Genomic DNA, 108,095 nt, shown 5'->3' with positions numbered 1-108,095 from the left:
TCCCCCAAGGGCCATTGCACAAGACCACTTTGACGGAGCCCCCGGAGGGATGGGGGTCCTTGAACTCATTCCAGGACTTCTTTCAGGGGGTGTCGGCTGTGTCCAAGCTGAAGGAAGCCTTGTCCCGTTTACATTTCGGCAGGGCTCAGCTATACTGCTCCTGCCCCTGGAGGTTCTGTATGGCCACTCTTCCCTGGGACCTTTTGACACATTGCTGTTCCTTACTCCCATCTTGTGGCAGCAGGTTCCAGAGGCCAAGCACGATGCCTGCACTCTTATGGCAGAATTAATCCATGTGCTGCATTCACACAACACACTGAAGCTTCCCCTCTTCAAAACCAGCTAACTTGCAGGTTTGCCATTACCAGAAAGCACCTGGCTGGACAGGTAGGGTGAAGGCGGGACTTCCTCCCTTCTCTCTGCAGTGGGAGAAAAGCAGAAAAACAGAACAACAGAGTTGGAAGGGACCTTGGAGGTCATCTAGTCCAGCCCCCTGCTCTGGCAGGAGACCCTAAACCACTTCAGACCAACTGTTTAATCTCTTCCTAAAAACTTCCAGTGTTGGAGCACCTACAATTTCTGGTGGCAAGTCGTTCCACTGGTTGATTGTTCTCACTGTCAGGAAGTTTCTCCAGGTTGCTTCTCTCCTTGACGAGTTTCCACCCGTTGCTTCTTGTCCTGCCTTCGGGCGCTTTGGAGAAGAGCTTGACTCCCTCTTCTTTGGGGCAGCCCCTGAGATATTGGAACACTGCTATCATGTCATCCCTCGCCCTTCTCTTCGTTAACTGGACATCCCCAATTCCAGCAGCCATTCCTTGTATGTTTTAGCCTCCCGTCCCCTGATCCTCTTTGTTGCTCTTCTCTGCACTCTTTCCAGAGTCTCAACAACTTTTTCACATTGTGGTGACCAGAACTGGACGCAGGATTCCACGTGGGGTCATACCGAGTGAAGAGACGCTGGGTGCGGAAGAGAGAAGAGGCTGTACAGCCCACAGCTGGATAACAGGTCAGGCAAGAGGCTCATAAGAAACCATCCCTTGTCTCAGGCTGTAAAAGTGGGAAAGTTGTACTTTCAGACTGCAATATTCTGTATATAACTTTTCAATAAAAGTAGAATTAGCTGATCTGGTTGTACTTCCTGCCTGGTCTACCTGGTAAGGCTGGTGCTCTCTAACCTGTCAATTTTGGATGTGCTAATTGGCTTTTCATTTAGGGGGGAGGGGAGAGAGAGAGAGAGAGAGAGAGAGAGAGAGAGAGAGAGAGAGAGAGAGAGAATAGGTAGTCCTCACACCTTATGGCCACAATTGAGCCCAAAATTTCCTTTGCTAAGTGAGACAATTGTTAAGTGAGTTCTGCCCCATTTTATGACCTTTCTCGCCAATGTTGTTAAGTGAATCGCAGCAGCTGTTAAACGAGTCACACGTAGTTGTTAAGCGAGTCTGGCTTCCCCCTTGACTTTGCTTGTCAGAATGGTTGCAACATAGGATCACGTGACCACCACCCCCGGGACACGGCAACCGTCCTAAGTACACGCCATTTGCCCAGGGCCTGACTTTTGATCACGTGGCCACCAGGAGGCTGCAACGGTCCTAAGTGTGAAAAACGGCCGCGTGGCTTTTTTTCAGTGCCGTTGTGACTTGGTCACTAAACGAAACAGTTGCAAATTCAAGCCCTATCTATCTGCACAAATTAGCCTATGGTTAGCCGATCGTGGTTTAACTGGTTTAAACCAGTTGCTTGAGGTTGCGTAACTCTAAGACAGCCGCACTAGCCCTCCGCAGGGTGACCATTTGCAGGAACAGCTTCCTTCTTCCTAGCACTCGAAAGGCCCCAAGACCCCCGCCCCGTCCCCCGTCCCCCCAGAATCTCAACCAGCACCCTTTGCAAACTCCAGGCAGGGCTGTCCCGGTGTTACTGCAGACCCCCTGGCCAGGGGAAGCATTGGGGTGTCCCCACATCTGAGCTGCCGGGATATGGAAGCCCCCCTCCCCAGCCTCCTTGAGGGAAGCCCCCCCACCCCCGCACCCCCAAATGGCAGAGCCCAAGAGGAGGACGGGGGGGGGGCTTCCAGGGGCTGCTGCACAACCAGCCTCTTTTTCCCGAGGACCCCTCCCCAATCCCCCCCCTCCCAAGTGTACATAAATGGCTTTTACCGGAAACAGAGTGGACAGGACAGGACAGAACAGGACAGGACAGGACAGGACAGGACAGCAAGTGCTGGACATCCTGATTGGGCAAAAAAAAAAAAGGGCTGCACGACTTCTCTTGCCAATTTCTACCGCACTCCTCCACCTGGAGGGAACTCCAGGCCATGTCAGAAAGAAATTGTAAACTAAGTTAAGCGAAAGTAGAATTAAGGTTAGGTAAAAGCTGGCCTGGCAGGGTCCCCCCCCCATCTAAATTGAGCCGCTGAAAGGGATAAAGCTTAAGACAAGGGCAGGACGCAGAAGAAGGCGACACGTTCAGACGTTGCTAGCAAGAGACGGGTTTGGAAAACCAGTCTGGCGCCATCTCCCCTGCCTCTCTTCTGCCAGGGGGGGGGGGGCATCAGACGGCCCCAGAACTGTCACAGAGGGTCAAGGGAGACCTTCGGCTGCGTTCACACAACAGGCAAACCCTGGCCGGCTTTGGTGAGCTGGGATTGCAGCTGCTCCTCGGGCGTCTTCTCACATCAACTGTTCGGCCTCCCGGAGAGACTCCACCGCAGGCTGGCTGCATTCACACAAGGCCCTCCGCCTGGGGGAGTGAAACCCCACGGCCCCCACCTGGGCATCCTCCTCGGGGTCCACGGGGGGGGGGCTTTCCCACAAGAGGGCTTTGCCGCCCCGGAGGAAGGGCAAAGGGGCAAGGCCGTTTGAGGGATCAGAGGTGTGTGTGGGGGGGGAGGGCAGAGGATTCCCCAGCCCCCGAGGGCCCCCGAGGGCAGCCGGACAGCCCAGGCCCCCAGGCTAGAGGGCTCCTGCTCTCCTCTTCCTCCTCCAAGTGTCCATGGGGAGGAAACGGGCCATCCTCGGCCGCTTTCTGGCACCGGTCAGTGGCCAGCCGCCAAGCTGCTGACCTTCTCCCCTTCCACGCCTTAACCTGTGGCTGGCGGGGGGCCAGGGGGAGACGTGCCGCGTCTTGCATAGGCCTCGGCGGAGCCCTGGCGCAACCTGCGAAGAAAGCCCCCTTCGACTTCCTCCTGGCCGGTCAGCCGAGGGAAACTGCCCATCTCTCCCAGGGCCGGTCCAGTGACATTCTTCTCTTCAGAGAAGCAAGGGTGCCTGGTGCAAGGGGGGGGGAAGGCCATCTGGGACGCAGAGCAAAGAGAGCAGCGGATGAAACATTAACCGGGCTCCCTCGTGCGCCTGGTGTCGCAGCTGGGGAAGTGCTGGCTGGGGTCTGCAGGAGGCGAGCCAGGGGTCTCCTGCAAACTCGGGCGGGCAGGTTTGCACCAGGTGAGAGCCCAAGCGGGGCGCGCGGTCTCCCCCATCACTTCCCAGTCCTAGGGGAGGAGGAGGAGGAAGCTGAGACTGCCAGGGGGCTGCTGGGACCCCGGAGGAAGGCCGGTGCAGGGAGCAAAGTTCTGGAGAAGCTCATCCGGTCAAGCAGAGGCCCGGCCGGGAGAGGAAGCCTCTGGAACTCACCTGGCCCTGCGGAGTGTGGCCCCTGCTGGACCTCGGCTGCTGGGGAAGCCAGCGGATTGCGGAGTGACCCGGAGAAGGAGGAAGAGGAAGGGGACCTATCCGTGCCGCCATCGCCAGAGAGGAACCAACCCTGCCAGCCTCCCCCGACAGCCGTGGATGGAGAGCTGTGGAGCGGGAGGGGTCCGGTAGTTGCTGGGACCATGAAGTTTTGGCTATGGGGATCCCTGGTAAGTGGTGTTGTTCCAGAGGTTGCCAAGAGGGAGGGCAGGCCCGCCGTGCCAACCGTGGCGATCGATGGCGCTGGGCACTTGCCAAAAAGGTTGGCTGTCGGGGAAAATCTTCCCATCCGTCAAAGTCCACGGTCTTTGGGAGGGGGATGCCCATCGTCCCCTGCCTGGAGGAGGCCTGGGACGGGAACACAGTGCTTCAGTGGAGGGGCAGTCATATTTCACCTGTTGAGTAAAGATGGCCAAGCATCGCCCAGGAGCAGCAGAAGACCGGGCATTTAAATCAGGGGTGTGTCTGTCTGTGTGAAGCTGCTGGAGTGTGTGTGTGGGGGTCCCTCGACCATCAGGGGGCCGGAGACGTCAACCCCTCTTGGTGGGCATCAGATTGGGGAAGTGAAAACTGACCCTGTCGAGCAGGCTGGGGTGTAATCCCCCCGTTGCAAAGAGAAGGAAGGGGCAAGACACCCCCCATCCAAGTGGGTCTGAGTTCGGGGGGATTCGTGCGTTTCAGAGAGGGGTGGGTGGGTTCGCAGCAGTGGCTCTCCCGGCAGGTAGAGAAATGAGGCTTGTCTATATGCCCTCTGGGAGCCCAGCAGCTCGAACGCTGCCTGGGTGGCCCCAGGCTGAGGATGTGGGAAAAATCTTGCGCATATTCCCAAGTTTGACCGCAATGGACTTTGGCCACCCTGGAGAGAAACCAAATTAGTTAAGCGTGAAGGAATGGCCGGGCCCGATAAGGAACCTGTCAACACTGCAGGCCGAGAGGGGTGAGGGCTGAAGTGGGCATGTGGGGCAGGGGAGGTGAGAAACGCGCCAGCAAGGTGGGAAAAAGGGGGCAGGAAAGCCCCTGCCTGCTGGCTTCCGCTGGGAAGAAGGTCTGGGAGCCGGCTGGCCGGTTTTGAGCCAGTGCCCCCCCCCCAGTTGACTCTTAAGTCCAGCACGGTGGGGGAGAGCCGGCCAAGGGAGAAGGCCAGGCAGGGTCCTTAGCAGGGGGGGGGGCAGAGACAGAGGCGCCAAAAGACGGAGGAGGAGAGCCGGCAGCCGGGAGCAGCCAAGTCACCCGTCCTGCCCCCAGCAAATTGGGTGCCCCCCCCGGCATCGTCTGCTGGCCAGAAGACCTCCCAGGTCCTGTTCAACTCTCTTGTTCTGTTAGTCTGATCTGTTAGTCTGTTGCTCCGTTATTCCATTATTCCTGTTGTTCTGTTGGTCTGTTCTGTTGTTCTGTTTCCCTTTGTTATTCTGCTGTTCTGTTATTTTGTTTTGTTATTCTGTTGTTCTGTTATTCTGTTATTCCGTTATTCTATTCTGTTGTTCTGTTTCCCTTTTCTTATTCTCTTATTCTGTCCTGTTATTCTGTTGTTCCGTTGTTCTGTTGTTCTGCTTCCCTTTTCTTATTCTGTTACTCCATTATTCTGTGGTTCTGTTCTGTTACTTTCTTAGTCTTTCGTTATTCTGTTGATCGGGTGTCGCGTTGTGCTGTTGTGCCGCTGTTCTGCTGCTATCCTGTTATTCTTGGCCTCTTCTTGACCGCAGCCCTCCGTCCTTTCTCCCCCCCCCTGTGCAGGGCTGATTCCATTTCTGTTGTTGTGGGCATCCTTGGACCCGGCCCTGCCCGCCCCTGCCCAGCCCGTCTGCGACCAGAGTGTCATGAACAAGTTCATCCAAGACGCCAGCAAGATAGAGAAGGACATTGTGAGTCCAGGCGCTGCTGCTCCGGGCGGCCTTGCCCGGCCAGACTCCAAGTAGCCTACCCCTCCCGTTTCTCAGAGGAGCAAAGTTGACCTAACCCTTAAAAGCCGGGAAGGGCTGATCCTGGGCAGGGCAGTTTTTGTGCCAGCCCCAGCTGGCATCTGCCGGGCCCTGCAGAAGATGCCCACGAGCGGGCTCTTCCTGATCCTGAACTAGAGGGAGATCTCTTGAAACCTTTCAGAGATTGCAAGCAGGATGGGACCTCGGAGGTCTTCTAGTCCAACCCCCGGCCCTCTTTCCCCCACAGGTGGACCTTTGTGAAGATGCCTGCAACTTACCGGAACACGTGACGGTGTCCGACACCAGGGTGAATTTTCCTGACTGGCGAGCGATGGAGGTAAGTTGTCTCTGGGCGAGGCCACACGGGAGACCCACGGCTAGGAAAGGGCCACTCTGCTGACCGCCTCCTCCTCCTCCTCCTCCTCCTGCCCCCCCTCTTTCTTCCAGAGGTCCAGGCAGGCCTGGGAGGTCTGGCGGGGCCAGGCGCTTCTGTCCCTCGCCGTGGGCCAGGTCAAAAGGCTGCAGCCTCGGATGCAGCCTTTCCTGCGTCAGCTGGAGGTGATGGAAAGCGGGTTGAGAAGCATCCGTGAGATTCTGCGCAGGCACAACGCCCAGGTGAGGACCTGCCGGGACAGGAGGGCCCTTTGCACGGGCTCAGAGGTAACGGTGGCCTCGGCTACTTTGCCCACCTGCATGGGAACGGAGGGGCTGGTGCCAGGTGCAGGGAAGACTTTGCTTCCGTTCTTCTCCCACCGTGGCCACTAAGAGAGGTGGACTTCAACTCCCAGAATGCCCCAGCAAAGTCAAGAGACCTCCCCCACTGACATTGCTGGGGCATTCTGGGAGCGGAAGGAACCACTGTGAATCCAGCTCCACTTAACGACCGTGCTACTAACTTAACAGCTGCAGGGATTCGCTGTGGCAAGAAAAACGGCGCAAAGCTCACTTAATCATCGTCTGGCTGGCACCCCTGTGGCCGTAAGTCAAGGACTACAGTCCCCAACGCCGGAGCCCTTTCTTGTTTGACCTTGCTCCCTTTCTCTCCAGCAGGCAGAGGCCCAGGAGGAGCCCCTCCCTCGGACACTGAGTGTGCAAACTGTGCAAAAACTCTTCAGTGTGTACTCCAGTTTCCTGCGTGGCAAGGTCAACCTGTTCCTGGCCACTGCCTGCCAGGGGAGTGGCAGGTGACCGGGGGCGAGGGGCTGCTTGCCACTTGGCGTCCCTCCCCTACGACGGGGAGGGGGAGGCCCCTCGGAGGCCAGACGACCACCGCCCGCTTGCTTGATTGGCCGCTTGAGAGAGACTGGCACGCACACACACCCCTGCCAGGTGGCCACTCGGGCCGTGCAGATGGCAGCGCACACCCTCCGGCTGGGAGGGGCATCCCAGCAGTCAAGCCGAAAGCCGCTTCTGCCCGACTCCGGGTCACGAGGCACGAGAGCCGGGGGGGACGAGACGGGACGAGGGGAGGTCCGGCCCAAGGAAGCAGGAATGGGGGGGGCTCTCCCCAAAAGCCCGCGTTTCGCACCAGCATCCGTGCGAAGAGGAAGAAACCAAGGCTTGAAAAACTGGGGTTCCCCACTGGGGCATCAGTGGACGGTCCCCGGAGGTGCTCGTGTTGACCTCCAAAATCTGCACCAGCACCCCCTCTTTCCGTGGCTGGAGCAGTGAGGGTGCCAAGGGGGGGGTGTCAGACGGATCTACCCAAGTTGGGGAGACCCGGTTGTGGAAATGGGGGGGGTGCTAGGGAGGTGTTTCATCTGGGGAAGGGGCCTCACTTGCTCAAGCCGAACCCAGGGGCAGCCTTGACCTGAACATGACACCCCCACCCACCCCCGGTGCCATGTGCCTGTGGAGATAAGAGCTGAACGGATCAGCTGGGGAGCCGTCACGGAACAGCCCTGCTGTCAATCAAATCATGGCTGACTTGGGAAATTCAGCATTGAAGCATTTTCAGCTAAAAAAAAATCCTCTTTTTTTAAGGCTGAAGCTTTACGGGCGGTCCTTGACTTACAGCTGTCCGTTTAGTGACCGTTTCAAGGCACAATGGCGCTGAAAAAAAGCGACTTATGACCGTTTTTCACACTTAATGACCGTTACGGCATCCCCCTGGTCACGTGACGTAAGTTCGGACGCTTGGCGAAATGTCTCAGACTTACGACGGTGTCCCAGGAGGGGGTCACGTGATCCCCTTTCGCGACCTCCTGACAAGCAAAGGGGGAAGCCAGATTCACTTAACAACCGGGTCACAGTTGCAGTGATTCAGTTAACAACGGTGGCGAGCAAGGTCGTAAAATGTGTCAAAACTCACTTAACAACGGTCTCGCTTAGCGACAGAAACTTTGGACTCCGTTGTGGTCGTAAGGTGAGGCCTCCGTATATTGTCAGAATGTGAGGAAGGCCTTTTCCAGAAGGGGCCACCCCGTCTTCTTCCTACCCACAAAAGGTGGAAAAGGGGGGGGCTCTTTCGGGTGTCAGAAGGGGTGATTGACAGCTCCCAGGCGGCCCCTCCAATGGCTGACTCTGGTCTGGTTGCAAGTAGCCCGCAGCTGACTGCCATTTTGCTCAGTGACCACTCAAAGTTACGACCGCCCTGGAAAAAGGGACATATGTCTGGCTCACCCACTTAACGACCATCCCTGCAGTCTTGTGATCAGAATTCGGACGCCTGACCGCGGGCACGCACATATGACGGCTCTACACTGTCCAGGGGTGTCACGTGATCCCCCTTTGCGACCTTCCAGGGGAAGTCAGACTCGCTTAACAACCGTGCAGTTCATGGAACAATTGCAGTGGTTCGCTTAATGACCGGGACGAAAAGGTTGTAAAATTGGAGGTGAACTCATTTACCAACCGCCTCGCTTAGCAATGGATATTCTGGCGTGAGTTGTGGTCGTAAACCGAGGACTGCCTGTGACTGGCTTTTGCCCAGCCAAGTTTAATTTAAAGGACCTCCGGGGTCTGTATACATATGTATAGTTCTACTCTGAGCGACTTCTTGAGAGTTTATATTTGATATTAAGTTAAAGGTGTACAGTTTTCTGAGTATTTATGGGTTTCCTTCGAGAGCAGCTGCTTTGTGAGTTGATTCCTGGAAAAAGCGAGGCGGGTTCCCGACGGATGGACGGGACGGGGCTGCGACGGCTCTTGCTTATCCTGATTAAAAAGTTGCTCTGCTTTCACCAACAAGCCAGCATTTATTTGCCAGCTTTGATTTTCTCACTAAACAAGCTGTACGGGGGGGTGGGTGGAGGGAAATGCAAGTCAGCTGGGGGGATGGGAGAAGCACTCTGCACGTCCTCAGAGACGTAGCTGCCGTTTTGCCTAACTCAGGGCTTCTCAGGGCTTGGTGACTTTGAGATGGGTGGACACCTGCCTCGGTCAGGCGGTTGGACTAGAAGACCTTCAGGGTCCCTTGCAGCCCTCGGATTCTACGATTCTGTGAAATGCGTTCAAGGGCCAGAATTCCCCAGGCAGCATGCCAGCTGGGGAATTCTGGGAGCTGAAGCCCACCGATGCCGGCTGGGGAATTCTGGGAGCTGAAGCCCACCGACGCCGGCTGGGGAATTCTGGGAGCTGAAGCCCACCGATGCCGGCTGGGGAATTCTGAGAGCTGAAGCCCACCGACGCCGGCTGGGGAATTCTGGGAGCTGAAGCCCACCGACGCCGGCTGGGGAATTCTGGGAGCTGAAGTCCACCCATCTTAAAGTTGTTGCCAAGGCGTCGGAAACCAGCCGGAGCCTGTAAAGCAGCCCTTCACACTTAGGCAGTGTTTTTCTCACAGCTCACCCCCTATTCCTGCCCCCCCCAGCGGCCTGGAAGGTCCCTCCCTGTCTCTGGCCAGCAAGCAGCCGGAAAAGGCCGCTGCCTCCGCCACGCCCATCACGTGCCCCTTCTGCTGCCAAGCCAAACAGAGGCAGCCCCCGCAAGCAAGCCGGGACCGGCGGGCAGGATGCGCAGCTGGGCCCCCCAACGTCTCCCCAGCAGAGGGAGGGACCGGTGGGGTCTGGAGCTGCACCGGGCAGGGCACTGAATCGCCCAGGGCTGCCTGCCCCACGGAGCCCCCTCGGTCACCTTCCTCTGCAGAAGCGGCTCTTCAGCCTGCGCCCCAACCCGGTCCGGGCGGCCTGTCGAATGCTCTACCTGTGGGACTTCTGCTTCTCTGCAGCCGCCACGATGTCCCCGGGCAGGCTCAGCTGCTCTCCGCAGGATCAGTTACCGGGTCAAGAGACTGGGCGCCTCCTGCCCTTTTAGGCTGGGGGGGGGGCAGGGGAGGGGGCCAAATGCCTGAGCTGAACCCGCCAGAAGCTGGCCTGGGTGAAGAGTGGGAGGCCCAAATCCACCGGGACCTTGGCCAGGGACCTCGGCCAGATGTGGGGACTTCAACTCCCAGAATTCCTCTCTGCTCAGCTGGCAGCAGACAAGGCCCAGCAAAGCAGCAAAGCCTCGAAGGCAGCCAGGGTGTGTGTGTGTCTCCCATCTACAGACCCCCCCCACCATGGTTGAAGGGCCCAGGCACCCCGATCTCCCCCAAAGCAGCAAACGCACCAGGACGCCGATGCTCAGAATTGCCAGGGACCCCAGCACATCTGGGGGGTGCCAGCAAGAGAAGCTGGCAAAGGGGGGTCTGCATATTGGGACAGGGTCTGGGGGGTGCTCTGGCCTCCCCTTAGGGTTGAAGGTGTGTGTGCCAGACAACCCCCCCTTCACATTTCACAGAGCTGTGGCCCTGGCAATGGGGACTTGATTAAGGTCCCCACCGCCAGCAGAAGGCAGAGTTTGACCCCCCCCGTCCCACGCACATCTGGAGAGTCAGCAACTCTCTGGGAGGGGGCAAGCGCGGACGGCCGCCCCAGAGGGAGGAGCAGCGGCCGGAGGAGGCTGTCTGCCCAACTCCGCTGGGTCAATCCAGGGCCGGCTGGACGGGGGCCTCCCGAGAGCCAGGGGTGAGTTAGGGTCTCTTTGGAGGGCGAGGGGGCATCAGGTGGCCCTGGGCCCCCGGCTCCCCCAAGATTGGGGGTCTGGGGAGCAAAAATCGGTGCTGCGATTGGCACCACCAAAAAGCCAATGGGGGGGTGACTATCTCCCCTCCAAATCTTTGTCCCTCATTGGGCTGAATTTTGCACAACATGAAGACACTCACAGCTCGGTATGTCTGTGTGTGTGTGTGTGTGTGTGTGTGTGTGCGTGTGTGTAAGAAGAATCTCCTTCCCACCCCCACCCCTTCCTTCTCTTCCTTGGGGAATCCCCGGCGGTTGGGGGGGCCACCATTTCCCTCCCCCCAAGGCCCCCTTATCGGGACCCAGGCCCTGTTCCCACGACCGTTTTTAACCAGGGGAGCCCAGAGGCTGGGTTGGGGTCAATCTGGGGAGGGGGGGGGGTTCTGTGCCTGGCGGGAGAGCCAACCCCGACGGCAGAATCATTCAAGGGTTTGGGGGTTGTGCGAACACAGCCGAGAGGCGGAAACACACAACTCACTTATTAGCTTTGCTTTTGCTTTAGAGCAGAATTCGAACTGAGGGAATCAAGCAGCTGCCCCCCCCCCCGCAATTTCTCTCACCCTACTTCCAGCGGCCCCCTCCAGGGCAAAGGGATTCCTGGGCCTGCGCAAGAGAAAGGGATCCAATTTCCCCCAGGAAGAGGATTGGGGGGGGCTGGGTTCTCGGGAAGAGCAGAAAAATGGGGCCGTCTGAGTGACCCCTGGGTTCCCCCCACTCCCCATCAAGGTAAACCAGCTTGAGCAATGCGGTGTTGCAAAACAAAGTAAACAATTTTTGTGCACGTGGCACCGAGCTTGAAGCTGGATCGGGGTGGGAAAAGCACACTTTGCCCCCCCCCACAACTCCACTGGCCAATGGGCCTTTAACAAACTGTCAGTCAGGCAGATGTTCACCTGGTGGAGCCCTCTCCTTCCCACCCAACAGACAGATTTCAATACAAAAACACGTAAGCCTCCCAAAAGGCTGTACTCCTTCTGCCACACAACCCCGGTTGAGGGTGTGTAACTTTTCTTCCTGGGGAGGAAAAAGACCCCCCCCAGCCCCATAGCCGGTACTTGAGATTGTAGGGCAGGTGGCTGAAAGCCAGCCAGTCTACCCCAGTTAACCATTGGATGAGGAAAAAGCCCAGGTTGGCGGTCTGCCCACTTGGATGCTGAGGGAGCTAATTCTGGCCCTGCTGGCCGGGGCACCACCAGGAGATCACAAAGCTCTGGGCTGGATCGGGAGGTGAGGGAGGGGGCAAAAAGGAAGCTCTGTGGAGGTTTGAAGGAGGCTTTGGACCAGGGGTCTTCAACCTTTGCAATGTTAAGACTGGTGGACTTCAACTCCCAGAATTCCCCAGCCAGCATACTCATTGTGGCCCTCTCCAATCTCTCCGCTTTAAGGGATAGGTGGAAAAAAACAGGCATGGCTGGCTGGGGAATTCTGGGAGTTGAAGTCCACCAGTCTTAAAGGGGCCAAGGCTGGACACCCCTCCTTCAGAAACCAGCTAAGAGAGATTTTTGGGAAATAGCCCCCCCACACACACACACACGCCCGCCTACTACACAGGGCCCAACCTCATGACCGGGAGGACACCCACCTGCACGAGCCGATTAACATCCCCCCCATGCCCGGTGCTGATAAGGGGGCTGCACCAGGCACGTCTCCTGCAGGGCCGAGGGGAGGCAGGGTGTGCCCAGATAACCGCCTGGCGCTGGTGGAGCCCTCAAGAATTTCTGCCTGCCTCTCTCAACAGGCAGGGCTGCTGGGGACCCACTGGGGACGATGGCTTTTTGGACAGCCCGCCTGCAGCGAGTGGTAAGGCTGGGAAGCCCCCGACAGCCGGCCCGCCTAAAGACTCCCCACCCCCGCTGCCTTTTATTCCTGGAACGACATCCCTGCAAGGTAAGACAGGACTGCTCTTCCCCACTCGATTCCAGATCAGGCAGAAACCCGGGCAGAGGTCCTACACCATCTACCGCAACACGGCCGAGGATGATGGGGACCGTGACCCGGGGGGGCTTCAGATCAAGATGGAGGAAGCCGACGGGCCGTCCAGCAGCCCAAAGGATGGGTCCCCCCCTCCCGGGCCAAACCGGTGGAAGACGGGGGTGTACCTGGCTCTGGTGGGCCTTCTCCTGCTCATCGTAGGTGAGGAAGGGGGTCCAGTCTGCCCCCCCCGCCAGCCTGCTTTTCTCCCCCCCCCCGGCCTGGAGAGATTTGCCCCCTTGCTCAGGGTCGTGCCCCCATCACTTCCAGCAGGATTAGACCAATGAGATGGTCTTGAGTCCTCAATACTGGGTGGGGGTCCTAAACGGCCCCTCTATTTTTCCCGGGGACTGCCATCTTGGGGGGGGTCTTCTCCAAGCCCCAGTGGAGAGGATGGCCAGCACGGTTGGCATCAGAAACCCCCCCACCCCCGCCAGACTTAAATCCCGGCAACTCAGCCGGCCGGCCCTTTGCCCCCCCCCGCAGGGTTCCTCCTGGGGTACGTCTCTTCCCGGAGGGGGGGCTCCTGCACGGCCTGTGGAGACTTCCTGCCCATGATCAATGAGGACGGCCCCTACCGCCCGGCCCAGGACCCCCGGGGGCCGCCCCCCCTCTACTGGAGCGACCTGAGGGAGATGTTCCAGAAGTATCTCCACGAGGAGAAGATCGAGGGGACCATCCGGTGAGCCCCCCCCTCCGCGGGAGGGGCCCCCAGGGACGAGGACGGGCTGGGGGTTCAACAGGCATCTGAGGGGGGCACCCTGGGGGGGGCAAGCAAGTGAGAGGGGGGCCCCTCTTAGAATTCGTCACTTTTAAGCCCCCACCCCCCATATTTGTCCCATCTCTGCAACAGGAGCTCCCAGCTGGAAAAGTGGGGTGTCTGTGTGTGTGTGTGTGTGTGTGTGCTTGGGGTGGGGTGTCACATGCAAAGCTCTCACCAGCAAAGGGGAGGACCCCCTCCCAAGTGAGGAAGGGTCGTTGCTGTTGCTTTTACTCACCATATGGATGTATCTTTTTATAGCTGATTTCTTTTCTTTTTTCTTGTTTCTGTTATTATTCTATTTATTTTACTTTTGCTTTGTTTAAACTTCCTTTTTATGGTTGTGAGTCATCTAGAGTGGCCCCATGGTGAGATAGGCGACATATAATTTTTTTTTTTATTGAAAAGTTTTACAATACATTTTTTAAAAAAGGGGGTTGGGAGGGGTTTTTGTCTTTTTTTAAAAAAATGCGACATATAAATTTAATTATATATATTTATACGTTCATATATATATGTGTGTGTGTGTATGTGTGTGTGTGTGTAATGTATAATAATAATAATAATAATAATAATAATAATAATAATAATAATAATAATAATAATAATAATAATAATAATAATTAATATAATGCACCAGATTGTGAATCGAATGGAAGATTAAACCATCCTCATCTCTCCCCTCCCGGGCAGAAAAATGAGTGAGGGTCCCCACCCTCCCGGCTCCCCTCGCCTGGAGGCCCTTTCCAGCCATGTCCTGGAGGCCTTCACCTCCTTTGGCCTGGACCACAGCTGGACCGATAGCCACTACGTGAGGTTGCAGCTCCCCGACCGGTCAGTACGGCTGTTCCTGGAGGCTATGGGGGGGGGGCTGGGGTGGGGGGGAGCAGGGTCTGCTGGGCCTTTTAACCCACCCACCCCCGTCGCCCCCTTTTCTCAGGAGGCGGCCCAACTTTCTCCGGTGGGTGGACGCCAGCGGGGCTGTGACGGAGGAGCTGCAGCTGGAAGACCCAGAGGTTTACTGCCCCTACAGCGCCTCTGGCACCGTCGCGGTAATTAATGCCCGGTGCTCTGCTCTGCTTGAGTGAATTTTGCCCCGTTTTACGACCTTTTCTTGCCAGGGTTGATTAAGTGAATCTGGCTTCCCCATTGTTTGTCAGAAGGCCGCAAAAGGGGATCGCGTGACACCCCCCCCCTGCCACCCTGGACACTGCGACCGTCATAAATACGAGTCGGTTGCCAAGCGTCTGGATTTTGATCACGTGGGCACGTGGATGCTGCAGCGGTCGTTAAGTGTGGGAAAACAGTCCCAAGTCTGTTTTTTCCCAGTGCCCTTGTAACTTTGAACGGTCACTAAATGAATTGTTGTAAGTCGAGGACCTACCTGTAGCCGCCCATCCCTGAGTGAAAAATACAAAAGAGAGATGAAGGTAGACTTCACCAGGGCTGGAAGCTCTTCGGGAGAGGTAGCAAGAAAACCCGTAGTCCAGAAGGGCCCAGGAGGGGACTGGGGGTTTTGCCCCATCTCTTCCCTGGGGCGGAGAATTCCCCTGCCCCCCAATCTGAAGGGTCCCCCCTCCCCCTCTGAGCCCCTTTCTCCCCTCCCCATCCTCAGGGCGGCCTCGTCTTTGCCAACTACGGGCGCAGGGAGGACTTTGCGTTGCTGGAGCAGCGGGGGCTGAGTCCGCGGGGGCACCTGGTCATCACCCGCGTGGGGAAAATCAGCTACGCCGAGAAGGTGAGCCGGGGGCACCCCAACACCATAGACCCCCCCTACTCCTCCCGGGCAGAAAGATTCTGCCAATGGCTCGTGGGCATCCCTGCCAGGTGATGGGGGGCAGGTGGGGCTTCTGGACCCCGCAGGTGCAGACGGGGAAGGACAGGGGACCCCTTTGCAATGGGGGGGGGGAATGTCCAAAGCTCCATCCCTGGGGAAAGGGGAGAGAAAGGGGGTCCGGTTGGGAAGGGGCTGAGGGGGCTTTGAGGATTGGTGTGAGGGGGGGTCATGAAAGGCAAAAGGCCACCCCGAGCGCTTCCTCCCCCCAGGTGGCAAACGCAGAGGCTAGCCAGGCGAAGGGGATCCTCATTTACCCGGACCCCCAGGACATCCCTCAAGACCCCCGCAAACTGGGCCTTTTCCCTAACATCAGCATTTATGGACATGTGAGTAGTTTTTTCGTGGCGGGGGAGGGTGTGTGTCAGAAGCAGCTGTTGAACCCTAACCCCCCCTTCTCCAGTTTGCATTCTCCTACCTGCCGGGGCCGTCCTGATGCACTGGGGGCCGCCGAGCAGGCGGTGGCAGCAGAGAGCTCCCAGGTAGACTGCCTTGGCCCCTGGAGGCTCCGGATGGCTTTCCCAGCTCAGGGTGCCCCTTTTTTCTTTCCCCCTTGCAGGTTCATATGGGGGCTGGAGACCCTTACAGCCCCGGCTTCCCGTCCTTCAATCACACCCAGTTTCCCCCCATAAAGTCCTCGGGGCTGCCCTCAATCCCGGCTCACCCCATCAGTGCCGCCGTGGCTGCCCGCCTGCTCCGGTGTGTAGCTGGGGGGGGGGAGGGAGGGAGGGCTGAGTGGGGGGATGGGAGGAACCAGGTGGGGCTGTGCCCGCCTTCAGACGCGGCATCCACACGTTCGTGTCTGATTCCCCTGCAGGCAGCTGACCGGCCCCCCAGCCCCCCAGGCCTGGAGGGGCCGCCTTCCGGAGGTTCCCTACCTGCTCGGCCCCGGGCACCCCAACTCCCGCCTGCAGCTCGGGGTGCACAACGTCCGGCAGTCGGTCATGATTAACAATGTTTTCGGCTGCATCGAGGGCAAATTTGAACCCGGTACCGCTGGCAGGGAGTTCGGGCGAGGCAAGGAAGAGAGACGAGGGTCTCTGCAAAGGGAGACTGGTCCAGGAATCTCTCGCGATCCTGTGCTTTGTATCCTTTGAATCTACTAGATCACTACCTGATTGTGGGGGCCCAGCGGGATTCCCTGGGGCCCGGAGCTGCCCGGTCCGGAGTGGGCACAGCCATTTTGCTGGAACTGGCCCGGACTTTTGTTGCCATGGTGCAGAACGGTAAGCCGATGATGGAGGCGTGTGTATGTGTGTGTGTGTTTCTGTGTGTCTCTTCATAGGACCCCTAGTGCAAACATTCCCTGAAATACAGGGAGTCCTTGTCTTACGACCGAGCCCGGGCTTTCTGTTGCTAAGTGAGAAACTTAAGTGAGTTTTGCTCCATTTTACGACCTTTCTTCCCATGGTCATTAAGTGAATCATGGCAGTTGTTAAGCGGGTCACATGGTTGTTAAGTGAATCTGGCTCCCTCCTTGACTTTGCTGGTCACAAGGTCACAAAAGGGGATCACATAACACCAGGACACTGTGCGACTGTCATAAATACAAGTCGGTCGCCAAGTGTTTGAGTTTTGATCACGGGATCCCCAGCACGCCGCCGTAGTCGCAAGTGTGAAAAACGGTCCCGAGGCCCTTTTTTTTCAGCACTGCTCTGACTTCAGAGGGTCCCTCCGTGAATTGTCGTAAGTTGAGGACTTGCCTGTAAAATGCGAGGGGGCTGCTTTGAAAGGCCCCCTTTTGCGCCACAGCAGCCATTGGGGGCCCCTTGGGAGCGGCGGGGTGGGGGCTGTTGTGAGTTCGAGAGAAGCCTGACTGGGAGCGATGCAGATCACTCAGTGTCCTACACTGCAGGGTTCCAACTGCGGAGGAGCTTGCTCTTTGTGAGCTGGGATGCCGGCGACTTTGGCAGCGTGGGGTCCACCGAGTGGCTGGAGGCAAGTGGGGCTGGGCAGGCGGTGGGCAGCCCGGCAGGGAGGCGTGCTGGTGGGGGGCGGGAAATGGTGGCAACTCCCCCTTCCTCTGGGTTTGCCAAAGAGGGGGGCGTGGGGAACCCACCAATCCAACGTGCCCCCCCAAACCCTCCCCTGTCCACGTCTGTCAGCCGCCCACGAAACGGACCCCTTGATCAGGGGGCCTCAGGAACGGGAGCAAGGGGGTCTCTGAGCAGCAAAGGCCCCCCCATTTCTACCCCCCTTCCCTTTTTAAAAACCGCATCCGGTCTCCGCAGGGCTACCTCACCATGCTGCACCTCAAGGCCGCTGCGTACATCAGTCTGGACAATGCGGTGCTGGGTGAGTGGGGAGTGGGAGGCAGGCAGCCCCCCCCCAGACTGAGTGCCACCCAAGGGGGGGTCTGCGGAAAGGAAGGCCCATCCCGCCGGCCTCCAAGCCTGCTAAGAGGGTGAAGACCCCAACCGCCACTATGAAAAACCAGAAAGACGTGGGTGGGAGAGATGAAAAAAAGAAGCAGGAAGACGGCTGGGGAGGCCGAAAGATTTGGCGATGAGGACTAGAACCTTGGGCCTGGGTCTCTTCGCAGGAGATGACAGATTGCTGGCCAAGGCCAGCCCTGCCCTGATCAGCCTCATCGAGAGCGTCATTAAGCAGGTGAGGGGACAGGTGGGGGAGGAAAGAAGGTGAGGGGTCTTCGTGAGGGCGGCTCTCCACACCCCCGGCCTCTTCCCTGCAGGTGGACAGCCCCAATCGCAGCGGCCAAAGCATCTTTGCGCAGATGACCGAGCAGGGCCGGCGCTGGGAAAATGAGGGGTAAGAAGGATTGACACCCCGACTTTAAACCCCCCCCAGTTCCACCCCCTTGGTCCCCCTCCCATCAGGGCTGAGCTCTGGAGTTAGCCATAAGGCTAAAAATTGGGCAATAATCAAAGGAAAAAAATCAGTAGCTTAATCAGCCCTGAGAACTTATTAAAGTGGGCGTGGACTTCAATTTCCCAGAATTCCCCAGCCAAGTCCACCCATCTTTACTTGTTCGCGGTTGAGGAAAACTGGGCTAAAGAAATCCTGCCGGTTTCTATGGGCAAAAAATCTCCTGAAATGCCATTACTGGAATCCCCCCCCCAATTTCTTCTCCCTCCCCCTGAGCCTGGTGGGTTTCTCTCCCTTCTCAGCCTCCGGCCCCTCCCCATGGACAGCAGCGCCTTCGCCTTCACCTCCTTCGGGGGGGTCCCGGCCGTGGAGTTTTCCTTTGCAGAGGTGAGGTGCCCGGCCCCTTCCCCGAAATGGGGGTGGGGGGTGGGGGAGGACCCTGAGGACCCCTCTCTGCCCATGCAAGACTGAAACACAGGGCGTCCTCAACTTACGACCACAGCTGAGCCCAAAATTTCTGCTGCGAACCAAGACGGTTGTTAAGTGAGTTTTGCCAAATTTGACCACCGTTTTTGCCACGGTTGTTAAGCAAATCACTGCAGCTATTAAGTTGGTTAAGCGAATCTGGATTTTGCTGGTCAGAAGGTAGCAAAAGGGGATCGCCTGACCCCACCTGGGACACTGTGACCGTCATAAATATGAGTCAGCTGACAAGCGTCTGCAACGGTTGTAAGGGTGAAGAACGGTCATAAGTCCCTTTTTTTTCAGTCCCGTTGTAACTTCCAACGGTCACTACTTCCAACTCCGGAAGTTTTTAAGAAGAGACTGGACAGCCATTTGTCTGAAATGGTAGTTTCCTGCCTGAACAGGGGGTTGAACTAGATGAACTCCAAAGTCCCTTCAACTTTATTATTATTATAATAGAATAGAATAGAATAGAATAGAATAGAATAGAATAGAATAGAATAGAATAGAATAGAATAGAATAGAATAGAATAGAATAGAATAGAATAGAATAGAATAGAATAGAATAGAATAGAATAGAATGGAGTGGAGTGGAGTGGAGAGAATAGAATAGAATAGAATAGAATAGAATAGAATAGAATAGAATAGAATAGAATAGAATAGAATAGAATAGAATAGAATAGAATAGAATAGAATAGAATAGAATAGAATAGAATAGAATAGAATAGAATAGAATAGAATAGAGTAGAGTAGAGTAGAGTGGAGTGGAGTGGAGTGGAGTGGAGTGGAGAGAATAGAATAGAATAGAATAGAATAGAATAGAATAGAATAGAATAGAATAGAATAGAATAGAATAGAATAGAATAGAATAGAATAGAATAGAGTGGAGTGGAGTGGAGTGGAGAGAATAGAATAGAATAGAATAGAATAGAATAGAATAGAATAGAATAGAATAGAATAGAATAGAATAGAATAGAATAGAATAGAATAGAATAGTGCTGGAAGGGACCTTGGAGGTCTTCTAGTCCAGCCCCCTGCTCAAGCAGGAGGACCCATACATCTCTGTTATTATTGTTGTTGTTATTGAAGTAGTTACTACTACTACTGATACTATTATTATTATTATTACTATTACCACTATTACTATTATTATTACTGATGCTATTACTACTGCTACTACTACTATCACTACTACTATTGTTACTACTGCTATTATTGTAGTTGTTATTATTATTATTAAATGAACTGCTGTAAGTTGAGGATGAGCTGTAAATGGAGAGTGTTGGGGCTCCTGCCCAGAGCAGCGGTCAGCCTCCTCCCTGCTATTCTGGAGGGGGCACACTGCGTGGCCCTGGACCCCTGGCCCTGTCTCGCTTTGGGGCTGCGGCCCCCCAGACTCACAGGTTTTGCCCTGTCCCCCTGCAGGACTCGCGCCCGTACCCCTTCCTCAACACCATGCTGGACACCTACGACCACCTCAACCGGGCCCTCCAGGGGCGCCTGCCCGCCGTGGCCAAGTCCGTGGCCGAGGTGGTGGGCCACCTGCTGATCAAGCTGAGCCACGACCACCTGCTGCCCCTGGACTACTGGTGCTACGGAGACGTCCTCCTGCAGGAGATCGCCCACTTCAACCAGTACAACACGCTTCTGAAGGTGGGGGGGCTGGCCCTCCCCCCTCCCCCCTCTCTCCCCCTCCCCAAAAGAGGCACGCGGCCCTCACGTTTATTCCTTCGGATCCAGCTTTTATTATTTTCATAAATAGTGCAAGGTGCTAAACTTGCCCGATACAGACAATCCTCGACTTACAATCAAATGGAGCCTGCCCATCACTGAAGCAGAACTAGAACTCACTGTCTCCTGGTGACTGGCCAAGCACACCTAGCCGGCTTTTCATGCCTAAGGCGGGACTAGAACTCACCGTCTCCTGGTGATTGTCCCAAAGTCACCCAGCCAGCTTTCATGCCTAACTAGAACTCACCGTCTCCAGGTTTCTAGCCTGGTAGCTTCATCTCTAGATACTTTGGCATTTGGGGAGCATTTTCTGCAAAACCTTACCTAACGGTGCTCCCCAAAGCGCAGTGTCCTTGTGCATTGAGCACTATCAGTCTGCGCATCTGAAAATTTTGGAGGGGGGGTGAAATGTCTCCAATTTCTTACCCCTCCCATATTGCACAGTAGCCCCAAATCAGAGAGAGTCTAGTACCCCCTTTTCAAATAATTTGATTTTTAGCATCTGTCCTCCAAGGGAAAACAGCTACTCTGCCTGAGTGCATTTCTTATAGCTTCCAGCAGGGGGCGCACAGGTGAGAAACATGCCAGCTAACCTGTTAGCGCCACCTGCCAGGTAATGCTGCTGGGCCTCTCTCCTGGGGGGGCCTTCCCCCCTACTGTTCTGCAACCTACTCCGGCTTCAGCCCTCTCCCTTGGTTTTTTTTTCCTCGCCCAGAGTCGGGGTCTCACCCTGCAGTGGATGTATTCGGCACGGGGCGATTATGTGCGGGCTGCCGAGAAGCTGCGCAAGGACATCTACACCTCGGAGGAGCACAACGAGAGGCTTCTGCGCATGTTCAATGTCCGCATAATGCGGGTGAGTCCACCCATCTTAAAGCTGCAAACTCAGGAAAGACTGAGTTTCAGAGGTGGCTGCCTTCCTAAGCGGGACTGAGTTTCTGAGGTGGCTGCCTTCCTAAGCGGGTCTGAGTTTCTGAGGTGGCTGAATTCCTAAGCGGGAATGAGTTTCAGAGGTGGCTGCCTTATTAAGCGGGACTGAGTTTCAGAGGTGGCTGCCTTCCTAAGCGGGACTGAGTTTCAGAGGTGGCTGAATTCCTAAGCGGGACTGAGTTTCAGAGGTGGCTGCCTTATTAAGCGGGACTGAGTTTCAGAGGTGGCTGCCTTCCTAAGCGGGACTGAGTTTCAGAGGTGGCTGCCTTCCTAAGCGGGACTGAGTTTCAGAGGTGGCTGCCTTCCTAAGCGGGACTGAGTTTCAGAGGTGGCTGCCTTCCTAAGCGGGACTGAGTTTCAGAGGTGGCTGCCTTCCTAAGCGGGACTGAGTTTCAGAGGTGGCTGCCTTCCTAAGCGGGACTGAGTTTTAGAGGTGGCTGCCTTCCTAAGCGGGACTGAGTTTCAGAGGTGGCTGCCTTCCTAAGCGGGACTGAGTTTCAGAGGTGGCTGCCTTCCTAAGCGGGACTGAGTTTTAGAGGTGGCTGCCTTCCTAAGCGGGACTGAGTTTCAGAGGTGGCTGCCTTCCTAAGCGGGACTGAGCTTCAGAGGTGGCTGCCTTCCTAAGCGGGACTGAGTTTCAGAGGCGGCTGAATTCCTAAGTGGCAGCAGCTGCTTTCACTGGCCCAGAATAACACTTGTTAGGCAGAAAAGGAGCCCGCAGCCCTCTATCCTGATTCTGGAAGATCATGGAGCATCAGCCCCGGGGGTGTACGGATGAAAGGACCCCGGCTCCCTCAGCCTGGCAGTGGCCCTTTGGGGTCCCCAACTCCCCCCACCAGGCCAAAGTATGCCTCCCTTTGCTTCCCCTCCTGCAGGTGGAATTCTACTTCCTCTCCCAATACGTGGCGGTGACCGAGACCCCCTTCCGGCACATCCTCCACGGCCGGGGACCCCACACCCTCAGGGCCCTCCTGGAGCACGTCAGCCTCCTGCGGGACGCCCCGGAAAAGTTTGACGAAGTTCTCTTCCGCCGGCAACTCGCCCTTGTCACCTGGACGCTGCAGGGGGCCGCCAACGCACTCAGCGGGGACGTGTGGAACATCGACAACAATTTCTGAGCCGGGACACAAATCGGGGCCTCGGCCAAGGGCCCGGGGCCCCTAACGTTAGCGCCGGTGTTTCGAGTCCCTCAGATGCTGCCCTAGACTCAGTCCGCCTTTGGTTACCCCCCAAAAAAGTGATTGCAAAGGGTGTTGCACTTTTTTGCAAGCACAGGTGTGTGAACACACACACACACACAGGGGGTTTGTTTCATGCCCCCCCCCGAAGCTTTTCTCTTTCCTTCGTTCCTTCCCTCTTTTTCCTCTTGATTCTTAATTTATCAGTGACAGGGTTCACTATGAATTATGGGAATATTGCTATGCAATAGACTAGCAAGGCCACCCCCGGGTTAATTGCACACTCTCCCCCCATGGAATGGCAGCCCCCCCTCCTTTGCACACAACCCCCACACGGGATTTATCAGCAGCAAGGTCTGCTATAAATGGAATTGATTTATTGCTATGTAATAAGACGGGAATGCTGCCTCCTTCCCTTCCTTCTTTCCTCCTTGGTTACTCGGTCAGCGGCTGCAAATTGGAATTGCAATTGCAAGATTGGAATAAAAAAGGCTGACTGCCTGTTTTTGGAGACTCATGAAGGCCTGGTGGGTGGATAGCAGCAGCCATGTTCATGGCAAATAATTCCCTCTCCCAGGACAGGTGTCAATCAAATTGCAGCTGACTTGGGCAAATGCGGTGGCTCAGTGGGTTAGGATGCTGAGCTTTTGTTGATCAGAAGGTCGGCAGTTTAGCGGGTTGAATCCCAAGTGCCGTGTAGCAGAGTGAGGGCCTGTTACGCGTCCCAGCTTCTGCCAACCTAGCAGTTCGAAAGCACGTAAAAATGCAAGTAGAAAAATAGGGACCACTACGGTGGGAAGGTAACAGTGTTCCGTGCGCCTTTGGCGTCTAGTCATGCCGGCCACATGACCACGGAGATGTCCTCGGACAAGCGCCGGCTCTTCAGCTTTGAAATGGAGATGAGCACCGGCCCCTAGAGTCGGAAACGACTTGCACGCGTGTGCGGGGGAACCTTTACCTTTACCTGGGCAAATTACCATCAAAGCGTCTGAAGCGAAAAATCTTCCGTTTTAAAGGTTGAAGTTTTACAACCACTCGTTTACTGACCGTTCAAAGTTACAACGGCACTGGAAAAAAAGGGACTTATGACCCTTTTTCACACTTAACGACCATTGCAGCATCCTGATGGTCACGTGATCAAAATTCAGATGCTTGGCAACTGGCTCGTGTTTACGACGGTCGCAGCATCCCCGGGGGTTTGTGTGTCACGCTATCCCCTTTTGCGACCCTTCTGACCAACAACGGGGAAGCCAGATTCACTTAACAATGGTGCTAGAGTCACTTAGCAGGGGCAAGGTTGTAAAATGGAGCAAAACTCACTTAACGACTGTCTCGGCTCAATTGCGGTCGTTAAGTCGAGGATTGCTTGTGAATTCATGCACAGAGGTCAGAGGCACCCCCCCCCCCAAATTGGGGCAGTGGATTCTTGGAGGGGGGGAGGTATCCCTGTTTTCTTGGCTTTTTCCAAATTGGTTTGCCATTGCCTCCTTCCTGGGACCAAGAGAAAGTGGCTGGCACAAAGTCACCCAGCCAGTTTTCCTGCCTAAAGCACATCTAGAATTCCCAAGCCTGACGACACCAACTTGGCTGAGGCTGGTCTGTACTTCCAAGCACACCGGGATCCTCCCAGACTAGATGACCTCCAAGGTCCCTTCCAACTTTATTATCATTATCCACGTAGCCTTTGATTAAAGCCAATTGGCCTCAATATAAATCGCCTTTTGTTGATTTGATCCTAGAGAACCACGATAGTCCGCAGGATCAAACATCTGGGTGGGTCTGGCGGCCCTATTGTCCTACAAATTTTATTTAAAAAAACAGAAATAATTTTATTAAATTTTATTACATTTAATAAAAGGAAACTTTATCAGGCATAATAAAGTCTAGTGTTACTAGATTTAACAGAATCAAATTTCATCCAACGTAATAAAATTAATAAAATTATTAAATTTAATAAAACCACCTTTTATTCTTAAAACAAACTTTTCATCGTAAAATGCGTTAGGCTCCGTCTGAGCCTTTGCATTTTGCAGCTCAGCAAGCAAAAAGGGATTTTTTTTAAAAAAAAAAAAGCAATAACCCTCTAGAGGCCGGCACACCTCCAAATGTGTGGGTTTTTTTTAAAATTTTTATTTGAAAAAGAGAGAGAGAAAAAATAATTATGTTTTTTTTCCTTTCTGACTCCAGACGTTTTCAAGTATTATCCTTCTCTTGATTGTTCTCTGGCAGGAAAACGACCCCGTCCTTCCTCCCTCTTGCTCCCCCCCCCAGTTTTTCCCAGGAAGCTTCAGGGGGAGAGGAAGGGTCTCTGAGCACAGGTCTCTGGGGTTGAAGGAGGCTGCGACCCCACTCCGGAGGATCTTTCCCAGCACTGTCCTGGGGGTCTCGGAGGGGGAGAGGAGGGCAGAAAGATCAGGTCCTCTCTGCTTCCTGAATCTTCTCCAGGTCTACCAGATCTTCTCGGCTGGTCCCAAGAGAGGACACGGACCACGGGGGCTCGGACAAATCAAGGGGCCGCCCTGCCTGAGCGAGGGTCCACACCACCCTCCCTGAACGGTGGGTCAGTCGTGGCTGGCCTCGCTCAGCGGCATGTGCCGGATGGTGTGGAAGATCCAGTCCATCTTGGTGGTCCATCCACCGTGGTGGGCCTCATTCATCTGCTTCGTGAAGTACTCCAGGGCCTCTTGCTCCGTCTTGTCCAGCGCCAGGGTCTTGCGCAGGTAGGCCACGTCGTCGAAGGACTGCAGCTCCGGAAGCCCGCTGCCCAGCATCATGGAGAAGAGGTTGATGAGCAGGTTGGCGTGCTGGCGGATGGTCAGATAGGCCTTGTAGCACATCTCCTGGAACCTGCCAGGAGGAGGAGGAAGACCGGCTGGCCGAGGCAGGAACGAAAAAAAATGGGGGTGGGGGGATCGCACCCCGAGACACACTGGGGCAGGGGTGGGGAACCTCGGCTCTTTTGTGACTTGTGGACTTCAACTGCCAGAATTCCCTGGGATTAATGCATTCCTTTTGATAGGTGTGCCCATTGTGGCCTGTTTACTCTCTTGTAATCCCTTCCTCTGCAATCTGTCCGCTCTAGGACGTAGGAGGAAAACAAACAGGCGTGGCTGGCTCAGGAATTCTGGGAGTTGAAGTCCACGAGTCATAAAGGAGGGCCATAGTTCCCCCATGCTGGCTGAGGAATTATGGGAGTTGAAGTCCACAAGTCATGAAAGACCCAAGGTTCCCTATCCTGCATGACTGGGGGAAGAGAAGAGGCCACGGGGGGGTCCCTGACCCACCTCTGGCCCTCCCGTGGGAGGGGACTCCCAACCAGAAGCAAAGGGCAGCCCATCCCACCTCTGGAAAGTCCTCCAGATGTTCAAGAACACAGAGGTCCATTCTAGTCCTCAATTTACAACCACAGTCGAGCCCTACAGTTCCATTGCTAAGCGAGACAACTACAGGGGTGTTTCGATGGTCATCAGTGTGAAAAAAACGGCCGTAAGTCCCTTCTTCCCAGTGCCCTTGCAGCTTGCAACGGTTGCTAAATGAACACTTGTAAGTCAAGGACAACCTGCCTACAAACCTGGATAGGTGGCTAGCCAGAGACCCCGCCCTGTGGTGGGCCTCCTGTCCTAACCAGGATGTCTGACCAAGGTTTCCCCGAAAGGGGACACCTTACATGGACTTAGGAAAGCCCACTGCCCCATTTTCCCCGGAAGGGGAGGGGCTTGAATGGGAAGGAGGGGGGGGTCTGCCTCCTCTCTGCTCCCTCCCCCAAGGCAGAAAGGTAGCCCTGAGGCTCAAAAACACCCATAAGATAAATAATCTGGGTCCGTTTACTGACCATTCCAAGTTACAGTGGAATTTTAAAAAAACTGATTTATGGCCATTTTCCACACTTACGACCGTTGCCGCCTCCCCACGGTCACAGGATCAGAATTCAGATGCTTGGCAACTGGCATGTACACGTGACAGCTGCAGGGTCCCGTGGGGCTCATGTGATTCGCTTTTGCGACCTTCTGACACGCCAAGCCAATGGGGAAGCCAGATTCACCTAACGACCGGGTTACTAACTTAACAACGGCAGTGACTCACTTAAGAACGGTGGCAAGAAAGGCAGCCCAACGGGGCGGAACCCACCGAGCAACTGTCTCGCTTAGCAACGGAGCTTCTGACGAGCAAAGTCAACGGAAGGAAGGAAGCCAGATTCCCAACCGGGTTACCCATTTAGCGCCTGCAGCGACTCGCCGGTCAAGCCTAGCGAGGAAGGTCGTAAAATGGGGCAAAACTCACTTAACAAACGTCTAGCTCAGCACCAGATATTTTGGGGGCTCAGTTGAGGTCGTAAACCGAGGACTTAACCTGTAGCTTCAAACCAGGATCAATCCAGGGCTCGTCCAAACCACAGCTTACTCCCGGGAGGGGGGGGAATGGAAGGCCTGGGAGGGGGCTGCACTGCTCAGAGAGGATCTGGGGGGGGGAATGAAGGCCCCGGGGGGGAGGTGTCGGGGGGGATGAACGACTTGCTTGGCGAGGACCCCCCCTCCGTGCCCACCTCTCAAACTCTTTGGTCTTGGTGCACTCCTGCACCCCTTTGCTGATGACGATGAGGAAGTCCTGGGTCAGGACGAAGGGCACTCGCTCCCGTTTGTACCCAAATTTCTTTTTCTTGTGGTCCAGGAAGTGTCCGAAGTCAATATGAAAGAGCTGGAGAGAGAGGGGGGGGGGAAATGGGTGGGTGGGGGTCTCGGCGTCAGCTCCCACGCCCAGCAGGGCAGCCGAGGGCAAGCACCCACCTGCCCATCGTCCTTGACCATGATGTTGCTGTTGTGACGGTCCCCAATGCCCAGGATGAAGGTGGCCACGCAGTAGCCCGCACAGGAGCGGGTGAAGAGGTCAATGGCCGCGTCGTATCTGGAGGGGCAAGGAGAAGAAGCAGCCTTGCAAAAAGGCCCACGGGGAGTCTGCACCCTCCAGGTCGTGGAGGTGGCCCCGAGGATGATGATGATGAAGAAGAAGGAGGAGGAGGAGGAGGAGGAGGAGAAGTAGTAGTAGTAGCAGTAGTAGTAGTAGTAGTAGTTGGAAGGGACCTTGGAGATCGTCTAGCTCAACCCCCTGCTCAGGCAGGAAACCCTATACTATTTCAGACAAATGGCTGTCCAGTCTCTTCCTAAAAACTTACACGGTGTTGGAGCATTCACAGACTTCTGGAGGCGAGGAGTTCCACTGGTTAATTGTTCTATAACGGTCAGAAAATTTCTCCTTTTGGATGCTTTTCCCAAATAAGAAAAACGGGACTTCCTTGGCTTGTTTTGCTTAAAAACCTTTTGCTTCTCATCCTAGAAGCGTCTCCCCTTCTGAAGAACTGAGGTGACTGGAGGCTTTTTAACCAGAGACTGGACGGCCGTTTGACTGAAACAGACTAGGGTTCCCCTGCTCGAGCAGAGGGTTGGACTAGACGACCTCCCAGGCCCCTCCCAGCTCTCTTCCGATCGATCGCACTGGGCGATTCTCTGAGCCAGCCTTGCAAGCTGCTTTCTGCCCACCCTCCTCCTGCTGAAGAGCCTTGTGGGGCCCCTTGGCACAGGGCCTGTGCGCCCCCTCCCCACCCAGCTCCCTCCCCCCCACCCACTGACCCTTCGCCCTTGTTCTTGTCCTTCAGCCAGTGATGGAGGGCGTTGCTGTTGAACTGGAGCGCCCCCTTCAGGCCGCCCTTGCACTGGATCTGCATGATGGTGTAGGAGCTCTTGACCACCTCGATCAACCCCACACAGTCCCCGATGGACAGGCAGCCGTAGGGCAGCATCCTGCAAGGAGGGGGGGCAGTCAGGCCCACAGCCCAGCCAGCCCGGAGCCCCAACCTCTGCGGCTGTAGGCCAGGGGGCAGAGAGAAGGAGGGGGGGGGGCAGGGGGACTTTGCAGGGTAGGACCGGCTTGAGCAGGGAGCTAGACTAGATGACCTCCAAGGTTCCTTCCAGCTTCTATTCTATTCTATTCTATTCTATTCTATTCTACTCTACTCTACTCTACTCTACTCTACTCTACTCTACTCTACTCTACTCTACTCTACTCTACTCTACTCTACTCTATTGGAAAAGCCCGTTTTGAGTCCAGATGGAGGCAGGAGTGTCCAGCCAGCTCCCTGCCCAGCACTGTCCAGTCTTAGGCTGGACTGTCCTGGACAGGACCCAGCCCTCTGCAGGCAGCGCCCCAGTCTCCTCTGGTTTCTCCCAGGACCCTGCCAGGCCTGGGGCTCTCTAGATGGGGGCTGTCCACCCAACAAAGTGGGTAACGGCTGGCTGACCCCCTCCCCCCTCCCCAAGGCTCTCCCTCCCTTCCCACCCCCCGAGTGATCCTTCCTACCGGAGATCCAGTCCTTGGTTCTGCCACATGCTCTCCATGATTCGTATGATCTGCAAGGTCAGCATGTCCTGCCGGAGATCTGGAAGGGGTCAAGCGAAGGGTGAGGGTCCCAGCACGCAGTCAGGGATGAGGTCAGGCTGATGGGGAGGGGGGGAAGCCACGGAGGCCAGGCTCCGAAAGAGGCTAGAGGGGCCTCCAGACCCACAGTGGGTAGGAGTCATATCCAGGGGGGACCCCAACATTTCCAAGTATCTTTTGCAGGATGCAAGAGAAGAAAGCCAGGTCGTTCTCCGTGGGGCTGCTGAACGGTGCCTCGCCCCGAGACCCCAATCCAGGCCCTTGATGCCATCAGAATAACAAGAGTTGGAAGGGACCTTGGAGGTCATCTAGTCCAACCCCCTGCTCAAGCAGGAGGGCCTAGACCATTTCAGAGAAAAAACCTTCCTAAAAACCTCCAGTGATGGAGCAACCACAATTTCCAGTGGCCAGTCGTTCCACTGCTCAATTTTTCTTGCCGTCAGGAAATTTCTACTTAATTCCCGGTTGCTTCTCTCCTGGTCTTAAGTTTCCATCCGTTGCATCTTTTCCTGCCTTCTGGTGCTTTGGAGAATAGGTGGAACCCCACCCCACCCCATCCTCTTTGGGGCAGTCCCTCAAAAACATCAGAAGACTTCTATCATGTCCCCCCTGGTCCTTCTCTTCATTAAACTAAAAGGTGAAGGTAAAGGTTCCCCCGCACAGGCATGCTAGTCGTTTCCGACTCTGGGGGCCGGTGCTCATCTCTGTTTCAAAGCCGAAGAGCCAGCGCTTGTCCGAGGACGTCTCCGTGGTCATGTGGCCGGCATGACTAGGCGCCAAAGGCGCATGGAACGCTGTTCCCTTCCCACCGGAGCGGTCCCTCCCTATTTTTCTACTTGCATTTTTACGTGCTCTCCAACTGCTAGGTTAGCAGAAGCTGGGATGAGTAACAGGCGCTCACTCTGCTATGCGGCACTCGGGATTCAACCTGCCAAACTGCCAACCATCTGATCGACAAGTTCAGCTTCCTAAGCCACTGAGCCACCGCGTCATTAAACTAGACACACCCAATTCCAGTCTCAACATCTTTTTGGCATCATGACGACCAAAACTGGGTGCAGGATTCCAAGTGGGGCCTTACCAAGGCATCGTAAAGCAGTAGTAACACTTCATTCTCTCCCTTGGGAACTGCCCTGCCCCCTCCCTCCCCCCACCCCCACCCCCGGCCCGGTTCTGACGCTCACCATCTCCGTTCTTAAAAATGATCTCGTGGTTGGTGAAGAGCAGTTCAGACATGATGTCCGGATTCTCCCAGTTCAGCCACAAGGGACGCTTGGCCGAGGACATGATCCGGCACTCGTCCAGCCTGCAGGAGAGGCGAGGCTGAGGTTGGGGGCCAGCTAGAAGACCCCTCCCCGATCTGGGCCACCTCCCACTGCCACTCCGCCCCCCAAAGGAGCCCTGCCTGGGCTCTCACCGGAGGTTGCCCAGCTGGTGGACAGGGTTGAGCGGGCAGATGAAGCCTTGCAGGGCCTCCATGTAGTCCGGCCGCCTCATCTGCTCCACCAGGAACTTCATCTGCATCTGAACAGAACAAAAATGGCTGTCCAGTCTCTTCTTAAAAATGTCCAGGGTTGGAATGGAATGGAATGGAATGGAATGGAATATAATATAAAATAGAATAGAATAGAATAGAATAGAATAGAATAGAATAGAATAGAATAGAATAGAATAGAATAGAATAGAATAGAATAGAATAGAATAGAATAGAATAGAATAGAATAGAATAGTGGAATGAAGAATAGAATAGAATAGAATAGAATAGAATAGAATAGAATAGAATAGAATAGAATAGAATAGAATAGAATAGAATAGAATAGAATAGAATAGAATATGGAAGGGAAGGGAAGGGAAGGGAAGAGAAGAGAAGAGAAGAGAAGAGAAGAGAAGAGAAGAGAAGAGAAGAGAAGAGAAGAGAAGAGAAGAGAAGAGAAGAGAAGCTGGAAGGAACCTTGGAGGTCATCTAGTCCAGCCCCCTGCTCAAGCAGGAGGACCTATATACCATCACTTCACGTGATCTTGAATCTATCTCTCTATTAATGCAGCCTAGGATTGCATTGGCCTTTTTGGCTGCTGCTGCACACGGCTGGCTAACTAATCCTCTACCAGGACTCCGAGGTCCATCTCACCGTTCCTGTGTTTGAGCCAGGTGCCACCTGCACTCTCCCTGTGCATTTGGTTTTTCTTGCCCCCTAGGAGGGCGGTGGAGGACAGGAGCCCCCCTCTGGGGCCATGGGGTCCCTCTGCACACCATCCCAACTCCTTCTCGTCCTTCAAGACAGTCTCCCCCCCCCACTGGGTTCCCCCTCCCCAACCCCGGGAGGCACCTTCTGGGTCTCGTCCTTCTTCTCTTGCTTAAGGATGTCGGTCAGATTGATGAGCTTCTCCATGGCCTCCACCTGCCGGTTGAGGTGCTTCAGGTACATCCCGCAGCCCCGGCAGAAGGCCTCCAGCATCAGCCCGAAGCGCTGGGAGATTGGCTTGCTGTGCATTTCCGACCTGGGGAGGAGGAGACAACCGTGCTTTAAGGGATAGGTGAGGACAGGAAATAGGGCAGGGGTCTGCAACCTTGGCAACATTAAGACTGGTGGACTTCAACTCCCAGAATTCCCCAGCCAGCATACTCATTGTGGCCCTGCTTACTCTCTTATAATCCCTTCCTCTCCAATCTCTCCACTTTAAGGGATAGGTGAAAAAAAACAGGCATGGCTGGCTGGGGAATTCTGGGAGCTGAAGTCCACCAGTCTTAAAAGTTGCCAAGTTTGAAGACCCCTGATTTAAATTAATAAGAGGTCAGTTCTTGCTTCACCCCTTATTCTGAGCTGCTCAATGACAGGGCTGCAATTACAGCTGAGTCCTCGGCTTATGACCACAATGGAACCCAACGTTTCTGTTGCTAAGTGAGACCGTTGTTGAGTTTTGCCCCATTTTAGGACATTTCTCACCACGTTCATTAAGTGAATCACTGCAGTTGTGGTCACACGGTTGTTAAGTGGATCTGGCTTCCCTGCTGGTCAGAAGGTCGCAAAAGAGGATCACTTGACCGCCCCTGGGACTCTGCGGCCGTCGTTACCATGAATCAGTTGCCAAGGGTCTGAATTTTGATCATGTGACCACCGGGATGGCACAACGGTGGGAAATAATCATAAGTCGTTTTTTTGTCAGTGCCACTGTAACTTCGAACAGTCACTAAATGAATTGTGATAAGTCGAGAACAAGCCTGCATTCCGAACTGCCAATTATCGGAATGGATGAATTGAACTGGGCCAGAATTTATTTGGGATGCTGTTTTGCTCCTTTTAACAGTTTTTTTTTAAAAATAAAATCTTACCGCAGGAAAATCCATCTTAAAGACGGTAAAGGAACCAGGACCGGTTCCGGTTCACCCTGTCAATCTCCCGCAAGCCCCTCCCTCCAGCCGAGCTGCGTCCCCGGGACTCACTTCAGATGCCAGAAGTAAAAATGGCCGATCCTCTGGTTGGTGAGCGCCTTCATGGTTAGGAAGCGGGCCAGAGGGTTGTCCAGGTACTGCTCGTATTTGAGAACCTGGGAGAAAAGACCGGACAAGTCAAGAGACCGGGCCTTTCAGAGGGAGGGGGCGGAGCTGGCACGGGGGGGGGGAGGGAACCAAGGAAAGGAAGAGATCCTATTGACCGTAAAGGGACTCCTGCCCGAGCAGGGGGTTGGACTAGATGACCTCCAAGGCCCCTTCCAACTCTGCCATTCTGTTGTTGAGAAGAGATTGGAAGCGACTTTAGTCTGAAATAACATAGGGTCTCCTGCCTGGGCAGGGGGTGGGTCTAGATGACCTCCAAGTTCTCTTCCAACTCTCCAATTCCGTTCATCTGAAAGAACCTGCCTCTTTCCCCACTTCCTGGCGCCAGCAGAAGGCAGCTGGCAACGCTTCCTCCCCCACCCTCGCATTTCTGATCTCCCCAAAAACCATTCACGCCCCCCAGCACGACTGCAAGCCTTTCCCGCAACCGATCTCCCCCTCTTTTTTTTCTCTCTTAAGGCCCCAAGGCCCCGTTAGAGGTTCCCCCCGGGCCCTGGACCCCGAAATCAGCCCTCTTGCATCGCTCAGGAGAGGCGGGCCTGCCCCCCCCACCCCCGGCTACCTGCACCAGCTGGATGAGGTACTGGGAGAGCTTGTCGTCGGTCAGTCCCTTGACCAGGCACTTCAGGGCGAACTCGCGGATGACCGGATCCGGGAAGTTGCAATCCAGAAGCTCCATGGATAGCTCGGGCTTGATCAGCGGCCATTCCCGCAGGAGGCAGTACATCTGGGGGGGGGGGGGCGGAGACAGGCGGGAGGGGGGGAAACAGAGAATGGTACAGTTCAGGGGTAGGCAACCTTGGCTCTTTTATGATTCCTGGACTTCAACTCCCAGAATTCCTGAGCCAGCATGGTGAAACTATGGCCTCCCCTTTAGGACTTATGGACTTCAACTCCCAGAATTCCTGAGCCAGCATGGGGGAACTATGGCCTCCTTGATGACTCATGGACTTCAACTCCCAGAATTCCTCAGCCAGCATGGGGAAACTATGGCCTCCCCTTTAGGACTTATGGACTTCAACTCCCAGAATTCCTGAGCCAGCATGGGGGAAACTTTGGCCCCCTTTAGGACTCGTGGACTGCCTGGCTGAGGAATTCTGGGAGTTGAAGTCCACGAGTCATAAAAGAGCCCAGGTTCCCCACCCCTGCTACAGCTCATGGCGGGGGTCTCCCAAGCCTGCCGGAAGGTTCCCAGTGCTGCCAACTCTACAGCGTTCTCGACTTATGGCCACAATGGAGGTCAACATTTCCGCTGCTAAGCGAAACAATTGGCTAAGTGAGTTTTGCTCCATTCTGCGACTTTTCTTGCTGCAGTTCTTAAAGTGAATCGCAAATGCTGGAGGTTTTTAAGAAAAGGGATTAGGAGAGCCGTTTGTCTGAAATGGAATAAGGTTTCCTGCCCGGAGATGGACTAGAAGACCTCCAAGGTCCCGTCCAGCTGTTATTTTGCAAAGGTTGCTGCCTGAGCAGGGGGCTGGGCTAGAGGACCTCCGGGGTCCCTTCCGACTCTGCTGCAACGGCTGGGTGACAAATGGTGGTAAGTCCCTTTTTCAGTGCCGTTGTAACTGTGAACGAATTGTTGTCTGTCAAGGACGGCCTGCAAAACCTGAGACGGCTGCTTTAAAGGGCATGGACCTCACAGCTGCCAATCAAGGATGCCCAGAGGAGCAGTTTGGGGCGGGGGGCATCTGCCTGCCAGGAGCCAAACCATCACTGGCTGCTCCCCCCGGCAAATCTCCCAGGGGCCCCAGCTGGAGCACGAAGGATGCTGGTCTGCGCTCACCTGGGCCACCTCGTCTCGCGAATTCCACTTGACGGACAGCAGCAACTTGGGCAGCGTCTCGGGGAGGTTGACGCAGTAGTGCCTGGAAGGAGAGGGGGGGCCGTGGAAGGCAAGGCCGGGCCGGGGGGGGGCCCCAGTCACGGCAGCTGTCCAGCCCCACTCGGCTGTCCGGCCCAGCCACCCACCCACCCCACTGACCGGTGGCGCCAAAGGAAGTCCTTCTCCTGCTCTGTGATCTCCGACAGGGGGTCCCGGTTGCAGACGTTGCGCAGCTGCTCCAGTTCGCTCTCGTCCAATGAGCTGTCGCGGGCCAGGCGGTTGCTCTGGAAGGGGGGGGAGAGATGTCAGCCCCCTCCCCTTTATGGATCACAGCAAGACAGAACCTGCCAGAACACCGTTTCCCAATTTTCAGGTGGGTGGACTTCAGCTCCCAGAATTCCCCAGCCAGCCATGCCTGTTTTTTTCCACCTATCCCTTAAAGCAGAGAGATTGGAGACGAAGGGATTATAAGAGAGTAAGCAGGGCCTCAATGAGTATGCTGGCTGGGGAATTCTGGGAGTTGAAGTCCACTCACCTGAAAATTGCCACGCTAGGATTCTCTGACCTAGTATCCCCCTCCCCACCGGGCTACAAGTAGTTGTCAGCTTACCACCACAATCGAGCCTAGAATTTCCATCGCTAAGCGAGATGGTTGGTAAGTAAGCTTTGCCCCATTTTGCGACCTTTCCTGCCACCGTTGTTAAGTGAATCTCTGCCCTTGTCAAGTCAGGAGCCCGGTTGTTAAGTCAGTCAGGCTTCCCCGCTGACTTTGCTTGTCAGAAGAGCATCCAGTGACCCCAGGGCACTGCGACCGTCATAAATACGAGTCGGTTGCTAAAGCACCCACATTCTGATCACGGGACCAGGGGGCATGCTGCAGTAGTCGTAAGTCTGAAAAATGCTGCCTTTTTCTTCACTACCGTTGGAACTTTGGTCGCTAAATGAACTGCCGTTAAGTCTGGGACTGCTTGTATAAGGCTGCCCACCCTACGAGGCAATGGACGTAGCTGGCTTTCCCCCTAGAATCTAGGCCCGAGAGGACCTCGGGGGTCTCTTTGTGAGACCCCCCCCTGCCCAGGGGATCCTCAGCCAAAAGGCTGCCCAGCTGGAGCTGCCCTACTGCAGCCGGGCAGGGCATGTGGCCCCCTTACCAAGCCCACCATACAGTAGTTCAGGCCCAGCTCCCGCGACATGGCCCAGTTGGCGTGTTCCTCGATTTCGGCAGCGTCGGCAAATTTCACCGGGTGGCTGTACCAGGTGAATTCCAGTTCCAGGCACGGGGTCTCCTGGAGCAGCAAACAAGAGGTCAATCAACTCCCCCACCTCCTGAAAGCCGGGTACCCCTTTCCCCTCCCACCCCCACCCCCCGACGTGGAGGGTCCCACTAATCAGCCAACTCCCGAGGAAGTCAACCCCCCCGTGGGTGGTCTCACCTTGTTTGGATTGGAGCCCCCGACTCCGATGGGATTCAGCAGGTCCTCCAGGCCGTGAGGGACCGACCACAGGTTGAGGGCCATCTTGCCGGCCACCAGGGTGTCCTTGTAGTCAAAGAGGTTGATGTTGCCCCAGGCCAGGGGGCAGTGCTCCTGCGGGGGGGGGGGAAGGGGGAGAACAGGGTCAGGGAACGTCAGCCACCGTTCCTCAAGCTGACGCCGAGCATCGCTGAACCTTCAGCCAAGAGGCCTTTCCTGAAGGAGGGGACTGGGGCAGGGGAGGACGTGGAATAGGGCAGGGGTCTCCGACCATGGCAACTTTAAGACTGGTGGCCTTCAACTCCCAGAATTCCCCAGCCAGCATACTCATTGTGGCCCTGCTTAATCTCTTATAATCCCTTCCTCTCCAATCTCTCCACTTTAAGGGATAGGAGAGGAAAAAACCAGGCATGGCTGGCTGAGTTGAATTCTGGGAGTCTTAAAGTGGCCAAGGATGGAGACCCCTGGAACAGGGAACCCACAGTGAGGTGGAGAGCACAGTCACCCACCCTCAGCCAGGGGTTTTCAGCACAATATGTCAAAGATGGCAGTATTAGGATAAACTGTCTTGTTTTTTATCTGATTTTTTTCAACTATCAAAAGCAAGCAAGTACATTCAGGCAGTCCTCGATTTTACAACCACTCATTCAGTGACCGCTTTTAAGTTACAACGTCACTGAAAAGTGACTTAGGACCGTTTGTCACACTTAACAACCGTTGCAGCATCCCTGTGGTCACGTGATCCAAATTCGGACGCTTGGCAACGGACTCATCTTTATGACAGTCGCAGGGCCCCTTTTGCGACCTTCCGACAAGCGGAGTCCACGGGGAGCCAGATTCACCTAACAGCCGTGTGACGAACTTAACGACTGCAATGATTCACTTAGCAATGGCAGAAAGAAGAGGTCGTAAAATGGGGCAAAATGCAACCGTCTTGCTTAGCCACTGAAATTTGGGGCTCCGTCGTGGCCGTACGTGGGGCTTAACTGAAGTTCCGGTCCAACGGTGGGGCTGCCCGTCAACACTCACCTCCTTGGCCCCCTTCCGGCCCTTGACGGAGCAGATGGAGACGCAAAGGCGAGCCGCACGCGGCAGGTCGGTCAGGTAGATGTCGTACGAAAGCCACTCGTTCCACCTAGGGGCAAAACGGTGGCACTGGAATCAGCCGGGCGGCCAGACGTCCCCCCCCGCTTGGGGTCCCGGTTGTTTTCCTTTCCCTCCTTAAGGAGACACTGCCTCCCCCCCTCCCCCCAGGCTGGCCATGCCAAGGAGCTTCCTGCCCTCGCCGGGGCCCTGGGCACTGCTGGCCAGGGTGGGCACAGCGCCCTCTCCCTTCTCCCGCCCTTACCGAGGGTTCGAGCATGGCACGCGCTGAGTGTTGACGTTATCACAAAGCGGTTCCCCACCGTGGAAAATTCCCGTCCGGACATAGATCTAGGACAAAGGGAGAGCGGAATTAAAGGCTTTGCCGGCTTGAAATCCACTATGGGCAGCCCTCGACTTACAGCAGTTCATTTAATGACCGTCCAAAGTTACAACAGCCCTGGAAAAAGTAACCCCTGGCCCTTTTTCACCTTTACGGCTGTTGCAGCATCCCCAGGGTCACGTGATCAGAATTCAGACACTTGGCAACTGACTCCTATTTACGAGGGTTGCAAACTGCTGGGTGATCGACTTTTGTGACTTGCTGACGAGCAATAGTCCATGGGAAAGCCGGACTCACTTAACAACCACGTTACTTACTTAGCAACCGCAATGATTCCCTTAACAACTGTGGCAAGAAAGCTTGTCAAAGAGGGCAAAACCCACTTAACAAATGTCTTGCTTAGCAACAGAAATTTTGGGCTCAGTGGTGGTCATAATTTGAGGACTATCTGTAGTTACTTCCTCTCCCAGTGGTTGAGGATTATGGGCGGTGACACCTAGCATTGGTAGCAAACTATTGAAGACTGAGGAGGGTATGCAAGCCGGCACATCCTTCTATACTTGTGAGCAGCCGATGGCTACGAGAGGGAGCTTCGCTCTGCTCCGGTGGGTCCCCCATTCCGGCATTCCCAATCAGCTAAGTGCCTCAATCTCTTTCCCTGCTGTTTTTCAGGGACCCACATCTAACTGACCGGGATCATGTGGGGTGAAATGCAGAGGCGGTCACTTCAGCCAATAAGAAGCTGCTGCTGTCAGGTCAACACAACTGACCTTATACGAAAAGATGGAAACTGACCGGGCTGCTGAGCCAGATCGAGGAACCCCCGAATAACTTCAGGAGGCGGCGTGGCCCTAAACTCGCCCACCTTGTCTATGTCCCTGATGTTCACGTTCACGTAGGTGGCGCACAGGATCTTGATGCGCAGGAGGCTGTTGATGGACCAGAGGGACTTGGTGGGCGTGTCTCCGTTCACGTGCGAGGAGGTGGCTGACCGGCGCGCGTACGAGGGCAGCACGAAGACGTTGGCCGGCAGCTGGCTGTAGAGGCTCTCCTTGCTCATCAGCATCAAGTGGGGGAGGCGGCCGATGGCGATGCAGTTCCTCATGTACTGGAGGAAGAGGGGAACACTGGAGGTCAGGAGAAAGAGAGAGCAGGCAGCGCGCCAAGACCCCACAACAGCTTCAGCAAAGATTTGGGCCCGATTCGTTTATTCGTCCATCTGGCCACCTCTTCCTGGCCACTCCTGCTCTGCATGTCGGAAGAGAGCCACCCAGAAGAGGACAAGGAAGAAGAGACAGCCCTTCAGCTAGCCTCACCGTCCCCCAGCCCCGTTGCCTTCGGCAGCCAACCCCACCCCACAGAAGGTGGTGCAGCTCTTGAGGGGGACAGTCACGGAGTCTTTTTACCCTGGCTGTGGATTCTGCAGCACCCAAAGCTTCCGGGCTCCTTTTGAAAGGGACCCCGGAATGTCTGGGGCCACTGGATGCAAAGGACGGACCTTTGATTGGAGCAAGGGGGTCCACCAGGCTGACAAGGCGAGGCATGTTAAGGGTCCCGTTGACCAGGAATCATCGTCTGGTCTGGTGGGACCATGAAAAAGGGCCTTCTTGGTGACAGCCCCTTCTCTATGGAACATCGTGGTATGGTTGGCCTCCACCCTTTTTTCCCAAAGGCCCTCTGAAAATTTGGTTTGGTCAACGGGCCTGGAGTCACCTATATGTGGGTTGGGTCACCCTATAAATTTCATAGATAGATAGATAGATAGATAGACAGACAGACAGACAGATAGATAGATAGATAGATAGATAGATAGATAGATAGATAGATAGATAGATAGATAGATAGATAGACAGACAGACATGATAGATAGATTAGATATAGATAGATGATAAATAGATGATATAGATAGATAAGATAGACATAGATGATAAATAGATGATATAGATAAATAGGGACGCGGTGGCACAGTGGGTTAGGACGCTGAGCTTGTCAATCAGAAGATCAGCAGTTTGGCGGGTCGAATCCCAAGTGCCGCGTAGCAAAGTGAGCGCCTGTTACTCGTCCCAGCTCTGCCAACCTAGCAGTTCGAAAGCACGTAAAAATGCAAGTAGAAAAATAGGGACCACTACGGTGGGAAGGTAACAGTGTTCCGTGCGCCTTTGGCGTCCAGTCATGCCGGCCACATGACCACGGAGACGTCCTCGGACAAGCGCTGCCTCTTTGGCTTTGAAACGGAGATGAGCACTGGCCCCTAGAGTCGGAAACGACTTTACCTTTACCTTTATAGATAGATAAGATATATATAAATAGATGATAGATTAGATAGATGATAGATTAGATATAGATAGATGATAAATAGATGATAGATCAGATAGATAAGATAGGATATATAGATGATAGGTAGATATAGATTAGATATATATAAATAGATGATAATTAGATATATGATAGATTAGATATAGATAGATAGATAGATAGATAGATAGATAGATAGATAGATAGATAGATAGATAGATAGACAGACAGACAGACAGACAGACAGACAGACAGACAGACAGACAGACAGACAGACAGATAGATAGATACCGGTAGATAAGAATTTTTTGCTCTGAGCGGGGAATGGCCTCAAGGCTTCCCTTGGACCCTTCTCTCTTCAATCTAGGAAGCTGGCCTTCCTCTTCTTCCTCCTGTTCCTCCTCCCCCTCCAATGCATATTAGAATTACTACTTAGAGCAGGACTCTCCAAACACTTTAAAACTCCCCTGGGACTAATGCCTTCCTTCTGATAGGTATACCAATGGTGGCCTATTTACTCTCTTGTAATCCCTTCCTCTGCAATATCTCCACTCTCTGTTCTGCTCTAGGAAGTAGGAGGAAAAAAATGGCTGGCTGAGGAATTCTGGGAGTTGAGGTCCACAAGCCTTAAAGTGGCACACTCCCTTGACACAACCACAGGGGCTCCACCAACACTCTTGCCCCTAGCTTGGGGGGGGGGGAACAGCAGTTTTCAAAGTCCTCCAGTCCTGGGGTCCCCAACCTGTGGACCGGTACCGGGCCACAGCATGTCAGCAACTGGTCCGCACAAACAAGCAAAGCCCCATTCACGGGCTGCAGGCAGCACACAAAACCACGCACTCTCCAGTCCGTTGGAAAACTTCTCTCCACGGAACCGGTCCCAGGTGCCCCAAAGGTTGGGGAGCTCTGCTCCAGACCACCAGCAGGATGGGAGCTGAAGGACTTCAGGGGTGCGTTTGTGTGTGTGTTTTTGTGTCTGCCGTTCCAGAGCGAGAAGACCCGCTTCCTGGTTCCTGGGAGGTGGGCCTGTTGCATCGACTGGACCCCGACGGCAACAGGAGCCCCCCCCGCAAGTGCTGAGAAAGGCCGTCTGCAGCATCAGAATGGGGGGGGAGCTCACCTTGTACTGGCTGAGGGGGTACTTCTCCAGCAAATACTCATCGCAGCCGCAGACCTTGAGCAAGTACTTGCCCTGGTACTCCTGCACGCAGAGGCGCAGCTGTTCGGGCGAGAGGTGCATGCTGCGTGTCTTCTTCCGGATAGCCTCGGCGATCACCTGCTCAGGCAGCGCGTCGTGCGGCGTCTTCAGGGTGTATTTCTGTTTGTCGTTGTTTGGGGACACAATAACCCAAATGGTCACTATGATCCGACCTTCAGGAAGGGGGGGGAAAAGCAGGACAAGCAACGGTCACTCGGGTGCGTCCGCGGGAGGCCAAGCGCGGGAGAAAATAAAATCAAGGGGAGGGGAATTGGGACTTATTTGTGGTTGCGCGACAGCCACAGCTCCGGGATTGTTGAAAATGTAAGCTGCACCAGAGTTATGCCGGTGGTAAGATGGGCAAGTCAATACATTTTACAAATTGGTTGATTAATTAATTAATTAATTAACCTGGGAAGGTCACAACTGACACGAGTTTCGTCTTTTTTGCAGGAATCGTCCTGTTCCCAGAAGCATTTTAGAAAACAAATGGGAAAATCTTCTCGGACCTGATCCTTTTGTTTTATTTATTGACTTACAACACTTTTATGCTCCTGTGATCTAAGTCCTCTCTAAGCCCTGATCGGTCAGCACAACAGATCAGGGGATCTCCAAACTTGGCCCCTTTAAGACTTGTGGACTTCAACTCCCAGAATTTCTAAGCCAGCCATGCCTGTTTTTTTCTCTCTCTCCTACTTCCTAGAGCGGAGAGATTGCAGAGGAAGGGATTACAAGAGAGTAAACAGGCCACAATGGGTATACCTATCAAAAGGAATGCATTAGTCCCAGGGAATTCTGGGAGTTGAAGTCCACAAGTCTTAAACTGGACAACTCTGGAGACCCCTGCAATAAATCACAATTCTAATTCTGACCCCTCACGATAAATACAGGGCAGCTTCAGCCCATAAGGTAGCATTTGTGGAGAGTTGTCTTATTCAGACAGCCAAATCATTCCATCTACAGGCATTCCCCAAGTTATGACCGCAATGGAGCCTGCCCATCGTGGTCAAAATTCATAAAAGAAATCCAACAAGCACGCCAGACTTTTCCGACCTTTTTAGCTACACACCTCAAGCAAGTCTAAAGTTGATAAGTGAATGGCATGGATCTTAAGAGAGCCAATGGCAAAACTGTCGTAAAACACAGTCACGTGACTGTGGGACACTGCAAACAACCAACTAGGGTCCAGTTGTGACTCCCCAAAATTTGGTCACATGACTGCAGGAAGGCAACTGTCAGAAGTTTGAGTCCAGATTGTAAATACGTCTGCCGGGACTTTGAAGGTTTGCTAAGCAATTGGCCTCAAGTTGACCCCGGCTTGTGAAGCTCTGGAGTCATCTTTATACAGTGAGTCCTCTACTTACGACCACAATGGAGCCCAAAATTTCTGTCGCTGAGACATTTGTTCAGTGAGTTTTACCCCATTTTAGGACCCTTCTTGCCACAGTTGTTAAGTGAATCCCTGACTAACAGGGTTGTTAAGTGATACCTGGCTTCCCCCCATTGACGTTGCTTGTCAGATGGTCGCAAAAGGGGATCACATGACCCCGGGACGCTGCAACCATCATAAAGACGAGTCAAGCGTCTGAATTTGGATCACGTGACCTGGGGGGGATGCTGCAACGGTCGTAAGTCTGAAAAATGATCCAAGTCACTTTTTTTCAATGTAACTTCCAAAGGTCACTCAAGGAACGGTCGTAAGTTGAGGACTGCCTGTAGATCTTTGCAAGCTTTGGGAAGCCGAGGGCCACTTTGGGGCACTCCTCCTGTCAGATGTCTGGGGACCCTCTGCAAGGGATTTACACCTGGGAGAGGCAGCACTGAGCACTGCCAAGAACCACATATCGGGAATAAACGGCGCCTTGTGTTGCAGCTGGAAACAAACTGGAAACTGAGGCAGCTTTGCTTCCCCCCACCGGCCGCCTCCCCCGCCCGGCTCACCTTTGTCTAGCTTGCTGTACAGGTGTTTGGGCAGGTCGGGGCTGGATTCCACGTTGGGGGGATAGACGTACAAGGCCTGGCTTTGGGGTCCTGTGGAGCCTCTCGTCTCCACCGCTTCGCGGCAAACGGACAAGATGTTGCGCCGGAATTCCTGCACCTCGGGGTCTTTCACCAGCTCAAATTCGCAGATGGGCATCCCAATGGCAAACCCTTTGAAGCGAAGATTTTGGTTAATTTGTTGATCAAAAGTATTTATTTGTTCTCTTTTTTTTTAACGCTCCTCAGAAGACTGCAAGGCCGGATGCCAAAGGGGGAAAAAAAATGAAACCCAGAGAAAAGGGAAAACCGGACAAGGATATTAAAAAATAAAATAAATGTGCATTACAAATGTGAATTCACTTTTTTTAAAATATTCTAGTCTAGTTCTGTTTTGCCTCTGTTTAATGGTTTTTTTTCCTTTTGTATTTTGTATTTCAATATTTTGAATGAAATAAGAAAAAATGGAGGGACAAAAATATATATATATTGGACGCTTGTCTTACCACAGAGTAACTCTGGGCAGCTTAGAATATTAAAAGGATAAAACTGTACAAAACCTATACAGATATGAATAAAATGCTGTAAAAATATAAATACTTAACATTAACATCCGCTGTATTCTAACAGAATTGTTTTTAGAATAGAATAGAATAGAATAGAATAGAATAGAATAGAATAGAATAGAATAGAATAGAATAGAATAGGAAGAGAAGAGAATAATAAAATACATAATAGAATAGAATAAAATATAGAATAGAATAGAATATATATAGGATAGGATAGGATAGGATAGGGTAGGAATGGAAGAAGAGAAGAGAAGAGAAGAGAAGAGAAGAGAAGAGAAGAGAAGAGAAGAGAAGAGAAGAGAATAATAAAATACAGAATAGAATAGAATAATAAAATATAGAATAGAATAATAGAATATATATAGAATAGAATAGAATAGAATAGAATAGAATAGAATAGAATAGAATAGAATAGAATAGAACAGAACAGAATACAATAGAATAGAAGCTGGAGGGGACCTTGGAGGTCTTCTAGTCCAGCCCCTACTCAAGCAGAATAACCTATAACGTCTCAGACAAGTGACTGTCCAGTCTCTTCTTAAAAACCTCCAGTGATGGAGCGCCCACGATTTCTGGTGGCCAGCGGTTCCACTGGCTAATCGTCCTCACTGTCAGGAAGTTTCTCCTTAATTCCAGATTGCTTCTCTCCTTGGTCAGCTTCCAACCGTTGTTTCTCGTCCTTCCCTCTGGTGCTTTGGAGAATAATTGACACCCCCCCCCTCTTCCTTGTGGCAGCCCCTCAGATACTGGGCTGATCTGATTCATCAGAGACCGGGATCAATGGGGAATGCCGGACCACGAATCGCGTGACGCAGGTGACCTTCCTTCTCCCCCCCCCGCCGCCCAGGTGTGGCGGGCCTGGCCTGGACTCACCGATCTCCCGGTTGAGGATCTTCTCCTCCCGGTTCCCCACGGGCTCAACCACCTTCAGGATAGGCTGGAAGAGGCGCAGATCACAGAGACGCCGAGACTCGTCAAAAAATTCTTCTCGTTCGGCTTCTTGGGTGACCCCCACAAAGATGTAGGACGATTCCTCCTGGGTGGGGGGAGGCAAAACCGAGGCAAGAAGGGATTGGGGAGGGCTAAAGCAGCCCCCAGAAACAGACTCCCCTCTTTCCATATGGGCAAGTGCTCGACTTACGACCGTTCGCTTCGTTCAAAGTCACAACGGAATGAAAAAAAAGAGACTTAGGACCATTTTTCACACTTACGACTGTTGCACGTGAACAAAATGAGGATGCTCGGCAACCGACTCACATTTATGACGGTCGCAGGGTCTCCCGGGGCCACAGGATCCCCTTTTGCAACCTTCTGACAAACAAACACAATGGGGGGGGGGAAGCCGGATTCACTTAACGAGCATGTGACTCGCTTAACAACCCCAGCGATTCACTCAACAGCTGTGGCAAGGAAGGTCGTAAAACGAGGCAAAACTCGCTTAACAACAGTCTCAACGTGACCACTGAAATTTGGGCCTTAACCGTGAGCCGGTTGCCAAGCGTCTGAATTTTGACCGTCGGGATGGCTGCGACGGTCATTAGGCGTCAAAAAAATAGTCCTAGGTCACTTTTTTCAGTGAACGAATGGCTGTAAATGTTGTAAAGGTGCACATTTTGAAGCCTGCGCATTCCTCCCCAAACAAGGGTGTGTGTGTGTTTCTGATTCTCGCGCCCTTCTCTTGAGCTCCTCAACTACCCTCCAATAAATCGGTGCCCCCCCTTTTGGTTTTTCACCTGGCCAGGTGTGTCACCTGCCCTGGGCTCACCTGCAGCAGGTGGAAAAGCGGGTACTTCCTGGCCTCCTTGAAGAGGTCCTGCTTGATGCCGCGGAGCGTGGCCTCCCGCAGGCACTCCAGGGTGACCACCATCCCGTTGGGCAGGCAGCAGTCGACCATGATCCGTGGGGGCATGAGGTGGAGCCCCCACAGCTCCCCGGAAGACGGCCGGGGCGGCATGGCCACGGGCGGGAGGGAGGCTCTCGGCACGTTGACGGACTTGCGGCTGGGGGTCAAAGCATCCCGGCTCACCTGGGGGGGAAGGAGGAGGAAGAGGGTCTGCTGAAGCTAATCAGGGTTTCATGACCCAATTCGTTAATATCCTCTGTGTGTGGGGGGGGTGTTGCAGGGGGGAGGAGGAACAAGACTGTGGGGGTCCTTGATGCTCTCAAAGCTGGGATGTTCTCCTGCAGACGTTTCATGACCCAATTAGGTAATATCCTCAGTGGGGGGGGGGGTTGCAGGAGGGGGAGGGGGAGGAGGAAGAGGAGGAAGAACAAGACTATAGGGTCCTTGGTAATATCCTGGGGGGGGTTGCAGGAGGGAGGAGGAGGGGGAGGAGAGGTGAACCCAACAGAGTGCCCAGGGCCCATCCAGCCGCAGTCCCCCCCCCGCTCCGGTTACCTACCCGGGAGGAAGGCAGGAGTGGACGATGGGCTGTGCAGATGTGCCAGAGAGCAGGCCTTCTCTGCAGGGACCGGCCAGCCTGGTCTCAGGAGCCCACAACACTTGTCATCTTTGTGACTCCTACAAAGCCAGCATCAGTTGCTAGGGAGACAGGGAAGATGCAAAGATGAAAGGAAAATAAATGCATAAAAATTTAAAAATCAAGATAAAAAGACCTTAGAAATATGTGGGTTTTGTTAAGCTAGACAACCCAATAAGCTCCTGGCTGATCGTCCTCCACTTACGACGACAATTGAGTCCAAACAGTTGTTAAGTGAGCTTTGTCTCATTTTGCCACTTTCCTTGCCACCGTGCTAAAGTGAATCACCCGCAGTTGTTAAAATTAGTGACACGGCCGTTAAGTGAATCCGGCTTCCCCCACTGACTTTGTTCATCAGAAGGTCGCAAAAGGGGATCACGTGCCCCCCCCCCGGACGCTGCAACCATCATAAATACGAGTCAGTTTCCAAGCTAATGAATTTTGATCCGGGGACCCTGTGGATGCCACGGTCCTAAGTTGCTTTTTTCAGTGCCACCATTTTAACTTTGGTCACTAAACGAGTGGTTGTAAGTAGAGGACTACCTGCCTTGCCTTACCAGATCCTTCCAACGTTCTTAAAAATCCAGAGGGACGTTTGGAGATGCTTGGCTGCCTCCAAAGGGCAGCCCAGGGCAGCCCCAGGAAGCGGTTATGATGTCATAAAATGCTTTAAGGTCATTTCCACGTCACCAAATCTGCCCAATTTCAGTTCCACGGGAGTCCCGAATTCAGGATGCAGGTATCCCCTTGGAGACACCTCGGCTGAGAAAGGGGTCCGGCTGGCTGCCGTGGGCTGAATTTGAGGAAGGGGCGCAAAAGGTTTCCATTCTGCTGGGCCGCAGGGGGTTGGACTAGATGACCCGCAAGGTCCCTTCCAACTCTTGTTACTCCGTTATGGGTGCTCTAACCCCGGAGGTTTTCAAGAAGAGACTGGACGGTCATTTGTCTGGAAGGGTCTGGGGTCCGTCTCCTGCTTGAGCAGGGGGGTGGACTAGAGAACCCCCGAGGTCCCTTCCAAGTCGGTCGTTCTGTTAAAATGTTGACTCAATTTTAGTTCTAGTTTTTCTTCGGGCTCTTTTTAATCGAAGGGGACGGATTGTTCCTGCGTTACCTTCCTCCTGCCGCAGACACCCCCCCACCCCCGGGTCGGGAGGTGAGCCTGAACAAGAGGGATGCTCAGACGTTCCGTGGCCCTCCGGAAGCAGCGAGTTCAGACGTCGCGGGCAGGGATGGGCAGGCAACCCGCAGGAAAGGGGAGTGGGGGAGTCAGGAAAGAGGGCATAAAACGGGCGTTGGTGCGAAAGGCGGGCGGGGGGTTTCAGCCTCGCCATCAAGCGGGGCGCCATCTTGACTTTTTTGACCCCGGTGGACCCCGGTCTGGAGGCCGCGGCGGTCGAGGCCCGATCCGGACCCCATCCAGACCGGGGGCCGGCAGAGCTCGGCCGCGACCGCCTCTCCCGATCGGCCCAGCCAAGCAAGTCTCCGCCAACGTTCAAACGCGGAGCCGGATTTAACTTGGAGCCCAGATCCGGGCCTGGCCGGGAGGCTTCGCACGACCGGTTCACACGGCCGGAGCTGGGGGCGCTTTTCCTGGGGGTCCGTCCCCACAGCGAAGAGGGGGCGCCGGGAGGGTCCCGCAGACAGGCGGGCGCGTCTGCCCCGCGAGTCCCGGCCAGGCGCCGCCGCTTCCCGCGGCGGAGCCTCCGTGGGAAAGCGCAGACACGCGAGGGGGGAGAGATGCCGGGAAGCCTCCGGCGCGGGACACGGGCGGGGGGGGCGTCCCCGGGTGACCCCCGCCCACGCCCCCCGCAGCCCCCCTCCGGCGAGCCACCGGCAGCCCCGCTACTTACTCCGGGGCGGCGGCGGCGGCGGCTGCGTCACAGAGCTCGGCTCCCCCGCCGGACCCCGCGCCCGCCGCCCGGCATCGCTGCTCGCCGGCCCGGGGAGGGGAGCGCGGCCAGGCCGCGGGGCCGGAGAGCGGGGGACGACCGGGGGGACCGGAGCCCGGCGCGGGCAGGGAGGCCGGTGCGGGAGGGGCGATGCCCGGTGACAGCCCGACCCTCCGCTCGGCTCTCGGCGGCGGCTCTGCCGCTGCTGCTGCGGCGACGGCTGCGGACAAAGAAGGCGGCGGCGCTCCGAGGCTCCCGGCTCTCCTCTCCTCCGCCTCGGCCGGGTCACCTCCTCCCGCCGGGGCGGCGCTGCTGCGGCACCGGCTCTCCCCCGCCCCTTTCCCGGCAGAGCCGCTTCTGCAGGCGCCCGAGCCGGCTCCGGGGGCGCCGCTCGCACGGCTGGCAGGCAGGCAGGCAGGGGGCGGAGCCCCGCCCGGGAGGGGGGTCTCCCCGCAGGGAAGGGCCCCCTCCCTCCCTCCCTCTCCCGCCCCGCCCCCGCAGAGCGCAGCCGGGCGGGGGTCCCGGTTGGTGGGGCCCCAGAAGCCCCCCTCCCCCAGCTCAGGCTCCGGGGCGGTGGGCTTCCAGCCAGGAGCCCCCCTGGGACCGTCTCCACCCGGTCGCTTCCCCCGCTAGCTAAGCCCGGCCCCTCCGCTGCGATGGCAGAAGCAGCGGCTCCGGCCCCACGGCTGGAGGGCTGGGGGAGCCCAGCGGAGCGGGGGGGCTCGTTGGGGTCCAGAGCTGGTCTTGGGTGGGGGGGGGAGCAAGCTGATCAGGCACCGCCTGGGGAGTAGGATGGCTGCCCTCACGTTGCCCCCCCCCGAGGAAGTGCCTTCTGTGGGACCCCCTCGGGGCGGTGTGGGGCATGGGAGGGAGGGGCCCGGCAGACGCTTCTCCAGCCCCACCCAGGCTGGAGATGAAGCCGGACGCTTCTTCCAACAGACCAGGGAAGAACCAGGGTTCGCGGCCCACCTGCCGGGTGCATTTGCCTCCCCCCCCCCCGCCCCAGGCAACGTATAGGGAGCCCTGCCTGTAGGCCCGGGTCCTGGGGGGGCAGCCTCCTGCAGCCAGGAAGGGCCCGAGGCGAGGAGGGACAAGGCCCTTCCCCACAGCTGATAAGTTTAGGAGGCCGCTGGTGGCCGGAGGGGGTCAGTTCTCCCACGCGTCTACACACCACATCCCATAATTTAATTTCACTTTCACTTTCAAGTCCAATGTCTCCTTATCTGCTTGTAACCCAAAAGGGACTAAAAAATCTGGAGTTTTCCCTTGCAGGGGCTGCTCTAGCCCACCGCTCCCTTCCCCCCCCCCCCCCCCCGATGCTTTTTCAAATCTTCTCTAATCCTGCAGCACGATGGACTACAGGTCCCATCATTTCTCTTCCCTGTAATTCTGCTTTAGAACCATGGAAGCCACTGGTCATTGCCACCCTTTAACAATAATAAAAAGAACAGGTTTGCTGGGTGTTTGAGCTCTGTCGGTGCTTTCCATTCAAAATGTTGTTTTATTAGCTGCTGCCAAGGTTTTCTTTGGGGTCTAAAGCAGGCTTGACCAAGCTTGGCTATTTTTAAGACTTGTGGACTTCAACTCCCAGAATTCCTCAGCCTATTTTTTTTCCCCTCTCCTCCCTCCTAGAGCGGAGAGATTGCAAAGGAAGGGATCGCCCCAATGGGTGTACCTTTAGTCCCAGGGGATTCTGGGAGTTGAAGTCCACAAGTCTTCAAGTGGCCCAAAACGGACAGCCCTGGTCTAGTGGTGAGGAAATCACGTGTTTGCCTGGATATTTTAAGGTATTTATAAAAAAAAAAATCCTTTCCCAAGCTTGTTGCCATGTGAAAAAAAAAGAAAGATGGATTGACCCCATTTGAGCCAGCTGGCCACAAAAATGAGCATTTCCCAATCTGGAGACAAAGACATCTCTTTGGGATTTGCAGGCCGTTGAAAGCAAACTCTGAGTCAGCCCTCAAAAATGCCACGGGAACCTCAGGCGAACCAAGTTACGGTGGAGTTTTCAAGAAAAGACGGGCCGTAGAGCAGTCCCAGCGTGGCCGCTTTGAAAGACTGGTGGACTTCAACTCCCAGAAGGCACAGCTGGGACAGCCCTGCTTTAAGACCACAAACAAAACTCTCGAAGCAGTGAATAAACAGAATCAAAACAATATTTTGAATGGAAAGCACTGGAAAAAGTAGGCACACGGGGGGAAAAAAGTACACCGGGATTAAAAAAAAAAGGGGGGGGGGACAGCTGGCTGGGGAATTCTGGGAGTTGGAAGTCCACAAGTCTTAAAAGTTGTCAAAAGTTGGATAGCTTTAGTACTCCTGCCTTGAAAAGGGGATCAGGCTAAAAGACCTCCAAGGCCCCCTCTTATTCTGTTTTTGCTGCAGTGAAGGCAGGGTTGGGGGGGGGAGGCCCAACCGGGAAAAGTCTGCGCCCCCCCAGCCAAAAATGCCTCCGGGCCCATTCTACGCCAGACCCCTGGGGACCTGGGAGTCAGGAAATGGATTTGGCCATTCTGTGCTTTGCGACCTTGAGCAAAATGCGGCTTCCTCCAAGGCTGGGCAGTTGTGTCCCCCCCCCACCCCAAGCAGCTGAAACAAAAGAGGCTGACATTCCGGTCAGATCCTGAATCCAACTCCAGGCGGGACCCCCCCTCCCTGGAAGCTGCCTCAGCGGATATGATGATGGTGGTGAGAGGGAGAGCGCCTGGTTTGGAACTGGGTGCCCCAGTTTTGGGGGAAATACCCTAGCGATGCAAAGTTGGGAAAGGGTCTAATAAAAAATATTTACGCGCTCTCTCTGTGGGATTGCAACCGGCTTTAAAAGGTTTAGCGCAAACCTACGGGCCAATAAATCCCATGCATTGGAATAAATTATGCAAAGCTGCTAAATTTGCACACAGATGCCTTTTAAGTTGTTTGCAAGGCGGGCGCCCAGAAGAAAGCGCCGAGAGAGGCGGATTTGTTGGGCCTTTTAAAAGAGAAAAGGGGTCACGATCAAAATTCAGACGCTTCAGTGACTCGCATTTACGACGGTCACAGGGCCCCGGGGGACACCTACTCCCCTTTTGCCACCTTCTGACAAGCAGAGTCAATGGGGGAAGCCGGATTACTTAACCGCGTTAAAAACTTGGCCCTTGACAACTGCGGCGAGGAAGGTCGTGAAACGGGGCAAAACAACACTTAGCAACGGAAACTTTGGCCTCACTCGTGATTGTAAGCCGAGGGCTCCCTGTACTACTAGCGTTTTCACTGGCCGATGTCAGTGTTCCTGACAAATTTGGGCAAGGGGCCCCGGCCTCTTCCTGCTTTCCCCTCGGCCTTCTACGATCACGGGGATAAAATTACGGCAGCTTTTAGTGACTGGCATCGGAGCACCGAGGAGGCATTAAATGGAAAACTGGCTTTTAATGGAGCTTGGCTGCGGACTGGAAGGAAGCGACGGGCGGGAGGAGCAGAGCCCCCTCAGGCAGCGCCGGATCTCGGCCAACAAGGAGGTGCCGGTCGAGCCCCTCAGACGGGGCCTTTCTCTCTCCGGGCTCGGACTTCTGCCTGGTTGGCGGCTCGGCTTCCAGCGGTTCGTTTCTCGTTTCGCAACCCGTTGAAATGCCAGCCGTCCCCGGCTTCCCAAGCCAGCCGGACTCCGAAAGGAAAAGCACAGACGGCCTCCTCCTCCGCCAGGCTGCCGTGATGCGGTGCTCTGACGGTTGCAGCGCCGTTCTTCAAAGAAGGCCAGAGGGGAGTCCTTGGGAGAGCCGCCCTCCTCCTCCTCCTCCTCCTCCTCCTCCTCCTCCTCCTCCTCCTCCTCCTCCTCCTCCTCTCTCCCAGGGCTTCCTTCGTTCCCTCTGGCCGAGCTTCTGGGGAGCCCTCAGACCTGTTCAGGCCGTCTTTCCGGCTGGGCTAGCGAGAGGCGGCGGAGTCGGCCGGGCTGCTGCTGCTGCTGCCGCCGCAGGAACAGGGGCGCCTGGCCCGAGGCGCCTGGCCCTGCGGCACAAAGGAGGAGCCCAGAGGCCAGTGAGAGTCTGCCAGAGCAAAGAGGGCCAGGCCCGCCCTCCTCCCCACGCCAGACGGACCCCGCCACCCTCCAGGCCCTGCTGCCGGACTGGGAGACGCTTCCCACTCGCGGAAACACCGGCTACCAAGCGCCCTTCTTGGCCGGGCACACAGCAGACGCTGTCCGTTTTCATTCGTTCCTTGGTTCATTCATTCATCCTCTCTCTCACCTTCCTGACTACTCCTCTGCTTTCCCGTTGCTTGATCAGATCCTCGGGGTGTAGCTGCCACTTTGGGGGCAGTTCTCTCTCGCCGGCTCTTCTTCGACACAGGGGGGGCACTTTCAGGCCCTAACTTGTTTTTTTTATCCCCTGTATGAAATACACACACACACACACACACACACACACACACACACACACACACTGTCGTTAGGACAGGGGGGATCTGAAGACAATTCTTTTCTCCCGAGAATGAAATGAAGTAAAAACCAAGTCTGAGACGGCACATAGGGTCTCCTGCTTGAACGAGGGGGGGGTTGCGCTGGAGGACCTCTGGGGTCCCCCCCCTTCCATCTCCATCATTCTGCTCTTCTGTCTGCGACCGTGTGCGTATCCCTCCCATCGAGCCCAAAGAGGATCCGGACCGCTGCCGGATCTGCTGTCACGGGCAGAGGGGGTTGGACTAGAGGACCTCCAGGGTCTCTTCCAGCCCTACCGTTCCATCTTCTACGCTGCTTCTACATCTGACTGTGCCTGGACCAGGTTTCTGCCAAGGAGGTCCCCAGCCGGCCAGAGGCCGCAGGGAAGAGCCTCACCGGGGCCAATGACCAGGCCAGGGAGAGCCTTGACCTCGTCCTTTGGGGAGGGGCTGGCCGTGCTGCAACAGGGCGGAGGGCTGGGGAGGGGCAGGGATGGCCAAGGGGAGGGGGGGGGCTTCTCAGCTTGCCGTGACTGGCTTGGTTCGAGGACTTCTCCCAAGGCTAGAAACCTGGTGGGACGAGGGGAATCTCCCGAAGGATTTATGCCATGACCTTCTCGCCAAGAGAGGCAAGAAATACACGGAAAGACCTATTGGGAATGTTTCTGTCTATGTTCCTGGCTGCTCTTTTTATTTTATTTATTTATATTTTGCCTTTCTAGACAAAAGAGGGACTTTTTTTTATAGTGTTTTTAATTTGGGTTGCGCTGTTTTTACTTTGTTAGCCAAAGCTAATGAATGAGACGAGCGGCCATATAAATGCGTGAAATAAATAAAACACCCAATGGCATGGGGAGGTGGGCCCAGGCTAAGATCTGCTGCCCCCAAACTCCCCCCAGCCGAGCTCCCCACCCTTCTCTTCAGGTTATACCTCTGCTTCTGCCAAGATCCTCTGTCTTCCGGCACGCAGCTTAGACTGACTAGACCAACCCAAGTAGTCCAACGTGGGGAGAAGGCTGGCAGGATTTGGGAATGGCCAGTCTAGAGAAAAGAAGGGCTAGGGGGGAGCTGATAGCAGGATTCCAGTATTGGAGGGGCTGCCACAAAGAAGAGCGGGGGGGGGGGTGCAACCTATTTTCCAAAACGAGAAGCCACAGTTGGAAACTAATCAAAGAAGCAACCTGGAACTAAGGAGAAACTTTCTGACAGTTAAAAAAATGAATCAGGGGAACAGCCTGCCTCCGGAAGTGGTGGGCGCTCCATCACTGGAGGTTTTTAAGAAGAGGCTGGACAGCCGCTAGTCTGCAATGGAATAGGGCCCTGGCGGCGAGCCTATGGCACGCAGAGCCCTCTCTGTGGGCACGCGCACCGTCGCCCCAGTCCTAGGCCTTCAGCTGGGTTTTATAAAACCTTTCCGCCACCGTGTGCAAAAAGAAAAAAAAAGGTTCAATCAATCAACTTCAACTTCTCGCGGGGAAAAAAAAGATCTCGCAAAGTTTGAATTGATTGATTGAACTTTTTAGCCCCACCCAGTCTGCCGTTACCACCGCGGCCACGCCCACCCAATGGGCCAGGCCCACCCGGCACCCGACGATACGTAAGTGGGTTTTGGGTTGCAGTTTGGGCGCTAAAGGTTCGCCATCACTGGAACAGGGTCTCCTGCTTGACCAGGGGGCTGGACTAGAAGACCTCCGAGGCCCCTTCCAACTCTGTGATTCTATTAGTCTAACAAAGAGAAGGACTAGGCGTGACATGATGGCAGTCTTCTAAATATTTGAGGGGCTGCCCCAAAGAGGAGGGGCTCCACCTATTCTCCAAAGCGCCTGAAGAAGGCAGAAGAAGCAACGCGTGGATGGAAAACGTATCCAGGGGAGAACCAAGCTAGAACTAAGGAGGAATTTCCTGGCAGCGAGAACAATTAAGCAGTGGAACATCTTGTCTCCAGAAATTGTGGGTGCCCCAAGACTGGAGGTTTTTAAGGAGACGTTCTGTGGACCTTCCGCTGTTCGACACCCAGGCAGAACGGAGAGCTTCAGAGGCTCCCTGGCTTCGGTGATAGAAAAAGGGAAGGGGGCGATATGGAAGCTATTGGACAAAATAGGGGAGAGTGAAACATAAGAGTGCCAACGCTGCTAAGGTGGAATGTTTTGCTTTGAGAACAGTTGGAGGTGCAACCATTTTCTCCTTATGTTTTACTCTTAGAGTTAGAAGATGCCGGGGCGGGGGGGGGGAGGAATGTGCACGAGAGTTTAGCTAGACATAACAATACCGAACCTAGTGTGAGAACCAAGGTTATTGAAATAAGAGATGATAAAGAATTGGCGGGCTGGAGGGAAAGCCTGCATTTCAAACTAACTGGGGAATGTGATTTAGGACTGTTCATTGGGGGAGGGAATTGTGCTTTGATACTATGTGCTCAGGGAAGGGGAACTCGGTTTTGGCTTCCACCGTGTTAGTGCCGATGCTATGCTTCTCGAATAAAGATCCTTTAAGGAAAACAACAAAGGAAGTCTGCTCTTTCATCTGTCGGAACCGTGACATTTAGCTTTTGCCACTATTGCACACACATACCTTTCATATCCATGGTGTTCTTGACATTTGCATTGGGTTTCACTGCCGATATTTCGTGAAGAAGCTGGAAAAGAAATATTGTTTGCTCACTGAAGAGCAGAAAGCAGTACGGCCTCCTAAAGACACCCAGTGGGAAAAAATGGAATGATTCTAAATGTTTCTACTGCTGCAAAAAGAACCCAGTGAGCAGGCAGCAGGGAGGGAAAACGGGCGCGACGCCAGGAGCGTTTGCACCCTGAGGCCTCCCGCACTTTTAGCGATCGGTGCTGAGCTGCCATCCCACGGTCCCCGTTAAATCTCACCTTTCCTGGATTCTTGCTGGAGGCTGCCGTGTTCTTATTCCCACCTTTTGTTTCTGGGGCCCCTTTGAGCGGAGGCCTGGAGGCCGAGTTATTCTGCTCTACAATACAAGAAGGAACCGAGAACACGCGTGTTCCCTCAAGGTAGGGGGAGAGCCTGCTTTTCCTGTTTCCGGCATCTGACCCCATGTGGCACTCCCCGTTACCTTTCAGGATTTTGTCGTCTTTGGGAGATGCTTTGTTTTTGAATCGGCTGTGGAAGCCGAATCTCCTTATTCTCTCCTAGAGGAAGAGAGCAAAGGGACCTGCACTGAGAAGCTAGTTAACTACAGGGCTTTTCAACCTTTTCACAGATTGGACCACTTTTAGGACACGACAGTATTTGAGTACCACCAGTGCTTAGCAAGGTGTCAAAAACTTGATGACTAAAAAAAAAATTAGATTAGATTCATTTGTTGCTATATAAATGGCTAGTTTATAACATTATGGAAAAGTAAAAAGTTGAGGTTCAATGTTAAGGCTTCCTTCTACTGCAACAAAGGAAGTCTGCTCTTTTTCCCTCCCCCCACCTCACTTTCCCCCCCTTTTTCCTCCCCACTGTGTCCTACTATTTGCTTTTGTATTTTTGTATTCTATTCTATAATCTCATAAACTATTACAAACTGTATAAAAAAAGGAAAAAAAGTACCAGTTTTAATTTCTTCGGTGGCTGTTCCTTTGCTGAATCACTTTCCCTTTCCACTGACAAATCTATGATGAATTTATCCATGTTTATTAATATGCACCACTACCAGCTAGCTCAGGGGTCTGCAAACTTGGTACTTTTAAGACTTGTGGACTTCAACTCCCAGAATTCCTGAGCCCTCATGGCTGGCTGAGGAATTCTGGGAGTTGAAGTCCACAGGTTACCCTCAAGAACCTTATCTGCTTTTGAATCCACCCATCATTCCCCCATAGCTGAACCCGCCTGAGCTGAAGTAAGAGGAACAAATAAGTTTTATTTTAAAATACTAAACATTTGCACTCTTTTTTTTATTGAAAAGTTTTAAAATACATTTTATCTTTAACAGTCCCCCCTCCCCCTCCCCAACCTATCCCTCCCTCCCCCTCCCCCCCCTTTCCCCCCTCCCCCCCCCCCCGACTTCCCAGAGCTAAGTACAGGGTATAAAAACAAAGAACAATCATAAACATCCATATGCTACCAACAATAAATTCTTAAATCTATCACTCTCTAGCTCATATAAAATAACTACAAGCAATATTAATATTACATATAAAAAGAAAGAAAAAAGAAAAAAAGAAAGGAAGACTTATTCAAATGCTAAGTGAAACTTTTTAGTCCCATATTTCTTCTGAATATATTCAATCCATTTTTCCCACTCCATAATATAACGTTCTTGCGAATGATCTTTCAAATAAGCCGAAATCTTTGCCATTTCTGCCAAGTCAGAAACCTTTAAAGTCCATTCTTCTATAGTCGGCAGCTCCTCCTTCTTCCAATACTGACCTATTAAAAGTCTTGCTGCTGTAACTAAATTTAACATTAACTTAGTGTCCACAACAGTAGCACCTGTAATTATACCCAACAAAAAAAATTGCGGACAAAACTTTATCTTTTGCTTGAAGATCTTCTGCATATTCCACCAAATTTTTATCCAAAAAGCCTTGACCTTTTTACAAGTCCACCATATGTGAAAATATGTTGCATCTTCACCACCACACCTCCAGCATTTTGGCTGATAATTCGGATACATACTTGCAAGCTTTTTAGGATCTAAATGCCATCTATAAAACATTTTATAAAAGTTCTCTCTTAAGTTTTGAGCTTGTGTAAATTTTACGTTCCTCACCCAGATCTTTTCCCACGTATCCATTGTAATAACTTCTTGGATGTTCTGGGCCCATTTTATCATACAGTCTTTAACCAGTTCTGTTTCTGAATCAATTTCTATCAATGCAAGATATATCCGTTTGATATATGCTGGACCCTGATTTCTAATTTGCTTTATCAAATTTTCATCAGTCATTGCAAAACCAGTTTTCTGATCTTCTTTCCACCTGGCCCGTAATTGAGTATATTGAAACCAGGTTTGAACAATCTTCTCATCTCGCAAGAAATTATACGATTTTAAACACCATACACTTCTTTCCAAGCTTAAAATCTCCTTATACGTAGTCACGTCATGTTTAAAACCAACATTTATGTTTTCTATTGCGTGTTTTGGAATAGCCCACAATGGTATCTTGCAGTCTAACTTGTATCTATACTTTTTCCAAACTCTCAACAATGCCTGTCTTAAAATATGCACTTTAAACACATTATCTACCTTCTTATCATACAACAAATACGCATGCCAGCCAAATAACAAGTCGTGGCCCTCAAGATTTAATAATCTCTCTTGTGTCAAATTAATCCAATCACTTATCCCTGCTAACGCAGCAGCTTCATAATATAATTTAAGATTGGGCATTTTAAGACCACCTCTTTCACGAGTATCCTGCATAATCTTAAGTTTAACTCGTGGCCTTTTCCCTGCCCAAACAAATTTATTGATACCCCGTTGCCATTCTTCCAAATTAGAATCTTTCTTAAGAACCGGTATCATTTGAAATAAGAATAAAAATTTAGGCAGGACATTCATTTTCACTGCTGCGATTCTTCCCAACAAAGACAATTGCAATTTTTCCCAACTCTCCATTTCTTTTTGAATTTTGCCCCATAGTTTTTCATAGTTATTTTTATATAACTTTGTATTAGAGGGTGACAAAAACACCCCCAAATATTTGACCCTTTTAGCAATCTCAAATCCAGTTAATCCTTCTAAAAGAGCCTTTTGCGATACTGTCATATTTTTGGCCAGAATTTTAGTTTTTTGTGCATTAACTTTAAATCCAGAAACCCTCCCATATTGCATTATTATCTCCATCAGGTCCACAACAGAATTTTCTGGCTGGGTCAATGTAATAACCAGATCGTCTGCGAACGCCCTCAATCTATAATCCTGATCTCTAATTTGAATACCCTTAATTTTTCCGGAGTTCCGAATTTTTATCAATAATATCTCCAATGTTAAAACAAATAATAAAGGTGATAACGGACACCCTTGTCTTGTGCCCTACTCAATATTACATGCTTCAGTCAAACTATTGTTAACTATTATTCGGGCCGTTTGTTTTTGATATAATGCCCTAATTGGTTGCAAAAATTTATCCCCAAAATTCATTTTATCTAAAACTTTCATCAAAAATTGCCAATTCAATTGATCAAAAGCTTTTTCAGCATCTAAGAAAATTAGCGCCGCAGGGATCTGGTTGTTCCTTTCCAAAAACTCTAACACATCAACTATATGCCTCACATTATTTTTCATTTGCCTACCACTGATAAACCCAGTTTGATCCCCATGAATCACCTGTTGCAGAACCCTCATCAATCTGTTAGCCAACACCTTAGCAAATATTTTATAATCTGTATTTAGAAGTGATATCGGTCTATAATTTTTAACTTGAGTAGCATCTTGATCTTCCTTCGGAATCAAAGAGATAAAAGCAGTTCTCCAAGACGGAGGCACCTTTCCCCCTCTCTGAATTGACTGAAACAGTTCCTTTAACGGCTTTATCAACTCCATTTGTAAATTTTTATAGTAAACCGCAGTCAAACCATCCGTACCTGGCGCTTTATCCAGCTTCAATTCCTTAATTGCTATAAGAATTTCTTCTTCTGTTATCAACTGGTTAATCTCCTCTTTTTGTACTTGCGTAAGAACCGGGATGCTAGCATTCTCCAAATATACATCAATGTCTTTTTCATTAATCTTTTCCTTAGCATATAATTTAGAATAAAAATCCACAAAGGCTTCCTTAATAAGATCCTGTTGAAACACAACCTTTACCTTATGTTCAATTTTATCTATATTAGAAGCCCTTTGCTTTTTCCTTAGTCTATAAGCTAGCCATCTACCTGGCTTATTAGCATTGCAAAAAGTATTATGCCTAGCAAACCGCAAGTTGGTTGCCACTTGATCAGCCATCAATTTATCGAATTGTCCTCTTAATAGCTTAATAACTTCCTTAGTCTTTACATCCGATGGATTCAAAATTAAGACCTTTTCTTTTTCCCTAATTTCATTCTCCAGTTCTTTCCTTCTGGCTTCCAAAGTACGTCTGTATTTATTATTCATATATATCAACACCCCTCTCATGTAGGCCTTGCTAGCATCCCAAACCATGTCCATAGAAGTATCCTTATTCATATTAATTTCAAAAAAATCCTTCATCCGCTGTTTACATTCTTCCACATTTCTCTGATTTCTAAACAAATTCTCATTTACACGCCACGAGCGCCTATCCCTATTGTCCTTATTGATCTCTAACCAAACGACTGTGATCCGAAATAGTCCTTGCACAAATCTTTACCTTCTTAATCCTAGAAAAAAGATCATTAGTCAACAAAATAAAATCAATCCTAGAAAAAGATTGATGTCTGTCAGAAAAAAAAGTATAATCCTTTTCACGTAGGTGTATGTCACGCCAGATATCTCTCAATTCCAAGTCGTCCTTCATTTCAAAAAAAGATTTAGGCAATCTGGCATGACTCAGAGCACGCTTAAAAGAACCCGCCTTGTCCATCTGTACATCCAATACACCATTCCAGTCCCCCATAAAAATAAACGATTTATAATCCAATTGAGTAAGCTTTGTATGAAGTGAACTAAAAAAATCAGCTTGTTGTTGATTAGGAGCATACAGTCCAACTAAAAGCGTTTTTTTACCTTCTAACAACAAATCTATCATAACATATCTTCCTTGCGTATCTGCTTCAATTAATTCCGCTGTTAGAGTACTTTTAACGTAGACAACCACTCCATTTTTCTTATTCATCGCAGAAGCAACAAATTGCGTACCCAACCTTGAGTTCGATAAATACTTTTGGTCCATAACCCTAATATGCGTTTCTTGCAAACATATAACATCAATCTTAAATTGTTTTAAATATTGAAAAACTTTCTTTCTCTTCTGTGGTGAATTTAATCCATTGACATTCCAGGTTAGGAATTTAGTCGCCATGCGTGGCATCCCGAAGCTTTTGAAGCACATCTTTAATAGCCCCTATATTTTCTTTGGGCCGCGCTCCTCCCACAGCTTCACTATAAGTACGCTTTGAGAATTCCATAAACTTCTGCTGGTCTTGCTCTTGTACTTGTCTTGCTCGTTTTACAGCGGCGCGCGTCAACCTCTGCTCTCCAGCAGCCACCAATGAAGCTGTAGTTTGATCCCCTCCAGCACCATTCTCCTCTGTCTGTCCATCGTCAGCCTCTTGAGGTTTTCCCTCTCCAGATCCCTTTGCTGCTTCCAGGAGTGATAGTGGGGTTGCTTTTAAAACATTGTTGTAAAAATCACGCGCCTGAGTCACAGTAACCAGACGATATCTTTTACCTTCGTACATCACCACCAGTCCAACTGGAATCTCCCATCTAAACTTAATATCATGTTGCTTAAGTTCCTGTACGAGGAATGCAAAATCCTTCCTTCTCCTTAAAATCTTTGGAGGAATTTCTTTTAGAACCAAAACTTCTTGCTCAGCAACCACAACTTTAGTATCATAAGCAGCTTGAATAACTTCATCTCTAGTTGCTCTCTTTGTAAAATAGACCACCACATCTCTAGGTAGCTTCCTCTGCCTTGCAATCCATGAATTTACACGAAAAGCTTTATCCATACATCCCTCTATTTCAGATGCTGGCTGACCCAATACTACTTCCAAAGCCTCAGAAATCAGCTGCTTTAGGTCTTCTTTAGGATTCTCTTTTAAGCCCCTGATTCTTATAGCATACTGCATCTGATGATACTGGACAAGACTCAATTCTCCGTCCATTTTGTCCCTTAAATTTTCATTCTCCAGTACCTTTACTTCTAATATGATATTCTTTTGACTAAGATCCTCCATTTTTTCTTACAAACATTGCACACATTCAGCCACGCTTTCCACTGTAGACAAGATGTCTACCCTCATTGCACTAAACTTCTCGTTAAGCTTCTCTTCCATCCTCTCCTCCAATTTCTCCATTCTCTCCTCCAACTTTGCCACCTTATCATCCAGCATTTCTGAAATTACCTGGGATTGCCTTGCAAAGGCGTCTTGTAAATCCTTAAGTGTCAATGCCACAGGAGGTGCAGGAGGAAGCAGAGCTTGCAACGATGTCTGTTGCACCGGGGAAGTTCCCGCACTCCGAAGAACTTTAGAGGAAGATTTAGCCGCCATCTTTCTTCACTTTCACTTGTTGCGCACTTTCACTTTAAGTTTATAAAGTCCATCAAGCTAAAGAGTAAGAATAAAAGTCCTCTTCACCTGAACCTCCTGTACCGCTCTGCCTGCTCCTTTTACTCCATAGTCTTTCCTTCTGGCAGGGGTGGTCGCAAACGCCTGGCTCCGCTCCAAAAATCCCGGAGCAGAGACGCTAAACAGCTGGGAGCAACCCAGGCTACGGGGGAGTTCAATCCTTCAGCCGCCCGAGCTTTCAGCTCAGGCGGCCCCAGAGAACTCAACCCCTACCTGGGGCCTCACCCCCTCCTCTTCTCCCGAGGAGGGGGCTTCAAATCCACCTAAACAGCTGATCGGCGCTGTTTTAGGTGGAAAAACTCAGCTGTGAAGCGGACAGCCCGAAACGGCTATCTTCGGTGCCGCGCCGCCACCGGAAGTCTCCAACATTTGCACTCTTTTTTTGTGTGTGGCATAAACGCATATTAGCGATGTTCGCCACCTGGAGTTACTTGATCAAGTTAATAAACTTGGGATATAAATAATTAATATAAACACACGTCTGTGGGAGAGAAAGCTGGGCCACCATAAGTCAGGCAGGCATATAAATTTAATATATTATTTTGACTGAGTTGGCATTTTTGCCCACCCGGCGAGTCCTTCCCAAGGACCTGAGACAGGTAGATGTAATTGTTGGTGTCAAAGGTATCCTTGCAGGATGTAACTGTCCCAAGCAAAGGTGCCTTTTGCATTATCATCATCATCACCACCACCAAACCCTGAGGAAAATGCCCCCCTCCCCCGTGTCAGGTGACACAGAAGGGTTAATCACCTTCCTATTTAAAATATTAGCAGCTTGCCTTGCAAGGCTGTCTGCCTTATACCCAACGAGAGATTTCTGATAAGGAAAGGAAAAATCGGTCTGTGTTTGTTTGAAACAAGGCAGGTTCAAACAGCACCACATTTTACGGGTGCGCCTCCTCAATTCAGTGCAGTTTAGAAATAGGAAATATAAATAAATGGACAAAATTTTGCAAAGGGAGCTTGGGCCTGCACTAGCAATGCAGACATCGTGGCAATAACGAATGAAGCAGAAATGGATTATCCTAACAAACAGCACCCGAAGAGGAAGCCCGAATGAGCAGAAGTTAGGAGATGGTTTAATCAAGGGGCCTTTTCTCAGTGCTGAGTTAAAAACGTCTCCATCTCTCTTAACAGAAATCGAGACTGGCGTGAAATTTGCTCCCCACCCCCCCGTCACACACAATCGCTCTGCGGCTTCTATTGTGCGTGTTCTGACTCACTGTGGATGATGCTCTTCTGATAAGGTAGATATACTGTACATGGCAGGGCTTTTCAACCAGTGGTACGGCTACCACCTGTGGTACGTTGGCACCTGGCAGGTGGTACGCGACCATCCTAGGAAAGTGGCAGCACCGCACAAGCCGGAGCGAGAGACGGCTGGAGCTGCAGGGCTGTCGGGGCTCAGCGGAAGCGCCAGGATCCAGCTGGAAAACAGCACTGATCCCGGCGCTTCTGCTGAGCCCAGAAGAAGCAGCGATCAGCTGGAATGTTGCAGCATCTCCAGGGTCTTGTAATTTACATTCAGATTCTCGGCAACCGATTCATATTTATGACGGACACAGTGTCCCTGGGCCATGTGAAGCGACCCAAACCTGCTGCAACCACCCAGCAGAGGGGGAGGGGGAATAAAAACCAAACACCCCCCCACCCCACCCCCGCTGCCAATCCTCAACGGAAATGCTCACAACAATGAAAAGCTGGGAGAGGAGGAAGAGCGCCGCCGGGCGGGCAGGTGGGTGTCTCGCTTGGCTGTGGCTTGGGGGGCATTTTTTTCAGTGCCATTGTAGCTTCGAACAGTCACTAAGTGAACTGTTGTAAGTCGAGGACTACCTGTAGTTCATCAATTTTTTCCCTTTTTGGGGGGCAGGGGTCATCAAGTTTTTGACACCTTGCTAGGCGACCGGTGGTACTCGGATGTTGCCATATCCTAAAAGTGGCACAACGGGTGAAAAGGTTGAAAAGCCCTGGTATATAGCATGATACGTAAGATAGACAAATCAGCTGGTGGATTTCTCCCAGTTTTGCTACCCTCCCTGTCTGCCTGTCACCAAGAAAAACCTCTGCCAATCACAGGGCTGCAGCACACGGGGGGGGGGAATCAGGTGGGTCAGAGGAGTCCGCCTGTCACCTTGAGGCTGCCTCCCTCTTTTCCTAATGCCCCTTGTTCTGTCATAACCCAAACTGAATAGATTTACTCTTCCCTGAAAAGGTGACAAAGAGATTACACATCTTCAGGTGTCCCTTGGGCAATGTTGGGAAAGGGGGAGGGGGGGGAAGAGATGTGATGAAGACAATGACAGAAAAAAAAAGAGGTTGCCGAAGCTTGTGGACGCGTTTTGATGCAAGTGGAGCCAGTTCTAACATGCCGGGTCCCTAAGAACCAAAGCGCCACAAATCAGGCCTGGGGAAAAAGGAAAAAAAAGTACAAGGGACAACCAGAATCAGGTGGATTGAAATGTTGTGGCAGTTCAGTGTGTAGATCTGGGGTGGCCACTTTACGACTTGTGGGCTTAACTCCTAGAATTCCCCCCATGAGAGGGAATTGAAGGCCACAAAGTGGCCAGATTTGGAGACTCCTGGCCTAGAGCCCGAACAAAAGCGTTGAGAATATATGACGACGGTTATTCCAGGAAAAAAATTGCAACTTTTGCGGCCGCAAGCTTTGTAACCAGAATCCGGGCCCACCTGAATGCTGATTTGTTCTGCTTCTTTCGCCATTTCCAGAGCCGCTTTGAGGTCCTTCTTCTCACTTTTACTCCTGAGCTTGGCCTGGAACAGAGGCTTAAAATCAGAGCTGCCAATTTGTCGCGAAAGGGTTACTACGGGAGGATGCTAAACCATCATCCTCCCTCCGGTTTCCCCTTCCGTCCCTTGTTGTTTTTCAGCCCTGGAAATGAGGTGGTCTGGAAGAATGGGAACAGAAGCCTCTTTGCCGGGCCCCCCTTTTTCACACAGCTGGGGAGTTTGCCTTAGGGGTCAGGCAGGTTTTCCCCCTGGGGAGAAAGTTTGGGATTTTGTGGCTGTTGTGAAAAAAGGACGCTCCCGAGAGAAGAGTGGCTGGGAGGAGGAGTGGGCGCCGATCTTAATTTATAACCGTTCGAAGTGACAAGGGCGCTGGAAAAAGGGACCTACGACAGTTTTTCACACTTACGTCTGTTGCCCCACAGAGGCACGATCAGAATCCAGACTCTTGGACACTGGCTGATATCTGTGACGGTCGCAGCATCCCAGAGGGGTCCTGCCATTTCCCCCTTTGCAGCCTTCTGACAAGCAGCGTCAAGGGGGAGGCCAGATTCACTTAACAACCGTCGTAGTCACTTAACGACTGCTGCGGTGGACGTAGGTTTTTAAAGATGGTCACAAGTCCCTTTTTTCAGTGCCGTTGTAACTTCAAACGGTCACGAAATGAACTGTCGTAAGTCGAGGACCCCCTGTACCTTCATCAAAACAATTTGCTTAGAGCAGGGGTCTCCAAAGTCGGCAACTTTGAGGCTTGTGGGCTCCGACTCCCAGAATTCCTCAGCCAACCATGCAGTCCACAAGTTTTAAAGCTGCTAAGTTTGGAGACACACACACACACACACACACATTGATTTGGAATCACACACACTGTCACACACACACACACACACACACACACACACTCCTTTGCAACCTGCTACAGATCTGTGTCCCGAATCATCTGGACATGGGAGGCTCATTGAGGGACACACAAGGAAAGCAGACACAAGCTCTGTCACTTCGGCACATGGGTGGTGATGCCTCTCTCTCTCTCTCTCTCTCTCACACACACACACACACACACACACACAACACACACAACAAAAGCCTTGGATTTTTGTGGCCCGCTTGCCAAAGAAACCCTCAAAGGCCCTCCTCGTACCAAGGTGCTTCCTTCCCCAAGTGCTTCACCGTAGTTCTTCAGCTGGGAGGCAGAGATCCAGGCGCGGGTCACGGAGTGGCCGAAGAAGGTCACGTGGTACTTGGACTAAGCAAGAAGGAGAGAAGGTCAGTGGCCAGTGTGGGGAGAAGCCGCCTGCAGCAGAAGCGAAGCACGAGAGGCAAAGATACGACGGCCTTTGCAAGGAAAACCATAGGAGAAGCACTGGAAAGGCCCATCTTAGCTAGCAAGTCTAATTCCCCAGATCAGGAGTAGGCAACCTTGGCTCTTTTATGACTCGTGGACTTCAACTCCCAGAATTCCCTGAGACTGGACAGCCATTTGTCTGAAATGGTATAGGGTTTCCTGCCTTAGCAGGGGGTTGGACTAGATGACCTCCAAGGTCCCTTCCAACTTATTATTATTATTATACCTATACCTTTTAATAGGTATACCCATTATGGCCTGTTTACTCTCTTGTATCGGTAATCCCTTCCTCTGCAATCTCTACGCTAGATCAACTGCCCAGACACTGCTTGCCTGTCCCCAATTGGGGGGGGGGTGTTCTTTGCAACTCCTCCCCACCCTTTGGAGAAGAGGGGCAGTTGTCTGGCACCCCCTCCTCCCTTTGCTTTGGGGGGCAATTTTATTGGCCTCTGGCCGTCTTCCATTTTTTTAATTCATCCCGACTGTTTGCAGCTGGGCTGCCGGCTTCCCCTTTTTCGAGGAGTTCCCACTATCCCAAACGCCTCTCCTGCGAGGTCTGATTATAATGGGTGACCACATGGGTGGGGTACATAGATACACAAAAACGTGACAAGTAGACACAATATACTTAACAGGAAGTGAGTCTGCCTGGGAAGAAAACAGGAAGTACTCTTCGATGTCAGGGTCGGCTTCTATGATCCCTGGCCACCTAAAAACAGAGTCAGGAAGGAGAGCAGAGAACAATGAGCTACGGGGTCCCTGGTCAAGTTTTAGTTAATTAATTAAATTCATTCTTCTAACGAAGAAAGGTTGTTCTTCCTTTAATCCTTCTCTGAGAAATCTTGAAAGCCCAATGTGAAAATTTCACCTTAATTAATAATTGCCTCTTAAACATGACTCCCTTCTTGGAGGAGAGGGCAATGGAGAAGAGAACGCAATTCTGGCTTCTGCACCAGACACATAACCGCACTGTGCATAGCAAAGCTAACTGCAGGCAGTCCTCAACTGACAACGGTTCGTTTAGTGACCGCTCGAAGTTAGTGTCCTGAAAAAGGTGACCTACAACCATTTTTACACTTACGGCTGTTGCGGCATCCCCGTGGTCACGTGATCAAAACTCAGATGCTTGGCAATTGGCCCATACTTATGACGGTCGCACTGTCCCAGGGTCACGTAAACGGGGAAGCCAGATTCACTTAACAACCGCGTTACTAACTTAACGACTGCAGTGATTCACTGCAAGAAAGGTTGTAAAATGGGGCAAAATTCGCCTAGCAGCTCTCTCGCTTTGCGACAGAAATTTGGGCTGAGTTGTGGTCGTAAGTGGAGCACCGCATGTAAGGATGAAGAAGAGCAAGCCTGGAGTCAGAGGTCTGCCCTACCATTTCACCGACTTTTTAAAAGCGCTGAGAGAAAGTCAAATGCAGGCTGTGTTTATACAAAACACTCGACTGGGCCCGATTAAGCAGCCAGCAGACGCATCTCTCCGACAGGCAGAGCTTAGCGTTCCCCTTGGTTACGTTTGTTTCTGTTGTGGCTGCTCAGTCTGTTGTGCAAATCCAGCCTGTTTGGTGAGCTTGATCTAGCACACGAAGGCAGAACATGAATTAAATCCAGCAGGCCGGTCAAGTGGTGTCGCACAAGGGCGTCCGTAGAGTCACAAAGACTCTGGAAAACATTTCTGCAAACCACGGTTTCGTCCCTTGGTCGCTTTTTGTGGTGCGCCACAATCGCAGCTTTGTTGCAGCACCTTACACCCCCATCTCTTCCCCACTGGCGCCAGCGAGAACCAGGTTGAAACCTCCTCGGCCCCGTGAAACACTCGGGGACCCCTGCTGGCCTCATGGAAAGGGGAAGGAGGAGTGAGCGGGACGAGGAGACCTTCAAACAACATGATCTTGATCTTTTTTAAGAAAAATATCTAATACAGGTATAATCCTCATTCATTGAGTGACTGTTCAAAGTTAAAATGGACTGAAAAAAGTGACTTATGGCTGTCTTTCACATTTATGACCATTGCAGCATCCCCACGATCACCTGATCAAAATCCAGGCCTTTGGCAACTGACTCATATTTATGACAGAGAATACAAAAAAAAAAGAGTTGGAAAGGACTTTGGTGGTCTTCTACCCAGTGGAACAGCTTGCCACCAGAAGTTGTGGGTGCTCCATCACTGGAGATTTTTAAGAAGAGACTGGACAGTCACTTGTCTGGAATGGTGGAAGTTCTCCTGCTTGAGCGGGGGGCTGGAGTAGAAGACCTCTAGGGTCCCTTCCAGCTTCTATTCTATTCTATTCTATTCTATTCTATTCTATTCTATTCTATTCTATTCTATTCTATTCCTATTCCTATTCCTATTCCTATTCCTATTCCTATTCCTATTCCTATTATTCCTATTCCTATTCTAACCTCCTGCTCAGGCAGGAAACCCTATCCCATTTCAGGCAAATGGCTGTCCAGTCTCTTCTTAAAGACTTCCAGTATTGGAGCATTCACCGCTTCTGGAGGCAGGTTGTTCCACTGGTTAATTGTTCTGACTGTCAGGGAATTTCTCCTTAGTTCCAGGTTGCTTCTCTCCTTGGTCAGTTTCCATCAGTTGCTTCTTGTCCTGCCTTCGGGTGCTTTGGAGAATAGGTGGAGACCCTCCCCCCCTCTTCTTTGGGGCAGCCCCTCGAATACTGGAACGCTGCTATGATGTCACCTCTGGTCCTCCTTCTCATTAAACCAGACATAGCCAGCTGCCGCATCCCGGGGGGTGTCACATGATCCCCTTTTGTGACCTCCTGACAAGCAAAATCAACGGGGAAGCCAGATTGACTTAACAACCAATTTACTAAATTAGTAACTGCAGCGATTCACTTAGCAACTGTGGCAAGAAAGGTCATAGAATGGGCAAAATTCACTTATCAAATGTTTCACTTAGCAACAGAAATTTTGGGCTTAATTGTGGTCATAGGGTTGGGGGCTGCCTGTACAGGTATAGATTGTTTCAACCTAAAAGACCCCCTTTGCCTAGTCCAGGGGTGGGGGACCTTGGCTCTTTTATGACTCGTGGACTTCAACTCCCAGAATTCCTGAGTCTGTGGCTGACAGGAAACCACCTAGAAGGATGAACTTCAACAAATATGGCTGGTAGGACTAAAATAAACCATGGGTTTATTGTAGAGTTATATTTTCTTGGCCAAGATCCTTATTGCAGCTAGTCCTTGACTTACAACAGTTCATTTAGCGAGTGTTAAAAGTTACAACAGCACTGAAAAAAGGGTCTTATGAGTGTTTTTCACGCTTACAAGCGTCGCAGCGTCCCCAGGGCCACGTGAAGAGAATTCGAACGCTTGGCAATCGGTTCGTATTTATGAGTGTCCAGGGGTCACGTGACCCCCCCTTCGTGACCTCCCAACAAGCAGAGTCAATGGGGAAGCCAGATTCATTTATCTACTTAACAACTGGTCGTGAAATGGGACAAATTCACTGAACAACTGTCCTGTTTAACAACAGAAAGTTTGGGCTCAGTTGTGATCATAAGAGGAGGACTACCTGAGCTTGGACCAGGAAGCGCTACCATAGGAAAAAACTTTCTGGGGGGGGAATAGAACTTGACTAAATAGATGTGGGGGGGATCACCTTTGAGAAAACTGCAGGAAAGCCAAGTCGACGGCGCTAAAACCTTAAAGGTGAAAATGTTAATTCTAAGTTGGAATTTCCAGAAAAGTTAACCCAAGCTGCTCCTCTGGTGCCATTACAGGAGCCAGTTCTGCCATAAAACGTGAGCTGGCTTTGCTCAGGAGCCCTCAGTATGAGGGACTTAAGAATCAAAGCGCCAGAGCGCAGAGAGTTCTTTCGTAAAATCCAGATAGATGGCAGACATCTGCAAGAGAAAGGGGAGAAGCACTTCTCGGCCGTTCCCCCTTTGCGTGGGTCAGAAGCCCCATTTCTGGCTAGTTCTCCCGCCAGAAGAACCGCAGCTGCTGCCTTGGCAAGGGCGCTGTAAAAACCTGGCTGCCGGGGCTCTCCGCCTGCAGGAGGGACGGCTGTCGAGCAGACCGTGGAGGCCAGAGACCGTTGGGGGTTTTGAACCGCCCCCGATTCAAGGTCAGGTGGCTTTTTAGGAAGCTGCCAGACTTGGGCCGAGACTGTTCCTTACAGCTGTGGATGACGCGAGGCAGCCTCTTCTCCCTGCACGGGGAAGGACAGTAACGTCCCAAAGCACAAGGATGGTGCAGCATGCACATCACACACACACACACACACACACACACACACACACACACAGGCCATCCAAGTGTGAGAGAGAAAAAAGAGGGATGAAAAAAGCTGCGGATTCCAGTGGCTGCTGATTTCAAAAGGGCAAAAATTCCTCAGATTAGGGCCGTAACTTCTCCATGCCGGTAGATCTGATATGAGGACCCAGATTGTTGGGGGCAATTAAGCTGACTTTGTAATAATGCCGCTTGGGGGGGTGTGTGAAAGCCCTAACAAGCAGGCATATACATAGAATGAAGGCTACTGCTAAGCTTGTAAGCCGCCCTGAGTCTTCGGAGAAGGGCAGGATATAAATGGAATTAAAATAAAATAAAAAAAATAAAATATGGTCTTCAAAAAAGGAAAGAAAAAAAGATCGGAATTCTTTCTCCTCGCTAATCCAGGGGCATTTTTCCATCCTATCCTGACGGTACCTTGCTGCTTTACCTATGCCCTGGTCAATTCCACAGCCCAATTTGGCCAAGAGAGCCTGGTCAATTTGACAAGGCCGAAACAAACCTCCACGGCTTACATAAATAAGGCTGTTGCCCGGGCGGGCTCCCCATCTGTAGAAAAAGTGGCTGTAAGAGGCTGCATTCAGCACTGCGGAGAAACCACAATTCCCTTGGAATATTTGTCATAGAAACTCCCACACGCCAAAATGTTTGAACAAGAGCATTAAGAGGGCGGCTGGGAGGTGAATTTGTGAGTTGTGTGACTGGAGGCAGCAGTGGCACAATTAAAGTAGAATGCCTTGGAAAAACTCAGCCTGGATGTGCCACGGGTCCTTCCGTGCTCTGTCTAACCAGGTTCCCCCCCCCCAATATGGAAACAGGGAAGCACTTCTGAATGCAGCGTTTGTACCCTCACGTGACGAAGAGACGCACATAACACCTCTGTTGCCTTAATTTATAAAAGTCCCCCTCGGTGTATACATCCTCTCTTTCTGGATTTGGGCTCTGGAATGACTTCTGCATTTAGGAATTGGGCATGTCTAGTTTAACAGAAAGAAGGAATAGGGGCGACTTGATAGCAGTCTTCCAATAGTTGAGGGGCTGCCACAAAGAAGAGGGGGGGGGACAACCTATTCACCGAAGCACCAGAAGGCAGGAGAAGAAGCAACGGATGGAAACTCATCAAGGAGAGAAGCCACCCAGAACTAAGGAGGAATTCCCTGATGGTGAGGACAATTAACCAGTGGAACGACTGGCCTCCAGAAGTTCTAGGTGCTCCATCACTGGAGGTTTTCAAGAAGAGAGCGAACAACCATTTGTCTGAAATGGTCGAGGGTCTCCTGCCTTGAGTGGGGGGGTTGGACTAGAAGACCTCCCAGGTCCCTTCAACTCTGCTATCCTGTTATTTAATCTAAATTGATGACGTTTAGGACACCAGACTAAGTTGGGGTCGGGGATGGACCGTTTTAATCTGGTTATTTTTTGCCTACCAGGGGTATCCATATTGCTTGGCCCACACGATGGACCCCGGGAAATAAATGGCGTAGACCACTTCGTTTTCGGAGCCCGACCAGTCCTCCTCAGGAACACTGCAGCTGTTGTACTGAAGATCTGCAAGAGGAAATAAATACGCCACTGAAACTGCTCAAAGGACTCCCTTCTTCTGAGCTCAGCTCCTAGGAGGGATTCCAGGGACACATCGGTGCAGTTTTACTGGCAGCAATACAGAAAGGAAGGACCTACACAGCAAGGTGGACCTCTTCCTGCCCTGTTTTCCTTCCCGATTTCCTAGGCGGGACCTATAGCCCTGGGATTTCCTTGTGGTCCCCCATCCCAGTTCTAATCGGGTCCAGCCGTGATTAGCTTGACAAGGTCAGCTGGCCCTTGCCACCAAAAACCAGCTCAATTTGTGCAAATGTATGGACTTTCCCCTTTCGCTCTAGAGTTAACAGAATAACAAGAGTTGGAAGGGACCGTGGAGGTCTTCTAGTCCAGCCCCCCCCCCTGCTCAAACAGGAAACCCTACTATACCAGGGGTAGGCAACCTGGGCTCTTTTATGGACTTCAACTCCCAGAATTCCTGAGCCAGCCATGCTGAGGGGAAAGGGACAGTTTCCAAGCTGAGCCATTGCTGGCCCAGGAATTCTGGGAGTTGAAGTCCACCAGTCATAAAAGGGCCCAGGTTGCCTGCCCCAGGCCTAGACCATCCCAGACAAGCGGCCGTCCAGTCTCTCCTTAAAAACCTCCAGTGTTGGAGCACCCACAACTTCTGGAGGCGAGTTGTTCCACTGGTCCCTGCTTGTCCACGATCGGGAGATACTCAGCAGGAAACGCTTCCACTTAATTGAAGGAAAGGAAGCCGCCCCGCCCCCCCCTCCCCAGTCCACCAGCCCCCACTCAGAGGCTTGTCTTCCCTTCTCCCCTACCTGGATTCTGGCTACAGGACCAGTCCTCCGGCAGGGCTGAGGGATCCACATGGCTGCCGAGTCGCCGCCACTTCTCACAGCTGGGGTAAGAACACTGGACCCAAGCGGTACAGCAGCCTGGGAGCAGAAAAGCAGCGGGAAATTGGCCATCAGGAAAGGAATGGAAGTGCCAGACAGCTGCTCAACACAGGAAGAAAACTTCCCTTTGCTGGAATTGGGGCCGGAGGGCCCCCCCCCGGTTGTGGGGGGGGCGTATGTGTGTGTTGCAATAATAATAAGATTCCTGCACTGGGCAGGAGGTTAGGCCAGAGGATCCAACAGTTTCTCTTCCCAACAGGGAAAACAGGCCCCAGCAAACTTCAGCTTTGTAAAGCTGCCCAAATACAGGTAGTCCTCGACTTACAAGCTCATTTAGTGATCCTCCGAGGTTACAACAGCACGGAAAAAAGGGACTGATGAGCGTTTCTCACACTTACGGCCGTTGCAGTGATCAAAACTGAGATGCTTAGCAACTGGCATGTGCTTGTGCCAGGGTGGGGTCGCATTTTTTGCAAGCTTCTGACAAGCGAAGTCAATGGGGGAAGCCAGATTCACTGAACAACCTTCTTGCTAACTTAACAACTGCAGCGATTCACCTAACAACTGTGGCAAGAAAGGTGGTAAAATGGGGGGGCAAAACTCACTTAACGATGGCCTTGGTCAGCAACAGAAATTTTGGGCTCCGTTGCGGTCGCAAGTTGGGGACTACCTATATCCCGATTTTAACGTATTTTTCTCACTATAGTTTTGGGATTCTTTTTTACGGACCGTGTAGCATTTCCTCAAAGAGATAGCAGCCTAGGCTGCACAGTGGGGGGAAGAGGATGCGGCCACACTGCGTTAAGGGCCCTTCCTCACAACTACACACACACACACACACACACACACACACACACGGATGCACATGCATCCCTCCTGTCTTTCAGTCAGCGGAGGAGCACGTTAACCAAGAACGCCCCGGCTTTTCTGCCTCAGAGGAGCCACTGGTGGCTCTCCTGGCTTCCTCTCAGCACCTCAAGAAAGGAGGGGGGGAAGGATCCCAGCGGACAGGATGGCGCAGAGGACGAGGCCGGGAGAGCAGGAGGGAGCCGGCAAGCACACTGACGAAGCACAACTTTCTTGGCCTTCCCTTCCCCTCCGCAGCCCTTGGTTTTGGCCAGTCGGTCAAAACACAGGTAGTCCTCGACTTACGACCCAAAATTTCCCTTAACTGAGATGTTGGTTAAGTCAGTTTGGCCCCATTTTTACGACCTTCCTTGCCACGGTGGTCGTTCACCTCCCGTCAAAACCTTTTTTAAAAGTTTCCACCAAAATTGCCCTGCGCTTTTTCTTCTTAACCGTTCTTGGCTCCCTTTCGCGACATTTTCTGCAACCATTTTTTCTGCAACCTCCCTGTTAAGCGCTGCGTGTCCCTCCTCTTCCTCACTTTGGCAGGTTGCTTTATTTACACGTGTGTCTATTCCCCCCCCCTCAGCCAGAGGTTCTCTTCTATGAAGCATCCTTCTTATGCTTCCTATTAGGTGAAACTCCCCACTCTTCTGTGACAACAATGTTCCCTCTCCCCAAGCAGCTTTCTCCTCTTTCCACTTTCGTTCTTTCTGCGGAGAGATTAATTACTGTAATTGTCTTGTCTCTTTTCAAAGAGAAGCTATACGTTCTCTTCCTGCCCTTGTTCTGCCTTCACTCTAGTTTCTCCCACACCTTTCACGTCTTCCTTCTTTCTTTCCTTTGTTCTTCCTTCCTCTCCTCTCCTCCCTCCCTTTTTCTTCCTCTTTCTCTCTCTCTCTCTCCCTCCCTCCCTCCCTCTCTTTCTGTCTTTTCCTTCCTCTCCTCCCTCCCTTCATTCTTTCTTTCCTGGCGTGGCATTAGTTTCTTTACGCCTGCGGTGGTCATGCCCCGGTCCCTTCTGCGCTGCCACTGTTCTTATTCCCTCCAGATCAGCTTCAAGACAGCCTGTGGTCAATACTGGCAACCTTAAACGCAGAGGACAAGGCCGTGGGTCCATCCTCCCGCTCACTCACAGAGGGTGCAGAAATCCCACCGGTCTATCCCACTGCCCCAGAGAAGAAGAGCAACAAAGATGATTGGGGGACTGGAGGCTAAAACATATAGGGAACGGTTGCTGGAATTAGGTATGTGTAGTCTAAGGAAGAGAAGAGTGAGGGGTGACAGGGTAGCAGTCTTCCAATATTTTTGAGTGGCTGCCCCAAAGAAGAGGGAGCCAAGCTATTCTCCAAAGCACTTGAAGACAAGAAGCAACAGATGGAAACTAGTCAAGGAGAGAAGCAACCTGGAATTAAGGAGAAACTTCCTGACAGTTAGAACAATGAACCAGTGGAACAACCTGCCTTCAGAAGTGGTGAATGCTCCAACACTGGAGGTTTTTAAGAAGAGACTGGACAGCCATTTGCCTGAAATGGTATAGGGTTTCCTGCCTGAGCAGGGGGTTGGACTAGATGACCTCCAAGGTCCCTTCCAACTCTATTATTATTATTATTATCTACGGGCTGGAAGTGGTTTGGAGTCTGGTCCTTTTCGAAAGATACCAGCGTTTGGTTTGCAACGGAGGGTAGGAAGGCTACTAAACCACCAAGGCTCAGAGCCTTCTGCCCAGCAGAGGAATGCTAAGGAAGGGGAAGGCGCCTGAGAATTTCAGTTAATGAGCGGTTTGAACCCAGGCCCTCCTGGAAACCGTGGTTCAGGGAGCTGGTTTATGGGATGGCAGGTGAGTGGATCTGCCCCAGCAGCCGGCACACCCCTGGCTCATTTCCCGTTCTGGTGGGCTTTTGCAGAAGTACGAAACCGCAGAGCAGAAACCCAGCCTGGCTGCCAGACGCTGCTGGCGGCATCTGCTCAGCACCCCTTTGTCCGTCCTCCCCAAAGAGCCCTCCTGCAAGAGAGGCAGAGTTCAGCTCACGGCCGCTGCCACTTCCTCCGGCCGCCTCCTCTTCCTCCTCCTCCTCCTCCTCCGGTGCTTCCTCTGGGTCCATGACGTCTTGGGCGTCGCCGCCTTGCGCGGCTTTCTTGGGCTCTCTTTTCCGGTTTGCCTTACACCCTACATTGTTTGCTGCCGCTTTCGCATCTGCCAGGAGACAAAGAAAAATAAGTATTTTGCCGTGTGTGTGTGTGTGTGTGTGTGTGTGTGGTTGTTTTCTCTACAAAAACACCAGAGGAGCGTTGTGGGAGCAACAACGGCACCGTTGGACTGGAAGAGGAAACGGCGAGCCTTAGCAGCCTGTTTTGAAACCCTGGAAATAACGTAGATATCAATTTGGCCCCGCTCGCTCTGCTTGCTTTCCCTGCCCACCCTTCCATCCACACCGACAAACTCTGGCCAACAACAAAGCCACACTCACACAGGACCCTTTCCCTGCCAGCAGAAGCTTGCAACACAGTGCGGTTGGCTTTGTGTTTTCATGGAAAACGTACTTGGGTTTTTTCCACCCCGATTGACACCCAATCTGCTTTGCTTCCTCATTTTGCCTTGCTGTTCTTTCCGTCCCACTTCTGAAGGCCTCCCTCCGGTTTCCTTCCGCGAGCCGTTCCTCTCTGCAGGCAGGAATGCCTCCGGCGTCTCCCTGAGAAAACCACACAAGCACATGGTGGATCCCCCCTCGGCAAGGTGGGTGAAAAACAGACCTTCTTGCAAAAAACCCCAAACAAGCCACACCTGGATGTTACTGGCTGCTGTGGGGATGGAAAGTGAGGATCTTGGGATCTATGGCACTTACAAGGTGACTAACAAGCTGGAGAGCATAAGGGCAGACGTGTCACTGGAAGGCAGAATCACGGAACTGCGCCTCGCTTACTTTGCCCCATCTCGTGTGGGGGAATTTACTGGACAGAGCAATTATGCTTGAAAGAGAGAGCGGCAAAAGGAGAGCGGGCCTTCAAAGAGCACGATGGCTGGACGCCCTCAAAGCCGACACCAGCCAGAGCACAGAAAAACTCAAAGAAGCCGCGCAAGATCGGAAGACGTGGAAAGGCCTGGCTCTGAGAATCGCCAAGAGTCGGACACGTCTGTCACGGTTCCGACAGATGAAACTCTTCAAAGAACTCCGAGGCATTGTTTAGCTTAAAGAATCTTTATTCGAATAGCATAGCACTGGCACTTACACGGTCGAAGCCAAAATCTGAATTCCCCTCCCCTGAACACATCGTATCAAAGCACAATTCCCTCCTCTAATCAACAGTCATAAATCACATTCTCCAATTAGTTTGAAGTGCAGGCTTTCCCTCCAGTTCTCCAACCCACATTTCTTATCACTTCCTTCAATAACCTTGGTTCACACACTACTACAATACTGTTACGTCCAACTAACTCCCATACACATTTTTCCTCCTCCCCTCCCCAGTATCATCTAATTCTAACTCTAAGAGTAATACACAAGTTAAGGAAAATGGCTGCATCTCCATATATTGTCAAAGCAAGAACATCCGATGTTGGCAGCGTTGACAACGTCATTAGGAGAGGCAAAATGATGTAGAGGCTGAAGGGTGCATTAACACCAGAGAGATTTTACGCAACCTACGGAGACTCCCTGGATATGACTTTTGTCAATTCCTACCCCTTAGCCTGCCTTCTGGCATTATTACTGAGAGTGATTGAGAAAAGAGGGCTATGCAGGTCAACCTCGGCATCCGGAAGGAAAATGGATATAATAACTAAGTAAACACACAAAGGGGCCAGTCCTCAATTTTTCCTGTGAAAGAACAGCCAATCCCTTTCTCAATAAAAGCTACTCTGAACATACAGTATGGGTTTCCCTTAAATCTCCCTCATTTGAGCTCTTGATTCTGCCATGTCCAAAGAACGGCTACCCGCTTGAGGAAAAAAGGAAATGCATGTTTCTGGAGCCAGGTTTATTTCTTAAAAAAAAAGTCCATGAAAGAGGGAGGGAGTCACTTAATGTGCCATATGAAATACTGTAAATAATTATATTATGGTTTAATCTGATGGCCTGGTTCACACAATAGGCTAGGACAATAGCTGAGTTCCTGCATGCTAAACCATAATGTGATTATTATTTATTATTCTTTTAGCCTGGAAGTTTTAATGATACCTGCTGTGGATGTTTGACCAGCACAACACTTCCCTGGATCCCTGCATGAAATACATCATCTCGAGGGCACTGCTGGCCAAGGACTAAACAATCTAGATATCCGATCCTAGGTTTAGCCACCCCAGTAACTGCTCGTACATAATTTAATTTTATTCATAATTTTATTCCTCACTCGTGCTGTGTGCTTTAAAAATGGTTCATTGCTCTAATGTTCTATATTTTCGTACACGTTTTATATGCTGTTTTTGTGAGTTTTTGTGCAATCATGCTGTGTTCTATTACTGGCTGCCACAAGGAGGGGGGGGTCAACTGATTTTCCAAAGCGCCTGAAGGCAGGACAAGAAACAACGGATGGAAAATAATCAAGGAGAGAAGCAACCTGGAACTGGGGAGAAATTTCCTGACAACGAGGACAATTGATCAGTGGAACAACCTGCCTCCAGAAGTTGTGGGTGCTTCATCACTCGAGGCTTTCAAGAAGAGTCTGGGCAGCCATTGGTCTGAAATATTATAGGGCAGTGATGGCAAACCTTTTAGAGACCGAGTGCCCAAACTGCAACCCAAAACCTACTTACGTATCGTCGGGTGCCGGGTGGGCATGGCCCGTTGTGTTGGTGTGGTCCATTGGGTGGGCGTGGCCTATTGGGTGGGTGTGGCTGCGGTGGTAACAGCAGACTGGGTGGGACTAAAAAGTTCAATCAATTAATTCCAACTTTGCGAGATTTTTTTTTCCTGCGAGAAGTTGAAATTGATTGAATTTTTTTTTTTTGCACACGGTGGCGGAGGCCTAAAGCAAAAAGGGTTTATAAACCCAGCTGAAGGCCTAGGACTGTGGTGACGGCGCGCGTGCCCACAGAGAAGGCTCTGCATGCCACCTGTGGCACCCGTGTCACGGGTTATAGGTTCTCCTGCTCGAGCAGGGGGTTGGACTAGAAGACCTCCAAGGGCCCTTCCAGTTCTATTCTGAATTGAACTGAAATATTCCCTAGTCTTGGTTTCCAGCATTTTGAACCTTGTCTTATGAAAGGAAAGTTAGCTGGAATCCCACTGAGATTAATTACACGTGGGGCAAAAGTTAAGAACACCCTTCTGGCGATCATTTTCCCATTCAAAATTAAGAAACAGCAACTGCCCATGACCGGAGCTTCTTTCCCGTTGTCCAGGATGGGCTTGGCTGCAAACCCTCAGTGGCTCAAGTTGTCCATCTGTGTTGTGTGTACTTGGGCGCCACCCTGAGGCCACAAGGAGATGTGCTCACATCTGCAACCGCTGCGTGGCTTTCCTGTTACTAGTGATGGGCGCTAGACTAGAGCAGGGGTCTGCAACCTTGACTTCTGGACTTCAGCTCCCAGAATTCCTCAGCCAGCTGAAGTGGTCACGGTTGCAGACCCCTGGGCTAGAGGTCAGGGGGGCTCTTGGTGCTTCCTGAGAGCTGAAGCTTCTTCTCATTTGTAAGCATGAATGGAAAAAGAAAAAGTCTTGCTAAGAGCTAATTTTTGCCCTTTTCTGAAAGGCATTCGCAAACGGCTCAAGTGGGGTGGGAAAAACAAGACATGTTCTTTCATTCCTCCGGTGAAAACACTTGGTGGGAAGCCCCCATGGCTTGAGCAAGACCTGACTGCAGGTTGAGAGAGGCGGGTGCGAGAGCGAAATGGCTGGGGAGGCCTGTGGTTTATTAAGCTGGATCAAGAGCATTCCACACTTGTCTCATTTCTGCTTCCTCCCATTTTCCTTCTCTCTCTGCCAAAGGAGGTCACTTCCTGCCCTGGAATCAAATTATCAGCTTCTAGTGCAGGATAACAAGAGTTGGAAGGGACCTCGGGGGGCCTTCTAGTCCACCCCCCTGCCCAGCCAGGAGACCCTAGTCCAATGACTGTCCAGTCTCTTCTTATATCACGTGAAATTCAGTACTTTTTGAGGGCAGATGGCACCGCATTTACTATTTCCCACCAGAGAACTCTACTATTTTAATTCTTTGCTATCGTCTGCGGCAGTTAAACGCAGATTGGGGGGTATCCACAGCCCAGAAGTCGCTTTCTTCCCACAGCCGGCATGCTTGAGGTGCTTCAAGGAAAAGGAACAGGATTTTTGTTTTGTTTGGAGTCAAAATAATACATTCCCCAAACCAGTTCTACAGCAGATGGCAGCACAGGAGCCGACCTTGGCTGATCTTGAAAAGCCGCCTTTTATTTCTGTACTTGGATGTGAAACCAGAAGGAAGCCCCCCCCCCCCGGCCCGTAGGATGGGCTGACAGGGAAGGTAAAAACCCAGAAGGCAGGCAAGGGAACAACAATTTCGGCTTTGTTGCCAAGAAAACCACATGGGCATGAAGATACAGGAAGCTGAGCTTCCGTCCAGGGTAATTGCACTTCACTTACGAAAGTTACAGGTATTACTCACCTTCTCGAACGCTGGCCTTCCGCAGACTCTGCCGAAACGAGCCTCTTCCGAAATTTTTCTAGGAATGATAAGGGAACAGCTTTATAAAGCCTGGTTGGCCGTTTCAGAGATGAAAAATATGTGCAGTTTAAACAGGGGGGAAAGCACTAGGCTGAGTCTGTTGGATTTTTAATGCTTAATATTAAAAGTTTAGGGACTGTTTGGATTTAGTGGCTGTTATTGCGCGCTGCACGATGCGTTTCACTAGTAAAAAGCGTATCAGTACAGTACGGGCAGTCCTCCGCTTACAACCGCAATTGAGCCTCAAATTTCCGTTGTTCAATGAGGTTTGCCCCATTTTATGACCTTCCTTGCCGCAGTTGTACAGTAAATCACTACAGTTGTTAAGTTACAAGGTTGTTAAGTGAATCTGGCTTTCCCAATGACTTTGCAGGTCAGAAGGCAAAATGTGATCACCTGACCGTGGGGACACTGCAACGGTCCTAAGAGTGAAAAACAGTCAGAAGTCACTTTTCTCCGTGCCGCTCTAATTTCGGTCACTAAATGTACTGTTGTTAAGCCGAGGACTACCTGTATTAGAAAATAAATAGCTATCACGTGACTGAGAGGCAGCCACCATGATTAAGAGAAGCCTGGACAAGACTTGGCAAGTTACAGTACGCAAAATCAGCATCTTATTATCATCTTGACAAATTCAGTGGAACGCAAGAGATATTTAATTTTCATCTTTACATTAACAGCAGTTGCTTTTTAATTTTTTTGCACACCTCTCTCTCTCTCCTCCCAGTTTCAACATACCCGTGCATTCTTGGGGAGATTTTTGAAGTACACTTTGAACAATTTCCTCAAATTGTGCATCGGTGAGACACCCCTTTTCCTACGAAAAGATGAAAAGAGATCGGTGAAAGTAGCTGCATTTAGCAAATGATAAATATAAAAACTAGCTAGCACCGGAGTGGGGTTTTTTGTTTTTAATTTTTAGCTCGGAATCTTCTCTGGACCTAAAATACAGCTCAGGCACTTATTTTGTGTGTTCTAACTTCTGGATTTGCCTTGTAGTTTTTCAACACAATTAAACGGGCTGATCTTCGGCCTTGACATTTTAAACAAGCCTCCCCAACTCATGCCTTCCAGATGCATTGGATTTCAGCTTGCTCGATCCTAGACTTACATTAAATACATTTGCTAGTCCTTTAAAGTGCCACAGTAGTCTTTGGTTTTGATCTAGCAAGTATTGAATATTTTATAGATGAATTTTCATCCCATTCCTTCCACAAAAAAGAGGAAAAAAATCTAAATACATTGTGTAGCTTGAAGTGATTTAACTTCAGTAAAGAGAAAGCTTCAATTGACTGTACACTCTGCAATTCCCAATGTTCATCTATAAGTAAATAAAACATCTAGGAAACATTTGTGTGATGCTCCAGAGATACACAAACAAAAGTAACTACCGGTAATTTACAATCACAGTACAGGTTGCTCCCCCAAAAGAGAAAATCTTTTAACAGATGTCAGGCATTTATGTGGCGTTATGTTCTGTGGTTTTATACATTTTGTAATTCTGTATTGTTTCGCCTTTGTAAATTGTCCTGTGATTTTCCAGCTAAGAACTTATATACATAAATCAAATACAGAGAAAGAAGAAAATTGAAATATTAATTGTCCATCCTAATTTTTCAAGGAGAAGCTGGTGATATGAAACTCCAGTATTGCAATTTTTCCTGTTCTGAAACTCTGGCTTGGGAAATCTCACTCAAGGAAACAAAATCCATTATCCCACCTACATTCTCAATCATTTCCAAATCCTCCTTGCACTGAGATTTCTTTTCTACATTAGACGTCCTCTCGTTCTGTCTTTTACTTTGCGCTGGTAATATATTTATGGATTTGGCGGTAACTCCATCTTCTGCCTTGCCGTGACGCTGCAATTCACCTTTCCCAAAAGGTGTGCTGTAGGACTTAACTACGGGAGGAGCAAAGACTCTTTGGGGCAGTCTGTTGGATTCTGGAATGAGAGAAACCACATCTTCATTAGCAGCGTATAAATATTGCAGTGCACTAAGACAAAAGCCAATAAAGCAGCAATCCTAACTTAGACAGAGCACAATCCACCAGGGATTACCTTATACAGGCTAAAATATTGTTATCGTTATTTTGGTCTATAACCTGGCACCTCCTCCTTTTATTTCATTCAGAGACTGTAAGGTAAAGGTAAAGGTTCCCCCGCACATGCGTGCTAGTCGTTTCCGACTCTAGGGGCCGGTGCTCATCTCCGTTTCAAAGCCGAAGAGCCAGCGCTTGTCCGAGGACGTCTCCGTGGTCATGTGGCTGGCATGACTAGACGCCAAAGGCGCACGGAACGCTGTTACCTTCCCACCGTAGTGGTCCCTATTTTCCTACTTGCATTTTGACGTGCTTTCGAACTGCTAGGTTGGCAGAAGCTGGGACGAGTAACAGGCGCTCACTCTGCTACGCGGCACTCGGGATTCGACCCGCCAAACTGCCGACCTTCTGATCGACAAGCTCAGCGTCCTAACCCACTGAGCCACCGCGTCCCTTTCGGAGACTGTAGTAAGAGACAAATTTCCATTTTCAGTAGAAAATGTTTTTGTTCTGTTTTTGAAAGAAGACCAATTCACCACCTGTTATTCTTTGCTTAGGGCGCTGACTTTTACCTGGAAACTGAAAAGATACCAGCTCTTTTCCCTAGGTTCAAGAATACACACTGGGTAGGGTGAGGGGGCATACAAACAGGTAATGCCCGACTTCAAACAGTTCATTTACTGACTGTTCAAAGTTACAACAGCACTGGAAAAAAGTGACTTATGACCCGTGGTCACCAGATCAAAATTTGGACGCTTGGCAACTGACTCGTATTTAGGACCGTTGCTGTGTCCCGGGGTCACGTGAACCCCTTTTGCCAGATTCACTTAACAACTGTGTTACTAATTTAACTGCAGCGATTCACTTAATGACCGTGGCCAGAAAGGTCGTAAAATGGGGCAAAACTCACGTAACAAATGTCTCGCTTAGCTGTGGAAACTCGGGGCTGAATTGTGATTGTACCTTGAGGACTACCGGTGTGGGCAGGCCCCTTCTGGCTGCCTTTTTTCTGAGAGAGCGAATGGAGGCGGGAATTGGGCTCTTGAATTGAGCCTACCGAAAGGTGCACCGGCGTGAATTTGCCGGCCCCTATTCTGCCGCAGCAGTGGCACGCGGCGTTGAGCTTTCCTCCCGATGGTGGATCAGGTTAAAGAAAGAGGTTGGTGGGTCTTCCAGCAAGCGGCAAGGGTGTGTGAGCGAAGGGGGGAAGGAGCTCACCCAGGGCCCTTCCTCACCTGCTAGCTATTAGGAAGAAGATAGCGCTAGGGCTGCACCTGTGTGTGAAAACAACCCAGCCAGCTGTCAAGGGCACGGGCTGTTGCAGAAGGCAGTAAGCAGCAATGAATAATTCCCACCCTGATTAGTTCTGCAAGGTCACGATGATACCGGAGCAGGTGATCAAGAAGTCCAGTTCTGACCTCACAGAAAGTCGAAGAACAGTACTTGGAAGAAGCTGTCGACCAGTCTTAGAGAACAAAGACAGAACAAGTTTCTATCGTGGTGACTGACCTGGGCGTAATGAAAACAAGCGTCGCCATAGCAGCTAACGCTGCCAAAGCAGGAATGGAATAAGCAAAACCTTCCACACTTGAATCGACTTACGGCCACAGTGGAGCCCAACATTTCCCTTTGCTAAGCGAGACAGTCGTTAAGTGAGTTTTGCCCCATTTTACAACCTTCCTTGCCATAGTTGTAAAGTGAATCGCCGCAGCTGTTAAGTTAGCAACACGGTTGTTAAGTGAATCTGGCTTTCCAATTGACTTTGCTTGCCAGAAGGTCGCAAAAGGGGGTCGCATGACCCCAGGACACTGCGACCGTCATAATACGAGTCAGTTGCCAAACGTCTGCATTTTGATCACTTGACCACGAGTGCAAAGGTTGTAAGTATGAAAAACAGTCATTAAGTCAGTTTTCAGTGCCGTTGTAACTAAATGAACAGTTGTAAGTCAAGGACAACCTGTAGTAGCACTACTATGGAGAGGGAAGCCGCACAAGGCTTGTCCCAGGAACATCAAGGCAACAAGTATAATGCATGAGCACAAGTCCCTAAAACTAATAAAAGTGGTAAAAATAGTAAAAAAAAATATGCAAACATGCAAAAACCTGTGTTGGAAGAAGTAATGCAAAACATGGCAGCAGCCCTGGAGACGTAGCTACTTTAATACATAAAGAACGGACTACAGACTGTTCGTCACTTACTGTTCTTCTTGCTCTGGCTTGTCATTGTTCATCAACCTGTCTTAACGGTTTTGCTTTACGTCTGTTTTGTGAAAAATAAGAGGAGGAACGGGGAGAAAAGGCAAAGTGCACGTTATCTGTGCCACCTTGAAAAAATGAACCTGCTACCCCACTAGCTTAAATCCCCCAAGATTTCCCTTTCTTTCACTCTATTAATACTACACTACTGTATATCTAAATCTAATTATGTAGTCAAACCACAATAAAATCTGTTAATAAACCATCTCTTCACCATATGGCGGTACATCTCCAAGTGTGTAGCATCTGCATCGACAGAGAACTGGGACAGACTGACCAACGTATTGGAAAAATAAGGAGAAGGTTGTTCTGTCAGCAGACTGGCTTTCTCCTTCTCCCGCCCATTTCCCATCACTGCCCTCCCAACTTCCCTTGGAGGTAAGGGGTCACAAATCCTAACAGATATTTAACACGCTTAGGCTGCCCTTCTGCGATGTCAGAATAAGGGAAAAACAAGACCAGTACAGCTAAGGTCAGCTTATGCCTGTCTCACTCACAAACTAAACAAGAGAGGAAGGGGATAGCAGCGGTCAAAAAGATATTGCAAATTCCGTATCGGGTTGGTGCTCCACAAGGCCTTCAGATCATCCAGTCAGGAAAGAGCAGCAACCAAGCAAAAGCCATCAGACAGTGGCTGCGTTTATGAAAAGAAATGTACAGTTTTCTATACTGGTCTTTTGAAGGACGGTTTTTAGAACATTTCCCCTGAAAGAAAATGCCCCCGTAGGTTAGGATTTGTTATACAGTCAGATTCTCTGCCGTTGCCCACTGCACATCTTAGCTCCAGAGGTGAGACGCCCACTCCCCTCCTTTGGCCTTTTAGACACCTGGCTCTGCCAATTGGCCTGGGGAGGGGGGCTCTAAGAGCGACCTGCAACCTGAGAGTGGGGGGGGGGATTGAGGGCACTTTCTCCACCTCTTTTAACATCTTCCTTTTAATCTTGTTCATTGTTTTTACCTTTGCTCTTTTAACTACGGTTTTTAGAGTACTATATATTTTTACAGATAGCCCTCAAAATTTCTGCTGATAAGTGAGACGTTTGTTAAGTGAGTTTTGCTCCATTTTATGACCTTTCTTGCCTCAGTCACTGCAGTTGATAAGTCAGTAACCTGGTTGTTAAGTAAATCTGGCTTCCCCATTGTCAGAAGGTCGCAAAATGGGATCACGTGATCCCCTGGGACACGGCGACTGTCATAAATAAGAACCAGTTGCCAAGCATTTGAATTTTGATCACACGATCATGGGGATGGCTGTAAAGGTCGCAACTGTGAAAAACGGTCATAAGTTACTTTTTTCAATGCCGTTGTAAATTTGAATGGTCACTAAATGAACTGTTGTAAGTCGAGAACTACCTGTATTATAAACTGCCCAGAGTCACTTAGGTGAGATGGGCAGTGTATAAATCTGATAAATAAAAATCTGCATACTGATTACTCCTTCTCTGAAATCGTGCCATGACCTCACTCAATGGCTTCATGCAGATTTTAAACGAAATAGGGCGGGAGGATTGAGACCCACAGCGCATCAGACCGATCTAGTGGTGCCCCCAAATCCCAGCCCTGGAGGGTGGTCTACAAAAATGCCGTGGCTGATGTTACTGAAGGCCTCAGCACTAGCTTTCCTTATTGAAGCTCCCCGTGGCCCATCAGATCCCGTCCCCTGTGTGGGCCTGCATCCCGACTAAGCTGGTTAATTTCTTTCTTCTGGAGCTTTTTGTGACTGTTGCTTCTCAACAGCCTTGCCTGTCCCCACCCTCCTCGGTGTGAAAAGATCTCTCACTGTTCCCAGGATTTATGAAGTATTTGTTTATAAACGTCTGCCCTCTTATGAAAAATTTTACGTCACTGAGTAACATGATCTACCATCTTGCGTGCTCTTAATGGAGAAGAAATATTGGGACTTTTTCGCCTCTTGGATAACGACTGGAAGAGATTCTTTGCAGAAATCTAGGGACAGGAGACTACAGTGGTTCTTTCTGAGCTATGTGAAAACAGGCACACATCCAAGTTAACATTTGAACCTGCAAAATCTCTCCTAATGACTGTTTAATTGGTCTACAATTCTTTGGGCTCCAGTAACAACATCCTGGCTTCCTTGTTGCAATATGTTGTTGCATGTTGGTTTATGAGCAACAGTTCTTGCCTAGCTTCCTGTTTGTTTCTGGACTCAAATTAAAGAACAGAAACCGTTTATTTTTTTAAAAAAGCCATTACAGACTTGGGCTTGCAAATGGACCTGCCTTGCAGCTAAGACCCATTCTGGACTGCCTTTTCCAGCTGCTCTTTGAAAGTCAAGAGGACAGCTGTCAAAGATGGTACCGCTTTTAGAACCACTCTTCCCAGATTAAGCCAAGGCCCTTCTTAATCCACCAGATGCTTCCAGAATGCTCACAATCAGGAGACGGAGATGTTCCTCTCTCCTTTTTCCATCAGCACAAGGCCGATCCTAGGCTAGATGCCTCCAAGGAGCTCCCAAGTAGGGTATGGAGATGTTCTCTTCCAAGTGGAAGTTGAAGGCATCCGTTCTCAACCCAGAAGCAGTCTTACGTTTCAAGTCTGATAGCACCATCCCCCATGAATCCCCCGATAGCTATTCCAGATAGTGATCACCACATCTTGTAGGAATGAGCTCCACAGACTGTGCAAAGTTGAGGTCTCCTATACAGGGTCTCCTGCTTGGGCAGGTGTTGGAATAAAACAGGGGTCTTCAAATTTGGCCCTTTTAGGAGCATGCGTGCCTGGCTGAGGAATTCTGGGAGTTGAAGTTCACAAGTCCTAAAAGCGCCAAGTTTGAAGACCCCTGGAATAAAAGACCTCCAAGACCCTTTCCAACTGAGCACCTTTCCATCAAGCAGATGCCTCCAACAACAAATGGAGGTATCCCCTGCAAGTGGGACTCGAAGGCATCTGTTCCTAACATGGAGGTAGACCTGAGTCTTCAATGATGATTAAGAATAGAACTGCCCCCTATGAATTCCTCTTTAAAGCCATTTCAGATAATGGCCACCATCATGTCTTAACAGGAATGAACTACACAAACTGTGAGAAGCTAAAATGAGCTCTTTTCCATCCACCTGAGGACTATCTTAGGCCAGATGCCTCCAAGCAGCTGCCAAGGAGGAGATGTTCTTCTACAAGTGGAGCTTGGAGGCATCTGCTTCCAACCTGGAGACCCCAGAAGTGGGGCTGGGTCTTCAGGGATGATAAGAGTAGATCTGTCCTCCATGAATCTCCCTGTAAAGCCATTCCAGATAGTAGCCACACCACATCTCACAGGAATGAAGCCTGCACACTGTGAGAAGCTAAGGCAAGCCCTGGTCTCTCAACCCAATGGTCATCCTAGGCCAGATGCCTCCAAGGAGCTCCCAAAGAGGAGATGGGAATGTTCCCCTACAATAAGTGGGGCTTGGAGGCATCTGCTTCCATCTGAATGCAGTCCTGAGTCTTCACAACTGATAGGGTAGACCTGTCCTCCATGAATCTCCTTTAAAGCCACTCCAGAGCGGCCACCATTCTTGTGGGTAGCAAAATGGTGGAATTACACAAACATGAGAACTCTCCGAGCAGGAATTTTCACCTTCATGGCTTCCTTAGTACCTTAAGGTACCTGGCGTCCTAGGTTTAAATGAAAAATATTACATTTGAAGGTTTTTTAAGGCAAACTTTTTGTTTTTGCTAACATTTCATCCTGCTCATTTTGATCTCTACCAATAGGTTTCCCCACGAGATCTCTGAGGGATCTTCTCACAAAAAGGGGATCGAGGGAGCTTATTTTGGGGCTACTACTAATAATAATAATAAACCTTTATTGTCAAAGTACAACATGTGTACATTGAGATTAGCTGAGCCTCCCCCTGTGCTCTCTCCCCCCAACACACAGTGACAACAAACCCCCCATCCCACCACACTATGTGAACCAACTACACCACACACCGGCCTCCCAAGTCAATTCTGCATAAGATTATGTCCCATTTAAAAGCCTACTAAAGGATCAAATGGATTTTTTTTTTTGAGGATGATGCCAGAAGCCATTTTCTTGGTTGGGAACAAAAGGTTGACTCTTCCTAGTTTTCTGTTGGTTCAAATTCTAACTAAATTTTGGTGAGAAGAGCTCATGTATTAGTGAAATAAATAAAAATACAGGCAGGGAGGGACTCCTCTTAAAGCAGCGACCAGGAAAAGCCATATTTGCTGCTGAACCCAAGAAATCTTGACATGGAGCCTCATTCTGAGGTAAAAAAAAAGTGCCTGTAGGGCCTCAGGATTCCCATCCTTTTCCCTGCTGGTTTTACTGGCATTTTGTAGGCAAAGGAAAGACTGTAAAATTAAGAATCAAAGCGCTCTCCTGTGCGACAGGAGGGATTTTAATGTGGATTTTCGATGCTGCGGCATCCATGACAAAGCAAACCTGGCAGCTCAGTGCTTTTTCTCGCTTGTTTTTTTCGTGAGGTAAAATAAAAGCGCGGGTAGACAGAAGCGGGGCTTTTGTGTCGTATTTGTGCCACAACGGCAAACTTCTCTTGTTTGCTTTAAAACTCAACATTACCTCAGTTTTTTTTTAAAAAAAAGTTAATTTTTTCCTTTGCGCCCTTAAACTAAGGTAAAAAACCCCCTACGAGCGAGAAGCGCGCGCACCCGCTTCTGCTCTAACGCGCAGGCGCGTCCCCAGCACGCGCCTCCGCACATCCGGGTCTCCGTTGGCCTCGAAGGGGGCGTGTCTCCCTCGCTCTCTAGCACTGAGTCATGGAATCTCAGGGACCCGCTTGTTGCACCGCAGGCTCGCGCGCCGCGCAGGCGCACAAGAGCCGAACTGAGCGGCGGAGACTATACGGCTCTTTGCAGCCTTGCGCGGTGCAATTGCGACTTTTGCGTCGGGGCTCAGGAAAAATCCCGCCCGTTTGCAACCGCTTTCCGCTACGAAAAGGAGGTTGGCCGTCTGCTGTTTGCAAGCACACACCCGCTGAGCCAGATGCACAGCTTGGTGGAGGGCGAGAGGTTGAGCCTCTGCGCCTAATTGGGGGTGTAAAAGATCCGAACAACACAGGGCAGTTAGGAGGCGTGGGAGGCCTTTAGCTAGGATTGATATAATACATTGCAAAGGGGGTACAAGCCAGTCAATCTCTAAACCTGGCTTGCAAGAACGCTGCAGCGCCCGGAAGCGTCTTTACACTTGTGGTTGCTTATCTGGAGGCGAGCAAGAGCGTGCGAGTAACGCGAAACATACCGGGAAGTAAGCGAGACAGCGGATGGCTGTGGGCGTTTTCGACTTACAACTACCCATCTTCTGCAGACCAGCCTGTGCAAAGGCGGTGTGGGCTGTAGATAATGGGGGTTGCAGTCCCAATACTTGTGCCCGGCCCTACAGGGCCAGTGCAAAGAAAAGCCGAAAATCTTAAATCTACTGCGGGGGGGGGAGGGAACGGAGTGATTGCACACACGCACGCGCTTGAATTTGCTTTTCTAAGGCAGGAGGGCGGGCGCCGCCCTTCGCACATGTGCAGTGTGTATCCTGGACTCTCGAAAACTACAAGGGCCAGGAGGCTTTGCGGCCCTCTCCCTTCGGGAAGCGACGCCACGTGACCCTCCACAACTGCCCATATTGGGAGCCCTTTGCTGCTGTTGTTGTTGTTTACATGTAAGGCGGAATTTGCTCCTGTCTCCTCGGTTTTCGATCCAAACATCCATCCCTGCGGCAACAAGCAAGTTTCTCTTTAGGAGACGTGAAGATCCGCTGTGGAGACTTATACTGACGCCTGCAAAGAGGACTAGAAGCCTTAACAGACTTAGGTGGTCCTGCTCCCACCTTTATATTCTACGCAGAGAATTATTCTTTAATTATTTCCATCGTTAATAACAATAGTAAACCTTTTCCTACGAGGAATGTAAGCTTTGGACCGAAGCAACACTGTCACGGGCACGTGATAAGCCCCGCCCTCAGCAAACAAGGACCCTCGCCCACACTTTCCAGAAAATTATCTCGGAATGTTGATTGGTTAAAGACACGATATATCGCTCCTCCTATTGGTCGAAATGGGATAAAGGAGGCGGGAGTAAGGGGGGAGGTGGCTCCTGGAACGGCTTCTAGAGAAGATTCCAATTGGCTCCGAATCCACGCCTGTGGCGACAGCCGCGAACGTCGATTGGCCGAAGCTCCGAGAAGGGGGCGCGTCTTCCTTCGGCCCCACCCCTCGCGTATATAAATCACCGTCGCAGGGGTAGCGTGCCATCGCGGGAAAGTCGTAGGCGCGAAGCGCTCTTTCTCCGGCGGCGCGGGCTTGCGCGCGCATGCGTCGCGAGCGACGGGCGGGATGTCTCTGCGCGTGCGCGTCGGCCACTGAGGCGCGCGGGCGGGAGCACTGCGACTGCGCCGCGCGGGGCCTGCCGGGCCGGCGCTCGAGCGCGCGTCCGCACGGCGCAGGCGTAGGAGGTTCGGAGCGCTGACTGAGGCGGCCGCGGAGAACCCAGCTCAGCGCCGCGGCGGCTGCCGGGCCCGCACCCCGCTCGCCCGGCCAGGCATGATCGAGATGGCCACCGACAAGGAGACCTTCCTCGTCCCGGCGCCGCCGCCGCCACTGCTGAAGGCCCGGGGCGAGGACGGGGCGCCTCAGGAGCCGCCGCCGGCCGAAGAGCCCCAGCGCCGGGAGGAGCCGGCCTCCGAGCAGCTCCAGCGGGCCCGCAACGGCTTCCAGGCGCCCCCGCGGGCCCCGGCCGGCGGCAAGCGGCGCAACAGCTGCCACCTCGGGGGCGGCGGCGGCGGCGGCGGGGGCTTCAAGCCCCCGGCCTTCAAGCGGCGGCGCCGGGTGAACTCGGAGTGCGACCCGGTGCTTCCCTCGAAGTTCCTGCTGGGCGGCAACATCTTCGACCCGCTGAACCTCAACAGCCTCCTGGACGAGGAGGTGAACCGGGCGCTGAACGCCGAGACGCCCAAGTCGTCGCCGCTGCCGGCCAAGGGCCGCGACCCGGTGGAGATCCTCATCCCCAAGGACATCACCGACCCGCTCAGCCTCAACAACGCCCAGGAGGACCCGCCCGTGCTGGCCTCGCCCCTCAAGGCCGGGCGCAAGCGGCACCGACACCGGGGCAACCAGCGGGCCGTGGCGGGCTCGGAGGGGCCCGGCAAGCCCCCCGCCGCCGCCGCCCCTTCCTGCAAGTCGTGCCAGAAGGCCTGCAACGGGACCACCCCGCAGCCCTACGAACTCAACACCGCCATCAACTGCAGGGACGAGGTGGTCTCCCCGCTGCTGCTGGAGGGCGGGGAGCAGCCCCCCGCCCAGCAGGCCTCCGGGAGCTCCGCCCCCTCTTGCCCTTCCTCCACCTCTTCAAGTGCCGGGAGTCGCCACCACCATCACCACCACCACCACCACCGCAAAAGGCGCAGGACTTGTAGCAAATCCGAAGGGTCCGGTGGCAGCCGGCAGCAGGGGAGCGGCCACCTGTCCGGGGAGCAGCCCGGCCGGAGCAGCCCGGAGCAGGGGCCGAGCGTGCCCCCCCGCAGCCGTCACCCCCAGGCGGCTTCGTCCATGCATCAACCGCAGCCTCGCCGGGCCGAGCGCCACAAGTTCCAGTACGGCAACTACTGCAAGTACTATGGGTACCGCAACCCTGACTGTGAAGACGTTCGGCTACGGGCCATGAAGCCGGAGTGGTTCCGAGGCCGAGAGGTGCTGGACATTGGATGCAACGTGGGCCACCTGACCTTGAGTGTGGCCAAAAAGTGGGGCCCGGCCCGAATGGTGGGGCTGGACATTGACGGGGCCCTGATTCATTCGGCTCGGCAGAATATCCGCCACTACCTTTCCGAGGAGATGCAGGAAGAGCAGCAGCAGCAGAGGCCCCAGGACAGTCACGGCAAGGGCGAGGCGGGTACCCCAGCCAAGAAAACCTTTCCTGCCTCTCTCATGGCCAGCCGGGGTCCAATTGCTGCGCCCAGGGTACCCCAGGACGGGGTTGATGCAGCGGTCTTCCCTAACAATGTGATCTTTGTTAAGGTGAGTGTGAGAGAGGCCTGTTTTGGCCCTCCCCGGAAACTCCTTCAGCTTCCCCGTGTGTGGAGGGGTCCTCAGCCATTCTACGGCAGGCCCTTGCCCGTGAATGGCTGAGGATGGGCACTTAACAGGTGAGGGTGGGGGGCCAATGAGGCCACGAAAAGGGGCTTTTGGAGGTGGGGGCTTGTGAGTTCTGGGCTGCAAAGGGCTTGAGGTGAGGGGAATTTGTGACAACCCATAACCAGCAGGGTCAGGTGGCCTTTCTGGTGCCCAGGGGGAAGAAGGAAAATCCTGCCTCAAGGGAAGGGTGATGAGGCTGCTGTCAAGATTCCCACCCCACCCCCAGCAACTCCAGGGCAGCGAGGCCTGGGGGAGATGCTGAGAAGCTGGGGAAGGGGCCTTGTGAGGGTGGGGGGGATGAAGTGGACCTTGGAGAATGGGGAGGGAGGGGGGTCTGCTTCTTTCCAGTTCAAAGATGTGTATTGTATTCTGCTTCCTCTTGGGGGCATCCTATTGGCCGAGGGTTTGGGGAAATTGAAAGGGGAGCCTTCCCCATAGCTCCCCGCATGAATTTGGGGAGGGTCCCCAGGAGCCCCTCAGTACCAGCTTTGCTCTGGGCAAGGGGCGGATTCTGCTGGGAGGGAGCGCCCGCTGCATGTGTGTTGAGCAGGCTTCAACCTCAAGCCCCATGGGGGTTGGCTTCCAAGACGCGATTTTCCCCCCCCCCCCATTTCTTAGAAATCGGAGGCATTTTGGGGTGCCCACCCCTTCCCACGCAGGCAGAGGTAAGCTTCGCTCTGTTCCCCACCCCCCACCCCGCTTTCCTTTGGGTACAGCGACTGTGAACAAGTGGCCTGGCCTGAAGGGAGAAGTAACTGGGAGGCAGAATGAGAGCTGGAATTCAGTTGAAACTACACACACACACACACACACACACACACACACACACACAGCTGCCATGCTTCCTTCTCTTTGGCCTGGATCGAACCTAAAGTGGAGCCCCAGGAGCTCCTTGGGGGGGCGGGGGGGGGAAGAGAGCAAGGGAGGAGATGACCTTGGCCAAGATAGGCAGAGGAACCCTTTACTCTAGCAAAGGGGGGGGGCTGAAATGTTCTAGTGTCCAAATAACAGGTGGGCAACCCCCCCCCATTCACTGAAGATGAAGAAGTGGGGGGAGGAGCAGAGCCCAATCAGATTTTCAAGATTCTGCTACAGGTAATTCTCAGGTTAAGGACCGCCACTCTGCCCAAAATTTACATTGCTATAAGCAGAAGTTTTCTTGAATTTTGCCCCCTTTGGCGACTTCCCTTGCCAAAATTGTCACGCGAATCGCTGCAGTTAAGTGAGTAGCGTGGTTGTTAAACTGAGTCCGGCTTCACCCGTGGACTTGGTTTGCCAGGAGGTCGCAAAAGGGGGAATCGCGTGATGCTGCGGGCGTTGCCACAGTTCTTTAAGTGGAAAAGAAAATGGTCGCAAGTCACTTCTTTCCCAGTGCTGCGGTAACTTCAAGTGGTCACTAAATGAACTGTTGCAAGTCGAGGACTACCTGTATGGTAAGCCTTGTCTGTAAAAGCAGTCCTCGGAGCCCAGCCTGCCTGCAGGGGCTGAGCCCTCTTCCCCCGTCTGCCTGGTGAGCGTAAAGGCAGAGGAGAGTGGCCTTTGGGGGGGGAGTCCTCGGGAACCCCCCTGCCTCATAAGAAGCCTAGGATCGCCCCTTTGAGGCTGGCGTGGCCTTGCCAAACCTGAGGCCTGAGTGTTGCACGATCCCGCTTGCCGGCCCTCGGCTCCTTCCTCAGGGAAGAGGCTTCTACCAGGTCTGTTGGGTTTAGTAAAAAATGAGGTGCAGCTGATCCCCCCCCCCTTTCCTGGCTCTCCAGCCCAAGGCTCAGGGTTGCCGGCTTGGAGGGAGGTGGTCTGAGCGCAGCTGGAGCCCTGGCAGCTGTGCTGGTCTCAAGGTCGCAAAGCGGGCTGTGCCGTCCTGGCTCCTCCAGCAAGAACCTTGAGGCGCGGTCCCCCAGATCGGTCTCCCAAGGCCTTGCGGTCACTCCGCTGGGACTCTTCCCCCGTCTTCTTTCGTGGCCTCTGCAGGTCCACAGGTGGGAGAGACGGGGAGCCCCTTTTTCCCCACTGGGTGGGTGGCTGTGGCCCTGATCTCCCCTTCCAGGGATTGGGTCCCGCAAGGACGCATTTGTAGTGGAGAATATTCCTCGCTCGGGGGTGAGGGGGTGGATTTTGGCCGGGGTTTGTTGTCTGAGCTTGCCTTTTTGCTCCCGGATGCTTCGTCGTCAAGCTAGGCTCCAAAAGGACTTTGGGGGACCCCCTGCAGTCATGTGATTTGCATTCGAACGCTTGGCACTTAACTCACATTTATGACGGTTGCAGTGTCCCGGGGTCACACCGTTACCCTTTTGCGGCCTTCTGACAACCAAAGTCAAGGGAGAAGGCAGATTCACTTAACCAGGTTACTAACTTAACGACTGCAGTGGTTCACCCAAGCAACGTGGCCAGGAAAGGTGTAAAATGGGGCAAAACTCCCCCAACAGCTGTCTGGCTTAGCAACATGAATTTTGGGCTCAATTCTGGTCGTAAGTTGAAGACCACCTGTACCGGGGGCCCAAGGCAGGCTGGCCCTGACAGGCCTTAGCTAGCAAGTTTTCCAGAACCCACCACGGGTAGGACAAGAACATATGTGGCTAAAAGGTAAAGGTTCCCCCGCACATGCGTGCCAGTCGTTTCCGACTCTAGGGGCCGGTGCTCATCTCCGTTTCAAAGCCGAAGAGCCGGCGCTTGTCCGAGGACGTCTCCGTGGTCATGTGGCCGGCATGACTAGACGCCAAAGGCGCACGGAACGCTGTTCCCTTCCCACCGGAGTGGTCCCTATTTTTCTACTTGCATTTTTACGTGCTTTCGAACTGCTAGGTTGGCAGAAGCTGGGACGAGTAACAGGCGCTCACTCTGTTATGCGGCACTTGGGATTCGACCCGCCAAACTGCCGACCTTCTGATCGACAAGCTCAGCATCCTAACCCACTGAGCCACCGCGTCCCTAAAACACGCGTTGCATTGGCCGGGAATCGAACCCGGGCGTCCCGCATGGCAGGCGAGAATTCTACCACTGAACCACCAATGCACCCTTTGAACCACCAATGCACCGTGTGGCTAGGCTACAGTTAATCACGTTTTGTTTGATTAGGTGGCTTTCTTAATAGACGGTAGGAATGCAGCAAACGTAATAGATCTTGGACTTCAGCAAAGGGGTGGGAAAGAGCTGGCTGGGGAATTCTGGGAGTTGAAGTCCACAGGTTGGGAGGTCTCTGTCCTAAAGAGACAGACGCGGCTGAGAATTAAGAATGGAAAACCCACGGGGGGGGGGGGCTCTGGGGGTGGGAAGACTTTGGGAGCCTTGCTCGTTGAGCAGGATCCCCTCAGCACGCTGGTGACGTCTGGGTGGGCAGCTTTTCCCTGCCTGGCCCAGAGACGCTGAAGCGTGTGTGGGGGAGGGGGAGGGGTGTAGCACATGGGGCAGAGCCTCTCCCCCGAGGGTTCAACTGGAGCCGAGCCCACCCCCAAGTCCAGCAGCAGACCAACCCTCCGCTTCCTCGGCAGGGCAACTACGTCCTGGACCGGGATGAGCTGCTGGAAGCTCAGAAGCCGGAGTACGACGTGATCCTCTGCCTGAGCGTCACTAAGTGGGTGCAGCTGAACTGGGGCGACGAGGGGCTGAAGCGCCTCTTCAAACGCATCTACCGCCACCTTCGGCCCGGCGGGGTCCTGGTCCTGGAGCCCCAGGCCTGGTCCTCCTACAAGAAGAGGAAGAACCTGACGGTGAGTGAGGGGCCGGCTCGGCCCCCAGGGGTGGGTGGGAAGGGTCTTCATGCAGCGAGGGAGCAGCGACCCCTCGCTGCGCACTCACCCGTGCCAGGGCTAGGCCCCGGGCAGGGCGCAGCTTCAGCAGGGGTGGGCTCCCACTCGCCTGGTGTCCGCAGAGGCGGGCAGGGGCCGCCCTGCCAGCTGGCGCAAATCCTCCCCCCTCCCGCCCCCAGGAGACGATATCCAGGCACTTCCACCGGATCAAGCTGAAGCCTGACCAGTTCCCCCCCTACCTGACCTCCTCCGAAGTGGGCTTCTCCAGCTACGAACTGGTGGCCATGCCCAGGAACACCCCGAAAGGTGGGTGGGCAGGTGGGTGGGCGCGGGGGCAAGGGATGGGCCGAGACAGCCCCAAGCAAAAGGGCTAGGGGCTTGGAGGGTGGGGGTCCTCCCGCAGATGCCAGGGCGGCACCCTCTGGAATTGGCAGCCGGGGGAGGGGGGCTCCCGAAGGCATTGGGGGTGGGGGGTGAGGGGGAGGTGCTGGGTTGGCACCAGGGGGCCGAGGGCGTGCTCAGTTGTGGAAGCTCACAGGAATGTGGAGCCAGGATCTGTCTTGGCCCAACTCCCTCCTCGGGGCAGTTGCAAGAGGGGGGGGCAATACCTGCCTGGCAAGAAAGACCCTTGACCTGCACATGGCTGGGGAGGCCGTTCCTCCCCGCCCCCCCCCCCCCCCCCCCCCGCAAGGCCACTGAGCTCCTGCTAATCTGGACAGCCCAGCCAGAGAGAAGCCCCCCTGGATTTCAAAGAGAGAAACCACACACACACACACACACACACACACACCTGGGCTCTCCCAAGCCTCTCTGGCCAGCTGCAGACTTGGGACACACACACATACACACACACACACACACACACTCATCACCAGAATCTTTAATACAAGTCATGGAGGAGGCGCCCAGCACTCTAATCTGGAGCTCACACACACACACACACACACACACACACACACACACACACACCCCAGAGTCTGCCATGTTCTTCCCTGCCATCCCAAAGCTGCCAGTGGGGAAGGGGCAACTGCTGGGGACTGAAACTTTCCAAAGAGGAAATGCATCCTGCCCCCCCCCCAGACATGGGCTCCTGTGGGGACGCTCCAGCATGAGGGCTGGGTGGGTGGGAGGAGGAGGACGGCTGACATCTCCCCCCATCTGCCTGCTGGCAATTGACCAAGATGCAGGGGGGGGGCTGCCCTACCTGCAGGCCCCCCAGCCCCCAACAGCCCTTTCTGCTCTTCCCCCTCCCTCCAGGATTCCAGCGCCCCATCTATCTCTTCCACAAGGGCCACTCCGGGGCCCACTGAGGAGCCTGGCCAGACCTGGAGGGCCTCCCCGGCTGCCGCCGCCCCCTCCTCTTTTCTCCATGTGCCACGGCTGCTTCTCCAGGGGTGGGGGCGGCCGGACTAGCCCCCCCCCCACTGATGAATGTCGGCGTCTTCTAAAGGCAGAGGGCCAGCGAGGTACAAACGGGCGATGGATTTTGGAGCTGCCCGGCCTGGCCTTGCCAAAAGAGCCCGGGGGGGGGGGGCAGAGCAGCTCTTCTGGGACCCTCCGGCAGTGCAGCCTGATGGGGGGGCAGGAACCATGGCGGATGGGGGGGGTTGAGGCACAAGCAAAGCAGCCTTGCCCAGGATGGGGCCTCGTCTGCAAGCGAAGTGAACAGAGCTTTCCCTCCCCCCCCCCAGGCAAAAAAAATATCTACCCAGGCTGCTCATGCGCCCCCCCCTCAAGCTCCTTTTATTTTCAGGTGGGGGAGGGGTAACCAGACACATTCTGCTCCATCAAAAAAGCCTGGGTGGATGAAAGGGTGCCCCCTCCCCCCCAGGGAGAATGACAGCATGGCAGCCAGCCTCGTCTGGTTCCTAACTCAACTGCATCGCCATCTCTCCTCAGGAAAAGGGGGGGTGCTTCATTGGTCCTGCAGCACTGGGGGGGGCAAGAGGCTCAGTTCCAGGGGGCTCAGCTGATCTGGGAGGTCCCACAAAGTCCTCTGCCCAGAGCACCCCCACCCTTTTTTTGCAATGGGAATAAAGATGTAACACCCGCCAGGCCAGCTGTGCCCCCCCATGAAAAAGCCCCCCTCCTCCCAGCCCTGAGCTGCCTGCTGGAGGGTCAAAAAGAGCCCCCCCCCAAAAAAAATAACCCTGTAGAAGTAAAGTGATCTTGTTTGAACGGAGTTTTATCTTTTAAAAAAAGTTGATTATATATATATATATATGTATATGTATATATATATATATAAAAATAAAACCTTTACAGATTATTACCTGCTGTTGTGCCAATCTCTGAAGAGAGGGAGGGAGGGAGGGGGACCAGGCACGGGGCGCCGAAGCAAAGCTCTGCTAGTGAAAAAATAAATCTCTCCCCTGCGCACAGGCAGTCCTCAACTTACAACGGTTTAGTGATGGGACCGTTTTTTCACACAACTGTTACAGCACCCCCACAGTCAGGTGACCAAAGCGCTGGGCAGTTGACTTGCATTTATGACGGCTGCAAGAGTCCCGGGATCACGTGGCTCCCCCCCCTTTTGAGACCTTCCGACAGTCAATGGGGAAGCCAGATTCATTTAACATTTGCGGCGGGAAGGGTCGTAAAACGGGGCAAAACTCATTTAGTGGAACTTTGGGCCACCTGTACTTGGGGGTTGGGGGGTCAGTCCTTCTGGCGGCAAAGCGAAAAACCACACCATCCACGGGCAGTTACAGTTTATGTATAAAACGTCACCGGATTTGTGTGTGTGTGTCGGGAGGGGGAGCGTGGGAATGAGGGGTGCTTGTGCATGAACAGCCAGCCCTAGGAGGAGGAGGAGGAGGCCAAAGTCCGTCTCCGGCCTTCCTCAGCTCGCCCACTGCTGCAGCTTCCGGTACATCAGGAAGGTGGTGGCCGGGTGGCGCCTCTGGGCCTGCAGCTTCAGGGGGGGCAGCCCCCCCACCTCCAGGAAGGGGGTCTCCGTGAACAGCTCCTCTGGCCGATAAAACGCCATCAAGTCGGGCCCTTCACCGGCCGCTTCCTGGAACAGAGGCGGGGAGGTTTGCGGGGGACAGAGTCGGGGGCACGCCGGTCAAGCTCACCGCCATCTGAGCCCACCATCACCTAGTGGATGGCGGACAAAGCCCCCCCCAGAGACACCCGCTGCGCCCACCCCACCCCGGGCACGTGCACCCGCCCCGAGGCGCTGCCAAGGGGGCACCCACCTTTCTGTCCCCGGGGTGGTGCTGGACAAGGGCGAGTCTCTCCTGCCCGGCTGAGCTGAGCAGTTCGTCGGTCGGCACCTGCAGGCTGATGAGGCCCCGGTAGAGCTGCTGGTCCCGGGGAATGTTCAGCCCTGGAAGAGCGGGCAGCGTGGGTGGGCCCAGGCAGTGGAGGGCCACTTTTTGCAAAGGGAAAGCTGTAATGGGCCTATTACAAGCCCTTGGGGGGGGCTGAAGTGCCCCAATGAATGGCCAGGAGTAAGCAAGCTTGGCTCTTTTATGACTCGTGGACTTCAACTCCCAGAATTCCCTGGGTGTAATGCATTCCTTTTGATAGGTGTGCCCATTGTGGCCTGTTTACTCTCTTGTAATCCCTTCCTCTGCAATCTCTCCACTCTAGGAAGTAGGAGAGAAAAATAAACCAGGCATGGGTGGCTCAGGAATTCTGGGAGTTGAAGTCCACGAGTCATCAAGGGGGCCATAGATTTCCCCCATGCTGGCTCAGGAATTCTGGGAGTTGAAGTCTGCGAGTCATAAAAGAGCCAAGCTTGCCTACCCCTGCGATAGACCCTCCTCCCCTAATACAGGCAGTCCTCAACTTACAACAGTTTAAAGTTACAATGGCACAGAAAAAAAGTGACTTACGACCGTTTTTCACACTTGTGACAGTCACGGTCACGTGATCAAAATTCGGGCAATTGGCAACCGACTCACATTTATGACGCAGTGCCCAGAGGTCGAGATTCACTTTTAACGACCGTGGCAAGGAAACGGGGCAAAATCCATTTAACAAATGTCTCCCTTAACAACATAAATTTTGGGCTCGACTGTGGCCGTAACTCAAGGACCGCCTGTAATCATTTAACCCAACGCATACGGCCGCTGCCCACTTGGCCTGTGTCCCCGGGCTGCGACTCCCGGGCGGTGGAGACTGCTGCCCGGCTGAGCTGCCCACCCCGCCGGGCCGCCCCTTCCCGCTTACTCACCCTCGCCCACGCGAGCTTCCGCGGCGCAGCGAGCCACGAAGGAGCGCCGCACCAGCCGCTCGGCCGCCTGCCTGGCATCGAAGGGCCGCTCGCGCGCGGCCCGCACCTCGGCGCCCAGGGCCAGGCTGCTGTGGGGCAGCGGGGCGCCCAGCGGGCAGGGGGCGGGCGGGGGGCGGCTGCCGACGGGCGGCCCGCGGGGCTCCCTCCTCGCCGGCCCGGAGGCGCCCTGCGGCTCCTCTCTCTGCTCTGCCATCCGGAAGCGGACCTGCCGGGGGAGAAAGAGCGCGGCGTTTTCCCACGGGAGCCCCCGGCCCACCCTCCGCAGGGAGCAGCCTCGGCTTGGGTGGGCCCCTCGAGGCCATCCAGTCGAGTCCTCGCGTGGGGCAGTAATTCCAAGAGGAACGAGCGGAGGCTCCGTGAAGGGAAGGGAAGGGAAGGCCGTCCTCACCACCCACCCTCCCCGCCCCACCGGGCAGCCCGATGCCCCCCTCCCCCCTTACGTGTCTGGGGCCCGTCTTCTCCTGGTGCTCCCGCCGCAGGATGCCGCCTCCGGCTCTGGCCGCGCCGCTCCGCTCCGGGGTGAGCGCCACGGCGGGGTCCGGGCTGCGGCAGGGCGAGGGCGGCGGGCGCGGGGTGGGCGCCGCGCAAGGGAGGCTCTCCCGGGGCGCCGCGGGAAGCGCGCCGGCCATGGCGGGAGGGAGGCGGGCCGCGAGCTCCGGGTGCAAGCTCCCCTTAGTCGCAGCAGCAGCAGCAATCCCGGCGCTGGCCGCGGATTAGGGGGGCTGTAGTCCTGCAAAGCCTGCCAACCGCCTGCAGCGTCGCTTTCCCGGGGCGGGCGGTTTCCAGGCGCCCTTGGCAGCTGTAGCTGCCGCCGCCGGAGGTTTCCAGGCTCCCCCTTCGCTTAGCTTTTCCAGGCACGAGCGCGCTTTCGCCTTCCCGTCCTCTCAACGGTCTTCCCCGAGTGGCGGCTCCGACCCGCCGCCGATCCCCACTTTTTCCGACCCGCCGCCGCTCCGAAGCAAGAGGGCGTCGTTCCGCTTCTCGTCGCCGCCGCCTCCGAAGTCTCGCTTTCCATCCAAGATGGCGTCCGATCTGAAAGTGCCCTATTCAAAAGCCGGGCAGGCCATAGAGTAGCGCAGTCCAGGAAGGTTCTTTCCGCCCAGGTGGAGAAAGGCAAAGAGCTCGCTTCCGCCACGGAGACGCCAAATCCTAGAGCGGCGTCGAGAGAAGGGACGGCTATTTTGGCCGCCACGCCGAATGCCGTAATGTCGTCACCACAGAGGTGGGCCGAGGGGCGGGGCCAGCGGGAGAAGTTTTTTTCTGGATACGTCACGGCCGCTTGGGGGTGAGGTGGGGGAAGAGCTGCGCTTGCGCACCAGCGCCTCAAAAATGGGCGGGGCCGTTTTGGCTCAGCTTGGGCACTTTTAAGGTCTGCGGACTTCAGTTCCTGGGGAATTCTGGGAATTGAAGTCCTCAGGCCTTAAAAGTCGCCAGGTTTGAGAAACGTTGTTTTGAAAGCCTATGGAGAGTCTCAGCCATTGTTTAAAAGGCTCGGTTAAAGAGGAAGCGATGCAAATGCAGCAACACCGCCGCCCCCCCCCGTTTCCAGGAACCCTTGGCGCTTTGTACCGAATCGCTGGGATTCTCCCCCGTGCTGGTTGTGGAGCATGGGACGCGAGGCTGGGCAAGGTTGTGCTAGATGCCCCGCGGAGGAAGAAGGCGCTCTGGAAAGAGCTCAGCGGGGCATCCCTACGCAGACAACCCCCCCACCCCCCATCTTCCCCAGCCGGGAATCTGAAGGATGCCGAAGGCGAGGAAGCCCCCGCGGGCTCCATTCCAGCTGTGCCCCCCCACTTTAAAGCAGGAGCCCCGCTTTGCACAGGGCGCCCACTCGCGGGGTGGGTGGGGTGGAGCGGGGGGGCCGAGGGAGCCCCTGCCCCCCCGGCTGCCAGGAAGAGCGATTACTTCGGGGCTGCTGGACGAGGTCTCCCCCCAGCCCTTCCCTCCCCAGGGGAGGAAATGCCTCGGCCGCTGCCAGGCATCCTTCTGCGCGCTTATTGTTCTTCCCCAACTGCAGCGGAAAGCGGGATCAAAGGGGAGCGGCGGGGAGGGGGGGCGCTTGGGTGGGACTCGGGGGTCCTCTGCGGGGGGGGGGCGGGAGCGATCCCGCGGCTCGGGCTTTGCCACTCCAGTCTCGCCCGCACTTTGCAAAGAAAACGCCCCAGGCGCACAAGGCCTACTGGCGGGGAGGGGGGGGAAATTCCCCTTTCCAAAACGGGGAGGGGGGCGCAATCCTACGCATCTGCAAGGTGGGACAGAGGTTACCCTCCCTCCCTCCCCAGGGCTTAACGCAGGGTTTGCCGGCAGGGGGATTCTGGGAATTGAAGTCCACCCTTCTCAAAGCCAAGCAAAGTTGGCCAGGTGGAACCGGGATCTTGAATGACGTCACGCCGACTGGCTTCCCTAGCCCCCCCCCCCATCCGCTCCCCCTGGCAGAGGCGAGCCGGGGCGCTTTCAGCTGCTGCCAAAGCAAACAGCGGCCGTCCGGCGGGGACGCTGCTGGCGCGCAACGGCTGCTCGGACGGGCGCAAGTCTGCGCTTCCCCCGACGGTGCCCGGCGCGGGGGGGGGGGGAAGGGGCGGCTCTTCACCCGCTGCGGGCCTGGAGAGGCGGCTGGGATTTCCCGGGTTGGGGAATCCACCTACCCCCCCCCCCGCCATGGAAAGCGGGGAACAAAAGATTCCCCAAGTTTGGAGAAAGACCCGCGCGGAGGGGAGGGGGCGGGCAGCGGGGGTGGGGGGGGGAAGCTGACAACTCGGGCCTTGTGAGCAGGGGACGATGGGACTTGTAGTGCAATGCACCTGGACACGGGGGAGGGGGAGATAAGGGGGAGGAAAGGAGGTCCGGAGGAGGAGGAGGAGGGGGCGCCTTTGTGAAGGGGGGCGCGATCTGCGTTTCGTCCCATTGTCTAGCGCAGACAGCCCTCCCTCTCCCCTTTCCCCCCACCCGAAGTGGGCGGGCGGGGGTCCTCGTTGGCACCTTCACAGCCCCAGCAGCCCCCTCCCTCCCTCCCTCTTTCCCCGAATCCGTTTGCCAACTCCTGCTGGAGGGGGCGGGAGAGACGCTAAGTATCACTGCAGAGAAAAGCTAAATGGAGATATTCAAAACATGCAGAGAGGGCTGACAGATGAGGAACATCTGGACAGACTGTCGGGCAAGCTCCCCACCACACCCGCCCCCTCCCCATCCAGTTCCTCCCCTCAGGGCCCCCCTTCTCTGTATCTCATCCCATCTCCGTGCCACCCCCCCACAAAATCCGGCTGCAGGCAAAACATTTATTGGGGTGTTGGAAGGGAGGTGCTCAGTCTAATTCAAACCAGGTTGGCTTGTACAGAGCCCGCCAGTAAGCAGCCCGGGACCCCCATTTCTCCCCCCCCCAGCACTCTCGTCTGGAATCAATTTGGAGGCAGCTGCAGCATCTCTGGGGCGGCTCCTCCGGTGCAGAGGCCAAGCGAGAGTGCAGGCCCGCCAGGCGCCCACTGGGTGCTGCTGTCCGTGGGGCAGGTCCTTCCCAGCCTGGGGGGGGGGGAGAGGGGGCTACAACCTGCAGCAAAATGGGTGAACAAGAGGAAAACTTTCCGGGGGGGGGGCTGAGAAAAAGTGGGCGGGAGGGCAAAGCACCTTGTTCAGGGAGTCCTCGGCTTACGACCAAAATTTATGTTGCTAAGTGAGACACTTCTGAAGGGAGTTTGGCCCCATTGGACGACTCTCCCCGTCACATTTGCAAACTGAATCGCTGCAGTTTGTTGAGCTGGTTGACACCGTCGTTTTAAGTGAGTCCGGCTTGCCCCCCCCCCCCCGCATTCCTGCATTGACTTTGCTTGTCGGAAGGTCGCAAGAGGGGATCACGTGACACCACCCCCCCGGGACACACGCGATCGTCATAAATACGAGTCAGTTGCCTAATGTCTGAATTTTGACCGCAGGGATGCTGCAATGGCCTGAAAAATCAGTCACTTTTTTTAGTGCCGTTGTAATTTTGAACGGCCACTAAATAACTGTCGTAAGTCGAGGACTACCCAGGTACAACTGAGGCCAGCATTTTCGTCGCTGAGCAAGGTGTTGAGGGAGGCGTGCCCAATTTCATGTCCTCTTTTTCCCCCAGTTGTTCAGGGAACGGCTGCCGTTGTTAAATGAATCACACGGTTGTTAAGCGCATTTCCCCGACTTTGCTTGTTGGAAGTGGGCTGGGAAGGTCTCAGATAGTGACCACCTGACCCTGGGATGCTGCGACCGTCATGTGTGCGAGGAACGGTTGTAAGTCACTTTTTTCCCATGCTGTTGTAATGTGGAACAGGGACTAAATGAATGGTCGTAAACCGAGGACTACTACATAGTTGTGACACTCGCAGCGTCTCTTGGATCAAAAGGCCAAAATGGGGGTGGACAACCAGATCACATGACCTTCCAGGTGTTTAAACCCCCCACTGGGGTGACCCCCTCCTCCTTTCGCAGGACTGGCAGGTCTGCTGAGAACCCTGGCCGGCTTTGAAGCCCTCCAGGTCGTTTTCTGATGCTGTTGCAGCTGGGGACATTCTGAACATGCTCAGAGGCACTCTTTGTCAACATAGTTTACTTTGAAAAACTGGCTTCAGTGCATGGGGGGGATGTCTAACCTTGACTACTTTAAGACCTGGGGACTTTAACTCCCAGAATTCCACAGCCAGCTATGCAACTTTAAGACCAGTGGACTTCAACTCCCAGAATTCCCCAGCCAGATATTCTGGCTGGGGAATTCTGGGAGTTGAAGTCCACCGGTCTTAAAGTGGCCAACCTTGGGGGCATCCTTGTTCTAATCTAGGTAAAGACACCCCCCCCACGTCTCTTCTCCATGATTCAACAGCAAAGCACCTGCCCTCTACAGTGAGGCCGTGGGTCGCCCCTGGAAGAAATCCCAGCCTACTTGGGGGGCTCCCCCCAGCCCCACAGCTTGTGATGGAGGCTTCCAGACTGAGCTGGTCCCTTCTGTTTCCTGCCCCGAGCCTAACCTCCAAGGAGGCGGGGGGGGGGCGGTCGTCTGCAGCTGGCCAGAGAGATAACCCCGATCCGGCTATGGGGCACACAAGTTCCCGGCCTGCCGACTTTCCATCATGTTTGTATCCGGATATATTTTTCCAGGGGGCGGATTCTGGAAGAGGTGGAAGCAGAGATGCCATAACCGTGAATTAATTGAGAAAGGAAGAGCGCAAATGGCTGTAGGCAGAACGGAGTGTTTCTGAGCTCGTACAGAGTTCAGTTGGTTATAGTAAGAGAAGCAATCTCTCCTGGATGTCTTTCCAGATTTTATTTATTCGTTTAACACCTAGGTGACTTTAAGACCTGTGGACTTCAACTCCCAGAATTCCCAATTAGCATAGCCAGCTAGGGAATTCTGGGAGTCCACAAGTCTTTCAAGGGGCCAAATTTGGGGACCCCCTGCCCTAGAGGTAACATTAGCGCCCCCACTCTCATTGGTTTTCCCAAAGGCCCTAGAGGTGCGGCTTTGTCAGTGGGCCTGGGGACCCTGAATGGAGACGGGAGCCGATCCAGGGGTTGATTTGACTGTGTTGCTCGTGCCAAAGGGTATGTGTTTGTGTGTAAAGTGTTTCTATATTGTGGGATTTATTGTTGTGAGCTGCCTGGTGTCACCTAATGCAAACTGGGTGACCATATACATTGGCTTGATAAATAAATATAAGTGTGTGTGTGTATCTATCATGTATATGTATGTATAAAATATATGGACAGTAATATATATATATGTATATGTATATATGTATGTACATGTGTGTGTATACATACACACACACACACACGCTGATGCGCTACTTAAACATATTTATGTTTGTATGTTTAATATGTTTTACTAGTGTTGTGTATCAGTGACCTCCATAGACAATGTTAGCTAAATAAATAAATAAATAAAGCAAGCCCCATTCAGTTTTAAACGGCCTGATTTATTTTTATTTTATTGGCTCGGCCCACCAGGGACTCGGCATCTGCTCCTGGCTCCAGGGCCTGGGCCTGCCTGCCTCCGAGTCCCCCTCCTTCCTTCCACGTTGGGGCTGTGCTGGGGGGGGGAAGCCATCTGACTTCCAATCTAACCCGATCAGCCCCCCCCAACTGTTTCCCCCGCCCCTCTGATCTTGCACAGCAGAGCCAGGCAGGCAGGCCGGAATTCAGCAGGTGGAGGCATCCCCCTGTCTACCTGCCAGGTGTGAACTTTGGATTTCTGGGCCGAGCGGCACCTGTTCGCGAGGGTCCTCCGCACAGGGCCACAGGCAATCAGCAGGCACATTGGGAGGGGGCGTTGTGGGTGCTCTTACAAAATGGTACCCACGCAAGGCTGCTGAGATGGGCAGAAGGAAAACTGGGTTGAATTTGAATCCGAGACCCACGAGGAAAGGCTAAGATGGGCCAGGGACCCACAGCCACGTGGATTCTCACAGGAACGACTGGTTGGCCTCAGGATGCCCCCTCCCAACGTTTGGGCTCTCTAAAGCTGAAGACGGAGCTTTGGCCCTGCTCCCACCCCCACCTCCAGTGGCAGGAAGTTCCGCGGGTCTCCTATCCGCTCGCCCTACCGCGGAGCCCGGCTTCTGCCAGCAGAGACAGCGCCGGCCCCCCCCTCCCCGCCCCGGGCGGCTTTCCGGCCCCCTCTCCTCGCGCGGAAAGGGCCGGGCGGCCTCATCAGGACGGCCGGAGCCAGGCAGGAAGCCGCAGCAGCTCAGCCTCGCCCAGGTCACCGCTGCCCAGCTTCCCCCACTGCCCCCGATGCCGTATTCTCACGGCCAGCCGCCCCCACCACCACCCAGGGCCAACTTGCTCCGCCCCCCCCCCGGGTGGACGAGCCTAAAACCCCGCCGGGGGCACTCAGGACACGCACACGTTTTCTTAGTCCGGCTCGCGAGTTTAGCGTGTCGTGGGAACGCAGCCGCTGCAGCGCTCAAAACCCCTCAATGCTGGGAGCGGTCGCGTTTCTCGACTCATCTGATTTTTCGCAGGGTACCCACCGTCTCCTGTTCCCCCCCCCCGCGCCCCAAGTCCCCAGCCGTGGGTCCAGCACCATGGGTCCATGGTGGCCAGCTGGTTTGGCAGCCCCTCCCCAGGCTCCGCCCCGGCAGCAGGGCCTCCTCCGCGGCGGCCCCGCCCTGGCGCCCGGGAGGCTGGCTGCGGGTCCTCGGTGCGTAGTTTTCCCCGGTCATCAGAAAGAAACCATGGTTCCCTTTTCCCCCCCCTGCCCCCCCCCGAGAGGCGGGCAGTGGAGTTCACTTCTTGACGTTGGTTTGACCCGCTTTCACCACCAGCGTGTACTTTCCTGGCCTTCCCGCCTGACGTTCAAAATGCCCGTGAACCTAGTTCAGGTCCTGGGAACGTCGGAGTGCGGCAAAGGCTGGGAGAATCGCCCTTTCATCTCTTGATGCCCGGAACCTGCATCCAGACGATCAATAAATCTCTTCGGCCCTCAACCTTTGTGGCTGGAGCTGGAGGCGTGTGGCGCGTTCACACGTTCCTTCAGAATTGTTCCTCGCGTGTCTCGGCCGGTTGCTCCTCCGCCGCGAGGATCCTCCCGTTTGGCCCCAGCCCGCCGCTATCGAAACACCCGCCCCGATCTCGTGGTCTCGGCGCGGCGGAGACGGGACCCCCCCCCCCCGCTCCTGCCCCACCGCGTAGGAGGGGCTGCCTCGGCGTTTCCTTGGGACACGTGGGGAGCAGCTCAGCCCTTCGGCAAGCCGCCAGGGGGCGCCCTTGATTCTTGGGGGGGGGCGTTGGGGTCCCCCTTCCGGGGGCTCCTTAGATGCTGGCGGGTGAACCCACCCGAGTTTGTTGGCCACAATCAAGACCCCTTTGGGGCTTGCAAACATGGGGGGGCAGCGCATTTGCCTTTGCGGGGGGCCCCATCGCCCGCACGGCTAAGAAAAAAGGGGGGGCACTTTTGGGGGGCGCTGCTTTGCAGGCGGAAGCCCCCTCCTCCCCCTCTTAGCCCTCCCCCATTCTTTGGAGTGAAAGGCTGCGATTTTTTTCCCCGGTCCCGCAACTTCTCTCGGGGATGGGGGGGGGTCTTTCTAGACTTGAGAAACGACCCCCCCCCAGTTCGGGCCGGGAGAAAGCGCGCGGGGGCTGGGAGGGTCGGGGGCCGCCCCTCCCTCCCTCCCTCCCTCCCTCTCCGGGCTGGGAGGGAGGAGGGTCTGCCCGCTCGGTGGGGCTGGAGGTGGGGCGCCGCTTTCCCCTCCCCTCCCCCTTCCCCCTCTTTTCCAGGGGAGGGGAAAGTTTTGGGGGAAGCCAGGCCGAGCCGGGGCGGCCGAGCTGGGGGGGCTGCTGGGCGCCCTAAAACCCTCGCCCGGATCCACTCGGGGGGCGCCCCCACTTCCTCCATCTCCCCCACACACACAAGCCCCGGGGGGGGGGCTGCCGCTGGCCCAACCC

At 53.2% G+C, this 108,095-nt stretch overlaps 5 protein-coding genes across 9 annotated transcripts; 2 read left to right on the top strand and 3 right to left on the bottom strand.

Annotated features, from left to right (window-relative positions):
* The first annotated feature begins 12,262 nt into the window (after nucleotides 1–12,262).
* Nucleotides 12,263–22,802, top strand: LOC308676639 (transferrin receptor protein 2-like). 3 transcript variants are annotated; one of them, XM_081342613.1, is made up of 19 exons: nucleotides 12,263–12,402; nucleotides 12,525–12,735; nucleotides 13,060–13,255; nucleotides 14,027–14,167; nucleotides 14,274–14,385; nucleotides 14,949–15,071; nucleotides 15,380–15,496; nucleotides 15,727–15,866; nucleotides 15,985–16,157; nucleotides 16,274–16,393; nucleotides 17,023–17,105; nucleotides 17,399–17,462; nucleotides 17,710–17,777; nucleotides 17,860–17,936; nucleotides 18,296–18,380; nucleotides 19,884–20,111; nucleotides 20,905–21,097; nucleotides 21,308–21,342; nucleotides 21,763–21,981. In XM_081342613.1, exons 1-18 carry the CDS (start codon nucleotides 12,370–12,372, stop codon nucleotides 21,331–21,333), a joined length of 2,190 nt encoding a protein of 729 aa, XP_081198739.1. In that variant the 5' UTR covers nucleotides 12,263–12,369; the 3' UTR covers nucleotides 21,334–21,342; nucleotides 21,763–21,981. The 3 variants fall into 3 exon arrangements, with proteins under 3 accessions (XP_081198739.1, XP_081198738.1, XP_081198740.1); XM_081342612.1 differs by lacking the exons at nucleotides 21,308–21,342; nucleotides 21,763–21,981 and adding an exon at nucleotides 21,995–22,802 and having other exon boundaries at nucleotides 20,905–21,045; XM_081342614.1 differs by lacking the exons at nucleotides 21,308–21,342; nucleotides 21,763–21,981 and adding an exon at nucleotides 21,238–21,280.
* Nucleotides 22,803–24,405: 1,603 nt separating this feature from the next.
* LOC308676635 (phosphatidylinositol 4,5-bisphosphate 3-kinase catalytic subunit alpha isoform-like) lies at nucleotides 24,406–47,737 on the bottom strand. 3 transcript variants are annotated; one of them, XM_081342605.1, is made up of 23 exons: nucleotides 47,372–47,737; nucleotides 45,444–45,583; nucleotides 44,807–45,067; nucleotides 43,915–44,077; nucleotides 42,437–42,646; nucleotides 40,418–40,668; nucleotides 37,868–38,110; nucleotides 36,925–37,010; nucleotides 36,606–36,711; nucleotides 35,538–35,690; nucleotides 35,256–35,390; nucleotides 34,264–34,388; nucleotides 34,066–34,147; nucleotides 32,845–33,009; nucleotides 32,169–32,272; nucleotides 31,054–31,225; nucleotides 30,144–30,250; nucleotides 29,911–30,032; nucleotides 28,649–28,727; nucleotides 27,922–28,092; nucleotides 27,082–27,199; nucleotides 26,841–26,992; nucleotides 24,406–25,144 (listed from the first exon to the last, which is right to left on the bottom strand). In XM_081342605.1, exons 3-23 carry the CDS (start codon nucleotides 44,993–44,995, stop codon nucleotides 24,859–24,861), a joined length of 3,219 nt encoding a protein of 1,072 aa, XP_081198731.1. In that variant the 5' UTR covers nucleotides 44,996–45,067; nucleotides 45,444–45,583; nucleotides 47,372–47,737; the 3' UTR covers nucleotides 24,406–24,858. The 3 variants fall into 3 exon arrangements, with proteins under 3 accessions (XP_081198731.1, XP_081198732.1, XP_081198733.1); XM_081342606.1 differs by lacking the exon at nucleotides 47,372–47,737 and having other exon boundaries at nucleotides 45,444–45,688; XM_081342607.1 differs by lacking the exons at nucleotides 44,807–45,067; nucleotides 45,444–45,583; nucleotides 47,372–47,737 and adding an exon at nucleotides 44,253–44,307.
* Nucleotides 47,738–50,792: 3,055 nt separating this feature from the next.
* Nucleotides 50,793–83,566, bottom strand: LOC308676472 (zinc finger CW-type PWWP domain protein 1-like; the record flags this gene model as incomplete). Its single annotated transcript, XM_081342286.1, has 16 exons — nucleotides 50,793–51,388; nucleotides 54,389–54,452; nucleotides 54,691–54,788; nucleotides 54,894–54,969; nucleotides 63,326–63,400; nucleotides 63,713–63,796; nucleotides 64,911–65,015; nucleotides 65,748–65,823; nucleotides 70,801–70,921; nucleotides 71,737–71,853; nucleotides 74,693–74,857; nucleotides 75,205–75,353; nucleotides 79,240–79,297; nucleotides 80,038–80,116; nucleotides 81,024–81,202; nucleotides 83,542–83,566. The coding sequence occupies 16 exons, from the start codon at nucleotides 83,564–83,566 to the stop codon at nucleotides 51,273–51,275; spliced, it is 1,587 nt and encodes a 528-aa protein (XP_081198412.1). The 3' UTR covers nucleotides 50,793–51,272.
* Nucleotides 83,567–89,835: 6,269 nt separating this feature from the next.
* Nucleotides 89,836–97,715, top strand: LOC308676643 (7SK snRNA methylphosphate capping enzyme-like). The gene is made up of 4 exons (XM_081342624.1): nucleotides 89,836–91,586; nucleotides 95,189–95,407; nucleotides 95,626–95,752; nucleotides 96,704–97,715. Exons 1-4 carry the CDS (start codon nucleotides 90,114–90,116, stop codon nucleotides 96,754–96,756), a joined length of 1,872 nt encoding a protein of 623 aa, XP_081198750.1. The 5' UTR covers nucleotides 89,836–90,113; the 3' UTR covers nucleotides 96,757–97,715.
* LOC308676650 (protein phosphatase 1 regulatory subunit 35-like) lies at nucleotides 96,780–100,737 on the bottom strand. Its single transcript, XM_081342635.1, has 4 exons — nucleotides 100,130–100,737; nucleotides 99,630–99,894; nucleotides 98,647–98,777; nucleotides 96,780–98,462 (listed from the first exon to the last, which is right to left on the bottom strand). The coding sequence occupies exons 1-4, from the start codon at nucleotides 100,316–100,318 to the stop codon at nucleotides 98,289–98,291; spliced, it is 759 nt and encodes a 252-aa protein (XP_081198761.1). The 5' UTR covers nucleotides 100,319–100,737; the 3' UTR covers nucleotides 96,780–98,288.
* Between the last annotated feature and the right edge of the window lie 7,358 nt (nucleotides 100,738–108,095).

This window comes from Vipera berus (assembly GCF_964194415.1).
Source record: "Vipera berus genome assembly, chromosome: W".
NCBI lineage: Eukaryota > Metazoa > Chordata > Lepidosauria > Squamata > Viperidae > Vipera > Vipera berus.
The sequence above is the reverse complement of the archived record's forward strand: the minus strand, read 5'-3'. Positions and strand labels throughout refer to the sequence as shown.

Excerpts from the sequence above, each read along its gene's own strand:
- LOC308676639 (XM_081342612.1), top strand. The coding sequence starts at position 12,370 with ATGGCTTTTTGGACAGCCCGCCTGCAGCGAGTG. Across the intron at positions 18,381-19,883 it reads TGGAGTTTTCCTTTGCAGAG|GACTCGCGCCCGTACCCCTT; the intron begins GTGAGGTGCCCG and ends GTCCCCCTGCAG. Across the intron at positions 20,112-20,904 it reads AGTACAACACGCTTCTGAAG|AGTCGGGGTCTCACCCTGCA; the intron begins GTGGGGGGGCTG and ends TTCCTCGCCCAG.
- LOC308676635 (XM_081342605.1), bottom strand. The coding sequence starts at position 44,995 with ATGCCGCCCCGGCCGTCTTCCGGGGAGCTGTGGGGGCTCCACCTCATG. Across the intron at positions 30,251-31,053 it reads AGAAGGACGAGACCCAGAAG|ATGCAGATGAAGTTCCTGGT; the intron begins GTGCCTCCCGGG and ends TGTTCTGTTCAG. Across the intron at positions 25,145-26,840 it reads AAGACCAAAGAGTTTGAGAG|GTTCCAGGAGATGTGCTACA; the intron begins GTGGGCACGGAG and ends TCCTCCTGGCAG.
- LOC308676643 (XM_081342624.1), top strand. The coding sequence starts at position 90,114 with ATGATCGAGATGGCCACCGACAAGGAGACCTTCCTCGTCCCGGCGCCG. Across the intron at positions 91,587-95,188 it reads ACAATGTGATCTTTGTTAAG|GGCAACTACGTCCTGGACCG; the intron begins GTGAGTGTGAGA and ends CTTCCTCGGCAG. Across the intron at positions 95,753-96,703 it reads GCCCAGGAACACCCCGAAAG|GATTCCAGCGCCCCATCTAT; the intron begins GTGGGTGGGCAG and ends CCCTCCCTCCAG.
- LOC308676650 (XM_081342635.1), bottom strand. The coding sequence starts at position 100,318 with ATGGCCGGCGCGCTTCCCGCGGCGCCCCGGGAGAGCCTCCCTTGCGCG. Across the intron at positions 99,895-100,129 it reads AGAAGACGGGCCCCAGACAC|GTCCGCTTCCGGATGGCAGA; the intron begins GTAAGGGGGGAG and ends CTCCCCCGGCAG. Across the intron at positions 98,463-98,646 it reads ACCACCCCGGGGACAGAAAG|GAAGCGGCCGGTGAAGGGCC; the intron begins GTGGGTGCCCCC and ends CCTCTGTTCCAG.